Genomic DNA, 131,221 nt, shown 5'->3' with positions numbered 1-131,221 from the left:
ATCTAACTGGTCTCTGGGATTCGTGCAGCAGAAGGCGGTCCCTGAGATAATCTGGTCCGGTGCCATGAAGGGCTTTATAGGTCATAACCAACACTTTGAATTGTGACCGGAAACTGATCGGCAACCAATGCAGACTGCGGATTGTTGGTGTAACATGGGCATATTTGGGGAAGCCCATGATTGCTCTCGCAGCTGCATTCTGCACGATCTGAAGTTTCCGAACACTTTTCAAAGGTAGCCCCATGTAGAGAGCGTTACAGTAGTTGAGCCTCGAGGTGATGAGGGCATGAGTGACTGTGAGGGAAAGAAAGAAGGAAAGAGAAACCATTTATATCATACCTTTGATCTAATTAAACCGCGCGTCTCTCTTCTTGTCTCCGCTCAGCGCGATGGAGAAAGGGAAACTGAGGCTGGGGAAGGATTCCTCCAAACGGCGCCATCAGGTGAGCTTTTGGGAGCGCGAGAGGAAGACGCTCCCCCAAATAAGGATCTGTCACCCTTAGAGGTAGTCTTTGACTTACGACCGTCATTGAGGCGGCCTAGCACGGTCATAAGCCATGATGGTCGCAAAATGGGTCACGGGCAGTGATGGGCTCTTCCCCCCATTTTCCCGGTGCCAAACTTCTCTTTTTTTCTCTCTCTCTCTCCTCCTGATAGACCCCTGTCCTTTACGCTATGCTGGACCACAGCCGCCTCACCAAGTCGAGCGACAAGAAATCCCGGGGAGACTCCCGCAAGGATAAGAAATAGCGGTTAGCCAGCAGAGAAGGTATCGAGAAAAAGGCGGCCAAGAAACAAGTGGTCTTGACCATCGAGATGGAAAAGAAGAAGGACCACCACCATGAGGACGAAGGCCTCAAGCCCGCCGTCAAATCCCCCAGCAAGAACAGCCTCAAAAACGCGCTCATGAATATCCTTAAAAGCGATTCGGCCATGTAATTGGAACACAGGGCCTTTCCTGGCCCTCCTCTTTCCCCCCCCATCCCCTCGAGGTCTCTTTCTCCTCCACCCAGTCCTCTTGGCTTTGCTAAGACCACCAAATCAAGGGTGCAGTACCTCTGACCATCAGCTGGTGGCAGCAAGGAGTTGATGTGGGGTCCTCTGCCGCCACCTGCTGGTTGTGGGTAAGGCTTCAGCCCAGCCAAGATGTTTTAACACGTTTCTCCAGCTCATCAAATTAAAAATGTGTGGACTACAACCGCCAGGTTTTTTGGGCTGGCAAATTCTGGTCATTGTACTACACACATTGTAAAGTTGCTGAAGTTGAGAAATAAAAGCATTTACTAGTTATGGGGTCATCTGTCCGGCTACAATAATGAATCTTACCAGGGACCGATAGCAATTTGGTACCAACAAACTGACATAAATTCCATTCCCCCCCCCCCTGCAATTTTGGCAGAGGAATCCTGGTTTGCGTGGCACAACCGAGCTAGGGCAAATTCCTATGCTGAGAACACAAAATTTAAACCAGAAATTTTTTTTCCAAGATTCCTTCCTCCATATAGATAGTCCTCAGTTTGCAACCTAACCAAAGGCTGGAAAATTATGCACTAAGTGGCATAGTCTTTAAGTGAGACACCCGATGGGAGTGACCGGCAACCTTCCTTGCCGTCTTTCCCCCCTATTAGGAAGCTCACAAATCCTGGTTTGTGGATGTGGCGGTGACCTGAACCGAGCGCGCAAACCACGATTGTATTGTGACGGTCGTAACTTAAGGCACTTTTTTCCCAGCACTGTTAGAACTTTAAACGGTCACTAATCAAATCACGGTAATTTGAAGACTGACTGGCTTTGGGTGTCTTCTGCTAAGGAAGATTGGAAACAAAGCTTGATCTGCTACAAACCGCCATTTGGGGTTAGCTCTTTGTGCCCTTCTGGTGTGTCCCCAAACTCAGCGACTCGGTGATAAATAAATCACAAAATATTCAGGATTTTTACTCCCATCGGCCCCTGGACGGTCCATCGCCATGAGGATAAAACCAACTGGGTCCCTTTTTAAAACCCTCCCAAGTCTTATAAATTGATCCAAAAGATGCAAAATTCTCCCCAAAAACGGTGCCTTCTTCTGCTCTTACCGCTGTGATCCTCTTCCGCTCCATGATTCGAGCACGGATGTAATTTTTTTTTCCTTCAGTTTTTTTTTTTAATCCAAAGGCGGGTGTGTTTCGCAAAACTCACAAAGATGGTTTAATCATTTCTCTCGGGCGAAGATTCCACCTATCCAAGGAGGGACAAAACTATCTCTTCGGCCTCCGTTGCAGCCCCAACCACAAAAACAAAAGAAGGAAAAAGACAATATTTTAAAAAAATAAAATGCCCCACGTTCTTCTGTTTTCTCTCTGACCCTAAGAGTCGCGATCCTAAGGAGAGGGGTCATTTTAGGCCAAATTCGGAGCCTCGTACTTGAGCAAAGCATCTGAGAGATTTCTGGGCAAAAGTTTAAAAAGTAATCATTGTGTGTTTTTTTAATATAAAAAATAACCCATTAAGACAACCCCTAAAATCGCTCAGGGAGGGGGTTTTGTTCAATTCGAAAGAGGCTGCCCAATTTTGTCTGCTGGGAGATTTTTCAAAGTTGGCGCGAACCAGCTAAATCAATTTAAATCAAGACAGAGAGTGGAAAAAATTGCAGATTATTCCTCGAGTTTCTCCCCCTCCCCCAAAGTCTTGTCGAAACAGATGAATTTATATTTCTTTTCTGACTTGTTTGACATCGTCGGGGTGTTCCCCCGAGAGGGAAATTAAACCATCATCATCTTGATCAGTCTGGAAACGTCGCCGTACGATCTGCAAAGCGGTGGTTGGGAATGAAATTTTACAATTAACCCGCGGAGATATTATATTGAGATATATAAATATATATATATATATATTCCCCCCCTTCCTCGCTGTGCTTTCTGCCCAAGTGACCGAATTCTACATGACGTTACGTAGGTAGAAAAAGATCAAGCCTTTGATTTTTCTCTGTGATTTTTTTTTGCTCACGTTTCGGGTGTTGTTGTTTTTTAATTATTATTATTATTATTATTCTGTTCAGATTAACTTCTAGGACAACATGTTCCATCATCAGCAAAATAGCCAAAGGTTGGACTCCCTGGATCATTTTGTTAGCAAAATGACAACTTTGTTTTGTGTGTTTTCTTGTGCTCAACTCTCTCAACCTCCTACGACGGTGCTAAAAAGCAATGTACATAAGCAGACCATTCCCACAGACCCGCAACCACACCAATTCTGGGTATCACTTATAGTTCTAGAAAACTAAACTGGGTTTTTAAAAAAAAATTGGTTTTTTTCCCCCTTTCCATGTAGGTGTGTACAATTTACTTGGGGTTTTCTGGACTCTGAGTTTGTCTTTCAAACAGCCTCTTCCTCTACCAACAAAAACAAACGACTTCATTAAAATGAAAAAGAATTAATAAAAAGACTGACCTTTCTGCACCGAGCTGGCGTCCTTGTGGTCTGTGATCCCGATAGTAAAGTTGGAGTAAATAGGGTGTAAAGGGTTTTTATGGATTTTTATGGAGTCAGGGGTGGGTTCATACTAATGTGGTCCAGTGCAGGCCACATAAGAATAAATATGAATCCCCCCTTTTCCTTCTGTCCTCCAGACTATACAGATTGAGTTCATTAAGTCTTTCATAAAACGTATCAGGAAAGACTTAATGAACTCCATCTGTATAGTCTGGAGGACAGAAGGAAAAGGGGGGACATGATCGAAACATTTAAATATGTCAAAGGGTTAAATAAGGTCCAGGAGGGAAGTGTTTTTAATAGGAAAGTGAACACAAGAACAAGGGGACACAATCTGAAGTTAGTTGGGGGAAAGATCAAAAGCAACATGAAAAAATATTATTTTACTGAAAGCGTAGTAGATCCTTGGAACAAACTTCCAGCAGACGTGGTAGATAAATCCACAGTAACTGAATTTAAACATGCCTGGGATAAACATAGATCCATCCTAAGATAAAATACAGAAAATAGTATAAGGGCAGACTAGATGGACCATGAGGTCTTTTTCTGCCGTCAGACTTCTATGTTTCTATAATATAAATAATAACATAAATATAATAATATAATATTATTAATATAATATAAATAATAATAATAATGAATAAATTATATTCATATTTTCACTACTACCCACTGAACACTTATGGATGTTAAAGAAATAGCGGGTCCAAAGACGGGCTACAAAAATTTATTTATTTATTTATTTATTTATTGGATTTGTATGCCGCCCCTCTCCGTAGATGGTGGAAGGTCTTAAGCATAAAACGTATCAGGAAAGACTTCATGAACTCAATCTGTATAGTCTGGAGGACAGAAGGGAAAGGGGGAACACGATCGAAACATTTAAATATGTGAAAGGGTTAAATAAGATTCAGGAGGGAAGTGTTTTTAAATTAGGAAAGTGAACCCAAGAACAAGGGGGCACCATCGGAGGTCAGTCGGGGGGAAGATCAGAAGCAACGTGAGAAAATATTATTTTACGGAAAGAGTAGTAGATGCTTGGAACAAACTCCCAGCAGACGTGGTTGGTCAATCCATAGGGACTGAATTTAAACCTGCCTGGGATAAAACATAGATCCGTCCTAAGATAAAATACAGGAAATAGTAGAAGGGCAGACTAGATGGAACCATGAGGTCTTTTTCTGCCGTCAATCTTCTACGTTTCTAAAAGTGTGTGTTTGTGCGTGCGCATGTGTGCGCACACCCGCTGATTAAGCATGAAGTGTCAAACCTTGAAATTTTGCTTTTCCGGTGTTTCACCTTTGGTTTTTTGGGAAGAAGCCAATACATCTGCCGGGGGATTTCATCCCTATTTAAATCACTCATCATTACGGCTCCTTATCCCGTTAGTTCAAGCTCGTTAGCGCAATTACCAGCGTTCCCCGTTGACTTATTTTGCATATCCCAAAAGCATCCCTCTGCCCTTGGAAAGGCGATTCTTGGCAAGCTCTCTACTCGGTCCATCGGCATCGAGCAAAACTCCAAAAACGGAGAGCCGGGGGAACAACGGAAGCAGCCTGAATATTAAAGAGGAAGTCCTTGAATTACGACAGTTCATTTAAGTGTCCGTTTGAAGTTAGAACGGCACCGGGGGGAAAAAGAGACGTACAGTGGTACCTCTACTTACGAACTTAATTCGTTCCGTGATCAGGTTCTTAAGTAGAAAAGTTTGTAAGAAGCAGCAATTTTCCCCATGGGAATCAATATAAAAGCAAATAATGTGTGCGATTGGGGAAAACACAGGGAGGGGGGAGGCCCTGTTTCCTCCCAGGAGATTCCTAGAGAGGCCCCACGGAGGCTTCTCCTCACCTTTTCCAGCACTGTTTCCTCCAAGGAGATTCCAAGAGAGGCCCCACGAAGGCTTCTCCTCGCCTTTTCCAGCACTGTTTCCTCCCAGGAGATTCCTAGAGAAGCCCCACGGAGGCTTCTCCTCACCTTTTCCAGCACTGTTTCCTCCCAGGAGATTCCAAGAGAGGCCCCACGCAGGCTTCTCCCCACCTTTTCCGGCCCTGTTTCCTCCAAGGAGATTCCAAGAGAGGCCCCACGGAGGCTTCTCCCGACCTTTTCTGGCCCTGTTTCCTCCCAGGAGATTCCAAGAGAGGCCCCACGGAGGCTTCTCCCCGCCTTTTCTGGCCGTTTCCTCCCAGGAGATTCCAAGAGAGGCCCCACGGAGGCTTCTCCCCACCTTTTCCGGCCCTGTTTCCTCCCAGGAGATTCCTAGAGAGGCCCCATGGAGGCTTCTCCCTGCCTTTTCCGGCCCTGTTTCCTCCCAAGAGATTCCAAGAGAGGCCCCACGGAGGCTTCTCACCGCCTTTTCCGGCCCTGTTTCCTCCCAGGAGATTCCAAGAGAGGCCCAACGGAGGCTTCTCCCCACCTTTTCCGGCCCTGTTTCCTCCCAGGAGATTCCTAGAGAGGCCCCACGGAGGCTTCTCCCTGCCTTTTCCGGCCCTGTTTCCTCCCAGGAGATTCCAAGAGAGGCCCCACGGAGGCTTCTCCCTGCCTTTTCTGGTTACAGTTTTGGAGGCTTGGGTTTATAAGTGGAAAATGGTTCTTGAGAAGAGGCAAAAAAATCTTGAACACCCGATTCTTATCTAGAAACGTTCATAAGTAGAGGCGTTCTTAGGTAGAGGTACCACTGTAGGACCGTTTTTCACACTTACGACCGTGGCCGTTGTCACGTGATCAAAATTCAGATGCTTGACTTGTATTTAAAACGCTCGCCATGTCCCTGGGTCAAGTGACCCCCCCTTTTGCGATTTTCCGACAAGCAAAGTCATTCGATGACTGTCTTTCTTACTTGCCAACTACAACGATTCACGTAACGATGGAGGTTAACGAGAGAGATCATAAAATGGGGCAAGGCTTGCCTAACAATGGTCTCATTTCGCAACAGGAAGTTTGGGCTCCATTGTTGTAACTCGAGGACTACCTGTATACATTTTATCTGGCAGGTGTTGGACATAGTGAAAGGTATAGACTGCGAGTAAATATTTGGGAGAGTTAAGCCAAAGAAGGCCGGCTTAAGAGAGTTGTGCCCAATTTGACGCCATTCTCAGCTACGGTTGTAAAACCAATTTTGACAGTTGCTAAGTGAATTGTGCAGGCCTTAATTGAATTTTGCTACCAGCATTCACACTGTCTGTCTGTCTGTATCTATCTATCTATCTATATCCCTCTATCATCTATCTATCCATCTATATGTATCTATCTATCTACCATCTATCTATCTATCTATCTATCTATCTATCTATCTATCTATCTATCTATCTATCTATCTATCTATCTTATCTATCTATCTATCTATCTATCTATCTTATCTATCTATCTATCTATCTATCTATCTATCTATCTATCTATCTATCTATCTAATCTATCTTATCTATCTATCTATCTTATCTATCATCTATCTATCTTATCTATCATCTATCTATCTATCCATCTCTTCTATCTATCTATCTATCTATCTATCTATCTATCTATCTATCTATCTATCCACCCATTGAACAATCGATACTATTTTCACCTATCATCTATCTAATCTATTTCCCTCCCTCCCCCTCTCTCATATCTATCTGTCCATCCATCCGTCCGTCCATCCATCCACCCATCCATCTACAAAACCAGAACCCTGAAATCTGCAAATACAGGCAGTGTCATCAACTCAGACCAACAGAAGAGAAACGAAGAAGACCAAAGACCAAAGGTTTTTTTTTTCTTCTTCCCCTGATTAAGTTTATTAACATGCTAAACGTGTCAGTCTTCAAAGCAGGTCAGTTCAGTGCCCAGGATGACAGCTTGCAATTCATTCTTGACAATGTTTCTATTGCCCGCCACGGAATCTCGCATCCACCACCGGCCCAGAATTGGAAGGGCTGTGAGGCAGTTTAAGTGTGGGTGTGTGGGAAAATATGCGTGTGACTTGGACGGATAGATTTTGGCTCGGGTTTTTTGGTGTGTGTGTTTTTTTCTTGGCTTGTAAGAAGCTGGGCCCTGAGGAGGGAAGCATGGCTTTGTAGCTAGCAGCCCTTTTTTTGGGGTGTGTGGGGTGAACGGACAGAGAAATCGGGGTGCTGGGATTTGGTGGCTGCTTAGGGGCGGACATGAAGTTTGTTAACAAAACTCGGATGTTGTTTTGGCGAAGAATGGCTTGAAGGAACTTGAAGCTGACTTCGTAAAAAGCACATCGCGCTCGAGGAAGCTCCTAATTTTGCTCCGTTTTCCACTCCTATCGGGGCAAAAGACAAGGGCCAAAGTCTTCGTTTCGGCCGGAGGTCGGCTCTTGAGAAAAATGGGATCCCGCCAGGGAGGTGAAAAAATATTCCCCCCGTTTTTTTTATACTGTTTTTTTTTTTTTAGTTTTTTTAAATTACCGTTCGCCGCCCCAGAGTCGGCAAGGAGTTGGGTGGCTTAAAAGTCAAATAAAATTAAATAATTTTTCAACATGTGATGTAGGTTGGCATCAAGCTTCAGGATTCAATTTCCTTTTCAAAAAAAAAAAAACTAGGTTTATTTTAGGCTTTCGAGCTGATATTTTTCCTGTGTCGGGCTTATGGTTCTTTGAATGAATTTACAGGGTTTTTTTATTAGGTCTTGGTCAACGGAATTTCAACAACCCGCCATGGAGCCAATTCGTTTTCCTTCCTTCCCTCCTTGTTTTCCTTTTCCTTCCTTCCTTCTTTCCCTCTCTCCTTATTTTCACCTTCCTTCTTTCCCTCCCTCCTTATTTTCACCTTCCTTCCTTCTTTCCCTCCCTCCTTATTTTCACCTTCCTTCCTTCTTTCCCTCCCTCCTTATTTTCACCTTCCGTCCTTCTTTCCCTCCCTCCTTATTTTCACCTTCCTTCCTTCTTTCCCTCCCTCCTTATTTTCACCTTCCTTCCTTCTTTCCCTCCCTCCTTATTTTCACCTTCCTTCCTTCTTTCCCTCCCTCCTTATTTTCACCTTCCTTCCTTCTTTCCCTCCCTCCTTATTTTCACCTTCCTTCCTTCTTTCCCTCCCTCCTTATTTTCACCTTCCTTCCTTCTTTCCCTCCCTCCTTATTTTCACCTTCCTTCCTTCTTTCCCTCCCTCCTTATTTTCACCTTCCTTCCTTCTTTCCCTCCCTCCTTATTTTCACCTTCCTTCCTTCTTTCCCTCCCTCCTTATTTTCACCTTCCTTCCTTCTTTCCCTCCCTCCTTATGTTCACCTTCCTTCCTTCTTTCCCTCCCTCCTTATTTTCACCTTCCGTCCTTCTTTCCCTCCCTCCTTATTTTCACCTTCCTTCCTTCTTTCCCTCCCTCCTTATTTTCACCTTCCTTCCTTCTTTCCCTCCCTCCTTATTTTCACCTTCCTTCCTTCTTTCCCTCCCTCCTTATTTTCACCTTCCTTCCTTCTTTCCCTCCCTCCTTATTTTCACCTTCCTTCCTTCTTTCCCTCCCTCCTTATTTTCACCTTCCTTCCTTCTTTCCCTCCCTCCTTATTTTCACCTTCCTTCCTTCTTTCCTTCCTTCCTTCCTCCCTTCCTTCTACGGGAAGAATGCTAATCCAAAAATGCAAAAAATCACAATGATTTGGATGAAAAAGTGGTCACCAATATTTTTTTTTTAAAAGGAACCAAATGAAATGATTAATGCGGTGTTGAATTGTCCCGTGGCGAGTTGGGTTGACCACGGCGAGTTAGATCCCATGATCAGGGGTTGGCAACCTTAAACACTCAAGCCACAACGGTCCTAACTGGAAGCTCCCCCCCCCCCGTTCAATTCTGGAGCCGACCAGAAGTCTGGTTCCTCCACCATAGAGTCTCCTCCTAGTGTGGCATCCTTCTTCCTGGTTCTACCATAGAGTCTCTTCCTGCACAATGTCATTTTTTTCCCTCTACCTATCCTAACCAAAAACTCCCTGGTGACTCCAGAGCCACGAGTTGATAACCCCTAGATCGTCGGTCTTAGGCAGGGAAGGAAAAAATTTGGCGACCCGTTGGGACACAAAAAACAGACCCGTTTTAGAATCCTAACTTGCGAATTTTTCCGATTTTGCAATTTTGCAAGGGGCCTTTGGCAGGCAAAGGATTTGGTACCCAAAGGACCCAAACTTTATAGCAAGGTTTGAAGAGTTTTTGAGACTCAACCTCACAGGGATGGTTTAGATCAGGGGCAGGCAAAGTTGGCTCTTCTATTACTTGTGGACTTCAACACCCAGAATTCCCGTGCCAATCATGTTAGCCAACTCTTAGAAGAGCGAATTTTGCCTACCCCTGGTTTAGACCAATTTCCTTTCAATGTGGCCTCTTTGCTGTAAATGTTTAGAAGTTGGCATCAAAGCACCATCACCTAAAAGAAAAATTAAACTCCCAACCTTCTATTTTATAGAGTAACAACCTCTCCCTTGACGATAGATTGGAAGGAAAAAAAGGACAAAGAATTTGGTTCCAAAGATTCAAAATAACCAACGACTATTCTCAATCTTCCTAAACTAGGCTTCCCACTTGTATGTTGTCCTCGGCTTATAACCACAGCAAAAAACATTGAATTTCAGCCGTCATTGTGGTTGTAAGCTGAGGCGCCACAACACCGGACTCAATTTTACAACTGTTTTTTACGACAGCCGTCGAATCACACAATCGTTTCTTCCGAATGGCTCTTTTTTTTTTTTTTTTGAAAAAAAATAAGATTGTAAACTACAACCGTGGGATGTCGCAACCATCTCAAACACAAGCCAGTTGCCGAGGGCACCCAATTGCGACTCCCGGGGCCAACAGAGGCACGGCAGTCGTAACTCCGAGGATAGGTCATAAGTAGATATTTTTTTTCTTAAAAAAAAAAAAGAGCCCGTTGTAACCTCGACCACTTGTTGGCCGTAAGTCGTGGACCGAAACGACATCTCTCGCTCTGCCCGTATTCAGTGGCTTCCGGGGGAGCAAAAGTAGAACGGCCGTGTGCTTAGCGGCCCCTTCCACCTACCCCACCCCATTCCTTCCTCTGCTTTGGCCATTTTTCCCAGGACGTGCAAAAAATTAAAATGAATGGACAGGTCAGAGGGACCTTCCGTCGTCAGGGTGGGAAGAGAAGAGAGGAAATGGAATCGCGGTGGGGTTTCGGGGGAACAGGAGGAGGAGAAAGCGCGTCAAGGCGAGGTGGGAAGACTCTGGAAAGGCTCAGGAACTGGGGTCTTGCTTCCGTTTTTGGAAACGCCGGAATTTCCCCTGGATGGCGAGAGCGGCCTTCTCCGTCTCCGGGGCATTTAAATCAATATCAATTTCTTCTTCTTCCGGTTCTGTTTTCTTGGGGTTTTCGACTTTGTCTGCGGGAGAGAAAACAATTGTTGCAGGTTTTCCCCCCCAACATTTTGCAAATGAGACCCTCGTTAGACCAAATCAGACCCCCTCCACCACCACCACCACCACCACCACCGGAAGTCACCAGAGTGAGGAATAATCTATCTATCTATCTATCTATCTATCTATCTATCTATCTATCTATCTATCTATCTATCTATCTAATTTATCTAATCTATCTATCTATCTATCTTATCTATCTATCTATCTAATCTATCTAATCTATCTATCTATCTCTTCTATCTATCTATCTATCTATTTATCTATCTTATCTATCTATCTATCTATCTATCTATCTCTTCTATCTATCTATCTATCTATCTATCTATCTCTTCTATCTATCTATCTATCTATCTATCTATCTATCTATCTATCTATCCTAGCTATCTATCTATCTAATTTATCTAATCTATCTATCTATCTATCTATCTATCTATCTATCTATCTATCTATCTATCTATCTAATCTATCTATCTATCTAATCTATCTTATCTATCTATCTATCTCTATCTATCTATCTATCTATCTATCTATCTATCTCTTCTATCTATCTATCTCTTCTATCTATCTATCTATCTCTTCTATCTATCTATCTATCTATCTATCTATCTATCTATCTATCTATCTATCTATCTATCTATCTATCCCTCCATTGAACAATCGATACTATTTTCATCTATCATCTATCTAATTTATTTCCCTCCCTCCCCCTCTCTCATATCTATCTGTCCATCCGTCCGTCAGTCTGTCCATCCATCCATCCATCTGTCCGTCCGTCCATCCATCCAGCTAGATGAAAATAAGATGGATGGATGGGCAGACAGATAGATTGTAGATGAGGGAGGGAGTAAAATAGATAAATGAAAATAGGATGGATGGATGGATAGAAATAGATTAGATAGATAGATAGATAGATAGATAGATAGATAGATAGATAGATAGATAGATAGATAGATAGATACATAGATACATAGATACATACATACATACATACATACATACATACATACATACATACATACATACATATAGATGGATAGGCAGGATAATAAATACAGTAAATAAAAAATTTAAAATGCAGAGAATGGATTTTCACCTTCGGTATCTTGCAGACTTAGAAATCACGGTTTTTATATTTGCCTATAGATTTGCCCCAATGCTCTTGTTATGTTTTTTTTTTTTAAATCCTGGGTGTGTGATTTAGTTGTATTTTTTCAAATTCATTCATTTCTTTTTGTACAGTTTTTTATTCTTTTTCTCTACAGTTCCCAATCCTAAAGGGACTCAAATATATATTTGGCCTTGTTCTGGCCTCATCAGCTAGCCATATATATAAATCTAACCCCAAGGTTCAACTCCCAGAAAGTTAGTCTATTTTTTTTTTGGCAATATTTTACTGACCAAACTCCAGAGATTAATTACAGTTTAAAAAAACCCAACAATTGTGTACCCCACATCATTAAAATACACCAAGATTTTTTTTAAAAAAAACACATTTTTATCCTTGGATATTGGGTGGGGAAAAAATAGTAAAGGGAACCAAGATTTCTGGGCATTGCGTTAACTTTACCCTTAGATTATCTATGGTTGACCTATCCAGATTCCTAAGAGGTCAGTAAGGGGTGATTACAAGTGCAGTAGAGTGCCTTCTGTCCCTTGTCCTATTGCTCTCCTATATCCCCTATTCCTTTCTTCTATTCCTATATCTCTTCTTCTATTCTTTCATTGATATGTTCTATTACTGTATCTTCTTTTCTATTCTTTCTTAGATATATTTTACTATGAGTATCTCCTCTATAACCTTCATCATGTATTTTACTATGTGTGTGTGTGTGTATATATATATATATATATACACTCAAAATATTACACGGGGCAAAACCCGAACTCAGAACAATCTACATACATATACCTGTGAAAATCTACGAATATATATATATATATTCGTAGAACAATATATATATATATATATTCGTAGAACAATCTACATATATATATATATACACACACACACATAGTAAAATACATGATGACGGTTATAAAGGAGATACTCATAGTAAAATATATCTATGAAAGAATAGAAAAGTAGGTACAGTAATAGAACATATCAATGAAAGAAGAGATATGGGAATAGAAGAAAGGAATAGGGGATATAGGAGAGCAATAGGACAGGGGACGGAAGGCACTCTAGTGCACTTGTACTCGCCCCTTACTGACCTCTTAGGAATCTGGATAGGTCAATATATATATATCCACTAAAACTCTCATTGTGCATTGGACAAAATAAATAAATAAATAAACTTACAAGCGGACAAGGTAACCTAGCAACAAGGTAAGCAGACAACCGCCTATAATGGAACATAGACCGAAAGCAACACTGCTTCCCTGTTGCCTAGCAACCGCCATCCAATGGGGCGAAAGAGCATCCCTGCCTCTTTATCTCTTCCCTCCATCCTTTTCGCAAAGGATAAATGGGGAAGATACCAGATGAGGTGCTGAGTTCTCGCCTACAGGTGAACCCAAGATTAGTCCGTCTCTCTCCACCGAGCCTACCTCACAGGTTGTTGTTTTTTTGCAGAGGGGGAAACAGTACCATGAGTTCAAGCTTAGTCAGGAAAGCCAGAGAGTAACTTTGGACCAGTCACCAGGAGGCGGTGACTTCTAATCCCACTTTAGACATAATAATAATAATAATAATAATAATAATAATAATAATAATAATTTATTAGATTTGTATTCCGCCCCTCTCCGAAGACTCGGGGTGGCTCACAACAAGCGATAAAACAATATTGTACAGGCACAAATCTAATATTAAGAAAAAACTAAAAACCCTATCAATTTAAAAAACCGAACAGCACATACATACCAAACATAAATTATAATAAGCCTGGGGGAAAGGTGTCTCAAATCCCCCATGCCTGGCGGTATAGATGGGTCTTAAGTAGTTTACGGGAGACAAGGAGGGTGGGAGCAGTTCTAATTTCCGGGGGGAGTTGATTCCAGAAGGCCGGGGCCACCACAGAGAAGGCTCTTCCCCTGGGGCCCGCCAGACGACATTGTTTAGTCGACGGGACCCGGAGAAGGCCAACTCTGTGGGACCTTATCGGCCGCTGGGATTCGTGCGGTAGCAGGCGGTTCCGGAGGTATGAAAGATAATTGGCTGATTTTGGGTGAGCCCGGCCTGTCAGCCCAACCTACCTCCCAGAATTGTGGGAAAACAGAAGTGAGTGCCTTGAGTTATTTGTAAAAGCAATAAGGACAAACAGAAAGAAAACAATCCCACAAATAACGGCAATTAAAAAGGAACTCTGAACCACCTATCCAAGAAACAAAAGCAAGAGTTGGAGGGTCAGAGGTCGACCTCTAGGTTGCTCCCTTGTGGGGTGCCTCAGGGGTCAGTCCTCTCCCCCCTACTATTTAATATCTACATGAAACCGCTGGGTGAGATCATCCAAGGGCATGGGGTGAGGTATCATCAGTATCCGGATGATACCCAGCTTTACATCTCCACCCCATGTCCAGTCAGCGAAGCAGTGGAAGTGATGTGCCGGTGTCTGGAGGCTGTTGGGGTCTGGATGGGTGTCAACAGACTCAAACTCAACCCGGATAAGACGGAGTGGCTGTGGGTTTTGCCTCCCAAGGACAATTCCATCTGTCTGTCCATCACCCTGGGGGGGGGAATTACTGACCCCCCTCAGAGAGGGTCCGCAACTTGGACGTCCTCCTCGAACCACAGCTCACTTTAGAGAAACATCTTTCAGCTGTGGCGAGGGGGGCATTTGCCCAGGTTCGCCTGGTGCACCAGCTCCGGCCCTATCTGGACCGGGACTCCCTGCTCACAGTCACTCATGCCCTCATCACCTCGAGGCTCGACTACTGTAACGCTCTCTACATGGGGCTACCTTTGAAAAGTGTTCGGAAACTTCAGATCATGCAGAATGCAGCTGCGAGAGCAATCATGGGCTTTCCCAAATATGCCCATGTCACACCAACACTCCGCAGTCTGCATTGGTTGCCGATCAGTTTCTGGTCACAATTCAAAGTGTTGGTTATGACCTATAAAGCCCTTCATGGCACCATATCTCCTCTATAACCTTCATCATGTATTTTACTATGTGTATATATATACAGTATACCCACTAAAACCCTCATTGTGTATTAGACAAAATAAATAAATATATATATATATACGTATATACAGTACATTTGCAGTGGTACCTCCACTTAAGAACGCCTCTACTTAAGAACTTTTCTAGATAAGAACCGGGTGTTCAGGAGTTTTTTGCCTCTTCTTAAGAACTAAGTTTTATATGTTCTTAATATTAGATTTGTTTCTTGTAATATTGTTTTTATTATTGTTGTGAGCCGCCCCGAGTCTTCGGAGAGGGGCGGCATACAAATCTAATGAATTATTATTATTATTATTATTATTATTATTATTATTATTATTATTATTTTCCACTTACAAACCCAAGCCCGGAAAAATTTCCCAGGAAATTTGAGAGCGGCACGAAGGCCCAGCCAGTTTCCTGCCATTCCCCCTGGGTTTCTCTCTGTGGCGCACTGTATGGGAGGCAGCCTCACGCCGGGTGTATGGGAGGCGCGTGCTCCTCCTTGCCGCCTCAGAGTCCCTCTTTTTTTTTTTAAGCCTTAAAGTTTTGGATTTTTTTGATTCCCCTCACCTCACCTTCTTCCTTCGGCAGCGACTGTCCTCTTCCTCTTCTTCCTCCTCCTCCTCCCTCCCAAATTCCGAGCTTTTATTTCTTTCCAAATGGGTTCGCATGCATTATTTGCTTTTACATTGATTCCTATGGGAAAAATGGCTTCTACTTAAGAACGTTTCTACTTAAGAACCTGGTCGCGGAACGAATTAAGTTCTTAAGTAGAGGTACCACTGTATTAGCAAGTCAACAGGGACTGGGAACCAATTATTTCTCTTTCTGTTATTTCTTAGGGGGGGAAATTATTTCGGATAGTGAACATTTAAGACTGCAACCAGCTTTCCGGAACGGATGGTGTTCACTAACTGAGGTTCCACTATATACATATACAATGTTCCCTCGATTTTCGCGGGTTCGAACTTTGCGAAAAGTCTATACCACGGTTTTTCAAAAATATTTATTAAAAAAATACTTCGCGGGTTTTTCCCCTATACCACGGTTTTTCCCACCCAATGACGTCATATGTCATCGCCAAACTTTCGTCTGCCTTTAATAAATATTTTTTTAATGAACTTTAATAAATAAATATGGTGAGTAATAATCTAAATGGTTGCTAAGGGAATGGCAAATTGCAATTTGGGAGATGATGATGATGATGATGATGATGATTATTATTATTATTATTATTATTATTATTATTATTTATTGGATTTGTATGCCGCCCCTCTCTGGAGACTCGGGGCGGCTAACAGCAATAATAAGACAGTATACAATAATAATCCAATACTAAAAATGATTTAAAAACCCATTAATATAAAAACCAAACATACATACAGACATCCCATGCATAAAATTGTAAAGGCCTAGGGGGAAAGAGTATCTCATGCCCTCATCACCTCGAGGCTCGACTACTGTAACGCTCTCTACATGGGGCTACCTTTGAAAAGTGTTCGGAAACTTCAGATCGTGCAGAATGCAGCTGCGAGAGCAATCATGGGCTTTCCCAAATATGCCCATGTCACACCAACACCCTGCAGTCTGCATTGGTTGCCGATCAGTTTCCGGTCACAATTCAAAGTGTTGGTTATGACCTATAAAGCCCTTCATGGCACCGGACAAGATTACCTCAGGGACCGCCTTCTGCCGCACGAATCCCAGCGACCAGTCAGGTTCCACAGAGTCAGTCTTCTCCGGGTCCCGTCAACCAAACAATGTCGCTTGGTGGGACCCAGAGGAAGAGCCTTCTCTGTGGCGGCCCCGGCCCTCTGGAACCAACTCCCCCCCCCAGAGATTAGAATTGCCCCCACCCTCCTTGCCTTTCGAAAGTTGCTTAAAACCCACCTCTGCCGCCAGGCATAGGGGAGCTGAGATATTCTTTCCCCCTAGGCCTTTACAATTTTATGCATGGTATGTCTGTATGTATGATTGGTTTTTATATAATTGGGCTTTTAACTGTTTTTAGTATTGGATTTGTTATATACTGTTTTATTGTTGTTAGCCGCCCCGAGTCTGCGGAGAGGGGCGGCATACAAATCCAATAAATAAATAAATAAATAAAATAAATAAATCTTAATTCCCCCATGCCTGACGGCAGAGGTGGGTTTAAAGTGTTAAGGGAAGGCTTGTGATACTGTTCATAGCCAAAAATAGTGTATTTACTTCCGCATCTCTGCTTCGTGGAAATTCAACTTTCGCAGGCGGTCTCGGAACGCATCCCCTGCGAAAAGTGAGGGAACACTGTATACACACACACCTACCTACCAGTAGTAAGTTGCTACCGGTAGGGAAAAGGACAGCGCGCCAATAGCGATCGCTGCGCAGTACGCGCAGTTTTCAAGTCTCTTGCATACATGTCCTTAGCGTTTTTTGTGCTTCCATACATACATACATACTGTACATACATACATACTCACCTTTCTCTTCTGCCCTGGCAACCTCTCTGGAGATTGGTGACTCATTGGAGGTGAGCTGTGGAGAAGAAAAAGAGAATTCAATTGAGGGGGAGAGAGAGAAAGGAAGAGAGAAGGCGGTTTTGAGACACATGCTGGTTTGGGGAAGGTGACTTTCCTGGTTGCCAAGTCATCAGGATCCCGATTCCTCCCCTGGGGGATCGTTCCAGAGGGGCAAAGCTTCGGAACAGAGGGCTGGTCGCATGACCTGTTACTATTTATTTATTTTTTTAAAAATTGTTTTGTGGAATGAGTTGGGTTTTTGTTTTTTTTTGCAGGAGCGCAGTAGGCTTTTTTCCCCCATCCCTGCCGAAAGGAGGTTTTGGGTTTTCGGAAATATTTTCTTCTTCTGCGCCTCTTTCCCCAACACGAATTCTGCATCCGTTTGAAAGACGTTTTCTGCCTGTAGTTTTCCAAATGGGTTCCACAAGAATTTATAGGCCACCAAATTAATCTATTTATCTGTCTATTCCTCCCTGTCCTTCCTTTTCCCCTTCTTTTCCCCTTCTTTCCATCTCTCTCTCTCTTATCTATTTAATCATTCAATAATAATAATAATAATGATAACAACAACAACAATAATAGTAGTAGTAGTAATAATAATAGTAGTAGTAGTAGTAGTAATAATAATAATAATAATAATAATAATAATAATAATAATAATAATAATAATATTTGTATGCCGGCCCTCTCCGAGGACTCGGGGCGGCTCACAACAGCAATAACAATACAATAAATACAAATCTAATATTAAGAAAAACAAGTTAAAACCTAGAATTCTCTCTCTCTATCCATCATCTATCTATCAATGTATGTATGTATGTATGTATGTATGTATGTATGTATGTATGTATGTATGTATCTATCTATCTATCTATCTATCTATCTATCTATCATCTATCTATCTATCTATCTATCATCTATCTATCTATCTATCATCTATCTATCAATCTATCATCTATCTATCTATCTATCTATCATCTATCTATCTATCATCTATCTATCTATCTATCTATCTATCATCTATCTATCAATCTATCATCTATCTATCAATCTATCAATCTATCATCTATCTATCTATCTATCTATCTATCTATCTATCATCTATCTATCTATCTATCTATCATCTATCTATCAATCTATCATCTATCTATCTATCTATCTATCATCTATCTATCTATCAATGTATCTATCTATCTATCTATCTATCTATCTATCTATCATCTATCTATCATCTATGTATCTATGTATCTATCTATGTATCTATCTATGTATCTATCTCACTTTCTATCTTTCTTTCTATCATCTATCTCTATTGTCTCTCTGTGTGTGTCTTTCTATTGCTCTGTATCATCTACCTATCTATTTATCATCCATCTCTGTCTATCCTCTAATCCTATTATCTCTCTCTCTCTGTGCATCATCATTTTCCCTTTCAGATGCAGAAGATAAATCTAACCACAATATGCTACACACGAATAGCATCGTAGAATTATATATATGCATGCATGCATGCATGCATGCATGCAAACATACATACATACATATATATATAATATAGGAAACAATAATTATATGCCAGGTAGGTAGGGGTGTGTGTGTGTGTGAACATGTTACGGAGTGCAATCCATGTCCTGTATACTCCATGTGACTACAGCAAGCCGCTTAGCGCCAGATAACTGAAGCAGGTACCCGCAAGCTATACATTATTCATTCATTAGTGGATGAGCGGCTACATTAAGAAGGAGAAAAGGGAGGTGATAGAAAGAGAAGACGACAGATGGAAACAGATTTTTTCTCTCTCTCTCTGTGTATAGATTTATTTATTTTATTTATTCAATTTTTTAAAGACTCAAATTTCCAGTAGTAGGTTGTTGTTGTCTGGATTAAAAAAAATTCTTTCTATTTTCTACTGTATTCCTGGTTACATTTTCTCTCCTTTTTTGTTTTTATTTGGACATTTAGTAATTATATTACTGTAAATTTTATATTAACAAATAAGACTATTTAATTAGCTAATTAATATTGATTTGAAATTATATACGGTATATTGTCTTTTTAAAATAGATTGAAATTTTTAAAACAAGAATAAGGATGATCTTTTTAAAGTATTGATAAAGTATTGATAAAGTATAAAGATTTTTAGATCCTTTTATTATTATTTTTGATATATTTTATTTATTTATTTTGTCCAATACACAATGAGGGTTTTAGTGGGTATATATCTATATACACATAGTAAAATACATGATGAAGGTTATAGAGGAGATACTCATAGTAAAATATATCTAAGAAAGAATAGAAAAGAAGATAAAGTAATAGAACATATCAACGAAAGAATAGAAGAAGAGATAGAGGAATAGAAGAAAGGTATAGGAGATATAGGAGAGCAATAGGACAGGGGACGGAAGGCACTCTAGTGCATTTGTATTGCTGTATTATTGCCCTGTGGAATTTAGAAATTTGGGTATTTTTTATATCAAATATTAGTAGAAAATATATCTATATATAGACTCAAAGCGGCTTACAACATGTTAGCAATAGCCAGCATATTTGCCCCCACAATCCGGGTCCTCATTTTACCCACGCTCGGAAGGATGGAAGGCTGAGTCCACCTTGAGCCGGCGATGAGATTTGAACCGCTGACCTGTAGATCTACAGTGGCCTGCAGTACTGCGCCACCTCGGCTCATTAGATGATGCTAATGAACCTGGGCGTTGCGACCATTTCTCAAGCAGGCTGGTGTGACCCAGGGCAGGAAGTAGGCAGGTTGGATTGGGGGAAAGTCCCCTGAAAAGAGCTTCAGTATTGTATTGGCAGTTCTGTGTTAGCAAAAACTTCAGAAGAGAAGGATTTAGGGGTCGTGATTTCTGACCGTCTCAAAATGGGTGAACAGTGCAGTCAGGCGGTAGGGAAAGCAAGTAGGATGCTTGGCTGCATACCTAGAGGTATAACAAGCAGGAAGAGGGAGATTATGATCCCCTTATAAAGAGCGCTGGTGAGACCCCATTTGGAATAATACTGTGTTCAATTCTGGAGACCTCACCTACAAAAAGATATGGATAAAATTGAACGGGTCCAAAAACGGGCTACAAGAATGGTGGAAGGTCTTAAGCCTAAAACGTATCAGGAAAGACTTCATGGACTCCATCTGTATAGTCTGGAGGACAGAAGGAAAAGGGGGGGGGACATGATCGAAACATTTAAATATGTGAAAGGGTTAAATAAGGTCCAGGAGGGAAGTGTTTTTAATAGGAAAGTGAACACAAGAACAAGGGGACACAATCTGAGGTTAGTTGGGGGAAAGATCAAAAGCAACACGAGAAAATATTATTTTACTGAAAGAGTAGTAGATCATTGGAACAAACTTCCAGCAGACGTGGTAGATAAATCCACAGTAACTGAATTTAAACATGCTTGGGATAAACAAAGATCCATCCTAAGATAAAATACAGAAAATAGTATAAGGGAAAACTAGATGGATCATGAGGTCTTTTTCTGCTGTCAGACTTCTATGTTTCTATGTTTCAGGGAAGGGGAGAGATTTGAACAGGTGTTGTGGTTGTATCCTTCCCAAGGTTGCTCGCTTGTTCACAACCTGGCTGGGGAAAACCAGAAAGCAAAAAACCGCTCGGATTCCCTGAACAGCTCGGAGTGGCTGCGTACATCTGATCTTTATTAGACCCCAGCGGGCAATTAAGCAGGGAAAAAAAGAGCAATTTAATTTAACTCTCTTTGGTTCCTCCTGCATAGCAGGGGGCGGGGGGGCAGGAGGTAGGAGAAATTGCAAAAAAGAGAGAGAGAGAGAGTGAGAAGGGTATGTGTGTGTATGTGTGTGTGTGAACTTTTTGCACAATTTCCTAGTCTCAGAGCAGAGATTATTATTATTATTAATAATAATTTATTGGATTTGTATGCCACCCCTCTACATAGACTCGAGGCGACTAACAACAATGATAAAAACAGCATGTGACAATCCAATGATAAAACAACTAAAAACCCTTATTATAAAACCAAACTTATTATTATTATTATTATTATTATTATTATTATTATTATTATGTCAATGCAACACAGCAAACGAGATCACTATGCTGGATTTCGTATTTCATCACCAGTCGGGCGCTTCCCAAGCACGTAGGACTGCATGATGTAGCGGCGAATTATGTGTGCCGATCCCAGTAAAGCGGCCTTTTGCAATTGACAGATGGAGATTTTGTCAATTCCGATGGTTTTCAAATGTCCGACGAGATCCTTTGGCACTGCGCCCAGCGTGCTAAGGACCACTGGGACCACTTTCACGGGCTTATGCCAGAGTCGTTGCAGCTCGATTTTTAGATCTTCGTATTTCACTAATTTCTCTAGCTGCTTCTCCTCAATTCTGCTGTCTCCTGGGATTGCGATGTTGATGATCCATACTTTCTTTTTCTCCACAATAAGGATGTCTGGTGTGTTATGCTTCAGAATTCGGTCAGTCTGAAGTTGGAAGTCCCACAGTTGTTATTGTTGTTGTTATTATTATTATTATTTATTAGATTTGTATGCCACCCTTCTCTGAAGACTCGGAGTGGGTGCTTAAAACAATTAGTAACTCGCCGCCATCTTGGATTTTACTACTTGCTCATGCGCGGAAACTATATCTACAGCAGCACGAAGCTTACAACTTCAGCCTGATGATGGTGAATGTGATTTCACCAAAACGTCGCATAGACACTCAAAATATTACACGGGGCAAAACCCGAACTCAGAACAATCTACAAACTATTTTTTTTTATATACCCTGCTCAAAAAAAATAATGGGAACACTTCAACCACAGAATAGAACTCCAGGTAAATCAAACTTCTGTGAAATCCAACGGTCCGCTTAGGAAGCAACATTGATTGACAGTCAATTCCACATGTTCTCAGCACATTCAACTTTGTACAGAGCACAGTATTCAATGAGAAGATTTCATTCCTTCATGTGTTCTTTGAGTGTTCCCTTTATTTTTTTGAGCAATGTATATCATTTTTTTGTCACCCCAAACTTGCACAAACATCCATCCATACAACATGTTTACCAAGACATCCCTACTTATATATTTCTCCCCAAAATATCGCTTCCATCCATATATACTTGGTTTTACGACCATTGTTAAGGATTGTAAAGATGAAAAATGGTCCTAAGTCTTTTCTTCAGCGCTGTTATAACTTCCATCACTAAATGAATGGTTCTAAAAATATTATTTCACTGAAAGAGTAGTAGATCCTTGGAACAAACTTCCAGCAGACGTGGTTGGTAAATCCACAGTAACTGAATTTAAACATGCCTGGGATAAACATAGATCCATCCTAAGATAAAACACAGGAAATAGTATAAGGGCAGACTAGATGGACCATGAGGTCTTTTTCTGCCGTCAGTCTTCTATGTTTCTATGTTTCTAAGTCAAGGACTGCCTCTATAGATTTTGCGGTGTGGTTTTATTTCTTGTTTTTCTAGCAATCTGTCCAGAGTCACTTGAGGAGGAGAGGAGTCGCTATATTGTATAAATTGGCAAAATAAGTAAATAAACATAGAAACATAGAAGATTGACGGCAGAAAAACACCTCGTGGTTCAATCTAGTCTGCCCTTATACTATTTCCTGTATTTTATCTTAGGATGGATCTATGTTTATCCCAGGCATGTTTAAATTCAGTTACTGTGGATTTACCAACCACGTCTGCTGGAGGTTTGTTCCAAGCATCTACTACTCTTTCGGTAAAATGATATTTTCTCACATTGCTTCTGATCTTTCCCCCAACTCACCTCCGATTGTGCCCCCTGGTTCTTGGGTTCACTCCTGAACCTTATGTAACCCTTTCTCATATTTAAATGTTTTGATCATGTCCCCCCTTTCCCTTCTGTCCTCCAGACTCTACATATGCAACGTCCTACCGGTCAATGATTACTTCAGCTTCAACCGCAACAACACAAGAGCACGCAACAGATTGAAACTTAATACGAACCGCTCCAAACTTGACTGTAAAAAATATGATTTCAACAATCGAGTTATCGAAGCGTGGAACTCATTGCCGGACTCAATTGTGTCAACCCCTAACCCCCAACATTTCTCCCTTAGACTCTCCACAATTGACCTCTCCAGGTTCCTAAGAGGCCAGTAAGGGGCGTGCATAAGTGCACTGGTGTGCCTTTCGTCCCCTGTCCAGTTGTCTTTCCTTTCTCTCACATCATATATATTTTCTTTCTTTCATATATCCTCTCCTCTAAGTTCACTTTACCCTTATATATATTTACTAAATGTCTATTTTTCTTCCTATGTATTTGTGTATTGGACAAATGAATAAAGAAATAAAATAAATAAATATTGAGTCCATGAAGTCTTTCCTGATAAGTTTTATGCTGAAGACCTTCCACACTTTTTGTAGCCCGTCTTTGGACCCGTTCAATTTTATCCATCTCTTTTTGTAGGTGAGGTCTCCAGAATTCCAGAGGTCTCCAAATGTGGTCTCACCAGCGCTCTATACCAACTCAATAAAGCTTTTTCGTTTGCCTATGATGCTCTGCGGAAGCCCCCAGGGAGTTTCCCCCACCCCCCAGCCAAATGTTTCTCTCTCTCTCTCTCTGTGCTTTCCAACTGATTTCAAGGCCAGGTTCCCTGCTGGGATAACAATACCCATCACCCTCTTGCTGCCACTCAGGATCTGCCAGCGATAGGGCGGAGAGGTGGAGCGAAGGAACAGGATAATGTAGAATTTAACGCCAACCCGCCTTTGGAGCAAGGCAGAACAATGTACCGTGACCTTTTCCTGATTTTCTGCATCTGATATGAGTGCAGAGAAGAGCAACAAAGAGGATTAGAGGACTGAAATATTTATTGATTTATTTACCTGTGTTTCCTTGAAAATAACAATATTATTATTATTATTATTTTTTGAACACCGATATAAGTGCTTGGCCTTATTGCCATGCACTGAAAAGCTTGATTGTGCTTATTATCAGGGGAGGTCTTATTTTGGGGAGAAACAGGATAGGTAGCTAGGTAGGTAGGTAGGAAGATAGATACAAAGAGAAGAGATATAGATATATTTGAGATAAAGATAGATCGATAGATGATAGAGAGAGAGAGAAAGATAGAAAGACAAGAGATATGAGATAAAGATAGATCAATAGATGATAGAAAGATAGAGAGAGAGAGAGAGAGAAAGACAAGAGATATACGGTAGATATATATGAGATAAAGATAGATTGATAGATGATAGAGAGAAAGAGAGAGAGAAAGATAGAAAGACAAGAGATATAGATATATATGAAATAAAGATAGATCGATAGATGATAGATAGATAGATAGATAGAGAGAGAGAGAAAGATAGAAAGACAAGAGATATAGATATATATGAGATAAAGATAGATCGATAGATGATAGATATAGAGATAGATCTTTCTATCTCTCTGTCTATCTATCAGAAAGATAAGAGACTATATATGAGATATATGGGCCTAGAAAGCCTAGAACTACGGCGCCTAAAACACGATTTGAATATTGCCCACAAGATCATATGCTGCAACGTCCTACCGGTCAATGACTACTTCAGCTTCAACCGCAACAACACAAGAGCACGCAACAGATTCAAACTTAATATGAACCGTTCCAAACTTGACTGTAAAAAATATGATTTCAACAATCGAGTTATCGAAGCGTGGAACTCATTATCGGACTCAATTGTGTCAACCCCTAACCCCCAACATTTCTCCCTTAGACTCTCCACGATTGACCTCTCCAGGTTCCTAAGAGGCCAGTAAGGGGTGTACATAAGTGCACTGGTGTGCCTTTCGTCCCCTGTCCAATTGTCTTTCATTTCTCTCACTTATCATATATATTTTCTTTCTTTCATATATCCTCTCCTCTAAGTTCACTTTACCCTTATATATATTACTACATGTCTATTTTTCTTCCTATGTATTTGTATATTGGACAAATGAATAAAATAAAAAAAATAAAAAATAAATATAGATCGATTGATCGATAGATCGATAGTTAATAATAGATAGATAGACATACAGTATATATGAGATAGAGATTGATAGAAGATAGACAGACAGACAGATGGAAGGATGGATAGATAGATAGATAGATAGATAGATTGATAGATAGATAGATAGATAGATAGATAGAAGGATTGATAGATAGATGATAGATAGCTATAAACATAGATAGATAAAAAATAAACAGAGAAGATAGATAGACACACAGAGAGAAAACAGATATATATAGAGAAGAGGTAGATAGATGATAGATAGATGATAGACAGATACCGTGTGTCCTCAAAAATAAGACCCTGTCTTGTATTTTTTTTGAACCCTGAAATAAGCGCTTGGCCTTATTGCCATGCACTCAAAAGCCCAATTGGGCTTATTATCAGGGGAGGTCTTATTTTGGGGGAGAAACAGGGTATTTATTTATCTTATTTATTTATTCCGTCAAGCATGTATAGGACTACAGACATACATATAAACATGGTTATGAATATGTGAAATGGATACAAAAAAAAGGGAATATAAGGACAGGGATGGCAGGCACATTGGTGCGCTTATGCACGCCCCTTTCAGACCTCTTAGGAATGGGGTGAGGTCCACGGTAGACAATCTAAGGTTAAAGGTTTGGAGTCCTGAGAAAGGAACCATAGAATCAGGTACTGCATTCCAGCCATTGGCCAATCTGTTACTGAAGTCGTATTTTCTGCAAAGTTTGGAGTGATTTACCTTAAGTTTGTCTCTATTGTGGGCTCGTGTATTGTTGTGGTTTAAGCTGAAGTAGTAATTGACCGATAGGACATTGTGGAAGATAATTATATGCACTAGACTAATGTGATATGAAGAATGGTGGCTCGAATTGGGGATGTCTCGTTTAATGAAAAGAAGGACCAAGGGGACATAATAGCAGGGTCACAATATTTGGGGTGGTGGTGGTGGTTTTCAACCTATTCTCCCAAACACCTGAAGGCAAGACATCCATATTCCTTCCTTCCTTCTTTCTCTTCCTCCCTTCCTTCTTGACATCCATATTCCTTCCTTCCTTCCTTCATTTCTGACATCCAATCCTCCTTCCTTCCTTCTTTCTTTCCTTCCTGTCATCCATATTCCTCCTTCCTTCCTTCCTTCCTTCCTTCCTTCATTTCTGACATCCATATTCCTCCTTCCTTCCTTCTTCCTTTCCTTCCTTCCTGTCATCCATATTCCTCCTTCCTTCCTTCCTTCCTCCCTTCCTTCCTTCCTTCTTGACATCCATATTCCTTCCTTCCTTCTTTCTTTCTCTTCCTCCTTCATTTCTGACATCCATATTCCTCCTTCCTTCCTTCCTTCCTTCTTTCTTTCCTTCCTGACATCCATATTCCTCCTTCCTTCCTTCCTTCCTTCCTTCTTTCTTTCCTTCCTTCTTTCCTTCCTTCCTGACATCCATATTCCTCCTTCCTTCCTTCCTTCCTTCATTCCTGACATCCATATTCCTCCTTCCTTCCTTCTTTCTTTCCTTCCTTCCTGACATCCATATTCCTCCTTCCTTCCTTCTTTCTTTCCTTCCTTCCTGACATCCATATTCCTCCTTCCTTCCTTCTCGTGGGCTCGTGTATTGTTGTGGTTGAAGCTGAAGTAGTAATTGACCGGTAGGACATTGTGGCAGATAATTATATGCGCTAGACTTATGTGATATGATATGTGGCTGGAATTGGGGGGTGTCTTGTTTAATGAAAAGAAGGACCAGGGGGACATAATAGCAAGGTCACAATATTTGGGGTGGTGGTGGTGGTGGTTTTCAACCTATTCTCCCAAACACCTGAAGGCAAGACAAGCAATGGATGGAAACTAATCAAGGAGAGAAGCAACCTGGAACGAGGGAGAAACTTCCTAACAGTGAACAGTTAACCAGTGGAATGGCTTGCCACCAGAAGTTGTGGGTGCTATCCTTCCTTCCTTCCTTCCTTTCTTCTCTTCCTCCCTTCCTTCTTGACATCCATATTCCTTCCTTCCTTCCTTCTCTTCCTCCCTTCCTTCTTGACATCCATATTCCTTCCTTCCTTCCTTCCTTCCTTCATTTCTGACATTCATATTCCTCCTTCCTTCCTTCTTTCTTTCCTTCCTTCCTGACATCCATATTCCTTCCTTCATTTCTTCTTTCTTTCTCTTCCTCCCTTCCTTCTTGACATCCATATTCCTTCATTCATTCATTCATTTCTGACATCCATATTCCTTCCTTCTTTCTTTCCTTTCTTCTTTCTTCCCTTCCTTCCTTCCTGACATCCATAATCCTTCCTTTCTTCCTTCCTTCTTTCTTCCCTTCCTTCCTTCTTGACATCCATATTCCTTCCTTCCTTCCTTCTTTCTTCCTCTTCCTCCCTTCCTTCTTGACATCCATATTCCTTCCTTCATTCATTCCTTTCTGACATCCATATTCCTCCTTCCTTCCTTCCTTCCTTCCTTCTTTCTTTCCTTCCTTCCTCCCTCCCTCCCTCCCTCCCTCCCTTTCCCATCACCGGGGGTTTTCAAGAAGAGATTGGACAACCATTTTTCTGTCCTGGGATAAGGGCCACCTACTTGAGCAAGGGGTTGGTCTAGAGAACCCTCAAGGTCCCTTCTGACTCTTATTATTCAGTTATTCCACAGATGGATCTTCCAGTGTGCCCTAACCTCGGTTAAAACGGGGTGCTGTGACTCCCAACCTTTTCTGGACTGAATCAGAAGATGGATGGATGGGTCCAAATTGTTCATTTTCCAAAGCTGCGCCATTCAAGCAAGTGACTCTGAGTGGGCTTAAGACAGATCACAAATTGCCAGGCTGGGCACCACTATCTCTGTGTTTTGCAAATCCACATTTTAGCCCCCGGGCACGACACCCAGGCTCTGCCAAGCTAAGCCTCCATGATTTTTTAATTTACTTATTTATAGGGTTTGTAAAGCGGTAAAAATCTTGCGACCTTTGGGGATGGGTTGAAATTAAAAACATCCATAACACAGCACTATAAACTTGGATAGTTGTTACCCAGCTGCTCCCATTCTCTCTCTCTCCCTCTCCCCCCCCCTCTCTTGTTTTCAGGAAAAAATACTTTCAGTATTTGCTTCCCCCCCCCATTTCAATTGAGTTGTTCATTGGCCAGGTTGTCTCTCAGCAAATCACAGCGAAGTTTCTGCTGTTAGCACACTTTGTGGCAGGGAGTTCCATAAGCTAATTACATTTTGTGGAAATAAAATCTATCTCTTTTTCTTTCTTTCTTTCGTTCTTATTCTCTTTCTTTTTCTTTCTTTCTTATTCTCTTTCTCTTTTTCTTTCTTTCTTTCTTTCTTATTCTCTTTCTCTTTCTTTCTTTCTTTCTTTCTTTCTTATTCTCTTTCTCTTTTTCTTTCTTTCTTATTCTCTTTCTCTTTCTTTTTCTTTCTTTCTTTCTTATTCTCTTTCTCTTTTTCTTTCTTTCTTATTCTTTCTCTTTCTTTCTTTTTTTCTTTCTTTCTTATTCTCTTTCTCTTTCTTTCTTTCTTTCTTTCTTATTCTTTCTCTTTCTCTTTTTCTTTCTTTCTTATTCTCTTTCTCTTTTTCTTTCTTTTTTTCTTTCTTATTCTTTCTCTTTCTTTCTTTCTTTCTTTTCTTCTTTTCTTTCTTTCTTATTCTTTCTCTTTCTTTCTTTCTTTCTTTCTTATTCTTTCTCTTTCTTTTCTTTCTTTCTTTCTTATTCTCTTTCTCTTTTTCTTTCTTTCTTTCTTTCTTTCTTTCTTTCTTATTCTCTTTCTTTCTTATTCTCTTTCTTTCTTTTTCTTTCTTTCCTTCTTTCTTATTCTTATTCTTATTATTTCTCTTTCTCTTTCTTTCTTTCTTTCTTTCTTTCTTCTTTCTTTCATTCTTATTCTCTTTCTCTCTTTTTTCTTTCTTTCTTATTCTCTATCTCTTTTTCCTTTTCTTTCTTTTCCTTCCTTCCTTTCTCCTTTACTCTATGTACTTCCCCTTCCTTCCTTCCTTCCTTCCTTCCTTCCTTCCTTCCTTCCTTCCTTCCTTTCCTCCCATCCCTTCCTCCCTCTCTATCTTCCTGCCTCTATTTCTTTTTCCTTCTCTTTCTCACTTCTTTTGTTCACCCTCCACTTCTCAGTTATTATATACCTCTGCTTCTCCTTTGTACTGGAATACTGTGTTCAGTTCTGGAGACCTCACCTACAAAAAGATGGGCTACAAAGATGGTGGAAGGTCTGAAGCATAAAATTTATCAGGAAAGACTTCATAGTCTGGAGGACAGAAGGGAAAGGGGGGGGCATGATTGAAACATTTAAATATGTTAAAGGGTTAAATAAGGTTCAGCAGGGAAGTGTTTTTAATAGGAAAGTGAACACAAGAACAAGGGGGCACAATCGGGGAAAGATTAGAAGTAACATGAGAAAATATTTTATTGAAAGAGTAGTAGATGCTTGGAACAAACTTCCAGCAGACGTGGTTGGTAAATCCACAGTAACTGAATGTAAACATGCCTGGGATAAAAATAGATCCACCCTAAGATAAAATACAGGAAATAGTATAAGGGCAGACTAGATGGGACCAGGAGGTCTTTTTCTGCCGTCAATCTTCTATGTTTCTATGTACTCGTATTGTACAAACCAAACTCTTCTTTCCACTACAAAGCCCATGCAAAAACTCCCTTTATGTTTTTCCTGAATGAGCCTGTTTCCTGGACCAGCGCAATACCCAAAAACCCGAAAAAACCCAACCTAGCTTAAAAATATCCGCGGTTAAAGAATTGAGGGCAGCCACTAAAAGCTTTTAAACCATCCAGCGAAGCCTGAATAATTGCTGGCTTTTTTGTTCATGACACAAATCGCTGGCGGACGGATAAATAAAGTTAATTTTCTTGAAAAGCAGGAAAGGAATCCATCCCTCCTAACCCCCTCGTGGCTGGGACTACCGTTCCCATCATCCTGATCTTGCCCAGTTCTCAAATCTTTCCTTCCCTCCACTCCCACCACATTTCGAAAGGCAATTAGATATATATGATTTTTGTTTTGTTTTTTTTAAAAAAAACGCATATACAATGTATTTAACAAATTTAAGTTACAATATGAAAAGAAAAATATCAAAAAATATAATTGAAAAAGAGTTAACCACGTAGACTCGTGGTAAAAACAACATGCAACAATCCAATACTAAAGTAGCTAAAAACCCTTATTTTAAAACCAATCATACAAACAAACGTACCATACATAAATTGTAGAAGCCTAGGGGGAAAGAATATCTTAATTCCCCCATGCCTGACGACAGAGGTGGGTTTTAAGAAGCTTACTAAAGGCAAGGAGGGTGGGGGCTATTCTAATCTCTGGGGGGAGTTGGTTCCAGAGGGCCGGGGCCGCCACAGAGAAGGCTCTTCCCCTGGGTCCCGCCAAACGACATTGTCCTTCCCCTGTTTCCTGCTTAACTTGTCTTGTCCTTACTTATATCTTTCCATATCTTAAGCAGTTGTTCGTATCGTTTAACATGTTTACCCTCTCATATTTGGTGTTTTGTAGGTTTTTTTAATCATTAATATTACAGTTATTCATATTAAATAGTTAATTCTATAGTTAATTCACTACAATGAACAGTCTTCAATTCTAAACTTTTCTATCTATCACACATTATTGTCTCTTCAGGCTTTTACATCTCTATATGTTCTCAATTAATATCAACTCTATGCTATATATTTTATTTCTTTTTCTTTATCCAACCCATTATACCATTTGCCCCATATTTTAGAAGACAAATTATTCCCCCCCCCTTTTTTTTTCTTTTCCTAAAGCCTTTCTCCTTGAGGTCTCTCCTTCCCTCTGTTGCCGAGGCGACTGCAAATCCATCCCATAATGAACACACCATTGCAGACAGGGGAAAAAAAAGAGAGACATAGAAGAAACAGTAGCATATGTTCCGATCATCACCCGGGTAGAAACAGAGGGGAGAAAACGAGGCATTTTCGGGGTGGTGGAAAGAGAGAAAACCCAGATGGAATTTGCTTCCATAAATGGGAAAAATTATATATATATATATATATAGGAGGATGGCAAAAAGTCACGCAGGTGTCATGAAATAAGGACATCCTAGAGAGAAGGAAGGACGAAAGGCACACCTTCAACATGTAGGAATTTACAGCCCCGAAATCCCACCCTTCCCAGAAGATTTGAACCATGAACGAGAAATTTAAGGTGTTGAATATTGTGCATTTTACAGAACTGAAGCCAGGGAGGGAGGAAGAGGACGATGAAGTTGAATTTTGCTAAGAGCCTTTTGGAGAGCGGCTTAATTATAGATTTACTTCGCCCCGTGTCTCTCGGGCTGCTTTCAAATACTATGCAAACTTGAAAATTCATGCATCTCTTTGGAAGATTATCCTTATTAAATTCCCCTTATTAAATTCCCCCTTTTTAAAAGAGATTCCATAGTTCCTTCGTTCAGGGTAGAATGGAGGCAATTGGATAGAAACATAGAAGACTGACAGCAGAAAAAGACCTCGTGGTCCATCTAGTCTGCCCTTATACTATTTCCTGTATTTTATCTTAGCATGGATCTATGTTTATCCCAGGCAGGTTTAAATTCAGCTACTGTGGATTTACCAACCACGTCTGCTGGAAGTTTGTTCCAAGGATCTACTACTCTTTCAGTCAAATAATATTTTCTCACGTTGCTTTTGATCTTTCCCCCAACTAACTTCAGATTGTGCCCCCTTGTTCTTGTGTTCGCTTTCCTATTAAAAACACTTCTTATCTTTGACATATTTAAATGTTTCGATAATGGAGTAGCACGTTTACCAACTGGATGCCACGTGGAGTTTATTAGCATTGTTAAATATTTAAGCTGCCCTTTTATTTGCCAAGGCGCAGTTAAATATCATCGTTTTTAATTCGGGGGCCGCACGCTAAGTAAATCGATAGATGCAAAACAGGAGCTCATAAAAGTATCGCCAACGGACTTTGACCTTCAAACAAACCCAGGAGTGTCTCGGCACGCCGTTTCCAAGGGAGACAATTCGAGCACCCATAAATAAGTAATTAAAATCAATTTTAGGCATTGGAGAAGGAAGAACGTGGGGGTCAAAAGAAGAGAGGGGGGGAAAGGGAGAATGGTCAATGCGGCGAGCCCCATCTATGTCCTTAACTGAGGACAGAGTCTTTTGGATACAAATAAATAAATAAATAAGATTGTTGTTGGTTTTGTTAGTTGTGAAGTTGTGGCCGACCCATTGCAACCCCATGGGCAACATTGCTCCAAGCCTTCTGGTCCTCTACCATCCTCTGGAGTCCATTTAAGCTCACACCAACTACTTCAGTGACTCCATCCAGCCCCCTCGTTCTCTGTCGTCCCCTTCTTCTTTCGCCCTCCATCGTTCCCAACATCGGGCTCTTCTCCAGTGAGTCCTTCCTTCTCATTAGGTGGCCAAAGTACAGTGATACCTCGTCTTACGAACCCCTCGTCATACGAACTTTTCGAGACATGAACCTGGGGTTTAAGATTTTTTTGCCTCTTCTTCCGAACTATTTTCACCTTACGAACCCAAGCCACCGCCACTGGGAAACCCCACCTCCGGACTTCCGTTGCCAGCAAAGCGCCCGTTTTTGCATTGCTGGGATTCCCCTGAGGCTCCCCTCCATGGGAAACCCCACCTCTGGATTTCCATTGCCAGCAAAGCGCCTGTTTTTGCATTGCTGGGATTGCCCTGAGGCTCCCCTCCATAGGAAACCCCACCTCCAGACTTCCGTTGCCAGCAAAGCGCCCGTTTTTGCATTGCTGGGATTCCCCTGAGGCTCCCCTCCATGGGAACCCCCACCTCTGGACTTCCGTGTTTTTCCGATGCAGCAGGGGAATCCCAGCAGCGCAAAACCGGGTGCTTCGCTGGCAACGCAGGTCTGGAGGTGGGGTTTCCCAGCGAGGGGGAGCCTCAGCGAAATCACAGCATTGCAAAAACACGGAAGTCCGGAGGTGGGGTTTCCCATGGAAGGGAGCCTCAGGGGAATCCCAGCAGCGCAAAAACGGGCACTTCGGCTGGCAAAAGGGGTGAGTTTTGGGCTTGCACGCATTAATCGCTTTTCCATTGATTCCTATGGGAAACATTGTTTCGTCTTACGAACTTTTCCCCTTGGGAACCTCGTCCCGGAACCAATTAAGTTCGTAAGACGAGGTATCACTGTGTTTTGAGTTTCATCTTCAGGATCTGGCCTTCTAAAGAGCGGTCAGGGTTGATCTCCTCTAGGATTGACCGGTTGGATCACCTTGCAGTCCAGCACTAGAGTTCAAAGGACTCAATTCTTTGGCATTCGGCCTTCCTTATGCTCCAACTTTCACAGCCATAAATTGCAACTGGGAAACCATCGCCTTGACTATATGCACTTTTGTTAGCAGGGCAAAATCTCTGGGTTTTTTTAGGATGGTGTCTAGATTTCTATCCCAGGAGCAAGGATCTTTTAATTCCTTTTGATTAAATTTCTTTAACTTCACTCCCCATCTGCGGTGATCTTGGAGCCCAGGAAAATTAAAATCTGTCGCTACCTCCAAAATAAAGATGAGGGTTTATTTTTATTTTTTTTTTAAACAGCCCATTTTTTGGTCCGAATGTTCTGCGTGGTTTTCAATGATCAGCCAAAATCCTGCCCTTCATCTGGGTTGAATGAACCCCAAACGTTGAAAGGCTTCGGATAGGCCACCGGCATCCAGAGATGGGAGATTTTGACCAATTGGAAGCTGGTGCAGAGCATTTTGAGTAATGTGGGTCTACTTTGAAGTCTCCAAACACTTGGCAAGGGTAGCCCCATGTAGAGCGCATTGCAATAGTCAAGCCGCGAGGTGATAAGGACACTGCAGCCTTAAGTTAGCTTCATGCCAACTGGCTGCGTTTTGCAAATCAATACGGTACTTTTCTCGGTTCTGCAATCTTGACTCAATTCTATCCAGTCCCAAGTGTTTAAAAAAAAAAAAAAAAGATTAAATTGAGATGTTCTCCACGAATCCTTTCTCCAAACCTTTCCAGGATATTTACCAAGACAAATTCCTTGTGTGTCCTATCACACGGCAAATAAAATTCTATTCTATTCTAATCTATTATATTCTATTCTCTATTTTATTCCAAATTATTCTATTCTATATTTTCTATTCTATTCTTCATTCTATTCTTCATTCTATTCTCTATTCTATTCTATTCTGTTCTGTTCTATTCTATATTTTATTTTATTCTATTTATTCTATTCTCTATTTTCTATTCTATTCTTCATTCTATTCTCTATTCTATTCTGTTCTGTTCTATTCTATATATTCTATCCTATCCTATTCTCTATTTTCTATTCTATTCTTCATTCTATTCTATTCTATTCTGTTCTATTCTATATTTTATTCTATTCTATTTATTCTATTCTCTATTTTCTATTCTATTCTCTATTCTACTCTGTTCTATTCTGTTCTATTCTATTCTATATATTCTATCCTATCCTAGTCTCTATTTTCTATTCTATTCTTCATTCTATTCTCTATTCTATTCTATTCTATTCTGTTCTATTCTATATATTCTAGCCTATCCTATCCTATATTTTCTATTCTATTCTTTATTCTATTCTATTCTCTATTTTATTTTATTCTATTTATTCTATTCTATATTTTCTATTCTATTCATTCTATTCTATACTATTCTCCATTCTATTCTATTCTTTATTCTATTCTATATATTCTGTATTTTCTTTTCTATTCTATTCTATTCTATTCTTGTCAGACTGGTCCTTGGGTGCCAGTAGGACCATACCAGTAGGAAACCATTAACAGGGGTGGATTCTGGTTTACCTCACTGCTGGTTCGCTTCCCCACACGCCCAGTACATGCGCAGTACTTAAAACCCAGCTTCTGCCCATGTGCAGAAGTGAAAAACAAGATGGCGGCATCTATAGTGCCGCTGAGAGAGGTGGTTCAGCTGGCTACCGCGTGCTGGTTTGGTGAACGGGGCAGTGGGGGAATTCCCGCTACCAGTTCTATAGAGCCAGTCCGAGCCAGAAGGAACCCACCTCTGCTGTAGTCGATCCAACCTGCAACCCAGGTTAACAAACCAAGTTAGGATGTTCTCGCAAGAGGCGGAGCTTCCGAAAATTAAATCAACATGCAAGCAAACCTTTACAGATTGAACTTCCTTCACCCCGCTTGCCACGGCATGGATCGAATTCTCGCAGGATGCTTAGGCCACCCCGCCCCGCCAAACGTTTACCCTCGTGTTTGCCTGTCAAATAAGCCAACTATCATAGGTTGTCCTAACCAAGCTAGCAAAAAAAAAAAAGGTACGGATTTTCGTACTCGGCTTCCTCCAAACGTCAGATTTGCTCCCGTCTACTTTGGGGATGAAAGAAAGTGTCAGGGAGTTGGTTCAATCTATTTATTAAATTGATTTATCCCGCGGACGCTGGAGATCTCCTTGGCAGACTGCAATTAAAACCCGAACATCAGAAAGGAAACCCGAGGCATTAAAAATAATTAAAAAGAGCCATCAATGACGGACAGCATAGGGCCAGCTTAAAAAAACTGCTAGCTTTGCAACAGATTGTCTTCCTCCGTTTATTTATTTATCGACAGGGCTTAGACAGATCACTCCCGTCAAAACCCACTCGGGTAGCTTTATGTCCAGAACGGTTTAAAAAAATAAAGGGCAGAGTTGAGAATTACGAAAACACAGCAGCCAGAGAGAGAGATAAAACCTCTACATTTGTCAAATTGAGGATTAAAGGAAGGGAGGGGGGAGAAACCAGGCTCACAAACTTCTCCTCTGCAAAAGCCAGATTTGAAAAAAACCCCAAAAAAACAGCAAAGTAAACACTCTTCGGATTTGAGGAAAATGTTATTTAACAATTATTCGCTAGGCTGTCTGGTTGGATTTAATGTTTCGAGCTCTGTTTATGCTTCTTTGTTTTTCTTTCCTCCTAGTTTTATTTGACGAACGGGGGTCTATCGGAGTCGGGCGGATCAAGGGTGGTGGGTTCGAAGTTGCCTCATTGCCGGTTCGCTCCCACCTGTGCTGCTTGGGCGCGCGTCTGCGCAGAAATTTATTTATTTATTCATTCATTCATTCATTCATTCATTTATTGGATTTGTATGCCGCCTCTCTCCGTAGACTCGGGGCGGCTAACAACAATAATAAAAACAGCATGTAAATCCAATACTACAACAACTAAAAAACCCTTATTTTAAAACCAATCATACCTACAAGCAAACATACCATGCATAAGTTGTAAAGGCCTAGGGGGAAAGAGTATCTCAATTCCCCCATGCCTGATGGCAGAGGTGGGTTTTAAGGAGCTTACGAAAGGTGAGGAGGGTGGCGGCAACTCTAATCTCTGGGGGAGAGTTGGTTCCAGAGGGCCGGGGCCGCCACAGAGAAGGCTCTTCCCTTGGGCCCCGCCAAACGACATTGTTTAGTTGACGGGAGCTGGAGAAGGCCCACTCTGTGGGACCTAACTGGTCGCTGGGAAATGAAAAATATGGGGCGGGGGAGACAGGAACAGAACCAAAGTCGAAAAAATATGGCGACCGCATGGACAGTGCTGCACGCTCAGAAGGGAAAGTAAATAAATAAAATAAATTTTAAAAATGGCGCTGCCAGGCACATGCCCTAAAGCAAACAAAAGAGCCAAAAATTGGCAAAATCTCATGCAAGAGAAGTCCTCGTGCGAGATTTTGATCTCTTTCCATTACCAGAGCCTCCAATCCCAGCCATACAGTCTGCGACGCATTACTGGCGGCGCCCACAGAGTGGCGCCAACTGATGTCACCATGACATCACCAGCGGGTCGCTCCCGGTTCGGCCAATCCGTTCCAAACTGGGAGGAACCCACCGCTGCATCAGGATAAATAAATCAATGTAAATATTTATTTATTTATTTATTTATTTATTTTATTTATTATTTAGATTTGTATGCCGCCCCTCTCCGCAGACTCGGGGCGGCTCACAACAGAATAAAAACAATTTATAACAAATCCAAATATAATTTAAGATATTTAAAAAACCCCGGTTTGATTTTAAAAAACCCGTTTACTAAACAAACATACATACAAACATACCATGCATAAATTGTATAAGCCCGGAGGAGATGTCTCAGTTCCCCCATGCCTGACGACAAAGGTGGGTTTTAAGGAGCTTATGAAAGGCAGGGAGAGTAGGGGCAGTTCTAATCTCTGGGGGGAGTTGGTTCCAGAGAGTCAGGGCCGCCACAGAGAAGGCTCTTCCCCTGGGGCCCGCCAACCGACATTGTTTAGTTGACGGGACCCGGAGAAGGCCCACTCTGTGGGACCTAATCGGTCGCTGGGATTCGTGCGGCAGAAGGCGGTCTCGGAGATATTCTGGTCCAGTGCCATGAAGGGCTTTAAAGGTCATAACCAACACTTTGAATTGTGACCGGAAACTGATCGGCAACCAATGCAAACTGCGGAGTGTTGGTGAAACATGGGCATACCTAGGTAAGCCCATGACTGCTCTGCTTTGAACTCACAAAGGGAGATTTGAGGTTCCTTGGTTCAGCGGGGAGTCAATCGTTTTGAAGAGAGGGAAAAAGAAATCTGAGAGAAGAAATTGATTTGCAAACAGGCGGCTCTCGGACTACCAATCATTCATTTAGCGATCATTTGGAACGACAAGGGGACCGAAAAGGTGATTTACAACCGGTCCCCGCACTTCCGACGAGTATCTGCACGGTCACAGGATCAAAAATTAGGTACTTGACAACCGGCCTGTATCTAGAAAGATTGGACATGTGGGATTCCCAACTGGGACTACTCGGCTCCGACAAATACACAGGAAAAGCCGGATTCATTTAGTGGCCACGCGACTCAAGTAACAACCGTGGCAAAAATGGCCACCATCTGACATCTTCAAGAGCTCTCCATGGTCCTGAAGGGTCTTGAACAGCCTGAAATACTGTATAAAACCCATCTGGAACACCTTTTATTCTCCAATATATTCTGGTATATCAAGTAGATTTTATCATATACATCAATCAAGATAAGTTTGCATAGTAAATTTACTTTCTGGGATCCTTGGTGTTCTCTCAAGACCCCAGAATTTCCACCCTGAACTAGATATATTCTTGTCTCTGGATCAACTCAAATATCCTAACCAAGGTTAAATTCAACCAAGTTGAAGCCATGATATGTTGGTGCCACTACACCCTTTAACAGAACTTCTTTAGTCTGTTGTCACCAAGGAAATAGCTTTTGGCTATAAAGGCTGAATAAATGGGCTGAGTCCCATTGGGTTTGGGTGGCACAGAAGTCAAATTAATTGAATTAAAATTAAATTAAATAGCTATAGCATTTAGACTTATATACAGTGTTCCCTCGATTTTCGCGGGGGATGCGTTCCGAGACCGCACGCGAAAGTCGAATTTCCGCAAAGTAGAGATGCGGAAGTAAATACACTATTTTTGGCTATGAACAGTGTCACAAGCCTTCCCTTAACACTTTAAACCCCTAAATTGCAATTTCCCATTCCCTTAGAAACCATTTAGATTATTACTCACCATGTTTATTTATTAAAGTTTATTTTTTAAAAAATTATTAAAGGCAGACGAAATTTTGTCGATGACACATGACGTCATCGGGCAGGAAAAACTGTGGTATAGGAAAAAACCCCGCGAAGTATTTTTTAATTAATATTTTTGAAAAACCGTGGTATAGACTTTTTGCAAAGTCCGAACCCACGAAAATCGAGGGAACACTGTCCTTTATAGCCCTCCCTAAGCGGTTTACAGAATCAGCATGTCGCCCGCAACAATCTGGGTCCTCATTTGACCCACCTTGGAAGGACCGAAGACTGAGTCAACCTGGAGCCTGATGAGATTCGATCTGCCAAATTGCTGGTGTGAATGAGTGTGTGAGTGTGTTTATATCTGTGTGTGATCAGTAAGAAAAAAAGAAAGAAAGATACCTGATTGAAACAACCCTTGATCTTAGATACATGATATTGCTTCAGTAAGCTGACTTAGGACCCTAAAAATAGACATCCAAATTTATTAAGATATTTGCACGCCTCTGAGATTGTTTCCCAAAAGCGACAGGATGCTGTAACAATAAATGATGGATAAACCGTGCTTGCGGCTCTCCAAAATATCATTTCACCCGCATCCTTCTTTCTCAAGCACATACTGCTCAAGTTTTTTTTTAAAGGTTTATTTAAATTTATTAGCGCTTGTGGTTTTATTGGCAGTAGAATATGTACGATTTGCAAAAAACGAGAGAGAGGGAGAGAGCATTGACTTTCTGTCAAGTTTGAGAAATGAATTATTAATTCAATATCTGAGTATAAAAAAAAATAGAACAGGATATTTGCACTTGGAGCGATGCAGAGAGAAGCTAATTTTCTATTCTGCTTCAAATCGGTGAGGTGATCGGGATTTTTAATAAGTCTTAACCCCGCTGTTATGTGTCCAGTTAACAAATTAAGCAATGTTGTCAAAGCAACAACATTCTGCGTTTGGTCTTCATTATTTTATCGACCTTGTACTGAATCATTTAGTATGTTTTCCAAATACATCTATAATAATAATAATAATAATAATAATAATAATAGTAATAATAATAATAATAATAATAATAATAATAATAATAATAATAATAATTTATTAGATTTGTATGCCGCCCCTCTCCGAAGACTCGGGGCGGCTCACAACAATAATAAAAAACAATAGAACAATGGAACAAATCTAATATTAAAAGAGAAAAGACATATAAACCCACCATCGTTTAAAACCATACAACACATACATACCAAACATAAAATATAAAAGCCTGGGGGAGGTGTCTCAGTTCCCCCATGCCTGGCAATATAGGTGGGTCTTGAGTAATTTGCGAAAGACAAGGAGGGTGGGGGCCATTCTAATCTCTGGGGGCAGTTGATTCCAGAGGGCCGGGGCCGCCACAGAGAAGGCTCTTCCTCTGGGGCCCGCCAAACGACATTGTTTAGTCGACGGGACCCGGAGAAGGCCAACTCTGTGGGAGTAAGTAATCTCATTTATAGCAAAATAAGCATTAAAAAAAGAAGACGTAGAATGACAGTTTTAAGAAAATTATACAAATGAATATTGTTTTTTTATGGGGCATTTGGTTACGGTAAAATAGAAGGGAGGAAAGAAATTGAATGAAGAACTAAAAATTTATAAAAGGCGAACAAGCAAACTTGGCTTACAATTAAAAGGCCTGAGAAAGAGTAACTATTCTGGTAAATTAAGCTAATAGCGGTCAATTTGAGGGAAAAACAGTGAAATTAATTGGTGGATATTCAGAAGACAAAATTATATATATTTAGAAGCACAATAACTTGAAATAAATAGTGGGGATTTAGAGCTAACAGGACAGGAAGGCGGTCCAGGTATGAATTCTTTTTAAGAAAGCAAAACTTTGACTAAAGTTTTGACCAAGCCGACTTAATATTTTAATGGATGATTCAAGATATGTTGATGGACCTGGATGGGGTCATTAAAAAGGCAAAGGTAAGCGGTAAAATGAGCACATTCCCATAAATAGCCCCTTCGCTGTTACTCTTTGTAGACCTTGAGAAACTGAAGCTGCCAACAGATGAGAAAAAGAAAACACCCCTCAACTTTGGTAACCTGAACTTGCGTGGACTTCAACTCCCAGAATTCGCCTCTTTGCTCTTTGCCTCCTCCTCCTCCTCCTTGTCTATCTTCTCCTCCTCCTTCTCTTCCATCTTTCCCTTCTTTATCTTCTCCTCTCTTCCTTGTCTATCTTCTCTTCAACTCCTCCTCTTCTTCCATCTCCTCCTTGTCTATCTTCTCCTCCTTCTCCGTCTTCTCCTTGTTTCTCCTCCTCCTGCTCCTAATCTATTTTCTCTCTTCCTCCTCGGTCTTCTCCTTGTCTATCATCTCCTCCTCCTAGTCTTTCTCCTTCTTCTTCTCCATCTCCTCTTCCTTCTCCTTCTTGTTTCTCCTCCTTGTCTATCTTCTCTTCTACTCCTTCTCTTCCATCTTTCCCTTCTTTATCTTCTCCTCTCTTCCTTGTCTATCTTCTCTTCTACTACTCCTCTTCCTCCATCTCCTCCTTCTCCATCTTCTCCTTGTTTCTCCTCCTCCTCCTCCTCCTAATCTATTTTCTCTCTTCCTCCTCCATCTTCTCCTTGTCTATAATCTCCTCCTTCTAGTCTTTCTCCTTCTTCTTCTCCATTTCCTCTTCTTTCTCCTTCTTGTCCCTCTTCTCTTCTCCTCCTTCTCCTCCTCTATCTTCTCCTTGTCTATCTTTTCCTCCTCCTCATCTGTCTCCTCCTCCACCACCTTCTCCTTGTTTCCTCTCCTCCTTGTCTATCTTCTCTTCTCCTTCTTCCCCTTTTCATTTCCTCCTCCTCATCTCTCTCCTCCTCCTGCTTCACCTCCTCCACCTTCTCCTTGTTCCTCCTCTTCCTCGTCTATCTTCTCTTCTACTCCTTCTCTTTTCTCCTTTTCCTCCTCCTCCTCATTTCTCTCCTTCACCTCCTTCTCCTCCTCCAACTTCTCCTTGTTTCTCCTCTTCATCGTCTATCTTATCTTCTCTTCTCCTCCTTCTCCTTCTCCTCATCTCTCTCCTTCTCCTCCTTCACCTTCTCCTTGTTTCTCCTCTTCCTCGGCTATCTTCTCTTCTCCTCCTTCTCCTCCTCCTCATCTCTCTCCTCCTCCTCCTTCACCTTCTCCTTGTTTCTCCTCTTCCTCGTCTATCTTATCTTCTCTTCTCCTCCTTCTCCTCCTCCTTCTCCTCCTCCTCATCTCTCTCCTTCTCTTCCTTTATCTTCTCCTTGTTTCTCTTCTTCCTCGTCTATCTTCTCTTCTCTTCTCCTTCTCCTCCTTTTCCTCCTCCTCATCTCTTTCCTTCTCCTCCTTCACCTTCTCCTTGTTTCTCCTCTTCCTCATCTATCTTCTCTTCTCCTCCTCCTCCTCATCTCTTTCCTTCTCCTCCTTCACCTTCTCCTTGTTTCTCCTCTTCCTCATCTATCTTCTCTTCTCCTCCTCCTCCTCATCTCTTTCCTTCTCCTCCTTCACCTTCTCCTTGTTTCTCCTCTTCCTCGTCTATCTTCTCTTCTCTTCTCCTCCTTCTCCTCCTCATCTCTTTCCTTCTCCTCCTTCACCTTCTCCTTGTTTCTCCTCTTCCTCGTCTATCTTCTCTTCTCTTCTCCTCCTTCACCTCCTCCTCATCTCTTTCCTTCTCCTCCTTCACCTTCTCCTTTTCTCCTCTTCCTCATCTATCTTCTCTTCTCCTCCTCCTCCTCATCTCTTTCCTTCTCCTCCTTCACCTTCTCCTTGTTTCTCCTCTTCCTCGTCTATCTTCTCTTCTCTTCTCCTCCTTCTCCTCCTCATCTCTTTCCTTCTCCTCCTTCACCTTCTCCTTGTTTCTCCTCTTCCTCGTCTATCTTCTCTTCTCCTCCTCCTCCTCATCTCTTTCCTTCTCCTCCTTCACCTTCTCCTTGTTTCTCCTCTTCCTCATCTATCTTCTCTTCTCCTCCTCCTCCTCATCTCTTTCCTTCTCCTCCTTCACCTTCTCCTTGTTTCTCCTCTTCCTCGTCTATCTTCTCTTCTCTTCTCCTCCTTCACCTCCTCCTCATCTCTTTCCTTCTCCTCCTTCACCTTCTCCTTGTTTCTCCTCTTCCTCATCTATCTTCTCTTCTCCTCCTCCTCCTCATCTCTTTCCTTCTCCTCCTTCACCTTCTCCTTGTTTCTCCTCTTCCTCGTCTATCTTCTCTTCTCTTCTCCTCCTTCTCCTCCTCATCTCTTTCCTTCTCCTCCTTCACCTTCTCCTTGTTTCTCCTCTTCCTCGTCTATCTTCTCTTCTCTTCTCCTCCTTCCCCTTTTCATTTCCTCCTCCTCATCTCTCCTCCTCCTCCTCCTCGTTTCTCCTCCTCGTCTATCTTCTCTTCTCCTCCTTCTCCTTCTTCCCCTTTTCATTTCCTCCTCATCTGTCTCCTCCTCCTTCTATCTTCTATCTTCTCTTCTCCTCCTCCTTTTTCTCCTTCTCCTTATTTCTCTCCTCCTCCTTCACCACCATCTCCGTGTTCCTCCTCTTCCTCCTCCTCATCTATCTCCTCTCCTCCTCCTCCTCCATTCCTCCTCTTCCTCTACCTCTACCATCACCACCTCCTCCTCCTCCCCTCCCTCCTCCTCCTCCTCCATGAATCCCCAGGCTTCCCTGAAGCACTTTTAGTGCTCCTTGCCAATGGATTTTACCAGGAGGCTCCGGAGCTTTTACATAATACACGAGCATCTCCCTACGCCTGCCCGACTCTCAGTCATCGTCCCCCTCCCCTCCTCTTTTGCAAAAAGTGGGTCTCCCTGTTCCACACAATGCTTCTCGTCAGAGTTCCCGACATCTGCATTCGGATCCGAGCATCCTCAAGAGACACATAACACAGGCGCCGCACACTTCTCCTCGACACAAGCGGGATTTTTTAGCTCCCCAGAAATGAATTCTCCAGATTAAGGAACCCGGTTTCCAAATAATACAACTAATAGTAATTTTAGAAAAACCACCCATCCCTCTGTTTCGTATGGACACCACGGATTTAATTTCAGGCGCATCACTTTGCATCAGGGCAAAATTTCTGCACGCTTCTCTCTCTCTCTCTCCTCCACTAATGCGCCCCAATGCACACAAATTCACTCACGACTCAACGGATGAATATAACAAAAAGAAAACAGGCAGCCCCTTGAAGCCGTGACAGATAAGGAAATTTCCCCTCCTTTTAACCCCACCAATTCCAGCACATCCATCCAAGTATTTATTATCTATCTATCTATCTCATATATCTCTCTCTCCTCAATCTATCTATCTATCTATCTATCTATCTATCTATCTATCTATCTATCTATCTATCATCTCTATTTATGCTATCTATCCATCCATCCATCCATCCGTCCATCCATCCATCTATTTATCCCATCTCTCTCTCTCTCTCTCTCTCATCAATCAATCTATATCTATCTATGCTATCTATGCTATCTATCTATCTATCTATCTATCTATCTATCTATTTATCTATCTATCTATCCATCCATCCATCCCATCTCTCTCTCTCATTAATCTATTATCTCTATGCTATCTATCTATCTATCTATCTATCTATCTATCTATCTATCTATCTATCTATCTCATATCTCTCTCTCATCAATCTATCTATCATTTCTATCTATGCTATCTATCTATCTATCCATCTATCCATCCATCCGTCCATCCGTCCATCTATTTATCCCATCTTTCTCTCTCTCATCAATCAATCTATCATATCTATCTATGCTATCTATCTATCTATCTATCTATCTATCCCATCTCTCTCTCATCAATCAATCAATCAATCAATCAATCAATCAATCTATCTATCATCTCTATCTATGCTATCTATCTATCTATCATCTCTATCTATCTATCTATCTATCTATCTATCATCTCTATCTATGCTATCTATCTATCTATCTATCTATCTATCTATGCTATCTATGCTATCTATCTATCTATCTATCTATCTATCTATCTATCTATCTATCTATCTATCTATCTATCTAAAACCAAGCTATATCAAAGAAGTATTTTAGGAAAAGGGGATTAAGGGGGGAAAAAACCACGCACACATACAGAAAGACCCCCCCCCAAATATCTGTGAACAGAGGGGAACGGAAACGGCCCTTCTCTCTCTTGTCAAACAGGCGTGCAAATGACACACTCAGCTCTCACACAATACTCCAATTCCTCCCAGCTTTTCCCCCTACGCCCCCGGGCAATCAATCTCTCTTGAGCCATAGATGCCCAAGTTTATGCCACTCTTTCTCCGCTGTGATGTTGTTGTTATTATTATTATTATTGTTATTATTATTATTATTCCTTTTCCTCGGTTCTCTTTCCTTTCTCTTCCTCCCCACCCACCGCCCCCTGCCGCCCCGGTGCCTGGATGCCTACAGGTGCAATGCGCCCTGCCGGCTTGGCCGTAAATAATCCGTGGCTCGCAATTAAATTTATAGCGTGCAAATCAAACCGCCATCCCCCCCCCCTCCACCCGTCCGTCCCCGGCTTGCTATCCGTGCTTTTATCCTTTGCAAAAAAAATAAAATAAAATAAAAGGCTTCGATGTGCTGGGCTCACCTCGGGGGTCCTCTTTGCACAACTGGGAGGAAATCACCACCTTTTATTTTTATTTTTATTATTATTATTATTATTTGCAAAGGGGAAATCCGTTAGCCAAGCGGGAAGCATCCGGCTGGAGTCCCCTTTTACATCCTCCACATTTCATCCTTCACCAATTCTTGCATTTTTTTCCCCTCCCTCCCTCCTTCCTTCCTTCCTCCTCCTCCTCCTCCTCCTCCCCGTACCTTACTCATAGTGCCTGCAGTTGGATAATCTCAGGAGATACTCCAAGGAAGATCCTGTATCCCTTCCTCTCTCTCTCTCTCTCTGCTGAATTTTCATTCACGGGCACAGCATCTGCTCACATTCCCAGCACACTGAAACACTTAGCCGCACTCAAAGGTACCCGGTACTTTGATTGACAGGGCCGGGCAGCCAATGAGAAGAAGCCAGGGGTTTTCTACAGCTCCTTTTGCAAAGTGGAGCATAGCCAGCTTGGTGGTAGTAAATAAATGTGTCTCCTTGTTTTCCCCCAATCTTTCCTCTCTCTTTTTTTTTTTAAATGTGGAAAAAGAGAGGTGAGATTGCACATTTCAAGCAATTATCTCTGACACTCGGAAACCCAGAACGTACAGTACAAGTGCCTTCCGTCCCCTGTCCTATTGCTCTCCTATATCTCCTATACCTTTCCTCTATTCCTATATCTCTTCTTCTATTCTTTCATTGATATGTTCTATTCCTATATCTTCTTTTCTATTATTTCTTAGATATATTTTACTATGAGTATCTCCTCTATAACCTTCGTCATGTATTTTACTATGTGTATATTGATATATACCCACTAAAACCCTCATTGTGTATTGGACAAAATAAATAAATAAAATTAAAAAAATAAAACGTTACAGCTGAGCCGTAGCTGACGGGCTACTGTGCTAAAATGTGTTTAAAACAAACAGATCTCATGCACTTTGGATGTGTCCCGAAGTAAGGAAATATTGGAGAAAACTTCATAATTGGCTACAGGAAATAGCAGCAATTAATATTGAATTCACCCCGGTATTATTCTTATTATAAAGAAAACTTACTCAGGAAACACAAAATATCTGCAGCTACATATTGTGACAGCAGCAAGAATTATCTATGCACAAAAACGGAATGATCCAAAAAATACCAGAGGATAGAGAAATAATTAAGAAAGTATATGATTGTGCAGAAATGGATCGGCTAATTATGGCAATAAATGATTAAAAAAAAGACTCGGTCTATTATAATATAATAATAATAATAAATAATAATAATTTATTAGATTTGTATGCCGCCCCTCTCCAAAGACTCGGAGCAGCTCACAACAATAATAAAATACGGTAAGCAGTGGTACAAATCTAATATTAGTAAAACTGAAGTTAAAAATCCCTTAATATTTAAAAAAACAACAATCAATACTACACAATCATACCATTCTCAAGGGCTATAATGAGCAAAAGGGGAGGGAGAATCAGTCCCCCCATGCCTGGTCTTTAACATCTTGTGGAAGACGGGGAGGGTGGGGGCAATTCAAATCTCCAGGGGAATTGATTCCAGAGGGCCGGGGCCGCCACAGAGAAGGCTCTTCCCCTGGGTCCCGCCAGACAGCATTGTTTAGTCGACGGGACCCGGAAAAGGCCAATTCTGTGGGACCTATATCTGGGCATTGTGGTACAAATGGATAGGAAAAAGGGAAACTGACTTAATAAAAATCTGTATGATATTATAATATATGTATAGATATATAATCTTAAGAGAATACGGATAAGAAGGAAATAATTGGATGTCAACTTACTTGAAAAATAGCTGGATTTGTCCTGATGTTTGTTTAAAATGTTGTGTTTGTGGGGTTTTTTAATGTATAAAATTCAATAAAAATTATTTCTTTTGAAAAACGGATCTCATTCTGATTTCACAGGGAGAGCTAATTCTAGTTTGGTCAGTTTAAATTGTTGGGGTTTGGGGGCTTTCCTCTTAGCCCCCCAAGTGCAGCTAAGACACCAGGCCTTGGAAGTCGCCGCGGCAAAAAAATAGGAAAGTGGGGATTTAAGGGACGAGGTAGTAGCCAACATAATAATAATAATAATAATAATAATAATAACAACAACAACAGAGTTGGAAGGGACCTTGGAGGTCTTCTAGTCCAACCCCCTGCTTAGGCAGGAAACCCTGCACTGCTTCAAACAGATGGTTATCCAACATTCACAACTTCTGGTGGCAAGCTGTTCCACTGGTTGATTGTTCTAACTGTCAGGAAATTTCTCCTTAGCTCTAAGTTACTTCTCTCCTTGTTTAGTTTCTACCCATTGCTTCTTGTTCTAGCTGATTTATAGAAAAGGGGCATAAATATTGTGTGTTTGGCTACGACAGTGGGCAGTTTCCAGTGGGTGGACTTCAACTCCCAGAATCCCCTAGCCAGCCTCCTTTGAGATGGGTGGACTTCAACTCCCAGAATCCCCCAGCTCAGGGATGTGGTGGCAGTCATTGTTGTGTTTCGCCAACGACCTGTGGAGTAAGTACGGTAAGTAATTTTTCAGTAAGTGAGTAATGTTTTTTCAACACCATCATAACTTTGGTCCCTAAACGAATGGTTCTAAATCAAAGAGATATTGCTGGGGAATTCTGGGTGTTGAACTCCACACTTGAGGAGATGGTGAGTTCTAGTCCCGCCTTAGGCATGAAAGCCAGCTGGGTGACTGGCCAGTCCATTCTCTCTGCCCAACCCACCTCGCAAGGTTGTCGTTATGGGGAAAACAGGAGGAGGGAAGGTGTGTTGGATATATTTGCCACCTTGAGTTATTTGGAAAAATAAACAAACGTGAGTCCAGCCAGGGCAGAGGGTTAGACTAGAAGACCTCCAAGATTCTTTCTTTCTCTCTTCTTTCTTTCTTCTTTTTTCTTCCTTCCTTCCTGCCTTGTCTTCTTTGTCCCTCCCTCCCTCCTCCCTTCTTTTCTCTCTGTCCTTCCTTCCTTCCTTCCTTCCTTCCTTCCTTCTTGTCTCCCTTTTTCTTCCCTTCCTCCTACCTTCTTTTCTCTACCTCTCCTTCCTTCCTTCCCTTCCTCCTTCCCTCCCTTTTTCCTCTCTTCCCCCCCTCCCTTCTCTCTTTTCTCTCTGTCCTTCCTTCCTTCCTTCCTGTCTCCCTTTTCTTCCCTTCTTCCTCCCTTCTTTCCTTCCTTTCTTCTTGTCTCCTTTTTTCCTCCCTCCCTCCTTTCTTTGCTCCCTCTCCTTCCTTCCTTCCCTCCCTCCTTCCCTCCCTTTTTGCTCTCTTCCTCCCTCCCTCCCTTCCTTTCTTCCTGCCTTTTTTCCTCCGTCTCCTCCCATCTTTGCTCCCTCTCCTTCCTCCCTCCCTTTCCTTTCTTCTTCCGTTTCCTTCCTTCCTTCCCTCCTTGTCTCCTTTTTTCCTCCCTCCCTCCTCCTTTCTTTGCTCCCTCTCCTTCCTTCCTTCCCTCCTTCCTTGTCTCCCTTTTTCTTCTCTTCCTCCTCCCTTCTTTCCTCTCCCTCCCTTCCTCCCTTCCTGTCTTTTTTCCTCCCTCTCTCCTCCCTTCTATGATCCCTCTCTTTCCTTCCTTCCTTCCTTCCTGTCTCCTTTTTTCCTCCCTCCCTCCTTCTTTCTTTCCTCCCTCTCCTCCCTCCCTACCACCCTCCATCTGTTTGTTTGTTTTTAAATTAAATCAAACAAGGCTGTTTTACAAGGCGGCTCCTGTCCTCTTTTGTAGCCGGGGTGCGCCTAAAACTCCCCTTCTCCGAGTCCATTTAAACCTGATTAAAACCGCGTGCTTTCTCCTCTGTTTCCACCCTCCCCGCTCAATTTTTCCCATCATGTTTAATTTAAAACTCGAAGAGCAGAAGATAAAAAATTCATGTGGCACAGCCGGGAGGAGAGAGAAACAGGGAGCAGGTTGAGTGATGGGAAAACTCTCGACTCTCTTCGCTGTTTCCCCTAAAAAAAAAAACCCACGTAATTTGGGACCCAAACAGGACATCATTAATCAAAGTGGAAAGATCAACTTCGGTTTCGTCAAAAAATACACAATAGGACTTCGGGCCAAAGCAAAGCCAATAGCGCTGAGCCATTTATATTCTATTTCCCCCTGCCTCTCTCTCTCTCTCTCTCTCTCTCTTTGGAAACAAACCGCAATGTGGAAACTGCCTTTGGTTATCGGTTTATTAATTCTTAGCTTGTTTGAATCTTCTTTTTTTCCACCCCTCGGCTGAAATAACCCGGCTTATTCCGTTTGTCATTTTACAGGGAAGATTTTTGAAGGGGGGGGAGAGGCGGTTTTGAACTGAAGCTCAGCTGATTTGACAAGATGCTTCCAGCTTTTGTCAACAAGCCACGATTAAGACAAATCCTGGATCCAGCCTTGCGGGAGGGGGGGAAGAGATTGTAACTGCAGTTGTGCTAAATCCGGGCAAAGATTCTTTCTTTCTTTCTTTCTTTCTTTCTTTTTTTCTTTCTTTCTTTCTTTCTTTCTTTCTCTTTCCTTCCTTCATTTCTCTCTCTCTTTTTCTTTCCTTCTTTTTTTCTTTCCTTCCTTTCTCTCCCTCTTTCTTTCTTTCTCTTTCCTTCTTTTTCCTCTTCCCTTTCTCTTTCGTTTCTTTCTTTGCTTCCTTCATTTTTCTTTCTTTTTCTTTCTTTCCTTCCTTCCTTCCTTCCTTTCTCTTTCCTTCTTTTTCCTCTTCCCTTTCTCTCTTTTCTTTGCTTCCTTCATTTCTCTTTCTTTCTCTTTCTTTCCTTCCTTCCTTTTTCCTCCTCCACTTCTCTTTCCTTCTTTCCTTCTTTCTTTCTTTCCTTCCTTCCTTTCTTTCTCTTTCCTTCCCCAAGTATGCCCATGTTACACCAACACTCCGCAGTCTGCATTGGTTGCCGATCAGTTTCTGGTCACAATTCAAAGTGTTAGTCATGACCTATAAAGCCCTTCATGACATCGGACCAGAGTATCTCCAATACCGCCTTCAGCCGCACAAATCCCAGTGACTGTTTAGGTCCCACAGAGTTGGTCTTCTCCAGGTCCCATCGACTAAACAATGTCATTTGGCGGGACCCAGGGGAAGAGCCTTCTCTGTGGCGGCCCCGACCCTTTGGAACCAGCTCCCCCCGGAGATTAGGACTGCCCCCACCCTCCTTGCCTTTCGTAAACTTCTTAAACCCCACCTCTGCCGCCAGGCATGGGGGAACTGAGACACTTCACCAGAAGAGCCCTTCACTCCTCCACTCAAAACAGAATACCCTACGAGGCTAGACTTTCAATCCTGGGCCTAGAAAGCCTAGAACTAAGACGCCTTAAACAAGATCTAATATTGCCCACAAGATCATATGCTGCAACGTCCTGCCTGTCGGCGACTACTTCAGCTTCAACCACAACAACACAAGAGCACCCAACAGATTTAAACTTAATATTAACCGCTCCAAACTTGACTTCAGTAACCGAGTTGTCGAAGCGTGGAACTCATTACCGGACTCCATAGTGTCATCCCCAAACCCCCAACACTTTACCCTTATATTATCTACGGTTGACCTTTCCAGATTCCTAAGAGGTCAGTAAGGGGCGAGTACAAGTGCACTAGAGTGCCTTCCGTCCCCTGTCCTATTCTTCTCCTATATCTTTCTTCCATTCCTATATCTCTTCTTCTATTCTTTCATTGATATGTTCTATTTCTATATCTTCTTTTCTATTCTTTCTTAGATATATTTTACTATGAGTATCTCCTCTATAACCTTCATCATCATCTACGAAAACAAATATATATATATGAGGACCCGGATTGTGGGGGCAATAGCCTAGCTCTGTTAAAAAAGTGCTATTGCTAACATGTTGTAAGCCGCCATGAGTCTAAGGAGAAGGGCGGCATAAAAATCGAATGAATGAATAAATGAATGAATGAATGAATGAATATATATATAATATATATATATATTTTTAAAAAATTGACATATGTGTATGTATGTATGTATGTATGTATGTATGTATGTATATATATATATTTGTTTTCGTAGATTTTCACGGGTATATGTATGTAGATTGTTCTGAGTTCGGGTTTTGCCCCGTGTAATATTTTGAGTGTCTATGTGACGTGTCCATATTTACAACAGCACGAAGCTTAAAACTTCAGCCTGATGATGGTGAATGTGATTTCACCGAAACGTCGCATAGACACTCAAAATATTACAAGGGGCAAAACCCGAACTCAGAACAATCTACATACACACACACACACACACACACACACATATACATCCACTAAAACTCTCATTGTGTATTGGACAAAATAAATAAATAAATAAATTTCCCCTGGCCCTATACAGTTTATGCATGGTATGTCTTGTGTGTATGTTTCTTTTTAAATAAGGGGTTTTTAATGTCTTTTAATTATTAGATTTGTTATATATTGTACTATTATTGTTGTGAGCCATCCCGAGTCTTCGGAGAGGGGTGGCATACAAATCTAATTAATAATAATAATAATAATAATAATAATAATAATAATAATAATAATAATAATGTGGCCGGAAACGTTGTAAAATGGGACTTCACAAAGATTTTCACCAACCCACATAAATTTGGGGCTGGCTTGTGGTCGTAACTCGAGTCCTGGTTCTAGTCCAGATCCGTCAAACGACTCGATCCAGCTGTGGATTGTGAGTTTTGACATTCGCCCGTCAGGAGCCAAACGTGTTTAACTTCATTCCAGGAGGTTTGCAAGAACCATTATTGCCAGTCTAGGTCCGGCGAAGCCCCATGAGTCCCTGCTGGTGACCCTAGGAAGCCATGGGGGATCCCCGGGAGTTGCAAGACGGTCTCCCCAAATTTCGCTGCTTGTCTTTGGGCTAAAAGGGAGGCTGGCCCCAGAACCGAAGTGGGGCACTGGCCACCGGACGAAGCTACGAAAATGTTGCTTCAGGCATCCAGGTGAGAGGTAAGTCAGTGCAAATAAAAACACTAGATGTCAACTTTTCTCTGTTTTAGTGTGTGTGTGTAAGAGACAGAAACCGGGGAGAAAGAGAGAGGGAGAGAGAAGAGATAGATAGAAATGGAGAGAAGAGATAGAGAAAGAGAGAGCGAGAGCAAAGAGTGATATAAATAGAGAGAGAGTAGATAAAGAGAGAGAAGGGATAAGATAGATAGATAGATAGATAGATAGATAGATAGATAGATAGATAGATGATAGGTAGGTAGATAGATAGATAGATAGATAGATAGATAGATAGATATATGATAGGTAGGTAGTTAGGTAGTTAGGTAGGTAGATAGATAGGTAGGTAGATAGACAATAGGTAGATAGATAGATAGACAGACAGACAGACAGAGATGGGTGGGTAGGTAGGTAGATGATAGGTAGGTAGGTAGATAGGTAGGTAGATGATAGGTAGATAGATAGATAGATAGATATAGGTAGAAGAAATAGAGATAGAGAAAGAGAGAGAGACAGAGCAGAGAGTAATATGAATAGAAAGAGTATATATATATATTCTCTATAGAGAGAAAAGAAAGATAAAGAGAAGTGAATATATAAATAGAGAGATAGATAAATAGAGAGAAGAGAGATGAATATATATAGGAGAGAGAGAGATGAGAGAGAGAGAAGATAGATATAAATAGAAGAGATAAGTATATATAAATAGAAAGATTGATAAAGAATATATATATATAAAATCACCCACACACATATATGTATATATATATCACACACGCACGCACACACACATATACAGAGAGAAAAAGAGAATAGATAGATAGATAAGAGGAAGATGAACAGAAAGAAGAGAGAGAAGAGATAGATGTAAATAGAAGAGATAGTGAACAGATATATATAGAGAGAGTAGATAAATATATGGAGAGGATAGCTAGCTAGATAGGTAGATAGGTAGGTAGGTAGGTAGATAGATAGATTAGATTAGATTAGATTAGATTAGATAATAGATAGATAGATAGATAGATAGCATAGATAGATTAGATTAGATTACATTACATTAGATAGATAGATAGATAGATAGATAGATAGATAGATAGCATAGATAGATAGATAGATAGATAGATAGCATAGATAGATTAGATTAGATTAGATTGATTAATAGATAGATAGATAGATAGATAGATAGATTAGATTACATTAGATAGATAGATAGATAGATAGATAGATAGATAGATTAGATTACATTACATTAGATAGATAGATAGATAGATAGATAGATAGATAGATAGATAGATTAGATTAGATTAGATTACATTAGATAGATAGATAGATAGATAGATAGATAGATAGATAGATAGATAGATAGATAGATTAGATTACATTACATTAGATAGATAGATAGATAGATAGATAGATTAGATTAGATTACATTACATTAGATAGATAGATAGATAGATAGATAGATAGATAGATAGATAGATAGATAGATAGATTAGATTAGATTAGATTACATTAGATAGATAGATAGATAGATAGATAGATAGATAGATAGATTAGATTAGATTAGATTACATTAGATAGATAGATAGATAGATAGATAGATAGATAGATAGATAGATAGATAGATAGATTAGATTAGATTGATTAATAGATAGATAGATAGATAGATAGATAGATAGATAGATTAGATTACATTACATTACATTAGATAGATAGATAGATAGATAGATAGATAGATTAGATTAGATTAGATTACATTAGATAGATAGATAGATAGATAGATAGATAGATAGATAGATAGATAGATTAGATTAGATTACATTACATTAGATAGATAGATAGATAGATAGATAGATAGATTAGATTAGATTGATTAATAGATAGATAGATAGATAGATAGATAGATAGATAGATTAGATTAGATTAGATTACATTAGATAGATAGATAGATAGATAGATAGATAGATAGATAGATAGATTAGATTAGATTGATTAATAGATAGATAGATAGATAGATAGATAGATTAGATTAGATTGATTAATAGATAGATAGATAGATAGATAGATAGATAGATAGATAGATAGATAGATTAGATTAGATTGATTAATAGATAGATAGATAGATAGATAGATAGATAGATAGATAGATAGATAGATAGATATGAAGAAACAGAAAATCCTTTAATTTTCATGCCATTTGGTTGATTTGATTAAAAATAAGTGAACTACCGCCTGCAATCTGTGGAAGGAAGCTTGGCATCCGTGTCATTGGGTTCGGACGACCTCCATCCCTCCTTCTTGCCTCTCCTGCTGGGTTCCTCTCCCTTCCCTTCTCTCCCTGCCAACCTTCAGCCACCAGCCAGTTGGCCCCTTCTCTCCTGCTTGCTCACGGGTTCAAAGTACAACCATATCCTCCCTTATCAAAAGGAAATTAGCCTGGATCTTTTCCCCCATACACACCCACACCAACTTCAGAGATTCCGCAAACCCACGGGGAAAATCACCAGGAGGGTTGTCAGGTGTTGGGAAGACCAAGAACTTCACACCAAGGTGTGTCTTAAGTGGCACGGATCAAGCAGGTAAAGGGAAGCCATGATGGGATCACCCTGTCCCACAATAATCTACGGGTGGCTGGGTCAAACAAAACCAGATCCATGCTAGATTTCACCTCTGGGGCAAAACTTTGATCAGAATTTCTGGATTTAATTTGTAGACTATAGAATAACAGAGTTGGAAGGGACCTTGGAGGTCTTCTAGTCCACCCCTGCTTAAGCAGAAAACCTTATACCATTTCAGACAAATGGTTATCCATAGTTCCCTTAGCTTTCCTCAACTTCAACTTTGCAGACTCGGGCTATTTGCTGATATTCTGATATTCCACTTTTTTGTCTTTCCATTTCTCAGGGAGTTGGGTTATAATAATATAATATAATAATTATATTAGCTTTCTCATTTCATCTTTGCAGGTTCGGGCTATTTGCTGATATTCTGATATTCCACTTTTAACACTTGTCCATTTGTCTTTCCATTTCTCAGGGAGTTAGGCCATAATAATATTATATCATAATAATATTAGCTTTCTCATTTCATCTTTGCAGGTTTGGGCTATTTGCTGATATTCTGATATTCCACTTTTTTGTCTTTCCATTTCTCAGGGAGTTGGGTTATAATAATTATATTAGCTTTCTCATTTCATCTTTGCAGGCTCAGGCTATTTGCTGATATTCTGATATTCCACTTTTAACACTTGTCCATTTGTCTTTCCATTTCTCAGGGAGTTAGGCTATAATAATATTATATCATAATAATATTAGCTTTCTCATTTCATCTTTGCAGGTTTGGGCTATTTGCTGATGTTTTGATATTCCACTTTTTTGTCTTTCCATTTCTCAGAGAGTTGGGTTATAATAATATGATAACATAATAATATTAGCTTTCTCATTTCATCTTTGCAGGCTCAGGCTATTTGCTGATATTCTGATATTCCACTTTTAACACTTGTCCATTTGTCTTTCCATTCTCAGGGAGTTAGACTATAATAATATTATATCGTAATAATATTAGCTTTCTCATTTCATCTTTGCAGGCTCGGGCTATTTGCTGATATTCTGATATTCCACTTTTTTGTCTAACTGTTTTAATATTGGATTTTTATATGCTGTTTTTATTACTGTTGTAAGCCACCCCGAGTCTACGGAGAGGGGCGGCATACAAATCCAAAAAATAAATTAAATAAATAAATAACATAATAATATTAGCTTTCTCATTTCACCTTTGCAGGCTCGGGCTATTTGCTAATATTCTGATATTCCACTTTTAACACTTGTCCTTTTTGTCTTTCCATTTCTCACGGAGTTTCTTTATGCGCTGGTTTCTTCTGAGAGCTGTTCTTTTTCTTCCCCATTGGTATTGTGTTAGACTGGGCTTTTATAATCCGTCTTCTATTTCAAAATTTCCCAAGCTTCTTGGGAGTTGTTTTCCCTTTGAGGATTCTCATCCGTGCAATACTTCCCAAGCTCTTTCCAAGCTTACTGAAATGAGCTCCCTGAAAATCCGAGACTCTAGTTTGACTTCGTTTCAATTGCTTGCGTAATGTTCAATATTGCACAATCACTTCCCCGCCTTCCTGCAAGGTTCCTATAGCATCTTCTATCATTTCATCTCTTGGGAGGGTAAAGGATTGGCGATTCTTAGATTCGAACCGGAGTTGATTGATAATCTTCCTGCTTTCCAATCATTTTAATAATTTAGCTTTACTAGATAAATGGTCAAAGCAATGGAAACTGCAGTATAATGTTTCCAAATGTAAAATAATGCACTTGGGGAAAAGGAATCCTCAATCTGAGTATTGCATTGGCAGTTCTGAGTTAGCAAAAACTTCAGAAGAGAAGGATTTAGGGGTAGTGATTTCTGACAGTCTCAAAATGGGTGAGAAGTGTGGTCGGGCAGTAGGAAAAGTAAGTAGGATGCTTGGCTGCATAGCTAGAGGTATAACAAGCAGGAAGAGGGAGATTGTGATCCCCTTATATAGAGCACTGGTGAGACCACATTTGCAATAATACTGTGTTCAGTTCTGGAGACCTCACCTACAAAAAGATATTGACAAAATTGAACGGGTCCAAAGATGGGCTACAAGAATGGTGGAAGGTCTTAAGCATAAAACGTATCAGGAAAGACTGAATGAACTCAATCTGTAGAGTCTGGAGGACAGAAGGGAAAGGGGGGGACATGATCGAAACATTTAAATATGTCAAAGGGTTAAATAAGGTCCAGGAGGGAAGTGTTTTTAATAGGAAAGTGAACACAAGAACAAGGGGACACAATCTGAAGTTAGTTGGGGGAAAGATCAAAAGCAACATGAGAAAATATTATTTTACTGAAAGAGTAGTAGATCCTTGGAACAAACTTCCAGCAGACGTGGTTGGTAAATCCACAGGAACTGAATTTAAACATGCCTGGGATAAACATATATCCATCCTAAGATAGAATACAGAAAATAGTATAAGGGCAGACTAGATGGACCATGAGGTCTTTTTCTGCCGTCAGACTTCTATGTTTCTATGTATCTCTGGAAATATTCTAGAGTGTTTATGCCTGTTGCAGCAGGCCAACGCTCACCTGATTTAAACTAAACCGCTTGGCAATTAATACCATATTAATACTCTATTCACTTCGACCAACGTCTCGCTTAGCCACGGAAATTCTGGGCTTCCCCCGGGGTGTCGTAAATCAGGGACTGGTTGTATAACATATCCATTAACATAATGGGTTGTTGTCTCACACGCAACCACGTGAAATCAACGCTGGCAGTTCTTTCATCTGACCTTCATTCGATGTCGCTTCATTTCCAAGAATATTCCATGTCGCAACCCATTGGCATCGGATCTACGTGGGAGGGAACAACACGGACTTTTGTAATCAGCTGATGAAACATGGGATAAGGCAAGCTCCAAGAGTTGTTGTGGTTGATCGCACACACAGGCAAATGTGTGTGTGTGTGTGTTTTTTTAAAGGGGCATTTTTATCCACACACTCGAGTCCTTCGGAAGGACCGGAGGAGAGAAAGAGAGATTTAAATAATATGAAAAGGGCTGCTGCAACTTTGCCAGGATGTCAGTTCTCCTTTCGCAATTGACCGATGGGGCATTTCGGTCGATGCTGACTGGCGTTCAATTATTATTGGGATTCGTCACACAGTGCCAGCCAGAGGTTGAGACTGCGATAGGCAGATGTGGACGTTGGAAGGCGTTCAAAAGTTATTGTGGCAGGGTAGAATCTGTTCTAGGGAAAGCTGCTTTGGCAATTGACCGAAGGGGAATTTTGTCCATGTCGTCATTGTGATGAGATTGACAAAATTCCCCTTCAGTCATCATCATCTTTATCCTCCCTTTGTTTGGGTGAAGAAAGACATTCCTTTTCTCCTTTTATAGGAGAAGTGTGGTGGTCTAGAGTATTGTTATTGTTGTTGTTGTTTTGTTGTTATCTCTTTTATTCATTAAACATGAAGCTCCGTCGATTGAACATTTAAAAAAGTGTCACAAATACCACTAGAAACATAGAAACATAGAAGTCTGACGGCAAAAAAAGACCTCATGATCCATCTAGTCTGCCCTTATACTATTTCCTGTATTTTATCTTAGGATGGATCTATGTTTATCCCAGGCATGTTTAAATTCAGTGACTGTGGATTTACCAACCACGTCTGCTGGAAGTTTGTTCCAAGGATCTAATCCTCTTTCAGTAAAATAATATTTTCTCATGTTGCTTTTGATCTTTCCCCCAACTAACTTCAGATTGTGCCCCTTGTTCTTGTGTTCACTTTCCTATTAAAAACACTTCCCTCCTGAACCTTATTTTTAACCCTTTGACATATTTAAATGTTTCAATCATGTACCCCTTTTCCTTCTGTCCTCCAGACTCTACAGATGGAGTTCATGAAGTCTTTCCTGATACGTTTTATGCTTAAGACCTTCCAGTAATGCTAATGGTTGATACGGATTGCTGCCAGCATCCTATGGATCAACCAAGTATCTTCTTAAAATATATGATGTTCCGAGTAGCGCAATTTTTTTGCAGTTCTGCTGGTGTTATTGCAGGAAGGTGCAATTTTGTGATGCGTTTTGTGAAATTCTTGGACATGGTACCAAGGTATAACAAGCAGGAAGAGGGAGATTATGATCCCGCTATATAGAGCGCTGGTGAGACCCCATTTGGAATACTACGTTCAGTTCTGGAGACCTCACCTACAAAAAGATATTGACAAAATTGAACGGGTCCAAAGACGGGCTACAAGAATGGTGGAAGGTCTTAAGCATAAAACGTATCAGGAAAGACTTCATGGACTCCATCTGTAGAGTCTGGAGGACAGAAGGGAAAGGGGGGAGGGACATATGTTAAAGGGTTAAATAAGGTCCAGGAGGGAAGTGTTTTTAATAGGAAAGTGAACACAAGAACAAGGGGACACAATCTGAAGTTAGTTGGGGGAAAGATCAGAAGCAAGTGAGAAAATATTAGTTGACTGAAAGAGTAGTAGATCCTTGGAACAAACTTCCAGCAGACGTGGTAGATAAATCCACAGTAACTGAATTTAAACATGCCTGGGATAAACATAGATACATCCTAAGATAAAATACAGAAAATAGTATAAGGGCAGACTAGATGGACCATGAGATCTTTTTCTGCCGTCAATCTTCTATGTTTCTATGTTTCTATGTTTCTATGTTTCTATGTTTGTTTCTATGTTTCTATGTTTCTATGTTTCTATGTTTCTATGTTTCTATGTTTCTATGTTTCTATGTTTCTATGTTTCTATGTTTCTATGTTTCTATGTTTCTATGTTTCTATGTTTCTATGTTTCTATGTTTCTATGTTTCTATGTTTCTATGTTTCTATGTTTCTATGTTTCTATGTTTCTATGTTTCTATGTACCAAGCGCCCCGATGACAATGGCCTATCATGGCTACATGTTTCATCCATAGCTGTGTAGTTTTGATGGCCAGGTCGCGATATTTTGTAATTTTTTCCAGTTCTTTTTGTTTGACTCTGGCATCTCCTGGTACAGCGATATCAATACATTGCACTCTTCGACCCTTGACAGCCATAATATCTGGTGTGTTGTGTTCCAAAGAACAATCTGTCTGTATTTGAAATTCCTACAACATCTTCACCGTCTCATAGAAACATAGAAGACTGACGGCAGAAAAAGACCTCATGATCCATCTAGTCTGCTATTACTATTACTATTATCATCATCATCATCATCATCATCATTATTATTATTATTATTATCATCATCATCATCATTATTATTATGATTGTTGTCATTATCATTATCTCATATATCATATATATTCTCTATCTATCTATCTATCTATCTATCTATCTATCTATCTATCTATATATTATATATATATATATATATATATATATATATATATATATATATTATATATATATCATATATACTCTCCTTATCTCTTATATCATATATACTCTCTCCCTCCCATCTACTTCTCTTCTTTTTACTTTCTATCGTTATATATATTACTTAATGTCTATTCTCTTCCATATGTATTGTATATTGGACAAAGAATAAATAAATAAATAAATAAATAAATAAATAAATAAATAATAAATTATCATTTATATTCTATTCACAAAAAGAAAAACAGTAATACACAGCAAAGGAGAATGACATGCTGGACATGCGGGAAGTGTTGGACTTGTGATATTGTGATACGAAATCCAGCATGTGTCTAGGGTCTAGGGTGTTCTAGGGTGATGGATGATGTACACTGCTCAAAATAAATAAATAAAGGGAACACTTAAACAACACAATATAACTCCAAATCAATCAAAGTTCTCTGAAATCAAACTGTCCACTTATGAAGCAACACCGGTTGACAATAAATTTCACATGTTGAGAGCACATTCAACTTTGTACAGAACAAAGGATTCAATGAGAATATTTCATTCATTCATATCTAGGATGGGTCCTTTATTTTTTTGAGCAGGATATTTTCGTACGATGCGCACAGATCCAAGTACGGTGGCTTTTTTGCAATTGACAGATCAATGATTTTTGTCAATGTTTATTGTTTTCAAATGCTGGCTGAGGTCTTTTGGCACATCTGTACTGGTTTATGCCAGATTCGTCGTACTTCGATTTTAAGATCCTGATATCGGCTAAGTTGTTTCTCATCAATTCGGCTGGTCTGGCGCACATGAACGATCCACACTTTTTTCTTCTCCATAATTGTGAGGTCCGGTGTATTGTGTTCCCAAACCTTGTCAGTTTGAATTCGAAAATCCCAAAGTATTTTGGCATGTTTCTTTTCAACTACTTTTTCAGGTTTATGATCCCACTAGTTCTTTACCACTGGTAGGTGGTAGTTGTGGCACAGGTTGTTATTATTATTATTATTATTATTGTTGTTGTTGTTGTTCTTGTTGCTACAGCTGCAGCCCACTGATGCATGTAGACCAGTGACTCTCAACCTTTCTAATGCCACGACCCCTTAATACACTTCCTTATGTTGTGGTGACCCCCAACCATAAGTCTAGCGCCAACTCTCCCAGCAGAGCTTTAAGATGATTGGCGGGAAGGTCAGAGGGACACCCCCACTGTAAACGCCTGATTGGTCGGATTGTAAAAATAGGTTCCAAGTCGCCAGAATGGAAGCTTTAGTTCTTAACGCCATGGGAAATTTGTCTTAGGCGACCCCTGTGAAACGGTCGTTCGACCCCCAAAAGGGTCCCGACCCCCAGGTTGAGAACCACTGATGTAGATCCTCTGAGCAGTTCCCATGGGAAAAAATGTGCTTAGAAAAAATGCCACTAAAATATTTCTGGTTTTTTTCTGTCTGTCTCTCTCATTTATTTATTTATTTGTTTGTTTGTTGTTTATTTCCTGCCTCCCTCCCTTCCTTCTGTCTTCTTTCCTTCCTCTTTCTCTTTCTTTCTTTCTTTCTCATTCTCTCAGTTTCTATGCCTCTCTTTGTTTCTTTTCTCTCTTTTTCTTTCTCACTCCCTCTCTTTTTCCTTTTTCTGTCTGTTTCTTTTTCTGTCTTTCTTATCTCTTTCTTTTTTGTACCCTCTCTCTCACACTTTCTCTCTCCCCCGTCTCATTTCTGTCTTTCTTTCTATCTTTCTTTCTTTCTTTCTCTCTCTTTCTTTCTTCCTTCCTTCCTTCTTTCTTTCTTTCTCTCTCTCTTCCTTCCTTCCTTCTTTCTCTCTCTCTCTCTCTTCCTTCCTTCCTTCTTTCTTTCTTTATCTCTCTCTCTCTTCCTTCCTTCTTTCTTTCTTTCTCTCTCTCTCTCTCTTCCTTCCTTCTTTCTCTCTCTTCCTTCCTTCCTTCCTTCTTTCTTTCTCTCTCTCTCTCTCTTCCTTCCTTCCTTCTTTCTTTCTCTCTCTCTCTTCCTTCCTTCCTTCTTTCTTTCTCTCTCTCTCTCTTCCTTCTTTCCTTCTTTCTTTCTTTTCTTTCCTCTTTTCTCTCTCTCTCTCTCTTCCTTTCTCTTCCAACCTTTGCTTGCTGTTTTCCTTCCCTGCCAGGTTACATAACTCTTGCCCTTTTACACACCCACGAATGAGCAATCAAAAGGAGGAGTTGAACGTGACATTTGCCCAGGTGCTAACAGCCTTAAGCACAACAACTCTGCACACCCGGCTTGGCTAAAACAAGGTTGGAGAGTTGATCGCTCGGTACTTTTTCTTCTCGCTTCCTTTTTTATCTAAGCATTTTTTCTGCCGGCAAGCAGGCCCTCCCTTGGAGTTGGAAGGTGGCTTGTGAGGGACCTAACATGGACCTAACGTGGAAAGAGAGGCAGGAAGTAGGTTTGGCTAAGCAAGGATTAACCTAGAGTGCGCGCCCGATCTTGGTAAAGTTTTGCTGTTGGACCGGATCGATCCTTACGTGATGAGCCACCTAGGGGTGCTTGGATGAGATGGGTGATCGTGTAAATCAAATTAATGTGAAACATGGAATGGTATGGAATGAGAATAGAGTAGAATAGGAATAGAGGGAGGGAGAAGTGGAGGTGGAGGGGAGAAAAGAGAATTGATTAGGAAGAGAAGAGAAAAGAAAATAGAAGAGAAGAGAGAAGAGAAGAAGGGAAGGGGAGGAGAGGAGAGAAGAGAAGGGAAGGGAAGAAAGAGAAGAGAAAGGAAGGGAAGAAAGAGAAGAGAAAATAGAAGAGAAGAGAGAAGAGAAAATAAAAGAAGAGAAGAGAAAAAGAAGCGAGGAGAGAAGAGAAATTAGAAGAGAAGAAGAGAAGAGAAAATAGAAGAAGAAGAGAAGAGAAAATAGAAGAGAGGAGAGAAGAGAAATTAGAAGAGAAGAGAGAAGAGAAAATAGAAGAAGAAGAGAAGAGAAATTAGAAGAGAAGAAGAGAAGGGAAAATAGAAGAAGAGAAGAGAAAATAGAAGAGAGGAGAGAAGAGAAATTAGAAGAGAAGAAGAGAAGAGAAAATAGAAGAAGAAGAGAAGAGAAGAGAGAAGAGAAGAGAGAAGAGAAATTAGAAGAAGAGAAGAGAGAAGAGAAAATAGAAGAGAAGAAGAGAAGAGAAGAGAAGAGAAAAGAGAAGAGAAGAGAGAAAAGAAATTAGAAGAGAAGAAGAGAAAATATTAGAGAAGAAGGGAAGGGGAGGGGAGGAGAGAAGGGAAGGGAAGGGAAGGGAAGAAAGAGAAGAGAAGAGAAGACAAAATAGAATGGAGTGGAGTGGAGTGGAATACAACAGAACAGAACAGAACAGAACAATATGTATTATAGTATAATAACATGTACTCTAATTTAATATGCTAACTCTGTAAAATGCTTAGGGAGGGCTGTAAAGCCTTAAAAATCTAAGTGCTATTGCTATCATAAATACGATATAATAATATAATACTAATGCAATGTAATGTATTATAATTATAATAACTGAAAGGCAGGATGGTCCAATGATAAAGACCCTAGGTCAAGACTGGTGGGTGGGCGAGTGGGGGGAAGCTGGGTCCAAGCTTTAGCCCAGAGAAGCGGCGAGACAGTTGTTTTTTCTCTCGGTCAGCCTACCTCGCTGGGTTGTTGTGGTGGGAGGAAAGTACAGGAGCCTCGGCTGTCCTTTTAGTCAGCAAACCCGATCCAGAAAGAAGGCAGATGAGTCTGTGTGATTTCCCGCAGGGAACCAGCGTGTGGCGCCATGGAAAATTCCTTGGATGGCGAAGGCAGGAATCTCTCGGTCGAGCCCGACCTCGAAGTCGAGGAAAAGACTTGTGCTGTGTGTGGAGACCGAGCCAGTGGCTACCACTTCCATGTCATGAGCTGCGAAGGCTGCAAAGGGTTCTTCCGGTAGGCATGGAGGCCTTTCTTCCTCTCTCCCTCTCCCTCCCTCTCTCTCTCTCTCTGTGCCACCATGAGGACTAGAGCCTTGCCGGGTCTGCTTATTTCAGGCCAGGCGTTCTCTCAGCAGAGATCAGGGGCCCGACTGGAGGAGGGGAAACAATTCCTCAGGTGCTTTGCTGCCTTTTGAATAGAGGGATTTGTCTGTAACTGGAAAAGCGGGCAGAATGAAAAGGAAAGAAGAAGAACGGAAGAAAGAAGGAAAAATGAGGCAGTGAAGGAAGAAAGAAAAGAAGGAAGGAAGGAAGGGAGGGAGGAAGGAAGGAAGGAAGGGGGAGGGAAGGAAAGAAGGAAGAAAGAAGGAAGGAAGGAAAAAAAGGGGATGGGCAAGGGGGAGAAAAGGAAGGAAGGAGGGAGGGAAGGAGGGAGGGAAGGAAGGAAGACAGGTAGGTAGGTAGGTAGGAAGGAAGTAGGTTGGAGGGAGGGAGGGAAGGAAGACAGGTAGGAAGGAAGACAGTTAGGAAGGAAGGGGGGAAGGAAGAAAGGAAGGAAGGAAGGAAGGGGGGAAGGAAGAAGAAAAGAAGGAAGGGAAAAAAGGGGAGGGGCAAGGGGGAGAAAAGGAAGGAAGGAGGAAGGAAGGAAGAAAGACAGGTAGGTAGGTAGGAAGGAAGGAAGTAGGTTGGAGGGAGGGAAGGAAGACAGGTAGGAAGGAAGACAGTTAGGAATGAAGGAGGGAAGGAAGAAAGGAAGGAAGGAAGGAGATTGAAGAAAGGGAGGAAGGAAGGAACTGGTCAGTTTTGCCATTTCTGCAAACTCCATCCATTTAACAATCCCCTCTCCTATCTTCAGACTCCAAAAGCAAGCTCAGATTCTAGTCCTCCTGTTTCTGGCCAGATGTGGGCAAAAGCACAAGTTTCTAGCCCTCGTGGCTGCCACTCAAGCTTCTTCCCCTTGCCTTGCAGGAGGACGGTGCTGAAGGGCATCCAGTTCACTTGCCCCTTTACTCAGAGCTGCCCGGTGACCAAAGCCAAGCGGAGACAATGCCAGGCTTGTCGGTACAAGAAATGCCTTGCGGTGGGCATGAGGAAGGACAGTAAGTGCGAGGGGTTCAGGATCTGTCTGCCGGTCATCCATCCATCCATCCATCCACTTTGCTTTTTGCTTTCCTTCCCTTCCCTTCCCCCTCCCTTCTTTCCTTTCCCTCTTTCTTTCTTTCCTTCTCTCTCCCTCTTTCTTTCTTTCCTTCTCTCTCCCTCTTTCTTTCTTTCCTTCTCTCTCCCTCTTTCTTTCTTTCCTTCTCTCTCCCTCTTTCTTTCTTTCCTTCTCTCTCCCTCTTTCTTTCTTTCCTTCTCTCTCCCTCTTTCTTTTTTCCTTCTTTCCTTCCTTCTTTTCTTTTCTTTCTTTTCTTTCTTTCTCTCTCATAATAATAATAACAACAACAATAACAGAGTTGGAAGGGACCTTGGAGGTCTTCTAGTCCAACCCCCTGCTTAGGCAGGAAACCGTATACTATTTCAGACAGATGGTCATCCAACATCTGCTTGAAAACTTCCAGTGTTGGGGCATTCACAACTTCTGGTGGCAAGCTGTTCCACTGATCAACCGTTCTGACTGTCAGGAAATTTCTCCTTAGTTCTAAGTTGCTTCTCTCCTTGTTTATTTATTTGTTTTTTTATTTATTTGTTTTGTCAAGTACATACTGGAGGTATGTAAAGATATAATAATATTCATGTACACGATACCAGTCACAAGAAAAAATAAGAAGAAACATTAGATCTAATAATATTCATATACAGGATACTAGTAAAAAATAAAAGAAACCTTAGGACAGGGGACAGAAGGCACCATAGGTTGACTCCCTCTTCTTTGTGGCAACTCCTGAGATACTGGAAGGCTCCTATCATGTCTCATTAAACTAGCCTAGTCTTTCTTTCCTTCCTCTCTTCTCTTTCTCTCTGTCTTTCTTTCTTTCCTTTACCTATACCTTTTCCTTCCTTCCTTCCATTCTTTCTTTCTTCCTTCCTTCTTTCCTTGCTTCCTTCCATCCTTTCTTCCTTCTTTCCTTCCTTCCCTCCTCCCTTGCTTGCTTCCTTCCCTCCTTCTTTCCTTCCTTCCTTGCTTTTTTCCTTGTTTCCTTTCTTCCTTGTTTCCTTCCTTCCTTCCTTCTTTCTTTGTTCCCTTTCTTGCTTCCTTCCTTCCCTCCTTCTTTCCTTCCTTCCTTGCTTCTTTCCTTCCTTCTTTCCTTCCTTCCTTCCTTCATTCCTTCCTTGCTTCATTCCTTCCTTCTTTCCTTCCTTCCTTGTTCCCTTCCTTCCTTCCTTCTGTCCTCCCTCCTTTCCTTCCTTCCTTGTTCCCTTTCTTCCTTCATTCCTTCCCTCCTTCTTTCCTTGCTTCCTTCTTTCCTTGCTTCCTTCCTTCCTCCCTCCCTCCCTCCTTTCTCTTTCTAAATTCCCCATTCCTGTCTCCACTTGCTCCCCAATTCCCTTCCCTCCTTCCTCCCGTCAAACCAAGAAGAGTTTCGCCTCCCGAAGCCAGCAAGGCTCTCTGGAGCTTCCACCGTGATCCGATCGAGGTGAAATCAGGATCTGGGTTGGGAAAGAGATGGGTTTCTCTCCCACCCTCCCTTCGCACTACCCCAAACCCCCGCAGGGCACAGAGAGGGGCGGGAGGGAAGCACAGAACGGTGGCAGCTGCAGCCACTGCAGGCGAAAGAGGAGGAGGACGAGGAGGAGGAGGAAGAGTGATGCATTGCAGCTTTGCCTTCTGACCCGCAATCCCGGTCTTGGGCAGGTTGCAAGGCAGAAGAGCAGCTGGCAGGCGGAGCAGATGGGCTCACGTGCCAGGCCTGGGGGGGCGCCAGGGCATTTGGGGTGGAGGGGGGGAGAGGGATGCTTGAGGCTGGCAAGGCAAAGGGGGGTTTCCAAGCGCACTGGAGAGAGCAAAGTTGGAAAGCAACATGCTAACACAAAAAATAAAAAATAATAATAAAAGCCAACTTAACATCTGCTTTGGATTGAAGAGTCTGCCGGCACCACCGGCTGGCATCGAACTAACCAGGAAGGCAAAAAAAAATAGGTTCGGGGTCTTGCTGCCTCACTGGGGGGGGGGGGTGTTCACAGCCCAGGCAGTCCTTGAATCACGACTGAAATTGAGGATGAGGAAGGAAGGAAGGAAGGAAGGAAGGAAGGAGGAGGGAAATTGGGAGAGAGGGGGAGAAAGAAGGAAAGATGGATGGAGGGGAGGGAGGGAGAAAGAGTGAATGTGGAAGAAAGGAAGGAAGGAGGATATAAGAAAGAGAGGGAGTAAAAGTGGGAGGGAGGGGGAGGAAGGAGGCTGGGAAGGAGAGAAAAAAGAAAGAGAAACAAAGAAAGGAAGGAAGGAAGGAAGGAGGAAAATTGGGATGGAGGGGGAGAAAAGGAAAATAAAAGAAGGGAGGGAGGGAGGAAGATTTAAGAAAGAAAGAAAGAAAGAAAGAAAGGAGAGAGGGTGTAAAAGTGGGAGGGAGGGGGGAGAAAGGAGGATGGGAGGGAGAGAAAGAAAGAAAGAAAGGAGGGAGGAAAATTGGGTGGGAGGGAGGAGAAAAAAGGAAATATGGAGGGAGAGAGGGAGGGATGTAAGGAGGGAGGGAAGAAGGAAGGAAGGAAGGAAGGAAGGAAGGAAGGAAGGAAGGAAGGAAAGATAGATGGAAAGGATCGTCACTTTTTTCAGTAAATCTGAACCATTACAAAATGAATGGCCATAAGTCGAGGACGACCTGCAAACCAGCGTTTGAACCCCGGTCATCTTATTTTTTCCTTTCTACTAGTGATCATGTCAGAAGACGCTCTCTACGCCCGCCGGGCACTACGTAAGCAGAAGATACAGAAATGCTCCCCGATTCTCCCAACCGAACCCCTGGAGGATCCTGGCTTGTCTCCGGAGCAGGAACAGCTGATTGAGATCCTCACCACAGCTCACAAGACTCACTTCGATTCCACTTTCTCCCAGTTCATCGACTACCAAGTGAGCCATTAAGAAGGACCCGTCTCCAATTTCCTTCCCCATTCCTGCAAAAACAATCTCTCTTCCAACTCAGCCTTTCCAGGTCTCCATTCACACACTGCCAGTTGCCAACACACTCCGATGCTAAAGAGTTTAGGCATTCTACTCCCCCTCCCCACCTGAAAAGAACTCTGTTCCAACTGCCAGTTGCCTTAGATTAACACACTCCGATACTAAAGAGTTTAGGCATTCTACTTCCCCTCCCCACCTGAAAAGAACTCTGTTCCAACTGCCAGTTGCCTTAGATTAACACACTCCGATACTAAAGAGTTTAGGCATTCTACTCCCCCTCCCCACCTGAAAAGAACTCTGTTCCAACTGCCAGTTGACTTAGAATTAGAATTGTATGCCACCCGAGTCTACGGAGAGGGGCGGCATACACATTTAATAAATAATAATAATAATAATAATAATAATAATAATAATAATAATAAACACATTCTGGTTCTAAGGAGTTTAGGCATTCTACTCCCCCTCCCCACCTGAAAAGTGTTCCAACTGCCAGTTGCCTTATGCTCTGAAGCTAAGGAGTTACACATTCTACATAAATTTTCAACCTTTAAGCGTCAATGTTTTTTATTTTTATTTATTTATTTTTATTTATTCATTTGTCCAATACACAAATACATAGGAAGAAAAATAGACATGTGATAATATAAAAGAGGGTGAAAGTGAACTTAGAGGAGAGGATATATGAAAGGAAGAGAATATATAAGATAGGTGAAAGAAAGGAAAGACAATTGGACAGGGGACGAAAGGCACTCCAGTGCACTTATTTACGCCCCTTACTGGCCTCTTAGGAACCTGGAGAGGTCAATCGTGGAGAGTCTAAGGGAGATCAAGCCCGAACTTGTGACATCTCATTAATTTTCAAGATTTAACCATCCATTTATCAAGCCAGATCACATCGTTTTGTAGTAAAACACGGGCAACCGGCTACTAGTCAATTATTATTTTTTTAAAGTACCAAACTAAAATATAAAAATGAAGCAAGAAAAATATCAAAATAAAATATATTAAGAATCGAGGACTTACCTGTAAGGTGGGACAGGGTTGTCCCACCTCTGGGAGAAGGTCTCACTCGGTGAAGGCATCTGACCCAGCTTTTCTCTGCAGCCACCGGTCCGTCTCTGCCTCCACAATCCGGACAGCGGAGGTCCTCAGGAAGCTTCCTTCCCATCTCTGTATCTGCTGCCTTCCCACAAGGACAATTCGGAGGAGGTCCTCCCCGATGTCTTCTCTTTCCTGCCTTTGTTTGCCGACCTCAGCACCTACATGATCCAGCAGGTCATCCAGTTCGCCAAGGCCATCCCGGCTTTTAGGTGAGTGGCGTTGAGAGGGTGGGCCTTCAATCGTCCCCGAATCTAATCCAGGAAGAGAAGCAACCTTGGGATGAAGGGGGAATTAACTGGTGCAACAGCCTGCCACTGGAAATTGTGGGTCACTGGAGGTTTTCAAGAGGAGACTGGACAGGCATTTGTCTGAAATGATAGAAGAGGTGCCAGGGGTCTTCGATTAGAAGACGTCGAAAGCTGCTTCCCAACTCTGTTATTCTGTTATCCTTCCTTCCTTCCTTCCCTCCCTTCAATCCATCTCATCTTCCTTCCTTCCTTCCCTCCCTCCCTTCAATGCATCTATTTATGTACTCATCTTTCCTTCCTTCCTTCCTTCCTTCTTTCCTTCCCTCCCTCCCTTCAATCCATCTATTTATCTACTCATCTTCCTTCCTTCTCTTCAATTTATTTATCTACTTCCTTCCTTCCTTCTTTTCTTCCTTCCCTCCCTCCCTTCAGTCCATCTATTTATCTACTCATCTTCCTTCCTTCCTTCTCTTCAATTTATTTATCTACTTCCTTCCTTCCTTCCTCCCCTCCTTCAATCCATCTAGTTATCTACTCACCTCCTTTCCTTCCCTCCCTCTCTCCCGTCAATCCATCTATTTATCTACTCATCTTCCTTCCTTCCTTCTCTTCAATTTATTTATCTACTTCCTTCCTTCCTTCCTCCCCTCCCTCCCACCCTTCAATCCATCTAGTTATCTACTCACCTCCTTTCCTTCCCTCCCTCTCTCCCTTCAATCCATCTATTTATCTACTCATCTTCCTTCCTTCCTTCTCTTCAATTTATTTATCTACTTCCTTCCTTCCTTCCCTCCCTCCCACCCTTCAATCCATCTAGTTATCTACTCACCTCCCTTCCTTCCCTCCCTCTCTCCCTTCAATCCATTTATCTACTCATCTTCCTTCCTTCCTCCCCTTTCTCCCTCCCTCCCTCCCTTAAATCTATCTATTTATCTACTCATCTTCCTTCCTTCTTTCCTTCCTTCCTTCCCTCCCTTCAATCCATCTATTTATCTACTCACCTTCCTTCCTTCCTTCCCTCCCTTCAATCCATCTAGTTATCTAATCACCTTCCTTCCTTCCCTCCCTCCCTTCAATCCATCTATTTATCTACTTTTGCTTAATCATAAAAATTCTGGTCCCTGTTGCAGGTGTATGTTGAGAATTACCTGCCCAATCAACCCACTTTGCTGGATCCACTGGATCAGCAGTGGGTTCTAAACTCTGTTGCTACAGGTTCGCGTGTTCCTGCCAAGTGGGCAGAGCCTCTGGCCACCAGTTTGCAGAACTGGGAGCAGCCCACCGCTTCACTGGAACCTAAACTAACTAGGATCCCCATCAAGCTAAGCCATCAAAGGAAGCCATTCGCCAACAGCGGGCAATAAATCAAGCCAAGCTACCGGGAGATCCAGTCGGATCTGATTGAGAGCATCCGCACAACCTCTGCTATCTAATCTGGGTCCTTGTTCCTCCCGTAGGAATCTGCCCATGGATGACCAGATCTCCCTTCTAAAAGGGACCACGCTTGAGGTCTGTCAGATCCAGTTCAACACAGTGTTCAACGAGGAAACCAATGCTTGGAAATGTGGGTCACACTGCTACACCATCCAAGATGGTGCCCTGGGTAGGTTGGGGCGCTACTTGTGTGTTTGGGGAAGAGAATTCATTGTGTATCTTTTCTGAGTTCATAATTGCTGTGTATCGCACTGGACACTTCCACGAGCAAGGAGGAGCGGCCTTGATCTGCCTCTACGTCCACCTTACACATCAGTGTTCCGCCATCTTGGCCATTTTTAGACATACGGACTTCAACGCCCAGAATTCCCCAGCCAGCAGAATGTTAGGGAATTCTGGGAGTTGAAGTCCATCCATCTTAAAGTGAGCTGGCTGGGGGATTCTGGGAGTTGAGGTCCATTCATCCTAAAGCATAGTTATTGGGGAATTCTGGGAATTGGTTCGCTATCTTAAAGTAAGAGACTTCGGAGAGGGGCGGCATACAAATCTAATACATTATTATTATTATTATTATTATTATTATTATTATTATTGATGTTGTTGTTATTATTGTTATTATTATAATAATTATTATAGCAACAATAACAATAATAATAACACACCAACAATGTTAGTTATTAACAAAACGTTATTGTTGTTGTTGTTATTATTGGTTCACTATCTTAAAGCAAGCTAGCTAAGGAATTCTGGGAGTTGAAGTCCGTTTATCTTAAAATATAGTTCGTGGAGAATTCTGGGAATTGGTTCGCTATCTTAAAGCAAGCTAGCTAGGGAATTCTGGGAATTGAAGTCCATTCATCTTAAAATATAGTTAGTGGAGAATTCTGGGAGTTGGTTCACTATTTTAAAGCAAGTTAGCTACGGAATTCCGGGAGTTGAAGTCCATTCGTCTTAAAATATAGTTAGTGGAGAATTCTGGGAATTGGTTCACTATTTTAAAGCAAGCTAGCTAGGGAATTCTGGGAATTGAAGTCCATTTATCTTAAAATATAGTTAGTGGAGAATTCTGGGAATTGGTTCACTATCTTAAAGCAAGCTGGCTAGGGAATTCTGGGAGTTGATGTCCAGTCCTTTTAAAGCATGCAGGCTGGGGAATTCTGGAAGTTTAAACCGAGCTGTCTGGGGAATCTAACTTGAGAGACACCTCCTACGAGTATGGTTCGCGGAACTATTTTTAATTTTTTTTTTCCGAGAAAGAAAACGAAACCAAGACGGCAGCAGACGGGAAAGACGAACCGAACAGTCCAGAACGAATACATATTTCATTACATACCCGAAGTTATTTATTGCCATTTTTAAAACACCTGAAGAACCCAGCTTGCGATAAAACCGCTATCGACCGGCTTTCCCAATCCTCCGATCGAAGGCCGAGCCAACTCATCTACCATCCTAGATTATAAATATTGTGATAGTTCCATTGTCTGCACCTCTTCGGTTCTCCCGTACGCAACCCGTAACGTTTAATCTCTAAATTTGTGCGTCGGTAATGCAGAACAACGTTCGCTATTTAAAGCTCCGTGATCTTTGACACACTCTATTAAGCAATGTACAGATTGCAGAAGAAAACGGGCAAATGATTAATTTATACGCTGCAGTATAAAAAAGGCCTCATCACCCCGCCTGGCACCGTGACTGAAGAGAAGCCTTGGACGATTCGTGGTTTAAACCCAGCGAGCTGCGAGCTGCAAAACGAACAAGCTATGATTGGTGGTTACATTCGGATAAGCCCCTTTGCCCCAAATTGGAACGCTGCATCTGATAAGCGGGAAATTCATTCTCGATGAATTAAAATTGAGAAAACTGTTTTTGGTTAGTTCAGACCAGGCGTGTAATAACAACAACAACAACAATAACAGGAACAGTAACAAGAGTCTTCGGAGAGGGGCGGCATACAAATCTAATAAATTATTATTATTATTATTATTGCAACAATAACAATAATAACACACCAACAATGTTAGTTATTAACAAAACACCGTTATTGTTGTTATTGTTATTATTAGAAACAAAACATTTTCTATTATTATTATTATTATTATTATTATTATTATTATTATTATTATTATTATTATTATGTCAGTACAACACAGCAAACGAGATCACTATGCTGGATTTCGTATTTCATCACCAGTCGGGCGCTTCCCAAACACCTAGGACTGCGTGATGTAGCGGCGAATTATGTTTTCCGATCCCAGTAAAGCGGCCTTTTGCAATTGACAGATGGAGATTTTATCAATTCCGATGGTTTTCAAATGTCCGCTGAGATCTGCACGCAGCGTGCCAAGTACCACTGGGACCACTTTCATTGGCTTATGCCAGAGTCGTTGCAGCTCGATTTTTACATCTGCGTACTTCACTAATTTCTCTAGCTGCTTCTCCTCAATTCTGCTGTCTCCTGGGATTGCGATGTCGATGATCCATACTTTCTTTTTCTCCACAATCAGGATGTCTGGTGTGTTATGCTTCAGAATTCAGTCAGTCTGAAGTCGGAAGTCCCACAGTAGTTTTGCTTGCTCATTTTTGACCACTTTTTCGGGCTTATGATCCCATCTTTGCCACTGGTAAATGGTAGTTCCGGCACAAGTTCCAGTGGATAATAATTAATAATAATAATAATAATAATAATAATAATAATAATAATAATATTTATATGCTACACTTTTCGCTGGTTTGGCATAGCGGCACATGAGCGAAGTGAGCGGGCTATCCAATAGGGTTGTGGCCTTCACGGATAATCCTCAATTTACGTCGATTTGCTCAAAGTTACGACAGCGCTAAAAAAAACCTCTAAGTTCCGACAATTTTTCATACTTACAACTATGGCGACCTGATTAAAATGAAAGCACTTGGCATCCGTCCGGTATTTAGGAAAGTTGTAATAGGAAGAATGCCACCGTCCGACAACAAGATTCGCTTAATGACCACATGGGATTCACTTAGCAACTAAAAATGATGCATTCAGCGGCCATGCTCACGAAGTCAGGCTGAACCATGGTCCATGCGTAGCGACCGAAATTCCACTTCCGCTTGTGGTCGTAGGGCAAGATTTTTGACTTTGAGCCAGCATGCTTTAAATATGGGTGGAATTAAAGCAAAGGAGGAGATTGGATTAGATACAGGGGTAGGCAAAGTTGGCTCTTCTATGACTTGTGGACTTCAGCTCCCAGAATTCCTGAGCCAATTATGCCAGCACAGGAATTCTGGGAGTTGAAGTCCACATGTCATAGAAGAGGCCACTTTGCCTACCCCTGGTAAAAGACCTCCAAGGTCCGAACTCTGTTATTCTATTCTAACTGCCGTACTCACGTGTAATATATACTGCTCCAAAAAAATAAAGGGAACACTCAAATAACACATCCTAGATCTCAATGAATTAAATATCGCATATTTCATTTGCACAACTATTCCATTTGCACAACAGCATGTGAAATTGACTGTCAATCAGGGTTGCTTCCTAAATGGACAGTTTGATTTCACAGAAGTTTGATTTACCTGAAGTTATATTCTGTTTTTTAAGTGTTCCCTTTATTTATTTATTTTTTTGAGCAGTGTATTTTATTCTTGGTATCCCATTGCTGGAAAAACTGACCAAAAAAAGAAGAGTGGTTTAGAACAGTGATTTTCAACCTTTTTTGAGCTGCGGCACATTTTTTACATATACAAAATCATGGGGCACATTGAGCAGGGGGGGGGGACTAAAAAAAGTTTGGACAAAAAAATTATCTCTCTCTTCCTCCCTGTCACTCTATTTCTCTCCCTCTTTCTCTCTCTTCCTTCCTTCTTCTCTCTCTCCATCCCTTTCTTTCTCTCTTCCTTCCTTCCTCTCTTTTTTGCTCTTTCTATCTCTCCCTCCTTCCCTGCCTTTCTTTCTCTCTCTCTCTTTTTTCTCTCTCTCTCTCTTGTTTTCTTTCTCTCTCTCTCTCTCTCTTGCTTTCTTTCTCTCTCTCTTTCTCTCTCTTGCTGAGCTTCGCGGCACACCTGACCATGTCTCGCGGCACACTAGTGTGCCCCGGCACACTGGTTGAAAAACACTGGTTTAGAAGATTAAACAGTTAATCTTTAAATACAAAGAGAAATACAATAGTACTGCAGGCCTCTAAAGCTGATTGCTAGATCTGTAGGTCAGCGGTTCAAATCTCATTCCCGGCTCAAGGTTGACTCAGCCTTCCATCCTTCCAAGGAGGATAAAATGAGGACCCGGATTGTGGTGGCAATAGACTGGCTCTGTTTTAAAAAATGCTATTGCTAACATGTTGTAAGCCGCCCTGAGTCTAAGGAGAAGGATGGCATTAAAAAATTAAATAAATTAATAAATAGAAATACAATAAATTAAATTAATTATTTATTAATTATACTTCCAGGCCACCCCGAGTCGTTTGAAAAGAGAGGCATAGAAGTCAAATGAATGAATGAATGAATGAATAAATGTGAAATTTGATTTTAAAAAATAATAATAAAGCTCCCATACTGTGCAGTGAGGGGGTGGCCCTCTGAACTACAACTCCCAAGAGCCTTCACGACCAGCGAGGCTGCTGGGAATCGTAGTTTGGCAACCTCTGGAGGGCTATAGGAGGGGGTTCCCCCCCCCAAAAAAAATATCTGGCATCCCCCAGCCCATCAGTTTCACAAATTGAGCTCTCTCCTTGGGATCCCCTTGGCCGGGTGGGGAATTAAGATAGATAGATAGATAGATAGATAGATAGATAGATAGATAGATAGATAGATAGATAGATAGATAGATAATAGAGAGAGAGAGAGAAAGAAAGAGAGAGAAAGAAAGATAGATAGATATTTAAAAGCATTGGATTAATTAAGACCCGGCTAAACGCCGCTGAACATCTGGATGGTAGATTTGTTGTTTTCCCCTTTGAGTCCAGATAGATATAGAACAAACGGTAATTAATCTTGGGGAGAGATTAAAGAGCCACGGAGCCAAGCACGGAAAAGAGATTATGGAGATTATGCTCTGTCCATGTGTGGGTTTGCGTGTGTGTTTGTGTGTTTCACAAGTGTGTCAAATTGCAGCCGCCTTGGGTTGTGTGAAAGCACCCTCCTGTGGACAAACGGTGGTAGTTTATCCAACCAAAGAGAGGAAAACCAGGTTAAAGTAGCCCCTTGACTACTATGGTTTTTTTAAATGTATGGTCTGTTAGGTTGTGTGTTTGTTTTTTATAGTAAGGGTTTTAAATTGTTCTTTTAACATTAGATTTGTACATTGTGTATTGTTGTTGTGAGCTGCTCCGAGTCCTCGGAGAGGGGCGGCATACAAATCTAATAAATTATTATTATTATTATTGTTATTATTATTTTTTATTATTGTTTATTATTATTATTATTATTATATTATTATTATTTTATTTATTTATTTATTTATTTTGTCCAATACACAATGAGGGTTTTAGTGGGTATATACCGTGTTTCCCCGAAAGTAAGACAGTGTCTTACTTTCTTTTTACCCCCAAAAGCCCCACTACGTCTTACTTTTGGGGTATGTCTTCGGAGAGGGGCGGCATACAAATCTAAGTAATAAATAAATAAATAAATAAATAAATGTCTTACATTGGAAAAAAATGGAAAGGGTCGCGTTCCCGAAGGCATCTCCCCAGAGTCCAGAAGGGCAGCCGTGGGACAGGAGCCTCGTGAGCCCTTTTCCAAGTTCAACCTCAGGGCTCCAAGCGGCGTGCACGCGTGGAGCCACAGACGCGTGTCGGGGAAGCGTGTGTCTGGAGGGGAGGAGCCGCTCTGCGCAGTTGAGCAGCCCCACCTGCCTGCCGGAAAGGAGGCGGGCGAAGGAGGGCGCAGCTCCGGCCGCTCGCCTCGGAGCTGGTCGGCCTCGCTGGCCGCTTGCAGCCGAGCCTCAGCAGGACTCGGTTGCTGGGACCAGCGCCTTCGATGCAAGCCGCTGCCCGCTCGGCTCGCTTCGGACCAGCGCCGTCCTTCGCTTTGCCAAGCCGGGGAAGAGGCGGTGGCGCCGCGGCGAGGCGAAGGCGAGGGGCGCGCGGGGAGCTTGGAAGCGACGTCATCGGGCTCCCCCCCCGGCAATACCCCCGTGTTTCCCCGAAAGTAAGACATATGTCTTACTTTCGGGGTACGGCTTATATTAGCCGACCCCCCTGAAACCCCCGATACGTCTTACAATCGGGGGTGTCTTACTATCGGGGAAACAGGGTATCTATACACACATAGTAAAATACATGATGAAGGTTATAGAGGAGATACTCATAGTAAAATATATCTATGAAATATTAGAAAAGAAGGTATGGTAATAGAACATATCAATGAAAGAATAGAAGAAGAGATATAGGAATAGAAGAAAGGTATAGGAGATATAGGAGAGCAATAGGACAGGGGACGGAAGGCACTCTAGTGCAATTGTACTCGCCCCTTACTGAGCTCTTAGGAATCTGGATAGGTCAACTGTAGATAATCTAAGGGTAAAGTGTTGGGGGTTTGGGGATGACACTATGGAGTCCAGTAATGAGTTCCACGCTTCGACAACTCGATTGTTAAAGTCATATTTTTTACAGTCAAGTTTGGAGCAGTTAATATTAAGTTTAAATCTGTTGTGTGCTCTTGTGTTGTTGTGGTTGAAGCTGAAGTAGTCGCCCACAGGCAGGACGTTGCAGCATATGATCTTGTGGGCAATACTTAGATCTTGTTTAAGGCGTCTTAGTTCTAGGCTTTCTAGGCCCAGGATTGAAAGTCTATTTTCGTAGGGCGTTCTATTTCGAGTGGAGGAGTGAAGGGCTCTTCTGGTGAAGTATCTTTGGACATTTTCAAGGGTGTTAATGTCTGAGATGTGATATGGGCTGCAAACAGATGAGCTGTATTCGAGGATGGGTCTGGCAAAAGTTTTGTAAACTCTGGTAAGTAGTGTGATTGCCAGAGCAGAAGCTACGTAGGATTAGGTTTACAACTCTTGAACCCTTCTTGGCTATGTTGTTGCAGTAGGCTTTGGCACTTAAATCTTTTGTTACTAGTATACCGAGGTCTTTAACCGAGTGGGGATTATCTGTGATAATTTGATTATTATATGCCAGAATGTTATATTAATATTATAATAGAATGTTATATTAATAATATTATTATTATATTATTATAATATGCCCGTTTCCCCCCCCCCCTTTTCTCTCAAGCTGGATTTCAACAGATTTATTTAGAGCCACTGCTGAAATTCCATATTAGTTTGCGGAAACTGAGGCTGCACGAAGCAGAGTACGTTTTACTGCAAGCCCTGGTCTTGTTCTCCCCAGGTGAGACACCCCCACCCCACCTTGTTCGCGAGGGAAGAGGGCCCTATCCCACCTCCCCCAGCATTTAGGGCAGATGAAGATTGAAGGGGTCAGACTAGATGACCCCTAGGATCCCTTCCAGGGTCCTACACTAGGATACAAATCCATGGCATTCCAAGCTTTTCTGTAAATAAACCTTTTCGAAATAAATACATAAAAATAAATAAATAATACCCAAAAAAATAAAATGCATAGTTGGGATTCCTCCCTTGGCCATGGAGGGTTGGGCTAGATGACCTCTAGAGTTGTTTCTGGCTTTTGCGTTGTAGGATTCTTTATTCCCGTCCTGGCCAGGGAGGATGGATTCGATGACCTCTTGAGGCCCAGTCTTTCAGTTTTAGGATTTATACATGTTGGGATTCCTGCCCCGGCCAGGGAGGCTGGACTAGATGACCTCTAGGGTCCCTTCTGGCCTTTCTGTTCTAGGATTCTATCGCCCCCCCCTCCAAGGGTTTGGGCCAGAATATCTCCAGGACCGCCTTCTGCCGCACGAATCCCAGCAACCAGTTAGGTCCCACAGAGTTGGCCTTCTCCGGGTCCCGTCGACTAAACAATGTCGGCTGGCGGGACCCAGGGGAAGAGCCTTCCCTGTGGCGGCCCCGACCCTCTGGAACCAGCTCCCCCCGGAGATTAGGATTGCCCCCACCCTCTTTGCCTTTTGTAAACTTCTTAAAACCCACCTCTGCCGTCAGGCATGGGGGAATTGAGACACCTCCCCTGGCCTATATATTTTATGCATGGTATGTTTGTGTGTATGTTTTATTTTTAAATAAGGGTTTTTTAGTTTTTTAATTATTAGATTTGTTACTGTATATTGTTTTTACTGTTGCTGTGAGCCACCCCGAGTGTGCGGAGAGTGGCAGCATACAAATCTAATTAATAATAATAATAATAATAATAATAATAATAATAATAATAATAATAATAATAGATGACCTATGAGACCTCTTCTGGTCTTTTCAGTTCTAGGATCCCTATGGATTCCTGACCTGACTGGATTAGATCCGTCATGGCGAACCGACGGCACAAATTGCCCTACGTCAGCTCCAGCTGGTTTTTGGCCTTTTTTGGGGCCGCTACCAGAAAGCTCCCGGCATGGCGCATCAGCACAAGATTTGCCTTCTGCGCATGTGCTGTAAGTGAAATCTTGTGTGAGGACGGGCAGGCGAGATTTCTGTGAATTTCACCAATATTTTTGCTTCCACACATGCGCGGAAGTCGGAAAAAACCGCCAAAATCTCGCTCGCATGTGCATCCTCACACAAAATTTCACTTACGGCGCATGCGAAGCTGAATCTCGCGCCGGTGTGCGCCGGCTGCAACCCGCTACTGGTTTTTGCTCTCCACAGGCTTCGGGAAAGCTGCCTGAAGCCTGGCGACTGCTAAAAACAGCCCAACGGCTCAACTGGAGGTCTGGAGGCTTTCTTGACACCTGAGGAGAATAAAAAATAGTGTAATGGGCCTATGGGAAATCTAGAGGCTTCAGTGAGGCCTGTGCGCATGCGCGGGGGGTGGTTGGGGGCGGCAGGGGTGTTGTGTTGTGTGTATTTGAAGCACCCAACCACCCGGCCCCCATCTTTTTCCTCTGCAACCACAAACAGACCAAATGGAGGTGACCCAAAGGGAGGAGATTGATCGGACCCAGGAGAAGGTTGCCCTGACCTTGAAGAAATACATCGACCACTGGCACCCTTGGCCCGAAGGCAGGTAAGAATCTTGAAGTCCGGCTATCTCAGAGCAGGCCAGCTGGAGGATTCTGGGAGTTGAAGTCCATCCATCTTAAAACATAGCTGAGGGATTCCTGGAGGTGAAGTCCAGTCATCTTAAAACATAGCTGAAGGAATCTGGGAGTTGAAGTCCACCCATCTTAAAGGATGCTGGCTGGGGAATTCTGGGAGTTGAAGTCCATCCATCTTAAAACATAGCTGAGGGATTTTGGGAGTTAAAAACCATCCATCTTAAAACATAGCTGAGGGATTTTGGGAGTTAAAGACCATCCATCTTAAAACATAACTGAGGGATTCTGGGAGTTGAAGTCCATTCATCTTAAAACATAGCTGAGGGAGTCTGGGAGTTGAAGTCCAGCCATCTTAACCACGCAGGATGGTGAATTCTGAAAGCTGAAGTCCATCGTAAAGCAGACTGACTGAGGAATTCTGGGAGTTGAAGTCCACCCATCTTATAGCACACTGGCTCAAAGTCAGAATGCCTTTAAGGGAAATATTTTAAAAGGGAGGCCTTGACTTATAACCACAATTGAGAGAGGAATTTCTGGCAGTCGATGAGCGAGTCCTGCTGGATTTTGCAGCCTTGTTTTCACCTCACGAATCCCAGCGACCAGTGAGGTCCCACAGAGTCGGCCTTCTCCAGGTCCCGTCGACTAAACAATGTCGTCCAGTGGGACCCAGGGGAAGAGCCTTCTCTGTGGCCGCCCTGACCCTCTGGAACCAGCTCCCCCCAGAGATTAGAATTGCCCACACCCTCCTTGCCTTTCGTAAGCTCCTTAAAACCCACCTGTCGTCAGGCATGGGGGAAGTGAGATATTCCCTTCCCCCCAGGCCTATACAATTTATGCATCGTATGTTTGTGTGTATGTTTTGCTTTTTAATAAGGGTTTTTTAGTGACTTTTAATTATTAGATTTGTTATGCATTGTGTTTATTATTGCTGTGAGCCGCCCCGAGTCTAATTAATAATAATAATAATAATAATAATAATATCTCAGATATTAAGCAAACCAATGCCATTGTTAAGTAAATCACATGGTCATTAACAAGGGGATAAATTTCCTTTAACCACCGCCTGGCTTGGAAACGTTGGCCTCGATGGCGGTCATACATTTAGGACAGTGTTTCCCAACCTTGGCAACTTGAAGATATCTGGACTTCAACTCCCAGAATTCCCCAGCCAGCGAATGCTGGCTGGGGAATTCTGGGAGTTGAAGTCCAAATATCTTCAAGTTGCCAAGGTTGGGAAACACTGCGTTAGGGATTAGGGAGGAGGAAAAGAGACGGAATAATTTGGATTGGCGGCCTTTTAAATCTTTTTTTTTTTGTTCCTTCCTAAGGTTTCTCTACGCCAAACTCCTTCTGCTGTTGACCGAGCTTCGGACGCTGAAAGTGGAAAACACCCGTCAGATCCTTCACATCAACGACAGCCAAAATCTCTCTTCCTTGACCCCACTGCTGTCCGAACTTATCAGCTAAAAACCCCAATTAGAAGAAGAATCTCTGCTTTGCAAAATAGGATGAAGATAGTCCTCGGCTTACAAAGAGTCCATTTAGTGACTGTTCCGAGTTGCGACAGCACCGGGGGGAAAAAGGGGACTCGGGACTGTGTTTTACACTTTACAAGTCGCAACGTCCTCGCGATCAAAATTCAAAGGCCTGGCCGCAGGCTCGTTTTTATGACCGTCGCAGAATCCCGTTTTTCTGACCTTCCGATGAACAGGGGAAGCAGGATTCACTTTATGACTATGTCATTAACAGCAAGTGCAGGGATTCACTTAATCTCTGTGGCAAAAAAGGGAGTAAAACGAGGCAAATTTCACTTAAAGACTATCTCATTTAGCGACAGGAATTTTGCCAATTCTAGTCACAAGGTGAGGACTATGTATACAGCCCAAAAACAAAACACCCCCAAATCTATGCTCAGTTCTAGCCAGCAACTTCCTCAAGTTTCTTTTTTCCCCCTTGCAAAAATATATACACTGCTCAAAAAAAAAAATAAAGGGAACACTTAAAAAACAGAATATAACTTCAAGTGAATTAAACTTCTGTGAAATCGAACTGGCCACTTCGGAAGCAACACTGATTGACAGTCAATTTCACCTGCTGTTGTGCAAATGGAATAGCTGTGCCAATGAAATATTCTATGAGAATATTTCATTCATTCAGATCTAGGATATATTATATGTGTGTTCCCTTTGTTTTTTTGAGCAGTATATATATTTAATTGCCGTATATTTTAATTGCCATTTAATTTTCAAATTCAGCAAAAACATGTGACATATATATATATACACACTGCTCAAAAAAAAAGGGGGAACACTTAAACACAAGATAACTCCAAGTAAATCAAACTTCTGTGTAATCAAACTTTCCACTTAGGAAGCAACACTGATCAACAATCAATTTCACATGTTGTCAGCACATTCAACTTTGCACAGAACCAAGTATTCAATGAGAATATTTCATTCATTCAGATCTAGGATGTGTTATATAGAAACATAGAAGACTGACGGCAGAAAAAGACCTCATGGTCCATCTAGTCTGCCCTTATACTATTTCCTGTATTTTATCTTAGGATGGATACATGTTTATCCCAGGCATGTTTAAATTCAGTTACTGTGGATTTATCTACCACGTCTGCTGGAAGTTTGTTCCAAGGATCTACTACTCTTTCAGTAAAATAATATTTTCTCATGTTGCTTTTGATCTTTCCCCCAACTAACTTCAGATTGTGTCCCCTTGTTCTTGTGTTCACTTTCCTATTAAAAACACTTCCCTCCTGGACCTTATTTAACCCTTTAACATATTTAAATGTTTCGATCATGTTCCCCCTTTTCCTTCTGTCCTCCAGACTAAACAGATGGAGTTCATGAAGTCTTTCCTGATACGTTTTATGCTTAAGACCTACCACCATTCTTGTAGCCCGTCTTTGGACTTGTTCAATTTTGTCAATATCTTTTTGTAGGTGAGGTCTCCAGAACTGAACACAGTATTATTCCAAATGTGGTCTCACCAGCACTCTTTATAGCGGGATCACAATCTCCCTCTTCCTGCTTGTTATACCTCTAGCTATGCAGCCAAGCATCCTACTTGCTTTCCCTACCACCTGACTGTGCTGTTCACCCATTTTGAGACTGTCAGAAATCACTACCCCCTAAATCCTTCTCTTCTGAAGTTTTTGCTAACACAGAACTGCCAATACAATACTCAGATTGAGGATTCCTTTTCCCCATATGAGTGTTCCCTTTGTTTTTTTGAGCAGTATATATATTTCATTGCCATGTATTTTAATTGCCATTTAATTTTCAAATTCAGCAAAAACATGTGACATATATATATATATATATATATATATGTGAATGATGAGGCAGCAGCCATCTCGATCACCGGAACATAGAAACTTTAATAAAACCACTTAGCTTTCGTTAGCGTGCTGCTAACTTCGTCAGAGTTTTAAAATGCCGTGGGAGACAAACATCTTTATAAAGCATTACTCAGTCTGCTCATTGCCCGCGTCACGGGGCCACACCCTTCCCTCCCCCCTGCGGTAAGCCTAATTGTGGGCTTAATCATGCTGGCTGAAGGGAGATCTACCTCCCTTCAGCCAGCATGATTAAGCCCACAATTAGGCTTACCGCAGGGGGGAGGGAAGGGTGTGGCCCCGTGACGCGGGCAATGAGCAGACTGAGTAATGCTTTATAAAGATGTTTGTCTCCCACGGCATTTTAAAACTCTGACGAAGTTAGCAGCACGCTAACGAAAGCTAAGTGGTTTTATTAAAGTTTCTATGTTCCGGTGATCGAGATGGCTGCTGCCTCATGCTCAAAAAAATAAAGGGAACACTTAAACAACACAAGATAACTCCAAGTAAATCAAACTTCTGTGTAATCAAACTTTCCACTTAGGAAGCGACACTGATCAACAATCAATTTCACATGTTGTCAGCACATTCAACTTTGTACAGAACAAAGCATTCAATGAGAATATTTCATTCATTCAGATGTAGGATGTGTTCTTTGAGTGTTCCCTTTACTTTTTTGAGCAGTATATTTTTCCTAGCTTGTTTTCTGTCGGAAAAAAATCCCTCCGTGGCATCTCCTAGCTCTCTGTTTGAGAAACCTCTTTTATTTTCTTTTGGGTCTGGGGGAGTTCTTTTCTCCGGTGCCCGCTTGTCAAAACAATTGACTGCTTCTTCAGCACAAATACAGATAATTCCCAACTTACAACAGTTCGTTTAGTGACTGTTCAAAGTTACGACGGCACTGGGAAAAAATGACTTGCGATTTCACGTTTATGACCGTGACTGTTACGTGATCGAAATTCTGACATTTAGCAAATGACTTGTATTTACGACGGTCGCGAGATCCCGTTTTGTGACCTTCTGCCAAGCCAAGTCAAATGGATTCCCATCACAATCGTGCTCCTCCACTTAACGATGCTGGCCAGAAAGTCCATACAATAGGGCGAAACTTACTTAACTAATGTCTCGCTTAGCAACGTACATTTTTTGGGGGGGGGCTCTGTTTTGGTCATAAGTCAAGGACTCCCTGTAGAAGGCAATCTCGGACTGAATTCCAGCGGGCAGCTGCTTCTCTGTGGATCTCGGGGGTTTGGAAATGCTATTTTTGATAATTTTAACAACACAACGAGGAAACAGACTTCCCCCCCCCCCCGTTCTCTCAGTAGCATTTTAATGGTAGCAATTAATTAAATAAAAACATGGTTTATTTTTCCAGATTGCTTTTTCATCTTTATGCGGGTTCGCTCAAAAGCTTTCCTTGCAGGTTTATTGAACAATATTTTTTAATCTTTTTCTCTCTCTTCATCTGTTCTTTCGATCATCTATCTATTTATCCATCTATTATCTATCTATCTATCTATCTATCTATCTATCTATCTATCTATCTATCTATCTATCTACTCTACTCTACTCATCTATCTATCTACTCTATCTATCCATCCATCCATCCATCCATCATCTATTTTATTTTATCCTGTCATCTATTTCATGTTCTATTTTTATGCATTTTTCTTTTTATCTATTTTAGTTTTGGCTAACATCTTATCTCCCATATTCCTTTTCATCAATTTGATGTTTTATTTCCATCTATCTTTTCTTTTTGTCTTTCAGATTTTCTTTACCATCTTTTGTTCAAGTTAATTTTTATCATCTTTTTCTATTCACCTGTTTTATTTTTAGATTTCTTCTCATCTATTTCGTTTTCATTTTCCTTCTCTTTTTAACCTTCAACTTTCCTTTACCAGATTTCTTTTCATCCAGTTTATCTATTTTATTTGTATCACCTTTTTAAACATTTTTCATCAATTTTATCTATTTAGTTGTCTTAGTTTTTTAGATTTTTCTACCATTTTCCCTTTATCTTCTGCTTTATTTTCATCTGTCTTTTTTTAACCCATCATTCTTATAATTTTCTTTCTGTACATTTTACCTATTTATCTTTTTTATTTTTATTTATTCTTGTTTACTACTCAATTTTTCTTTTCATCACTTTTATCCATTTCATTGTTAGCTACCATCTTCACTTGCCTTATCCTCTTCCTTGTTCTGTTTTATCTGTTTTATTCCATGTATTTATCTATCAGTTTCCCTTTTTTAACCAATCACATGTTCTTTTCACCTCTTGGTTTGGTTTCCTACACTCAAAAGGGGGTAGGGAAAGGCGTCATTAACTGAATGGTCGTAACTAGAGAATTACAGTGATACCTCGTCTTACAAACGCCTCGTCATACAAACTTTTCGAGATACAAACCTGGGGTTTAAGATTTTTTTGCCTCTTCTTACAAACTATTTTCACCTTACAAACCCACCACCGCCACTGGGATGCCCCGCCTCCAGACTTCCATTGCCAGCGAAGCACCCGTTTTTGCGCTGCTGGGATTCCCCTGAGGCTCCCCTCCATGGGAAACACCCACCTCCAGACTTCCATGTTTTTGTGATGCTGCAGGGGAATCCCAGCATCGCAAAAATGAGCACTTTGCTGGCAACAGAAGTCTGGAGGTGGGGTTTCCCATGGAGGGGAGCCTCAAGGGAATCCCAGCAGCGCAAAAACGGGTGCTTCGGCTGGCAAAAGGGGTGAATTTTGAGCTTGCACGCATTAATCGCTTTTCCATTGATTCCTATGGGAAACATTGTTTCGTCTTACAAACTTTTCACCTTAAGAACCTCCTCCCGGAACCAATTAAGTTTGTAAGACAAGGTATCACTGTACTTCCAAACTTTGGGAAAAGTGGTGCAGTTTCCCCTATATTATATATATATATATATATATAAGGCATTAAAAGAACCAGACCTGAGGTGCGTTGAGGAGCTGGAAAGCTCAGCATCAACATCGTTTTAATCATATTTAGAGTCACCATTGCACCAAAGTCGTAAATTCGGCTTTTTGGTCCCTTCTCCTGAATCAGCCGTAGAGCACAAACTATCCGGGAAACTGCAGCTGAGTTGGGGGTCTTCTGAATTTTCAGGACCCCCATGTCACCCACACGGTGCCGATCCCTCACGCCACTGGGGAATCTGGTGACCGGAGCCCTCCGAAGACCCAACGAAGAAAGAAACGCTTGCCACCACCCGACCCAAAATCCTGTGCCCAGCGTTATCGTTGTCCTCGAAGTCCCGGGGCAGCCTTGCAGCTAGGATGTGCTTCCTTCTGGGCAGGAATTGTGCACGGACTCATGGAGGCGGTCGTGGCCTCACCACGTACCTGCGGGCGCCGATCCCCTCGCGTCCATCATCCAAGGCTGCGCTGCTCTAACCGAGCAACGGCTCCCAACCCTTCAAATCTCGACCGCCTCCTTTGTTAAGAAAGCCAGGCGGGCGCGAACCCTCAACCCACAATGATGCTGAACCCGCAATGGAACCGGTGCTTCCAATGGTTGAGGAAGGCGCCCAGGGCTAAGGTCACGGGCAAAGGGGGGATCTTCTTCTCCAGGACTGCCCCCACGCACCAGTTGCTGTCCAGAAAACCTGGAGGAAAGAAGAGTGAGGCGTCAGTGGCAGCTTGGCCTAGCGGTTAAGGGCACCGGGTTGGGAAATCAGAAGACTGGGAGTTCTAGCTCTTGCCGTTAGCAGGAAAGACGATCGGGTGACTTAGCGTCAGCCAACAGGAAACGGAAAAATTCTAGTCCCACCTCAGCCATGAAAATTGACTGGGTGATTCTGGGTCAAACACCAGGTGATGGGGAGGTCTAGTTCCACCTCAGTCATGAAAACTGACTGGGTGACTTTGGGTCAAACGCCAGGTGACGGGGAGTTCTAGTCCCACCTCAGTCATGAAAACTGACTGGGTGACTTTGGGTCAAACGCCAGGTGACGGGGAGTTCTAGTCCCACTTCAGTCATGAAAACTGACTGGGTGACTTTGGGTCAAACACCAGGTGACGGGGAGTTCTAGTCCCACCTCAGTCATGAAACCTGACTGGGTGACTTTGGGTCAAACACCAGGTGACGGGGAGTTCTAGTCCCACCTCAGTCATGAAAACTGACTGGGTGACTTAGGGTCAAACACCAGATAACGGGATGAAACACCAGGTGATGGGGAGTTCTAGCCTCAACTCAGTCATGAAAACTGACTGGTGATTTTGGGTCAAACACCAGATAACGCGATCAAACACCAGGTGACGGGGAGTTCTAGTCCCACCTCAGTCATGAAAACTGACTGGGTGACTTAGGGTCAAACACCAGATAACGGGATCAAACACCAGGTGATGGGGAGTTCTAGCCTCAACTCAGTCATGAAAACTGACTGGTGATTTTGGGTCAAACACCAGATAACGCGATCAAACACCAGGTGACGGGGAGTTCTAGTCCCACCTCAGATGAAAACTGACTGGTGACTTAGGGTTAGCCACCAGGTGACAGGGAGTTCTAGTCCCACCTCAGATGAAAACTGACCGGGTGACTTTTGGTCAAACACCCGGTGATGGAGAGTTCTAACCCAGCCTTAGACGAGAAAACTTTTGGCAAGCAGAATGGAAGTCACACTTGTCTCTTAAAATGGCAGAAGGAGAGGTATCACAAGGAGGAAGAGGGAGATTGTGGTCCCGCTGTATAGAGCGCTGGGGAGACCCCATTTGGAATAATACTGTGTCCAGTTCTGGAGACCTCACCTACAAAAAGAGATGGATCAAATTGATCCAAAGACAGGCTACAAAAATGGTGGAAGGTCTTAAGCATAAAACGTATCAGGAAAGACTTAAATGAACTCAATCTGTCTAGTCTGGAGGAGAGAAGGGAAAAGGGGGGACACCATCGAAACATTTAAATCTGTTAAAGGGTTAAATAAGGTTCAGGAGGGAAGTGTTTTTTAATAGGAAAGCGAACCCAAGAATAAGGGGGCACAATCTGAGGTTATTTGGGGGGAAGATCAGAAGCAACGTGAAAAAAAATATGATTTGACTGAAAGAGTAGTAGATGCTTGGAACAAACTTCCAGCAGACGCGATTGGTCAATCCACAGTCACTGAATTTAAACATGCCTGGGATAAACATAGAGCCATCCTAAGATAAAAATACAGGAAATAGTATAAGGGCAGACGAGATGGCACAGGAGGTCTTTTTCTGCCGTCAATCTTCTAGGTTTCTAAGAATAATCAGCAGTGTACCACCTGCTGACGGTTTAATTTCACTCACCTTTGAAAATCATATTGGCTTCGGGCAGGGTGAGCTGATACCCGTAAGCGAAGCTTGTCTCCTGCAGCCGAGTGTTGGCTTCGAATTCCACGCCAACCTGAATCTGCCATGGAGAGAGGTGGGGGGGGGGGGGACGGAAGTCAAACTCGAAGGCCATCGCGGTCCAGGAAAAGTGGAGCAGATGGACGAGGAGAAGGAGAAGAACAAAAGACAAAGAAAGATGTGGAGGAGGAGGAGGAGAAGAGGTGGAAGACCTGAAGGACGGAAAAATAAAGGAGGAAAAATGAAGGAAGGATCAACAGAACGTGGAGAAGAAACAGAGGAGGAAGAGAAGAAAGGAAGAGAGATAGAGAAGCAGGAGAGGGAGAATAGGAGGAGGTAAGAGATGAAGATTAGGAGGAAAAAGTGAAGGAAATAATGAAGATTAGGAGAAGGAAAGGAGGAAGAAGAGAAGAAAAAGGAAGAGAGGAAGAGAGGCAGGAAAAGGAGAATAGGAGGATGTACAAGAAGAAGGTTAGAAGAAGGTTGGGCGTCCTCCTCGACCCACAGCTCACATTAGAGAACCATCTTTCAGCTGTGGCGAGGGGGGCGTTTGCCCAGGTTCACCTGGTGCACCAGTTGCGGCCCTATCTGGACCGGGACTCACTGCTCACAGTCACTCATGCCCTCATCACCTCGAGGCTCGACTACTGTAATGCTCTCTACATGGGGCTACCTTTGAAAAGTGTTCGGAAACTTCAGATCGTGCAGAATGCAGCTGCGAGAGCAATCATGGGCTTCCCCAGATATGCCCATGTCACACCAACACTCCGCAGTCTGCATTGGTTGCCGATCAGTTTCCGGTCACAATTCAAAGTGTTGGTTATGACCTATAAAGCCCTTCATGGCATCGGACCAGAATACCTCCGGGACCGCCTTCTGCCGCACGAATCCCAGCGACCGGTTAGGTCCCACAGAGTTGGCCTTCTCCGGGCCCCGTCGACTAAACAATGTCGTTTGGCGGGACCCAGGAGAAGAGCCTTCTTTGTGGCGGCCCCGACCCTCTGGAACCAGCTCCCCCTGGAGATTAGAACTGCCCACACCCTCCTTGCCTTTCGTAAAGTTCTTAAGACCCATCTCTGCCGTCAGGCATGGGGGAACTGAGACATCTCCCCCGGACCTGTACAGTTTATGCCTGGTATGTTTGTGTGTATGTTTACTTTTAATAATGGGGTTTTTAGCGTTTTTTAAATTATTAGATTTGTTCTTACATTGTTCTTGTTATTGTTGTGAGCCGCCCCGCGTCTACGGAGAGGGGCGGCATACAAATCTAATAAATAAATAAATAAAAATAAAAAAGAGAAGAAGGAAAGAGAGAGAGGTGAAGATTAGGAGGAGAAAGAGGAAATTAAATTAAAAAAAGATGAACATTAGGAAGAAAAAGATGAGAATATGAGAGGAGATTAACTTTGGGAAGAAGAGCAGAAGAGAAGAATAAAGAGATGAAGGAAGAGGAGAAAGAGGAGGAGGAGGAAGAAGAGATGAAGAAAAAAGTAAACAAGAAGAAGGAGAAAATGGAGGAATGAAAGAATGAAGGTTGAACTCACCTGGTCATTAGCTCGGTGGTAGTAGCTGGCATGGGCTCCACCGTACCCCAAATTAAGGGTGGCTATCCATTTCAGCGCTAAAATAAGGCAAAAAATATTATTAAATATCTTGCATCCCTAACAGCTGGGCAGAAGGCAAATAAGCGAAGCATTAGAAGCGCGAAACCGTCATTAAAATCATCCTGGCCGTAGCAGATTATTTTTCCTTGATTCCATCCTGACTCCATCCCGATCCCAGATTCCGTACGGGATTTCCAGTCACCAAGAAAATATATTTCCTCCAACCAAACAAGAGAATTTGGCTGCACCTGCTAATTCTGTCCTCTTCCCCAGCAGTTCCCAATTATTGAATCTATCAACAATGAGGCCACTGATCCATCCAAAGTCCAGTTCACCTCTTCAGCTTAAATATTTGACTTTGGATTATACTCAGAGTTGGAAAGGTCAGAAGTTATTTCTTTCTTTCCTTCTTTTTCTTGTCTTTCTCTCCCTCCTTCCTTCCTCCATTCCTTTTCCTTCCTTCTTTCCTTGTTTCTCTTGTATTCCTTTTCTCCTTCTTTTCTTTCTCCCTAACTTCTTTTCCTTCATTCCTTATATTTCTAATGTTCCCTTTCTTTCTTTCTTTCTTTCCTTTGTTCTTTCTTTTCTTGTCTTTCTCTCCTTCCTTCCTCCATTCCTTTTCCTTCCTTCTTTCCTTCTGTTTCTCTTATATTCCTTTTCTCCTTCTTTTCTTTCTCCCTAACTTTTCCTTCATTCCTTATATTTCTAATGTTCCCTTTCTTCGTTTCTTTCTTTCTTTCCTTCCTTCCTTTTTTCTTTCTTTTCTTGTCTTTCTCTCCTTCCTTCCTCCATCCCTTTTCCTTTCTTCTTTCCTTGTTTCTCTTATATTCCTTTTCTCCTTCTTTTCTTTCTCCCTAACTTTTCCTTCATTCCTTATATTTCTAATGTTCCCTTTCTTCATTTCTTTCTTTCTTTCTTTCCTTCCTTCCTTTTTTCTTTCTTTTCTTGTCTTTCTCTCCTTCCTTCCTTCCTCCATCCCTTTTCCTTTCTTCTTTCCTTCTGTTTCTCTTATATTCCTTTTCTCCTTCTTTTCTTTCTCCCTAACTTTTCCTTCATTCCTTATATTTCTAATGTTCCCTTTCTTCGTTTCTTTCTTTCTTTCTTTCCTTCCTTCCTTTTTTCTTTCTTTTCTTGTCTTTCTCTCCTTCCTTCCTTCCTCCATCCCTTTTCCTTTCTTCTTTCCTTGTTTCTCTTATATTCCTTTTCTCCTTCTTTTCTTTCTCCCTAACTTTTCCTTCATTCCTTATATTTCTAATGTTCCCTTTCTTCGTTTCTTTCTTTCTTTCCTTCCTTCCTTTTTTCTTTCTTTTCTTGTCTTTCTCTCCTTCCTTCCTCCATACCTCTTCCTTTCTTCTGTTTCTCTTATATTCCTTTTCTCCTTCTTTTCCTTCCTTCCTTTCTTTTCTTTCTTTTTCTTTCTCTCTTTTTTCTTCCTCCTTCCTGTCGTCTTTCTCTGCTTTCTCCCTCCCTCTCTCCCTCTTCTCTTTTCTTCCTGTTTTTTTCCTGGCTTCTCCATTCATTCCCCCTCTGAAAAACAATATAGTTCTTTTTAGAACTGTCTTTGGGAAAGGCTGCGAGAAAGCAAGGCCTGAAATTTACACTGCGGTTTAGGCTTGTTGGCTTTTCTTGTTACCTGCTGTTTTTGATCGGGGGGGGGGGGGGATTTTTAGAGCCCATAAAGTCCCGCCCGCCACCCTTATTTCTAGAAAACCCAGGCATTAATGGCTCTGATGGCATCTGGAGCCCCCTGAATTGGGGACCATCCGATCCTCCCTCCGAGGCACGACGGAAGGACCTACTCACCGGTGTACTTGCCAGCCAGGGTGACAATGGTTCCTTCTTCTCCGGCACGCCGGTGATACACCAATTCACCCCCTAGGACCAGTCGTGATGTCATGCTCTGGAGGAAGTGTGCAACGAGAATAACTGCGTGGAATAAAAACGATGCGAAGGGTTGGTTACCCCTGGCAGGAACGGCACCTTTTAGGCCACCTCTTAAAAAGTGACCCCTCCGCTAACCATACCCAGGTTGTACCTCTACTTATGAACTTAATTCGTAAGGACCAGGTTCTTAAGTAGAAAAGTTTGTAAGAAGAAGCAATTTTTCCCATAGGAATAAATGTAAAAGCAAATAATGTGTGCCACAGGGAGGGTGGAGGCCCTGTTTCCCTCCCAGGAGATTCCTAGAAAGGCCCCACGGAGGCTTCTCCCCGCCTTTTCTGGCCCTGTTTCCTCTCAGGAGATTCCTAGAGAGGCCCCACGGAGGCTTCTCCCCGCCTTTTCTGGCCCTGTTTCCTCTCAGGAGATTCCTAGAGAGGCCCCACGGAGGCTTCTCCCCGCCTTTTCTGGCCCTGTTTCCTCTCAGGCGATTCCTAGAGAGGCCCCACGGAGGCTTCTCCCGGCCTTTTCTGGCCCTGTTTCCTCCCAGGAGATTCCTAGAGAGGCCCCACGGAGGCTTCTCCCCGCCTTTTCTGGCCCTGTTTCCTCTCAGGAGATTCCTAGAGAGGCCCCACGGAGGCTTCTCCCCGCCTTTTCTGGCCCTGTTTCCTCCCAGGAGATTCCTAGAGAGGCCCCACGGAGGCTTCTCCCGGCCTTTTCTGGCCCTGTTTCCTCCCAGGAGATTCCTAGAGAGGCCCCACGGAGGCTTCTCCCCGCCTTTTCTGGCCCTGTTTCCTCTCAGGAGATTCCTAGAGAGGCCCCACGGAGGCTTCTCCCCGCCTTTTCTGGCCCTGTTTCCTCCCAGGAGATTCCTAGAGAGGCCCCACGGAGGCTTCTCCCCGCCTTTTCTGGCCCCGTTTCCTCCCAGGAGATTCCTAGAGAGGCCCCACGGAGGCTTCTCCCCGCCTTTTCTGGCCCTGTTTCCTCCCAGGAGATTCCTAGAGAGGCCCCACGGAGGCTTCTCCCCACCTTTTCCGGTTACGGTTTCGGAGGCTCAGGTTTGTAAGTGGAAAATGGTTCTTGAGAAGAGGCAAAAAAAAATCTTGAATACCCGATTTTTATCTAGAAAAGTTCATAAGTAGAGGCGTTCTTAGGTAGAGGTACCACTGTAGACAACTCTCCATAGTTGAGCACAGAGATCTTCAAACTTGGTAACTTTAAGACTTGTGGACTTCAACCCCCAGAATTCTGGGAGTTGAAGTCCACAAGTCTTAATGTTGCCAAGTTTGGGGGGCTCTTAGCAGAGCGTTTCTCAAAGTCAGAACTTTAAGATGAGTGGGAAGGAAAGAAGGAAGGAAGGAAGGAAGGAAGGAAGGAAGGAAGGAAGGAAGGAAGGAAGGAAACTCCCTCCAGAGATTAGAACTGCCCCCACCCTCCTTGCCTTTCGTAAACTCCTTAAAACCCACCTCTGTCGTCAAGCGTGGGGAAACTGAAACATCTCCCCCTGCCTATGTAGTTTTTTTTCTATGATATGACTGTATGTATGTTTTTTATATATTGAGGTTTCTTCTTTTGTAGACTTTTGAAATGTATTATTGTTATTTTAGATTCTAACTATTAGATTTGTCATTGTATATTGTTTTTATCATTGCTGTGAGCCGCCCCGAGTCTACGGAGAGGGGCGGCATACAAATCTAATTTAAAATAATAATAATAATAATAATAATAATAATAATAATAATAATGGAAGGAAGGAGGGAAGGAAGGAGGGAAGGAAGGAAGGAAGAAAGGAAGGAAGAAAGGAAGAAAGAAAGAAAGGAGGGAGGGAGGGAGAGGAAGAGAACGAAAGGGAAGAAGGGAGAGTGGGAAAGACGGGGGGAAGGAGGAAGGAAGATGGATAGGTATATGGATGAGTGGATGGAAGGGAGGGAGGAAGGACTGAGACAAAGACCAAAAAAGAGAAGGTGGGATAGAAAGAGAGAGAGAGAGAGAGAATGGAAGGAGAAAAGGGAAGGAAGGGGAAAGGAAAGATAAAAAGAGGAAAAAGGGGGGAAGAGAAGGGAAAGGAAAGGAAATAAATGGATGAAAAAGAGATTATCTCTGTAATACACTCACTCACCTGATTCGCTGATCAGATCGGGGTTTCCCAGCGTGAGGGTGGCAGTGTAATCATCCCCTCGATATTCAGTATCAAACTGCCAAGTGGTGAATTTGGCCTTTTGAGTCTGGATGAACAGGGCAAATATGTCAGGAATTGCCTTTTTAACAAAGGAACTCTAGTTCACATTTCAGAATGCAGCCTGAGCCGTTCTCAGTACGGGGAGAGAGAGAACCAGGAATACCATAGATAGGAAGGAAGGAAGGAAGGAAGGAAGGAAGGAAGGAAGGAAGGAAGGAAGGAAGGAAGGAAGGAAGGAAGGAAGGAAGAATAATTGAATGAAAGAAGGAAGGAAGGAAAAAAGAAAGAAAAAGAAAGAAAGAAAGAAAGGAGGAAAGGAGGAAGCAAGGAAGGAGGAAATAATGAATGAATGAAAGAAAGAAGGAAGGAAGGAAGGAAGGAAGGAAGGAAGAATAATTGAATGAAAGAAGGAAGGAAGGAAAAAAGAAAAAGAAAAGAAAGAAAGAAAGAAAGGAGGAAAGGAGGAAGCAAGGGAGGAGGAAATAATGAATGAAAGAAAGAAGGAAGGAAGGAAGGAAGGAAGGAAGGCACGCTTGAAGAAATCTAGCATCTCAAGGGAGACACACCCTAACTTTCTTTCACCCTAGTTAAATATAAATAAGTCAATAAAAACTACAGTGGTACCTCTACTTAAGAACACAATTCATTCCATGACCAGGTTCTTAAGTAGAAAAGTTTGTAAGTAGAAGCCATTTTTCCCATAGGAATCAATGTACAGTAAAAGGAAATAATGCATGCAAACCCATTAGGAAAGAAATAAAAGCATCGGAATTTGGGTGGGAGGAAGAGGAGGAGGAAGAAGAAGAGGAGGAGGAGGACAGTCGCTGCCCAGAGCGAAGGGAGCGTTTCTTTTCTCTGGGCGCTGGCAGAGGTTTATTCCCTCTCCAAGCCCCCTGAGAAAGGAAAATGCTTCGTTCGCTCTGGGCTGCCAAAGCCTCCTTAAGCGCCACCGAAAGGCTCCTCTGGCAGCCCAGAAAAGTCAGAGATGGCCGGAATTAAAGGGGGAATGGCAGGAAACTGGCCGGGCCTTCGTGCTGCTCTCAAATTTCCTGGGAAATTTTTCCAGGCTCGGGTTCTTAAGTAGAAAATGGTTCTTAAGAAGAGGCAAAAAAATCTTGAACACCCGGTTCTTATCTAGAAACCTCTTAAGTAGATATGTTCTTAGGTAGAGGTACCACTGTATTAAAAAGAAAAAAAAATGACAAGGGATTTGTATGTCCTTTCAATCTGTGTTCCTATTTGATTGCAAATTGCAGGCTGCAAATTGCATCTCTGAGTATTCAAATACTCCATTGCCTTTACGACAGCCCTACAGGGTAGGCCACGAAAGCTACAGGGAGGCAAGGAAAGGCTGATTGGAGAATTAATGCTAAACATTAATTGGATAATCACGAAAGAATTAGCAACACTAGTTAAACATGGGAAATTACGAGAATTTAAAGAAATCAAAACAGCAGCTTTGGAAAGCGCTCAAGTAGTAGTGGTACTAGGGTGGAAGGACAGCAATAAATGGACAATCCAGAATTGGTACTGGTACATGGTGGACCACATCCACTTCGAAATTATGGAAATAAGATTAAATAACTTTGATGAAAATCAATTGGAGGAGCTGATGGCACGATGGAATAAGGTGAAAGATTATATCTTAAGTAGAATTTACGACGACAATGTGAAAAATAAATTCCAATCCCTTTTTTGTAGGTAAAGAAATGTAAACTGGAGCCAAGGAAGAAATTGAAATTTATTGTAAATAATTTAACCCCCTAAATGGTGGTGGGGTTTATTGGTGTTGGGCACTTTTTCTTTAAGTATTTTTTTGTTTGTTTGTTTGTTGTAATAAAATAATAATAATAATAATAAAAAAACATTCTGGTTTTGAATTCCGACCGACACGCTGTTACCTGGAAAACCGCTTTGGTTCGTATCCGCTCCGCTATAAGATAGAGAATTTGGGCACTGAGGCTGCCGACGTTGTTAATATTGCCAATAAGGGTGGGAAAAATCTAGGAAAAAGAACCCAAAGTAAATAAATAAATAATTTTTTTTTTTTTTTAAAAATGGACAGAAATCTCTCTTTTCAAAGCTTATCATTTTTGGCTGAAATGTCACTGCCTTTCCAAGAAACATTTCAATCATTTATCCTTCTACCATGGGGCTGTTCTTTGTTGACTTCTGGTAAAAAGAAAATAACATTTTTGCCCATTCTACGAAAATAGGTTGTTTGTCTGCTTTTAAGCTTTTTTTAAAAAAATGTAATCTTAATCAAATTTAATTATTTTAAAACGTTAGGATTTTTTTTTTTCAATTGATACATTATTTTAATTGGTTTTTTAAAAAAAATAAATGACTCAAGATGATGGACATAACTGATACTCCTTTCTCTTCCTATTTTCTCCCATGACAACCCTGCGAGGTTGGGTTAGGATGAGAGGTGGGACTGGCCCAAAGCCATTTAGTGGGCTTTTAGGCTAAGGCGGGACTAGAATTCACCGCCTCCTGGGGATTGGCCCAAAGTCCCCCAGCTGACTTTCATGCCTAAAACAGAACTATAAATCCCAGTCTCCCGGCGATTGGCCCAAATTCCCCTAGCTGACTTTCATGCCTAAAACAGAACTATAAATCCCAGTCTCCCGTTGATTGGCCCAAAGTCCCCCAGCTGACTTTCATGCCTAAGACAGAACTATAAATCCCAGTCTCCCATTGATTGGCCCAAAATCCCCCAGCTGACTTTCATGCCTAAGACAGGACTATAAATCCCAGTCTCCTGGTGATTGGCCCAAAGTCACCTAGCTGGTTTTCACGCCTAAGACAGGACTATAAATCCCAGTCTCCTGGTGATTGGCCCAAAGTCACCCAGCTGACTTTCATGCCTAAGACAGAACTACAAATCCCAGTCTCCCGTTGATTGGCCCAAAGTCCCCCAGCTGACTTTCATGCCTAAGACAGAACTATAAATCCCAGTCTCCCATTGATTGGCCCAAAATCCCCCAGCTGACTTTCATGCCTAAGACAGAACTATAAATCCCAGTCTCCCGTTGATTGGCCCAAAATCCCCCAGCTGACTTTCATGCATAAGACAGAACTATAAATCCCAGTCTCCCGATGATTGGCCCAAAATCCCCCAGCTGACTTTTATGCCTAAGACAGGACTATAAATCCCAGTCTCCCGGTGATTGGCCCAAAGTCACCTAGCTGGCTTTCATGCCTAAGACAGGATTATAAATCCCAGTCTCCTGGTGATTGGCCCAAAGTCACCTAGCTGGCTTTCAGGCCTAAAACAGGACTATAACTCCCAGTCTCCTGGTGATTGGGCGAAAGTCCCCCAGCTGGCTTTCAGGCCTAAAACAGGACTATAACTCCCAGCCTCCTGGTGATTGGGTGAAAGTCCCCCAGCTGACTTTCATGCCTAAGACAGAACTATAAATCCCAGTCTCCCGTTGATTGGCCCAAAGTCCCCCAGCTGACTTTCATGCCTAAGACAGAACTATAAATCCCAGTCCCCTATTGATTGGCCCAAAATCCCCCAGCTGACTTTCATGCCTAAGACAGAACTATAAATCCCAGTCTCCCATTGATTGGCCCAAAGTCACCTAGCTGGTTTTCACGCCTAAGACAGGACTATAAATCCCAGTCTCCTGGTGATTGGCCCAAAGTCACCCAGCTGGCTTTCATGCCTAAGACAGGACTATAACTCCGGGTCTCCTGGTGATTGGCCCAAAGTCACCTAGCTAGCTTTAATACCTAAGACAGGACTATAAATCCCAGTCTCCCGGCGATTGGCCCAAATTCCCCTAGCTGGCTTTCATGCCTAAAACAGAACTATAAATCCCAGTCTCCTGGTGATTGGGCGAAAGTTTCCCAGCTGACTTTCATGCCTAAGACAGAACTATAACTCCCGGTCTCCCGGCAATTGGCCCAAAGTCCCCTAGCTGGCTTTCATGCCTAAGACAGGACTATAACTCCCAGCCTCCTGGTGATTGGGCGAAAGTTTCCCAGCTGACTTTCATGCCTAAGACAGAACTATAACTCCCGGTCTCCCGGCAATTGGCCCAAATTCCCCTAGCTGGCTTTCATGCCTAAAACAGAACTATAAATCCCAGTCTCCTGGTGATTGGGCGAAAGTTTCCCAGCTGACTTTCATGCCTAAGACAGAACTATAACTCCCGGTCTCCCGGCAATTGGCCCAAAGTCCCCTAGCTGGCTTTCATGCCTAAGACAGGACTATAACTCCCAGCCTCCTGGTGATTGGGCGAAAGTCCCCTAGCTGGCTTTCATGCCTAAGACAGGACTATAACTCCCAGTCTCCCGGTGATTGGCCCAAAATCCCCCAGCTGACTTTCATGCCTGAGACAGGACTATAACTCCCAGTCTCCCCGTGATTGGCCCAAAGTCCCCTAGCTGGCTTTCATGCCTAAAACAGGACTATAACTCCCAGCCTCCTGGTGATTGGGCGAAAGTCCCCCAGCTGACTTTCATGCCTAAGACAGAACTATAAATCCCAGTCTCCCGGTGATTGGCCCAAAGTCCCCCAGCTGACTTTCATGCCTAAGGCAGGACTAGAATTCACCATCTCCTGGTGATTGGCCCTCCCAGCTGTAATTAACTAACCTGATTTTACTTCCAGGGACTCAAAACCCACCCACTTGTAACCGGAGAATTAGGATCCAAAAGACAAATTGAAATCCCACTTGGACCCGAAATAATGCGCTTCCGCTCACCTCCGTAGGACTAAGTTGCTGATCACCTGTATACGTCGTGTTCAGGTGGTAACCCGAGTGCCCAACGGTGCTCATGTGAATGGTGTGAGTTAACTGCAGGGGGGGAAAGGAAAAAAAAATCAGCAGCAAGGTTCAAATCAGAAGACAAGGCATGCAGGTAGTCCTCATTGAGCCCAAATCTCGTATCACTACGCAAAACCTTGGCTAAGTGAGTTTTAAGCTGCGTTTTATGACCTTTCTGGTGATTAAAGGAATTAAGTTATTAAGTTAGTGCTGTTAAGGAGGGTGCAGAATGACCTGTGAGTTTTCAAAGATACCTACACAGAGGAAGCGAGTAGTTCTAGCAGATATCTAGCTGATAGCTCAGAGATACGAGTAATGGTTGAGTAATACAAGCCAGATACATTAAATGTGTTGTGGCTAGTTCTGGCCTAGCTGCTGCCCCAAGGACTGTGGATGTGGGGGAGACATCCACATGCTGCAGGCCTGTTTTGCGCCCCCCCCCCCCGTGGAATCTGCTGATGAAGGCTCCTCTGACCAAGAAGACATGAGTGACAGGGAGGAGAAGAGTGGGGCAGACAGCTCAGAAGGAGATCAATTATCTAGCTCCTCCTTGGATTCAGAACAAGAGTTAATGATACAGCCACGCGTGCGGAGAGCGATGCATAGGCAGCAACAACTGAGAGATTATTATCAAAGGAAATGAGGCCACCTGTGGTTGGGTGAGGCTGTCGTCATAAAGTGAGGCTGCTATAAATAGCAGCCTGTGGGTTTGGCCATTGTGGAGGATTATCTGATCCTGGTGTTTCGTGACTGCTTTACTGACTTTGACCTTTTGTGTGCTGATTTTTCCCTGCTTTGAAACTAAACCAGAGCAAAGTGTGTTTCACTTTGTGAAAGAAGAAGGACTGTGAATTGCCTCACAGCTGCAAGCTAAGTATCACAGAACTGATAAGGGACTTGTACAAATTACCAGTTTGTTTGGAGACGAGTGCTCTTTGCTATACCAAAAGAGGGCTTAGGTTAAGTGAATTTTCATTATAAAGAACATTGTTTTGAATTTTCAAACGTGTGTGTGTGTCTGAAATTTGTACCTGTCAATTTTTGGGAGGAGTCTACCAGAGAGCCCGACAGAACAAAATGTATAAAATATTATTTACTTTGGCAAATAGAACAGTCCTACTCATACATTTAACTCAATCAATACTATAAGTCTTACTTGTTCAGCTTACGAATACATAAAGCAATAGTCAACACACGGTTTCTACTACAGCAGCCACAGAGTACATAATAGAAATAGCAGAGAGAGAGAGAGAGACTACTTATTTATTTATTTATTTTATTAATCAGATTTATATGCCGATTAATTAATTAGCTATGCTTCTGGCGCCCTCTAATGGCCACCCGTAGCACTAACTCTTAAAGCAATAGTGTTTCAATTCATTTAAGCATACATTGTTGGTTTCTTTTATGTATTGCCAAACCCAACCAGTTATGCACCGTACACAGTACTAACAAGTGCCACGGTCATTAAGCGGATCAGTTTTCCCCGTCAACTTGTGGTTCCGAAGGTCACCAAAGGGAACAGCGTAACCCCTGTGACCGTCACAAATACGAGCGAGTCGCCAAAGCGTCTGAATTTGGTCATAAGTGTGAAACAGGGTCCCAGGTCCCATTAACAACCCATTTCGTTGTAACTTCGGTCAAAACTAACCATACAAGGCAACTTAAATCTAATGTTTGTTTGCTGGCTGGATGAGGTTGGGAGATAACACCCCCTCCTTCCATGGCCTCCACACAACAACAACCCCCCTGCAAGGTAGGCTAACATGTTACGGAGACACCGCCCCCCCCCCCACTACAGATTCCTAGAAGTAAGGAGACCCACCTGGAAATGGCTGCTGAGAGATTTATTAATTATCAGCTTGACGCCTTCGATCTGTTGAGGGAAAACATCTAAAATGGAAAACAGGGTTAAAAAAAGAGAGAGAGTTTGAAGAAGTCCTGTTTTAAACTGATTTTATTGGATTTATTTAACCGCTACCACCCTATCTGGCTATTGAGTGACCCGGGGCACCTTAGAAGGGAATTACATATTATTATTATTATTATTATTATTATTATTATTATTATTATTATTATTATTAATTTATTTATTTAATTAATTAATTTGTATGCCGCCCCTCTCCGTAGACTCGGGGCGGCTCACAACAATAGTGGCAAAACAATGTAATACAAATCTAATAATTTAAACTAAAAACCCATAATTTAAAAACATGCACACAACACACCACACATAAACAATATAGGCCTGGGAAGTTATTTCAGTTCCCCCATGCCTGACGGCAGAGGTGGGTTTTAAGGAGTTTACGAAAGGCAAGGAGGGTGGGGGCAGTTCTAATCTCTGGAGGGAGCTGGTTCCAGAGAGTCAGGGCCGCCACAGAGAAGGCTCTTCCCCTGGGGCCCGCCAGACGACATTGTTTAGTCGACAGGACCCGGAGAAGGCCAACTCTGTGGGACCTAATCAACTCTGTGGGACAATACAAAAAATAACCATATTAACAGTGGAATTGACGTAGATTGGACAACCTGGCTATGGACAGAAGCAGCCGTTACACAACCAGGTACACACACATACACAAAATGAAACACTGTTTTGCAAACCTCAAGAATGAAGGCCAGCGAATCATTTAGAAAATGCTACTACGGGGAAAATGTAAGGTTTGTAAATGTAAGAGCCGGGGTGGCGCAGCAGGTAGAGTGCTGTACTGCAGGCCACTGAAGCTGATTGTAGATCTGCAGGTCAGCGGTTCAATTCTCATCACCGGCTCAATGTTGACTCAGCCTTCCATCCTTCCGAGGTGGGTAAAATGAGGACCCGGATTGTGGGGGCAATACACTGGCTCTGTTAAAAAGTGCTATTGCTAACATGTTGTAAGCTGCCCTGAGTCTAAGGAGAAGGGCGGCATAAAAATCAAATGAATGAATGAATGAATGAATAAATAAATAAATAAATAAATAAATAAATAAGGTTTAACAAGTTTTCTCACGCTCGGCAAGGAAGTTTCCAAACGAAGGGGTAACCATTTACAACTGTAATCAAGCCCCCAAATTCTGTTGTTGAGTGGGACAAATTCTTTTGTTAAGTGAATTTTGCTCCATTTTATGACCTCTCTCGCCTCGGTGGTTAAGTGAATGACTGCAGCTGATAAGGGAGTAACCCCACTGTTAAGTTAGTCTGCAAGGTAACCATCAAACTCAGATAGTAACATGGACCTCCCTGTCTTCCTCCTCTTCCTCTCCACAAACCCCACTTTCTTTTAGTACTAATGACGTTACCTAGTTGGGTTGTGAAATGTCTGCGAGAAAACCACAAAATTCGGAGAATAACATGGAGCTCACTGTGTCCCATTCCTCTTCACGAGCCCCACTCCCTTCTAAAACTGATGATGTTACCTAGTTGGGTCAAAAGACGTCTCCAAGGAAGAAACCAAGATCAGAGAGCACCAAGGATCCCAGCGTTCAACCCTGAGCTACAAGTTGTCTCTTCTATCCAATCCACTTGCATATAAACAAGACAGCAAACCCAATTCTGTTCTAGCGATGATGATGTTACCTAGCTGGGCTACGAAACGTCTGGGAGAAAACCACCAAGCTCAGAGGGCACCAAGGATCCCATAGTCCTCCTCCTCCTCTTCCTCAACACAATCCCCATTCCCTAAGACAGTGTTTCCCAACCTTGGCAAATTGAAGATACTTGGACTTCAACTCCCAGAATTCCCCAGCCAGCGAATTCTGGCTGAGGAATTCTGGGAGTTGAAGTCCAGATATCTTCAAGTTGCCAAAGTTGGGAAACAGTGCCCTAAGAATACAAGGGTTAGGGAAATGAGAAGGAAAATATTACATAAGTGGTATCACACACCCGGTCAACTTGCATATTTCCAGCAGAATGTTAAAAATACTTGTTGGCCTGGGTGTCAAGATAAAGGAGTGTTTATGCATATGCTTTGGGAATGCCCGGTAGTGCAGAATTTTTGGAAAAAAGTGCAAGAGGATATTAATAGGATGTTAAATATATGATGGACAATTACAAAGGAAATGGTGGTATTAGTTAAAAGCAATGTGATGGGAGAATTTAGAGAAATAAAACAAGCAGCGATAAAAAGCGCTCAGGCGGTAATAGTCTTGGGCTGGAAGGATGCGACAAAATGGACAATACAAAATTGGTACCGGTACATGGTGGATCATATTCAATTTGAGATTATGGACAAGAGGATGAACTCGGTTAATGAAACTGATTTGCGACAACTGAAGGGACGATGGGACATGGTAAGATTTATGGTTAGTAGAATTCAAGACCAAGCTATAAGGAATAAATTGGCATCACTTTATAATATGTAAATAGATATATTGCTCTTGAGTTAAAATGGTATATACAGTGATCCCTCATTTTTCGCTGGGGATGCGTTCCAAGACCGCCCGTGAAAAAATGAATTTCCGTGAAGTAGGGGAAAGATATTTTTTTAATGTATTTAACAAGTATTTGGACTTTTAAAACCCACCCTTTGCATTAAACAGTCATTCTATAATGTTTCTCAGCTGGAACTACATGTGATATCCTACCAGTTTCTTTAATAGAGTACAGTAGAAGAATTTTATGAATTTTAATGGATTTAAATTTTTTAATGGATTTAAGCCCCCTTTGAAAACCCGTGAAATAGCAAATCCATGAAAGATGAACCGTGAAGTAGTGAGGGATTACTGTATATAAGAAATGTCTCCATTCTGGTGTAGGGGTGTGAATCTTGTCTGGTAGTGGGCACTAATCACTGAGCACTTGTATGTTGTGTTTATATTCTATTTTTAAAATCAATTTTAAAAAATATTTAAAAAACATAATCCCCATTCCCTTCCAACACTGATAACATTCCCTAGCTCAGTGTTTTTCAACCAGTGTGCCGTGGCACACTAGTGTGCCGCGAGACATGGTCAGGTGTGCCGCAAAGAAGGAAGCTCAGGTTCCGGTCTCGCAACTTTTTGCTGAGAGAGAGAGTGAGAGAAAGAAAGTGAGAGAGAGAGAAAGAGAAAGAAAGCAAGAGAGAGAGAAAGAGAGAGAAAAAGAGAGTGAGGAGAGAAAGCAAGAGAGAGAAAGAAAAGAGAGAAAGCAAGAGAAAGAGAAAGAAAGCAAGAGAGAAAGAAAGCAAGAGAGAGAGAGAAAAGGAGAGGAAGGGAGAGAGAGAGAGAAATGAGCAAAAAGGGGAGGAAAAAAGGAGAAATGAGAAAATGATTGAGATAGAGAATGAGAGGAAAGAGAGAGAAACAAAAGAGAGAGAGAAGTGACTCTTGATTTTAAGCATATGATAAAAAGCACCCAAAGAATAAGAGAGAAAACCCACCCAGCCCTCACCTGTTTTTGGAAATGGTTCAAGAGTGTGTATACACACACACACACACACACACACAAAAGGGTGGGGAAGAGACAGGGATGGAAAAAGAGAGGAGAGTGTCTTAGGGTGTCATTTTGGTTGGTGGTGTGCCCCAGGATTTTGTAAATGTAAAAAATGTGCCGCGGCTCAAGAAAGGTTGAAAATCACTGCCCTAGCTGGCCCATGAAACGTCTGCGAGAAACTCACCTACCTCAAGAGAGCACCAAGGACCTGCCAACCCACCAAACCTATCTACACAGAAGCAAAACGTTCAAAAAAAAAAATACAAAACGTGCTTTTACCTTTGCATTTGCGGTGCAGTTCATCAAAGCTGCCCGGGTTGGAGAGTCCTTGGGCCCGGCGAGCCCATTTTCGTGGAGCAGAGAAGGGGGAGAATATATTCCCCATGTCCTCTCCCCCTCCCCACCCCTAGCCTCACCTTAAGCCAGGTTACCTACCCAGCCAGGGCTTTGTCCCAGTTATTAACACCCAAACTCCCTTGTTTGAAAAGAAGCGTTGTGTTGTTTTCACACACCAAGGAACCACACCTTATAGTGTGGCTCCCGGGGATTCCAGGGGGCAAGAAAGCAAAATAAGGAAAGCAAAATAAGCAAAAAATGTGAGGATGCAAAATTATAAAAATAATTTAAAAATGGGGATGCAAAATAAAATAAATAAATATGGGGATGCTTCCTTATGGTTGGAGAAAGGAGGGGGGGCAGGAAAGGCGAGGGCTTGTTTTGGGGGGCGCAGGTTGGGAAATCCAAGAGACCCCCCCTTTTCAAAAGAAAAAGGCTAGGGGGGAAATTGGACTGGAAAAGGGGGGGTCAGAAGGGCCTCAGGCGTTCAGAGCCCCCCCCATTCTTCCTCCCCCTGTATGATCTTGATGGGGGCGGCCATCTTGCCCCCGCCCCGCTCCCCCTCCTCTTCTCTCTTCTCCCCCCTCGCCCCACCCCGCCCTCTTTTCCAGGATGCGATTGGTCGAGCCTCGCCCTTTCTCGGAGGCGTGTAAGCCGAACTGAGCGCGGATTGGATTTTAAAAAAGCCAATGTCGTTAGGCGGCCGGCGCTTTGATTTCTCTCCCTTTCTCTCTCTCTCGGCTTTCCCCCTTTCAACGCCGCTCCGTGATTGGCTAGAAAATGTTGCGCGAACGTGCGGCTGCCTTTTTTTTTTTTTGCGGCGTTCTGAAGGCGATGCGCGTTGCCTGGGCGGAAATGACGTATTGACAGAGTTGGAGGGGACCTTCGAGGGCATCTAGTCCAACCTAGATGGCGTGCATAGGCGCACCATTGTGCCTACCGTCCCCTACTTATACTTATGTTTATACAAACTACCCACAAGATATGGCCCACAAGATCATATGCTGCAACGTCCTACCTGTCAATGACTACTTCAGCTTCAACCGCAACAACACAAGAGCACGCAACAGATTCAAACTTAATATTAACCGCTCCAAACTTGATTGTAAAAAATATGACTTCAGCAACCGAGTTGTCGAAGCGTGGAACTCATTACCGGACTCAGTAGTGTCAACCCCTGACCCCCAACATTTTTCCCTTAGACTATCCACGATTGACCTCTCCAGGTTCCTTAGAGGTAAGTAAGGGGCGTGCATAAGTGCACCAGTGTGCCTTCCGTCCCCTGTCCAATTGTCTCTCCTTATCTCATTTATCTTTTCTTCCTTTCAAATTTGTTCACCTATACTTTTATATCTTTTCTTCTATTCGTTTCTTTAGTTATATTACTACATATCTATTCTCTTCAATGTGTATTATGTATTGGACTAAATAAATAAATAAAATACCCTATCCTATGCATGTTTGATTGACAGATAAATAAATACATAAATAAATCTCACACACACCCCTCAGGCAAGAAACCCTGACAAATGGCAGCCCAATGGCCTCATTCCAGTCCTAACAGGTGTGCAAGGGGTGTGCATAAGCCACCAACCTGCCTACTGTCCCTGCAAAAAAAGGGCAACAAGAATGATCAAGGAAATGGAGCCCCTTCCTTATGAAACCAGGTGGGAGGCGGGATGGATATGATCAGTGATGCATATAAAGGCAAATACTGTATATCCTCAATTGTAGTTTTTTTACACTCTGGATGATGTTAGTAGAGGCTAACAAAAGCTAAGTGGATAATATATTTTAAATTCCAGAAATTGCTACGTCTGTTTCTTCTTTTACACACACAAAATCTATATCTATACATACCATGTTTCCCCAAAAATAAGACCCTGCCTTATATTTTTCTGAATCCTGAAATAAGTGCTTGGCCTTATTATCGAGGAAGTTTTATATATAAACCGCTCAAAAAAATTAAAGGCAACACTTAAAAAATGCAATATGGTTCCAAGTAAATCAAACATCTGTGAAATCAAACTGTCCCCTTAGGAAGCAACACTGATTGGCAATCAATTTCACCTGCTGTTGTGCTCATTCAACTTTGTACAGAACTTTGTATTCAATGAGAACATTTAATTCCTTCAGAGCTAGGATGTCTTATTTGAGTGTTGCCTTTCTTTTTTTGAGCAGTATATAAAAATGTAAAATTTTAAAAGGACGGTTTAAATTCGACACAAAAGTGTAATTAAAATGTCAGGGGCTATGTACGTATTTCCAACCTGTGTCTATTTGATTTTTTTAAAAAAATGCCATTCCCCCACCCCCAGGATGCAAATTGCAGCTCTGATTATTCAAATGCACCATCATTTTTACGACGTTCCTACGGGGTAGGCCAAGGTGCCTACAGGGCGGCAAGGAAACAGACCATTTCTTTATGTCCGATTGGAGCACATCAATATTCTGGTTTTGAATTCTGACGGACCTGCCGTTACGTAGAAAACCACTTTGGTTCATACCCGCTCCGCTAGAAGATAGAGAATTTGGGCACTGAGGGTCCCAATGTTGCTAATATCGCTAATAAAGGTGTGAAAAATCTAGGAGAAAGAACCAAAAGTAAATAAATAAAAAAGGACTGGGTGATTTTTTTAAAAAAAATGGGCAGAAACTCTCTTTCAAAGCTTATCATTTTGGCCGAAATTTCACTGCCCTTCCGAGAAATTTTTCAATTATTAACTCTTTTTCCATGGGATGTTCTTTGTTGACTTCTGGTACAAAGAAAATAACATTTTTTTTCTCATTCTACAAAAATGGCCTGATGTTGGTGTGCTTTTAAGCTTTTTTTTTTTTAAAGTCAAAGACGTAATTTTAATGGAATTTAATTATTTTAAAACTTTAAATATTTAGGTTTAAATTTTTAAAATGTTTTCTTTTTAATAAATGACTCAGGGTGATGGGCCTAACTGATACTCCATTCTCTTCCTATTCTCCCCTACGACAAACCTGCGAGGTTGGGTTGGGATGAGAGGGAGGGATTGGCTTCCAAGATCCCTCTGAGAGTCACTGCTCTTAAACCTGGTTTCACTCAGGTTATATGTGTACCGGGATGGGTTCCTCTTACCCGCACACTGGTGCATTGCGCATACATCGTGATGATTCACACGCGTGGACAATTGCTATATTCGTGAGTGTGCATTCGCACCGTGCAATTTTGCTTTTGCAAAATACCTCTACCTAAGAACGCCTCTACTTAAGAACTTTTCTAGATAAGTGTCGGGTGTTCAAGATTTTTTCGCCTCTTCTTATGAACCATTTTCTACTTAAGAACCCGAGCCCAGAAAAATTTCCCAGGAAATTTGAAAGCGGCATGAAGGCCCAGCCAGTTTCCTGCCATTTTCCCGTTAATCCTGGCCATCTCAGGTTTTTTTGGGCTGCCAGAGGAGCCTTTCGGTGGTGGTTAAGGAGGCTTTGGCAGCCCAGAGCGAACGAAGCATTTTCCTTTCTCTGGGCGCTTGGAGAGATAATAAACCTCTGCCAGCGCCCAGAGAAAAGAAACACTCCCTTCGCTCTGGGCAGCGACTGTCCTCCTCCTCTTCTTCCTCCTCCTCCTCCCACCCAAATTCCAAGCTTTTATTTCTTTCCTAATGGGTTTGCACACATTATTTGCTTTTACATTGATTCCTATGGGAAAAATGGCTTCTACTTACAAACTTTTCTACTTAAGAACCTGGTCAGGAAACGAATTAAGTTCTTAAGTAGAGGTACCACTGTAACGTCAAAATCTCACGAGGGAACAAGGGGATGCGCACACACAATTTCAGTACTTATTTATTTATTTATTTATTAGATTTGTATGTCTATCTCCGTAGACCCGGGGCGGCTAACAACAGTAGTAAAAAGCATATAACAAATCTAATGTTTAAAATAATTAAAAACCCTTATTTAAAACCAAACATACACACAAACATACCATGCATAAATTGTATAGGCCTAGGGAGGGAAAGGGTAGTTCAGTTCCCCCAAGCCTGACGACAGAGGTGGGTTTTAAGGAGCTTACGAAAGGCAAGGAGGGTGGGGGCAATTCTGATCTCCAGGGGAAGCTGGTTCCTGAGGGTCGGGGCCGCCACAAAGAAGGCTCTTCCCCTGGGTCCCACCAGCCGACATTGTTTAGTTGACAGGACCCAGAGAAGACCCACTCTGTGGGACCTAACCGGTCGCTGGGATTCGTGCGGCAGAAGGCGGACCCGGATGTATTCTGGTCCGATGTCATGAAGGGCTTTATAGGTCATAACCAACACTTTGAATTGTGACCGGAAACTGATCGGCAACCAATGCAGACTGCGGAGTGTTGGTGTAACATGGGCATACTTGGGGAAGCCCATGATTGCTCTCGCAGCTGCATTCTGCACGATCTGAAGTTTCCAAACACTTTTCAAAGGTGGCCCCATGTAGAGAGCATTACAGTAGTCAAGCCTTGAGGTGATGAGGGCATGAGTGACTGTGAGCAGTGAGTCCCGGTCCAGATAGGGCCGCAACTGGTGCACCAGTACAATTTTACTTCTGCGCATGAGATTTTGCTTCTGCGCATGTGCAGGAAGAAAATAAAGCCAACAATTTTTTTTTAAAAAGAGATGGTGCCACATGATGGACTGATGAACATAGCACCAGAGTCATCATGTGCAAATTGCGCAGTCCGCGGGACGCTACCGGAATGGAGCTCCAGGATATACCATTAGGAACTCACCACTGTGCAGAAATGAATAGATTGACAATGACGATTAAAGACAACGAGGATTCTGAATACTATAAAATATGGGTGAAATTTGATGAATGGTTAGACAAGAAATTTAATTAGAAAAAGAGATTGAGTAAAGATTAAAAAAGAAAAAAGGGGGGAATTAGAAGTAATACTATGAACCCAGGTGATTCAATTCAATTCAATTCAATTCAATTTATTAGATTTGTATTCCGCCCGTCTCCGAAGACTAGCGGAGAATAGCGGGGAGGTAGCACTAATAAAGGATATACATGTAAGATAAATTATAACGTAAGATTGAAAATAAGAATACAATAATAATCTGAGGTTAGTTGGGGGAAAGATCAGAAGCAACGTGAGAAAATATCATTTCACTGGAAGAGTATTAGATGCTTGGAACAATCTTCCAGCAGATGTGGTTGGTAAATCCACAGGAACTGAATTTAAACATGCCTGGGATAAACATAGATCCACCCTAAGATAAAATACAGGAAATGGCATAAGGGCAGACTAGATGGACCAGGAGGTCTTTTTCTGCCATCAGTCTTCTATGTTTCTATGTAAAACGCACAAAAAGAGATGAGAAATCTTGTACAATTAATGATTATTTCCAGGTCTTGAAATTCAGTGAAAACTTGGAAAAATCAGGTTGAACAGCCGCTGTGTTCATCACTTGCAACCACAAGCCAACAAACCTCCCCACTACTTCCGGCATATTGCTCAGTTTTCCAGAACTTTGGAATTTGAGAACAAACATTGGGTCTCATCTTTCCGTTCATCTCTTCCGTCTCTTGCCCGGTCGCTCTTCAATTAACTTTTGTTGAGTTGTCAGATTGTGAGGATAAAAGGATGGGACATTGGGGTAATTTACAAAGGACTTCAGTGGATAGTAGGGAAAAAATGCTGGTTTATTCAGGATATCTGGGTCAATCAATCACCTGCTTTTTAACTCAAGAGTTAATCTGTCACCTGCCTTCAGCTCTTTGTCACAATTTTAGAAACACAGAAGATTGACAGCAGAAAAAGATCTCGTGGTCCATCTAGTCTGCCCTTATACTATTTCCTATATTTTATCTTAGGATGGATCTATGTTTACCCCAGGCATTTTTAAATTCAGATACTGCGGATTTACCAACCACATCTGCTGGAAGTTTGTTCCAAGCATCTACTACTCTTTCAGTCAAATCATATTTTCTCACGTTACTTCTGATCTTTCCCCCAACTAACCTCAGATTGTGCCCCCTTGTTCTTGTGTTCACTTTCCTATTACAAACACTTCTCTCCTGAACCTTATTTAATCCGTTAACATATTTAAATGTTTCGATCATGTCCCCTCTTTTCCTTCTGTCCTCCAGACTATACAGATTGAGTTCATGAAGTCTTTCCTGATAATGCTTAAGACCTTTTTGTAGCCCATCTTTGGATCCGTTCAATTTGATCAATATCTACTACGAAATACCCTACGAAAGCAGACTATCAATCCTAAGTCTAGAAAGCTTAGAACTACGTCGCCTAAAACACGATCTAAGTATTGCCCACAAGATCATATGCTGCAACGTTCTACCTGTCAATGACTACTTCAACTTCAACACAACAACACAAGAGCACGCAACAGATTCAAACTTAATATTAACCGCTCCAAACTTGACTGTAAAAAATATGGCTTTAGCAACCGAGTTGTCGAAGTGTGGAACTCATGACCTGACTCCATAGTGTCAACCCCTAACCCCCAACATTTTCCCCTTAGACTATACACGATTGACCTCTCCAGGTTCCTTAGAGGTCAGTAAGGGGCGTGCATAAGTGCACCAGTGTACCTTCCGTCCCTTGTCCAATTGTCTCTCCTTATCTCGTTTATCTTTTCTTCCTTTCAAATATGTTCACCTATACTTTTATATCTTTTCTTCTATTCTTTTCTTTACTTATATTATTACATATCTCTCCCTTCAATGTGTATTATGTATTGGACAAAATAAATACATAAAAATAATAAATAAAATCTTTTTGTAGGGGAGGTCTCCAGAACTGGACACAGTATTCCAAATGGGGTCTCACCATTTTGAGAGACCTAAACAATGCAAGGAAATGTAGGATTAAAACCCATTTTTAAAAATTAGCCCAATTGTTAAGTAGAAGGACCATTAGTAAATAAGCGGTCATAATTGGAGGATTACTAGTAAAGGTGGTCCTCGACTTGAGTGGCCGTTCAAAGTTACAACGTCCCCTGGATAAAAGTCGTGGACCACTGAGACTAGACTTTCAATCCTGGTCCTAGAAAGTTTAGAACTAAGACGCCTTAAACAAAGTCTAAGTATTGCCCACAAGATCATATGCTGCAACGTCCTGCCTGTCGCCGACTACTTCAACCACAACAACACAAGAGCACACAACAGTTTTAAACTTAATATTAACTGCTCCAAACTTGACTGTAAAAAATACGACTTCAGTAACCAAGTTGTCGAAGCGTGGAACTCATTACCGGACTCCATAGTGTCATCCCCAAACCCCCAACACTTTACCCTTAGATTATCTACGGTTGACCTCTCCAGATTCCTAAGAGGTCAGTAAGGGGCGAGAGTACAAGTGCACTAGAGTGCCTTCCGTCCCCTGTCCTATCGCTCTCCTATATCTCCTATACCTTTCTTCTATTCCTATATCTCTTCTTCTATTCTTTCATTGATATGTTCTATTCCTATACCTTCTTTTCTATTATTCCTTAGATATATTTTACTATGAGTATCTCCTCTATAACCTTCATCATGTATTTTACTATGTGTATATAGATATATACCCACTAAAACCCTCATTGTGTATTGGACTAAGTAAGTAAGTAAGTAAGTAAGTAAGTAAGTAAGTAAGTAAGTAAGTAAGTAAGTAAGTAAGTAAATAAATAAAATTAAAAAGTAAGCAAGAAACATTTTTTCTACACTTAATGATGAACGTTGCAGCATCTCTCTGGCCATACGATACACATTCAGATGCCGGACAACAGATACTTGACAACGTGATCCTGTTCTCTTTAACAAACGTGGCCAGGAAAGTTGTAAAAGTGGGACAAAACTCCCAAACCTCTTGCTTAGCGACATAAATTTTGGGCTCAGTCGTGGTCGTAAGCTGAGGACGACCTTTGCCCAGTGTTAATTTTATTAAAAGTCGCAGAAAGTACAACCGATTTGGGGGGGGGGCAGCTGGACTAGGAGGTGGCCATCAAATGTTTCTCTGCCCATCCTGGGTTGTTGTTTTTTTAAACATTTCCCTCTGTTCTGTTTGTTTTTGTCTTTCTCAGTTGCTCACCTTGACGCGTTGGAGGTTAATGTCCAGCAGATAAGAGAAAATCCAGACGTTGTCCTTTCCTGGCCAAAACATGCTGTTTGAGGACGGCTTTCCCTTCTCCCTCCTATGCCAAGCAAAGATTCAAATTAGTCCTTGACTTACCATCATTCGTGGAGTGACCATTTGAAAAAGGCATTGAACGAAGAGACTTAACGCCCATGGTTCGCGCTTACGACGGCTGTGATTGAAATTCAGATGCTTGGTGATGGATTCATATTTGGGGGGGGCGGCGGCATAAATTATTTATTTATTTATTTATATTTATTTATATTTATTTATATTTATTTATATTTATTTATATTTATTTATATTTATTTATATTTATTTATATTTATTCATATTTATTCATATTTATTTATTCATATTTATTTATTCATATTTATTTATTCATATTTATTTATTTGTTTGTTTGTTTATTTATTTATTAGATTTGTATGCCGCCCCTCTCCGTAGACTCGGGGCGGCTAACAACAATAATAAAACAGCATATGACAAATCTAATATTTAAAATAACTAAAACCCCTTATCATGTCTCCCCTGGTCCTTCCTTTTTTCTTTCTTTCTTTCTTTCTTTCTTTCTTTCTTTCTTTCTTTCTTTCCTTCCTTTGGAGTCTTTGGAGAGGGGCGGCATACAAATCTAATAAATTATTATTATTATTATTATTATTATTATTATTATTTCTTTCTCTCTCCTTCCTTCCTTCCTTCCTTCCTTCCTTCCTTCCTTCCTTCCTTCCTTCCTTTCTTTCTTCCTTCCTCCCTCTTTTGCTTTGGAGAGTAGCTTGACTCCTTCTTTGGGGCAACCCCTGAGATATTGGAAGGCTGCTATCCTGTCTCCCCTGCTCCTTCTTTTCATCAAGCTAGCCATGCCCAGTTCCTGCAACCGTTCTTTGTATGTTTTAGCCTCCAGTCCCCTAATCCTCTTTGACACTCTTCTCTGCACTCTTTCTAGAGTCTCAATATCCTTTTGGCATCGGGGCAACCAAAACTAGAGGCGATATTCCAAGTGTGGCCTTACCAAGGCATTATAAAGTGGTATTAACACTTCATGCGATCTTGAGTCTATCCCTCTGCTAATGCAACTTGAATTTATGATGGTTTTAACATCCCGAGGGTTGGACTAGAAGACCTCCAAGGTCCCTTCCAACTTTGTTATTCTCAGGATTAACCTGCATTTTTCCCCACTGTGTTTTCCCCCCAAATTCTTTCATAGTACCTTAATGGTGCATTTGGTTTTCTAAATAGGATGGTCCAGATATCGCTTAGGAGATACATATTCAACAAAGAAGAATTGATATTTCAATCTGTGCTTTGCCCTCTTGTAAACCTTCGTTTTCTGGTTTGAACTGAATGTTATCGTTAAAGTGTTTGTGCATATGGGGGAAAACACACACACACACACAGAGAGAGAGAGAGAGAGGGAGAAAGAGAGACAAATCTGCTTACACAAGAATTACACAAGCAGCAATTGTCCCGTTCTCGAGATTTGATGGGGTGGACGGGTTAGACAGGGAGGGGTAGTGGACGCAAGGGCCAATAGTTTTTAGGAAAGACTAGCGAGAGGGGCTGTACTTTTAGGAGGGTATAAAAATTCGTAGACTCTGATTAAATCATTTCTTCTCCAGATATTATCTTTTGAATACCTCGCACAGGTAAGCGTCAAAGGCTGTTTTTTTAAAAAAATGAAAATTAATTTGGTCTCTTAAAATATAAATTTATGTATCTATAAACTGTCTATCCATATTTCTTCCTTTCCTTCTTTCTATTTATTACCTTTCATTTATCTATTATCTATATCTGCTTTTAATCTCTCTTTTATTTATTACCTATCATACATCTATTTATTTACTTATTTTTATTTATTCGATTTTTTTTGCTGCCCTTCTCCTTAGACTCAGGGCGGCTTACAACATGTTAGCAATACAGTAACACTTTTTAACAGAGCCAGCATATTGCCCCATCTATCTATCTATCTATCTATCTATCTATCTATCTATCTATCTATCTATCTATCTATCTATCTATAATCTATCTATCTATTTATCTATTCTATTTATCATCTATCTATTTATCATCCATTTATCATCTATCTATCTATCTATCTATCTATCTATCATCTATCTATCTATCATCTATCTATCTATCATCTATCTATCTATCTATCTACCTACCTACCTACCTACCTACCTACCTATCTATCTATCTATCTTACCTACCTTCTAATTATCTCTACATCTAAGTATCTACGGTATATACCATCTGTTTATCATTCTATCATTCTATCTATCCTATCCTACCTACCTACCTACCTACCTACCTATCTATCTATCTATCTATCTATTCATTCTATCTACCTTCTAATTCTCTTTATCTAAATATCTATGTATCATCTGTCTGTCTGTCTCTCTGTCTCCATCCATCCATCCATCCATCCATTTATTCAATATTTAAATGTATGTATTAAACTTTGCCAAAAAATGGGGCAGGTAAGCAGCCAGCTGTTGCAACCAATTGCTTAACTTGGAAAAAAGCATTTTTAATTTCCAATACATCCCTCTTCTGGCTCTGCCGAAACATAGATAAATCAAACCAGGAATGTCACCCATTGTCTGTTCACTTCCCCCGAATTACACTTCAGTTTCTGTGGTTGTGCTATGCCAATTGACTCGAAGTACAGTATTAAAGAAAGCCGGCTCTTTTCAACCCCTGAAAAAAGTTCAGAACTTCAAATGCTTATTAAATAAATGTTAAAGAGTTTTCCGGTATTTTGAGAACCAAAGTTTCTAGTTCCTTTGATGGCATTAAAAAAAAAAATATTCCAGAATTCAACTGATTGAGTCATAAATTTGCAAAAGAAGGAAGGCTGGACGAGCTAAGCAAGGAATGACATTAAACCTGGTGTTTTCCTCCCTTCTCTGACTGTTTCTCTTTCTTTTCTGCAAATTCCCCAATTCCCTTTTCTCTCCAGAAATAGGGTGAAGGCAAAACTTGTGCCAAAATGAAGGTTTTCGCCCTGACCGTTCTGCTGATTAGCATCTGCTATGTACAAGGTACATTAAAACGTCTGGTTTTGATTTCTGACAGTCTCAAAATGGGTGAGCAGTAGGGAAAGCAAGCAGGATGCTTGGCTGCATAGCTAGGGGTATAACAAGCAGGAAGAGGGAGATTGTGATCCCCTTATATAGAGCGCTGGTGAGACCCCATTTGGAATAATACTGTGTTCAGTTCTGGAGACCTCACCTGCAAAAAGATATTGACAAAATTGAACGGGTCCAAAGACGGGCTACAAGAATGGTGGAAGGTCTTAAGCATAAAACGTATCAGGAAAGACTTCATGGACTCCATCTGTAGAGTCTGGAGGACAGAAGGGAAAGGGGGGACATGATCGAAACATTTAAATATGTTAAAGGGTTAAATAAGGTCCAGGAGGGAAGTGTTTTTAATAGGAAATAAACACAAAAACAAGGGGGCACAATCTGAGGTTAGTTGGGGAGCAACGTGAGAAAATATTATTTTACTGAAAGAGTAGTAGATCCTTGGAACAAACTTCCAGCAGACGTGGTTGGTAAATCCGCAGTAACTGAATTTAAACATGCCTGGGATAAACATATATCCATTGTAAGATAAAATACAGGAAATAGTATAAGGGCAGACTAGATGGATCATGAGGTCTTTTTCTGCCGTCAGTCTTCTATGTTTCTATGTTTCTATGATCAGCACAATAGGGGAAAAAAAAGATGTGGAGACTCTGGAAAGAGTCCAGTGAAGAGCAACCAAGATTATTAGGGGGCTGGAGGATAAAACATTTGTTTTATTTATTTATTGGATTTGTATGCCGCCCCTCTCCGGAGACTCGGGGCGGCTAACAGAACCAGAATATCTCCGAGACCGCCTTCCGCTGCACGAATCCCAGCGACCGATTCGGTCCCACAGAGTCGGCCTTCTCCGGGTCCCATCAACTAAACAATGTCGGTTGGCGGGCCCCAGGGGAAGAGCCTTCTCTGTGGCGGCCCCGACTCTCTGGAACCAGCTCCCCCCAGAGATTAGAACTGCCCCCACCCTCCTTGCCTTTCGTAAACTTCTCGAAACCCACCTTTGTTGTCAGGCACGGGGGAATTGAAACATCTCCCCCGGGCCTATATAATTTACGTATGGTATGTTTGTAGGTATGTCTGCTTAAAAATGGGTTTTTTTAACTATTTTAAATTTTAAATGGTATATTATTAGATTTGTTATGAATTGTTTTATTGTGTTGTGAGCCGCCCCGAGTCCACGGAAAGGGGCGGCATACAAATCTAATAAGTAAGTAAGTAAGTAAGTAAGTAAGTAAGTAAGTAAGTAAGTAAGTAAGTAAATAAATAAATAAATAAGACAGCATATAATAATCCAATAATAAAAACAATTAAAAACCCATTATTATAAATACCAAACATACATACAGACATACCATGCATAAAATTGTAAAGGCCTAGGTGGAAAGAGGATCTCAATTCCCCCATGCCTGGCGGCAGAGGTGGGTTTTAAGTAGCTTGCGAAAGGCAAGGAGGGTGGGGGCAATTCTAATCTCTGGGGGGAGTTGGTTCCAGAGGGCCGGGGCCGCCACAGAGAAGGCTCTTCCCCTGGGTCCCGCCAAGCGGCATTGTTTAGTTGAGGGGACCCGGAGAAGACCCACTCGGTGGGACCTAACTGGTCGCTGGGACTCGTGCAGCAGAAGGCGGTCCCTGAGATAATCTGGTCCGGTGCCATACAAAGAACATACAAAGAATGGTTGCAGGAACTGGGTATGCCTATTTTAATGAAAAGAAGGACTATTCATTTTTATTCATTCATTCATTCAGTTACTTAGTTAATTAGTCCAATACACAACTGTGGGAATGCGGGAACTAGTGTCTTGGAATGTGCGCGCGAAAAGCATAGACCTTGAGCATGACACGTATGATGACCCAGTTTCTTTAGCAACATTCTCCTTCCCTGCACTCTTATCTTGCTTTTCTTGCTGCTAGCCTAAGAAAAATGCAACATTATATATCATGAGGTGGGCTGATGGGGCCCTTCTCTCGCTCTTGCTTCATTTTTCTCATGAATCAGCACTTTGAAATGTAGCACAAGTTGTGTGATTTTTATTGGTTATATTTTGTACGCTTAATATGTTAGAAGTTTGAATTGGTGTAACAAACCCATGTGAAATGTAGCATCACAGAAGCCTGCCTTTCTTTCTTTGCTTTCAATAAAAGGGTCATCCTGGATTTAATCCAGGTTGCTTCACCAGAGAGAAAAAGTTGTTTTTAAGTTTCTTGTCCGAGGTTTTTTCTCTTACATTGGATTTGTGAGTAACCCGCAGTCAGTTGCCAGCTGCGAGCTTCCATACACAACAATACACAACGAAGGTTATAGAGGTTATACTCGAGTAAAATATATTAGAGAAAGAATAGAAGTGAAAATTTAGGAATAGAATACAGTGTTCCCTCGATTTTTGTGGGTTCGAACTTCGCGGAAAGTCTATACCACGTTTTTTCAAAAATATTAATTAAAAAATACTTTGCGGGTTTTTTCCCTATACCACGGTTTTTCCCACCCGATGATGTCATATGTCATCGCCAAACTTTCGTCTGCCTTTAATAAATATATTTTTTAATAAACTTTAATAAATAAATATGGTGAGTAATAATCTGAATGGTTGCTAAGGGAATGGAAAATTGTAATATAGGGGTTTAAAGTGTTAAGGGAAGGCATGAGATACTGTTCATAGCCAGAAATAGTGTATTTACTTCCGCATCTCTACTTCGCGGAAATTCGACTTTCGCGGGCAGTCTCGGAACGCATCCCCCGCGAAAAGCGAGGGAACACTGTATATCAATTAGAGAATAGAAGGATATTATGAGAGTAGTATAAGAAGATTAGAATAGAAGAATAGTAGATATGATATATGAGATATAGGAGAGACAATAGGACAGGGGACGGGAGGCACTTACGCACCAGGGGAGACAGGAAAAGAGTGTTCCAATATCTCGAGGGTTGCCCCAAAGAAGAGGGAATTACGGTAAGTTATTCTCCAAGGCATCCGAAGGCTTCCGAGGAGCAACACGTGGAAACTAACCAAGGAGGGAAGAAACTTAGAACGAAGGAGAAATTATCCTGACACCGGGAACTATTAACCAGTGGAACTACCTGCCTCCAGACATTCTGGGTGCTCCATCAGTGGAGGTTTTTAAAGAGAGACCGGACATTTTCCTTCGTCTGGAAATGGCCTTGGTGGCAAGCCAAAGTCTGTAATTCCAACTCTGATTTATTTCTGAGATGTTAATTGGAGCCCTGATACTAGGTGTTGCCCTATGTCTGTTCTAGCATACATGCGCGTGCTAGCCAAATCATTATCGCAAGAGTCTTAAGACTCATTTATATCGCCAGGCATGGGGCAATTAGATCAAGCCCTCCCCCCCCTGGCTACCAAATGTGATTTGTGGTTGCCACTGAGTTGCTTGACTGTTTCTAATATAGTGGGATCTTAGCCTATAGTTTTAATTAATTAGATTTGTGTACACATTGTTTTATATTGTACCCTGTGAGTCCGCCCCGAGTCTTCGAAGAAGGGCGGCATACAAATATATTTATTTATTTATTGGATTTATATGCCGCCCCTCCCCGAAGACTCGGGGCGGCTAACAGCAATCATAAAACAGTGTACAATAATAATCCAATACTAAAAACGAATTAAAAACCCCTTAGTATAAAAAAGTCATACCATACAAACATACCATGCATAAAATTGTAAAGGCCTAGGGGGAAAAGGAATCTTAATTCCCCCGTGCCTGGCGGCAGAGGTGGGTTTTAAGGAGCTTACGAAAAACAAGGAGGGTGGGGGCAATTCTAATCTCTGGGGGGAGTTGGTTCCAGAGGGCCGGGGCCGCCACAAAGAAGGCTCTTCCCCTGGGTCCCGCCAAGCGGCATTGTTTAGTTGACGGGACCCGGAGAAGGCCCACTCTGTGGGACCTAACTGGTCGCTGGGATTCGTGTCGCAGAATTTATTTATAATAATAACAACAATAATAACAATAACAACAACAATAATAATAATAACAACAAACATCATCATCAACAACAACAACAACAATAATAATAATAATAATGGGGCTACCTTTGAAGAGTGTTTGGAAAATTCAGATCGTGCAGAATTATTATTATTATTTATTATTATTTATTAGATTTGTATGCCGCCCCTCTCCGTAGACCCGAGGCGGCTCACAGCATTCAATAAGACATTTCATAACAAATGAATGCAGCTGCGAGAGCCATCGTGAGGCTTCCTAGATTTGCCCACATCTCGTCAACACTCTGCGGCCTGCACTGGCTGCCGATCAGTTTCCGGCCACAATTCAAAGTGTTGGTAATGACCTATAAATCCCTACATGGCATCGGACCAGAATACCTTCGGAAACCGTCTTCAGCCGCACGAATCCCAGCGACCGATAAGGTCCCACAGAGTTGGCCTTCTCCAGGTCCCGTCGACTAAACAATGTCATTTGGCGGGCCCCAGGGGAAGAGCCTTCTCTGTGGTGGCCCTGGCCCTCTGGAATCAACTCCTCCCGGAGATCAAAAAAGGTTCACCATCCCTGTCCTGGGGTCTTGGGCTGGACTACATGACCTCCGAGGTGCCTTCCGATCCTGTTACTCAACGTTCTATGGAAAAGTGGAGGATGCATCTTGGATACGCAGCCAACTTGGTGCTATTGACGTTTGAGTAAACATTACTTTTGGAACAGAGAATATCGGCTGCTAAGAGGTTTTGAAGGGCAATTTCCCCCAATTTGGGAAAGAGCCCAATTTTATACGGAATAACAGCACGTATGTACTGACTGATAAATGTTTGCAACCCTGGTTAATTATTTTCCACCAAAGAAAAATAACCAATCAGCGCTCTTTCAGCACCAGAAAGCGAGATGGAAGAAGTAGTAGAAAATATATATAAGATAAAGAACAGAAGAATTAGAGAGATGAGAAGGAAAATTTTACATAAATGGTACTTCACGCCAGTAAAATTAGCACACTTCCAGAGGAAAGGGAAAGGAAATTGCTGGCATGGTTGCCAAATAAAAGGAGTTTTTATGCATATGCTCTGGGAATGCGTTGAAGTTCAAAAATTTTGGAAGGAAGTACAGAATGAAATAAACAATATGCTAAACATTAATTGGATAATCACGAAAGAATCAGCAACACTAGTTAAACATGGGAAATTACGAGAATTTAAAGAAATCAAAACAGCAGCTTTGGAAAGCGCTCAAGCAGTAGTGGTACTAGGGTGGAAGGACAGCAATAAATGGACAATCCAGAATTGGTACTGGTACATGGTGGACCACATCCACTTCGAAATTATGGAAATAAGATTAAATAACTTTGATGAAAATCAATTGGAGAAGCTGATGGCACGATGGAATAAGGTGAAAAATTATATCTTAAGTAGAATTCATGACGACAATGTGAAAAATAAATTCCAATCACTTTTTGTATGTAAAGAAATGTAAACCAGAGTTAAGGGAGAAATTGAAACTTATTGCAAATAATTTAACCCCCTAAATGGTGGTGGGGTTTATTGGTGTTGGGCACTTTTTCTTTAAGTATTTTTTTTTGTTGGTGTTGTAATAAAATTTAATAAAAATATATTTTTTTAAAAAAAGCACCAGAGGAAAAAAAGGTTAGCCATCAACTGCCCTAGGTTATTTTTTCAGTTCCCAGGGTAGCTTCGAATGGTCACTAAACAAATCGTTGAAATTCGAGGGTTAACTGTATGTGTCTCTTTCACTCCATCAAGGCGATGGTCCTTGCCTTTTGTTTCTCATCCCTGTTTTCTGACTTTTATTACACAGGTGGTTTAGTGAAGCGACAAGCGGAGCAGGAACCTGAGGCCCCAAATCCCTTTGGCGCTCAGTTCACTGAATTTTTCCAGAGGCTGCAACGGGAAACTGACGAATTCGCTTCGTCTATCAAGGAGAGATTTGGGCAAACAACGGTGGAGGGTATAAGGACCCAATTTGAGTAAGAGCTGTTCCCTGCCCCTCAAGCCCGGACGCACCAATTCACCATAGGATAGGGTAGGGTAGGTTAGGGTATGCTAGGATAGGAGAATGAAATGATAGGTTAAGTTAGGTTAGGTTAGGTTAGGGTAAAGTAGGTTAGGGTAGGGTAGGGCAGAGTAAAGTAGGGTAGGGTAGGTTAGGTTAGGGTAGGGTAGATTAGATTAGGGTAGGGTAGGGTAGGTTAGGGTAGGGTAGATTAGATTAGATTAGGGTAGGGTAGGATAGGGTAGGGTAGATTAGATTAGATTAGGGTAGGATAGGATAGGTTAGGGTAGGTTAGGGTAGGGTAGGGTAGGGTAGATTAGGTTAGGATAGGGTAGGGTAGGGTAGGGTAGGGTAGATTAGGTTAGGGTAGGGTAGATTAGATTAGATTAGGGTAGGGTAGAATTTGGTTAGAATATAATTTGTTTGTTTGTTTGTTTGTTTGTTTGTTTATTTATTATTTATTTATTTATTTATTTATTTATTTATTTATTTATTTATTTATTTATTTATTTATTTATTTATTAGATTTGAAAACTCGGGGCGGCTCACAGAATACAATACAAATAGAATAGAATAGGTAATAGGAAATAATAGGAAATAAAAAAAGAATGGAATGGAATTCCGTTCAGAATAGACTAGACTAGACTGGAATAGAATTCAATTCAGAACAGAACAGAACATTGGAATGAAGAACAGAACAAAATATTGGAATGTGGAATGGAATGGAATATAGAACAGAATATTGGAATGAAGAATAGAATAGAACAGAAGAGAACAGAATGGAACAAAATATTGGAATGTGGAATGGAATAGAATAGAATAGAATAGAATATAGAACAGAATATTGGAATGAACAGTAGAATAGGAATAAACTGGAAAGGATCTTGGAGTCTTCAACCACAACTGTCATAAATATAAACCAGTTGTCCAGCATCCAAACATAAATCACATGACTCTGGTTATTCGTGTGCGGGAAGAAAACAACGGTCATAACTCACTTTTTTCAGTGCTGTGGCGACTTCCAATGGTCACTAAAGGGGTCTGCGGGTAAGCTGAGGGCTAGCTGGGTTCCGATCACGCCTGGCGCTTTGGTTGTGTTGAAAATGGAACCTCCATGTTCTGCGTCCGTCTACCTTAGGGTGGAGCTGCCCTGGGTTAAAAGCTATTTTGAGGCGCTTTTGTGTGGTAGAAAGTGGACGAGCTTCACTTCTCCTTATTTTTCTTTCTCCCCCCCCCCCCCCCCCCGCAGGACGGCGTTCCAGCAATTCCAGGAGAGCTTTAATCCCCTCACCGAACAAGTGAAGCAACAAGTGGGCCGATTGTTCCCCATCCCCGAAGTGAATGAGTTCCAACAAAGCGACTAAGAAAAGACGTTGAAAGTAGATTCTTCTCAAAATGGGAGTTCGCTGTTTCCTTCCGCCCGGGGTTGTATATTTAGCAAAATCCTGGCGCTTTCTCCTGAGTTAAGACTGGTTGCAATAAAGATAAATTGGTTCTTCTTTCCGTATCCGTCTGTGTCTAATCGGGCCGAATATTTGGGTATTAAATGGAGATGGGCTTTGGGTTCCGATGGTATTCTAGTTTTGCATTCTGGATACTTACTTCCAGTCTAATTTGAGGTGCCTGGTTTCTAGAAGGGGCGTACATAAGTGCACTGATGTGCCTATCGTCCCCTGTCCAATTATCTTTCCTTATCTCATATATCTTATATATTCTCTCCCTCTCATCTACTTCTCTTCTTTTTTACTTACTATCCCTATATATACTACTTGATGTCTATTTTCTTCCATATGTATTGTATATTGGACAAAGAATAAATAAATAAATAAATAAATCTCAGCCTGGTTTCAGAAAGCCAATTAAATCATTAAATTGAACCATCAGCCTCGGGAACCCCCCTCTGGTTCTGTGGAACTCAAATCTCATTTTAGAACCATGAGGACTAGAATCTTTGAACTGTAGGAGAGGCTCCAGGTAACAGACCAACATCATTTGCGTACAGAAAGAGGGAGATTGTGATCCCCTTATATAGAGCGCTGGTGAGACCACATATGGAATACTGTGTTCAGTTCTGGAGACCTCACCTACAAAAAGATATTGACAAAATTGAACGGGTCCAAAGACGGGCTACAAGAATGGTGGAAGGTCTTAAGCATAAAACGTATCAGGAAAGACTTCATGGACTCAATCTGTAGAGTCTGGAGGACAGAAGGAAAGGGGGGACATGATCGAAACATTTAAATATGTTAAAGGGTTAAATAAGGTTCAGGAGGGAAGTGTTTTTAACAGGAAAGTGAACACAAGAACAAGGGGACACAATCTGAAGTTAGTTGGGGGAAAGATCAAAAGCAACATGAGAAAATATTATTTTACTGAAAGAGTAGTAGATCCTTGGAACAAACTTCCAGCAGACGTGGTTGGTAAATCCACAGTAACTGAATTTAAACATGCCTGGGATAAACATATATCCATCCTAAGATAAAATACAGGAAATAGTATAAGGGCAGACTAGATGGACCATGAGGTCTTTTTCTGCCGTCAGTCTTCTATATTTCTATGTTTCTATGAAAGTTCAGTTGCTGAACTGAACACCCCAAGAGGCTTGAAAATTGATTTTCAAGATGAAGTAAAATGCTGGATGATAATAATACCATCAGATAGATAAGCAGACAGACAGAACGGATGAATGGATGAACGATGAAGGACGGATGAATGAATAAATAAATGTAATAGAATAATAAAATTTCTGCCTAACCCACCTCGTGGGATTGTTTTTGGGGGAGGAAGGAACATGAGATATATTCACTACCTTGAGTTATGTATAAATAATAATAATATATTTATTTTATTTTTATTTATTCATTTGCCCAATACACAAATACATAGGAAGAAAAAAAAAAGACATGTGGTAATATATGTAAGGGTAAAAGTGAACTTAGAGGAGAGGATATATGAAAGGAGGAGAATATATATGATAGATGAAAGAAAGGAAAGACAATTGGACAGGGGACGAAAGGCACACCAGTGCACTTATGTACACCCCTTATATATACCTACAGACTGCTACAGTAGTCATGCAATCACCTGATACACAAGAATAATGTAGTACATTATGCATAAAACCATAAATATAAGTAGAATATCAGCATATACATACATACCAGCTGTATACCCGTGCTCTGCTACAAAACTATGTGATCAGGCTTGATAAATCGGCACAGCTTGAAAATGAATTACAATCGCCCTTTCCTTCTCTCCTTCACCGTTGCCCCACAGAATCCTCTCCTCTCCTATATCCTTCTCTCCCGCAGCCTTGCCCCACAGAATCCTCTCCTATTTTATCCCCTTCTCTCTCTCTCAGGCTTTCTAGCTCCTTCTCTCCCTCAGGCTAGCCCTACAGAAGCCTCTCCTATGCTATCCCATTTTCTCCAGAGTTCTTTTCAGGTGGGGAGGGGAAGTAGAATGTCTAACTAACTAGCATTAGAGCGTGTTAATAATAATATAAGAAACACTAATGATCTGATGGTCATTTTGAAAAATCCTTTCTTAGCCAGCATCTATCCATCCATCCATCCATCCATCCATCCATCCCTCCCTCCCTCCCACTGGTCATCTTATCAAAATTCAGATGCTTGGCAAGTGGTTCCTATCTATGACGGTTGTTGTGTCCTAGGGTCATGTGATCCCCTTATGTGATCTTCTGAGAAGCCAAGTGAACAGGGAAGCCAGATTAAATTAACAACCATATTACTAATTTAATCGCTGAATTGATTCACTTAACAATTGTTGCAAGAAAGGAAGTAACACGGGGCAAAAATCACTTAATAACTGTTTCATTTAGCAACAGAAATTTTGGGCTCAACTGTTGTAGGGTGAGGACTAACTGTACACACACACATATATATCACATATATCCATATGTAAATAATATATACTGTACATATTATATGTATATACAGTTAATATCCTGAATCCTTTGGGATTGGGCAGTACAGAAGTTGAATAAATAACATAAATATATACAATATGTATAAATATAGATTTAAATATAACTTGGCAACTTTAAGACTTGTGGACTTCAACCCTTAAAGTTTCCAAGTTTGGGGACCCCATATACACACACAGAGTATTTAATATATATATATACAGAACACATACACATATTTACATTACAGACACATATATAAAAATATGTGGACAGTAAAAAAAACCAAGCAACTAAGGCTTAGCATTATGCCTCATTCGCATCCCCTACCATCACAACCGGTCTTTGACCCGCAACACATTTGTTTCACACATACTGCACACTATACACTCACAATACTGTAATCTATTAACCCCCCTAAATAAATAAAAGAAATAAATCTATTCTATTAGCATCAAACTTCCGCCAGTAGTCATCATGGCGGCCCCTGCTCTTTCCCTGCCCTCCGCTTTCCTTACGCATTTCCGTTTAAAACCCTTCGGCATTGGTGGCTGTGGCTGTTGGATCTTACGTTCGGGTGAAGCCACTTCCGGTCCAGCCTTCACTCTTTCTCCCTGAGTAAAGATGGCGGACGAGGCGACCCGACGGGTAGTAGCTGCGTTGCCGCTGCTGAAAACCAACGCCGGTCCGCGGGATAAGGAGCTGTGGATCCAACGGCTGAAGGAGGAGTACCAGGCGCTCATTAAGGTTTGTACTTGGTCTACTTAACGGCAGGGAGAATTATATTCCGGAGGCTTGCGTGGCTTTTTACAGCTGTTCCGACGGTGGCTCCAGAGGGTCAAACTTAGCCAAAGGCGCAAGAATGCTCCCTATTGCCTTCTGGTAATGCGAATTAATACGGACCATCAAGGGGGACAGATGCTTTAAACTTAAATAATTGGATTTGCAAAGTTTGTGGCAGGACCGTGCCTGCCTGAAGCATCCCTTGTTGTTTTGCAAAAATGCCTTTTCCCCCTTTTTCTGTAGTATGTGGAGAACAACAAGAATGCAGATAACGATTGGTTCAGATTGGAATCTAACAAGGAAGGTACCAGGTGAGAGAGACAAAGAAAAAAAACATTTTTCTTGAGGGAATGCAAGATGCATCTGTTCAAGCTTCCAGATTCGATACTTGGCATCGCTCAGGATGGAGCAAGTAGACCGGTTTGCTTTATTCGAAAAGTTGGAACACATTTTTTGCTTTGCTTTCTTCAAAAAAAAATTGGATGGTAATCCTTGACTTACAGCCACCATTGAGCCCCAAAATTCTGTTGCTAAGCAAAATGGCGAGTGTGTTTTACGACCTTCTTTAACACAGTGGTTCACTGCAGCTGTTAAGGCAGCAAGGTGGGTGTTGACTTTGCTTGTCAAAAGGTCGCAGAAGCAGATCGCGTGACTTCGGGACACTGCCGTCGTCGTAAATATGAATCGGTTGCCGAGCATCTGAATTTTGATCATACGACTGTGGGGAACACTGCAACTATCTTTGAGTGTGGTTGTAAAAAGGTCATATGCCACTTTTTTCAGTGCTATTGTAACTTTGAATGGTTGTTGTAAGTCGAGGAGTACTTGTATATATAAAAAAGTGGCTTGTGTAGATATTTATTCATGTATTTATTTGATTTGTATGCGGCTTACAACAACAATACATAGTACAAATCTAATAGTTAAAAAAACAGTTTAAAAACCCTTATAATAAAAAACAGTCATGCATCCCAAACAAACCATACATAAAATGAAACGGCCCGGGGGAATCAATTTCCCCATGCCTGACGGCAGAGGTGGGTTTTTAAGAGTTTGTGAAAGGCAAGGAGGGGCGGGGCAGTTCCAATCTTTGGAGGGAGTTGGTTCCAGAGGGTCAGGGCCACCACAGAGAAGGCTCTTCCCCTGGGCCCCGCCAGATGACATTGTTTCATCAACGGGACCCGGAGAAGGCCAACTCTGTGGGACCTAATCGGTCGCATAGATGATAGATAGATAGATAGACAGACAGACAGACAGACACACAGACACACAGACAGACACACAGACAGACACACATACATACATAGATTTAATTTAATTTATTCGACTTCTATGCCATCCAATCCGTTAGGATTCAGGATGGCTTACAACAATGAAAAAATAATACAACAGTACATTAATTCAAAGAAGTTGAACATCAACAATAGATTAAAACCCCATTATAACCCTAACGAACCCATTATAAAACCCCAAAAAATCAATCTAACAAACATACACACCAGCAAACATTATTTAGATAGATAGATAGATAGATAGATAGATAGATAGATAGATAGATAGATAGATAGATAGATGTGGCTTATTTTTTTCTCCCTTTCTGTTTTCCTATCTCTAGGTGGTTTGGGAAGTGCTGGTACATCCACAATCTCTTGAAATATGAATTTGCCGTTGAGTTTGATGTGAGTTTCACCCTGTGTATTAGTTGACATTTTCTTACTGCTTTTTCCTCCTCTTATTTTTCTTGAATTCATTTGTCTTCCTGGTCTCTCCTTCTCCATCCTAAAAAAATTGTGCCAATCCTAGTCTGCTTCCTTTACAGATTCCAGTTACCTATCCAGCTACTGCACCAGAAATAGCTATTCCAGAACTGGATGGCAAGACAGCCAAAATGTACAGGTGTGTTTTGCGCTTTAAAACCCATCCTCAATGGAAGGATTTGATCTGATACCGACCGGATCTCTTGTATTCTGGCAATTTCTTAAAACCTGGCACTCTCCCATTTTTTTTCCCCTTATAGGGGAGGCAAGATATGCCTGACGGACCATTTCAAGCCCTTGTGGGCTAGGAACGTGCCCAAATTTGGACTAGCACACATCATGGCCTTGGGGGTGAGTTTCTGACATTTTGCTGGAAGGAGTACAGATATTAGAGTTGGAAGGGACCTTGTAGGTCATCTAGTCCAGTGTTTCCCAACCTTGGCAACGTGAAGATATTTGGACTTCAACTCCCAGAATTCAACAGCCAGTGAATGCTGGCTGGGGAATTATGGGAGTTGAAGTCCAAATATCTTCACGTTGCCAAGGTTGGGAAACACTGCTCTATCCTATCCTATCCTATTCTCTATTCTGTTCTGTTCTATTCTCTGTTCTATTCTCTATTCCATACCCTATCCTATTATATTCTCCATTCTGTTCTATTCTATTCTTTTTCATTCTATTCCATTTCATTTCATATCTTATTTTATTCCCTATTCTCCCACCCTATCCTATTCTGTTCTCTGTTCCATTCCATTCCATTTCCTACTAGAAACATAGAAGACTGACGGCAGAAAAAGACCTCATGATCCATCTAGTCTGCCCTATTTCCTGTATTTTTATCTTAGGATGGATCTATGTTTATCCCAGGCATGTTTAAATTCAGTTACTGTGGATTTACCAACCACGTCTGCTGGAAGTTTGTTCCAAGGATCTACTACTCTTTCAGTAAAATAATATTTTCTCATGTTGCTTTTGATCTTTCCCCCAACTAACCTCAGATTGTGGCCCCTTGTTCTTGTGTTCACTTTCCTATTAAAAACACTTCCCTCCTGGACCTTATTTAACCCTTTGACATATTTAAATGTTTCGATCATGTCTATATCCTATCCTATCCTATTCTCTGTTCTATTCTATTCTTTCTTGAATTTTGGTCACGTGTCCATGGGAATGCTGCAGCCGTTTTAAGTGTGAAAAATGGTTGTGGGGTTGCTTTTATCCAGGGATGTTTTAACTTTGAATGGTCACTAAATGAAGCTGTTGTAACTCAAGGACTGGCTGTACAAACTCACTTTGTGAAATTTTTTGATCCTTTCTTTATGTCTTGCAGCTGGGACCATGGCTGGCTGTAGAAATCCCTGATCTGATAGCCAAGGGGCTGATTGAACACAAAGACAAATGAATCTCACTGATTTCTCTAAGACCCTCTGGAGTTCGGATCTGTGATATTGGACTGTCATATATTTCTGTGTCTTAATTTCATCTAGCAAAATTGTGCGTTATATGTGTCTGTAACGAAGCAAACAAAAATTAACCCTACTGATCTGTTACCGTTACTTGGGAGTTCGCTGCGATGGATATGACCCTGTTTGTTTATTTAAAGAAAAAATAAATATTCCATTCAATAAGCCAGCATGCCAAATTTTTCAGAGCATTGGAGACCAACCCCAACTTGCATGTCATTTTTTTTAAAGTTTAAAAGGTCATTGAAAACATAGAATGCAAACAACTTAAGACCAGATGGATTGACTTCTGCAAAAAAACGACTCAAGGTTTTTTTTTTCAATTTATGCCATTAAAAATAAATAAATAGCTGGATTGTATGAAACGCCAGTGTGATCTCATTTTTGATTTGTAAATAAATTCTTTTGCCTGTGCTTGGAGGAAGTCTCTTCACAACCCTGGGATTTTCCCCCCCTCTTCTTATTTCTCAACTTAGCTTTAATTTTGTCCGCAGCATCCGTTGATGGATTTAAAGCTTTGGATAGGTTTTTTTAAAAATGAATTTTATCTCAAATGAGGTAATCTTTGAGTTGGTTGATTATTCAACGTTACAACAGCCCTGAAAAAAGTCCATTTAAGGACCTTTGCAGCATTCCTAGCTTCAACATTTCAATGCTGGGCAACTGGTATGTACAGTATTTGCATATCATGTGGGGGGGCAAATCCATGAATTCAGAAAATGAATTGGCAGGTCATCAGTATGCTTAGGGAGGGGGGCGACTTTTTCATCCCACCTTATTTACGCTTCCTGTAAAGTACATTGGAAATTTGCATTATTGGGGGTGCAAATCCATTTAGAATTACTTCGGGTCTCCATGAGTTCCGAGAACACAATAGATATTGCCAATAGTTTCAGCTACCAACCAAGGGGTGTGATGAAAGATTTGGGTATGAATGACCATTATAACTGGAGAACTTAATTATACATGAAAAGTGTTATCTTCTGATTTGCATCCTCATGGGTTTCCTTGTTTTTCTCTCAAGGAAACAAAATACAACCTCTTTTATTAATGGGATTTTTAAAATTGAGAAAAGGATTTTTTTTTATTTTATTTCTCAATTCAAAAAATTCCTATTAATAAAAA

At 41.7% G+C, this 131,221-nt stretch overlaps 6 protein-coding genes across 16 annotated transcripts in view; 4 read left to right on the top strand and 2 right to left on the bottom strand.

Moving 5' to 3' along the window:
- The window catches only part of MPZ (myelin protein zero), a 19,959-nt gene extending 16,519 nt beyond the window's left edge, over positions 1-3,440 (top strand). The window contains exons 5-6 of the mRNA XM_070766722.1: positions 386-443; positions 658-3,440. Of these exons, the coding sequence (XP_070622823.1) occupies positions 386-443; positions 658-750 (151 nt within the window). The 3' untranslated portion in view covers positions 751-3,440. The remainder of the gene's footprint in view (positions 1-385; positions 444-657) is intronic.
- Positions 3,441-10,305: 6,865 nt separating this feature from the next.
- PCP4L1 (Purkinje cell protein 4 like 1) lies at positions 10,306-69,838 on the bottom strand. 4 transcript variants are annotated; one of them, XM_070766150.1, is made up of 3 exons: positions 57,777-57,830; positions 17,397-17,451; positions 10,306-10,788 (listed from the first exon to the last, which is right to left on the bottom strand). In XM_070766150.1, exons 1-3 carry the CDS (start codon positions 57,795-57,797, stop codon positions 10,643-10,645), a joined length of 222 nt encoding a protein of 73 aa, XP_070622251.1. In that variant the 5' UTR covers positions 57,798-57,830; the 3' UTR covers positions 10,306-10,642. The 4 variants fall into 4 exon arrangements, 2 of the variants coding, with proteins under 2 accessions (XP_070622251.1, XP_070622252.1); XM_070766151.1 differs by lacking the exon at positions 57,777-57,830 and adding an exon at positions 45,758-45,834; XR_011560491.1 differs by lacking the exon at positions 57,777-57,830 and adding an exon at positions 69,344-69,838 and having other exon boundaries at positions 10,761-10,788.
- NR1I3 (nuclear receptor subfamily 1 group I member 3) lies at positions 54,908-82,184 on the top strand. 7 transcript variants are annotated; one of them, XM_070766144.1, is made up of 9 exons: positions 54,908-55,002; positions 64,109-64,276; positions 65,230-65,360; positions 68,073-68,269; positions 69,425-69,630; positions 71,127-71,272; positions 78,300-78,416; positions 80,057-80,162; positions 81,522-82,184. In XM_070766144.1, exons 2-9 carry the CDS (start codon positions 64,128-64,130, stop codon positions 81,658-81,660), a joined length of 1,191 nt encoding a protein of 396 aa, XP_070622245.1. In that variant the 5' UTR covers positions 54,908-55,002; positions 64,109-64,127; the 3' UTR covers positions 81,661-82,184. The 7 variants fall into 7 exon arrangements, with proteins under 7 accessions (XP_070622245.1, XP_070622244.1, XP_070622249.1 ...); XM_070766143.1 differs by having other exon boundaries at positions 54,910-55,031; XM_070766142.1 differs by lacking the exon at positions 54,908-55,002 and adding an exon at positions 62,357-62,780.
- Positions 82,185-86,501: 4,317 nt separating this feature from the next.
- On the bottom strand, positions 86,502-105,703 carry TOMM40L (translocase of outer mitochondrial membrane 40 like). 2 transcript variants are annotated; one of them, XM_070766491.1, is made up of 9 exons: positions 104,982-105,703; positions 101,142-101,192; positions 99,254-99,346; positions 96,437-96,538; positions 94,476-94,581; positions 92,282-92,404; positions 90,419-90,495; positions 88,833-88,935; positions 86,502-87,169 (listed from the first exon to the last, which is right to left on the bottom strand). In XM_070766491.1, the coding sequence occupies exons 1-9, from the start codon at positions 105,003-105,005 to the stop codon at positions 87,030-87,032; spliced, it is 819 nt and encodes a 272-aa protein (XP_070622592.1). In that variant the 5' UTR covers positions 105,006-105,703; the 3' UTR covers positions 86,502-87,029. The 2 variants fall into 2 exon arrangements, with proteins under 2 accessions (XP_070622592.1, XP_070622590.1); XM_070766489.1 differs by having other exon boundaries at positions 101,142-101,209; positions 104,982-105,690.
- Positions 105,704-114,016: 8,313 nt separating this feature from the next.
- On the top strand, positions 114,017-123,670 carry LOC139175393 (apolipoprotein A-II-like). The gene is made up of 4 exons (XM_070766488.1): positions 114,017-114,767; positions 116,084-116,165; positions 121,977-122,145; positions 123,421-123,670. Exons 2-4 carry the CDS (start codon positions 116,114-116,116, stop codon positions 123,533-123,535), a joined length of 336 nt encoding a protein of 111 aa, XP_070622589.1. The 5' UTR covers positions 114,017-114,767; positions 116,084-116,113; the 3' UTR covers positions 123,536-123,670.
- A 3,014-nt stretch (positions 123,671-126,684) lies between these two features.
- Positions 126,685-130,461, top strand: UFC1 (ubiquitin-fold modifier conjugating enzyme 1). The gene is made up of 6 exons (XM_070766487.1): positions 126,685-126,843; positions 127,123-127,190; positions 128,495-128,558; positions 128,699-128,775; positions 128,897-128,987; positions 129,964-130,461. Exons 1-6 carry the CDS (start codon positions 126,721-126,723, stop codon positions 130,033-130,035), a joined length of 495 nt encoding a protein of 164 aa, XP_070622588.1. The 5' UTR covers positions 126,685-126,720; the 3' UTR covers positions 130,036-130,461.
- The last annotated feature ends 760 nt before the right edge of the window (positions 130,462-131,221 follow it).

Source organism: Erythrolamprus reginae, chromosome 13 (genome assembly GCF_031021105.1).
Source record: "Erythrolamprus reginae isolate rEryReg1 chromosome 13, rEryReg1.hap1, whole genome shotgun sequence".
Taxonomy (NCBI): Eukaryota; Metazoa; Chordata; class Lepidosauria; order Squamata; family Dipsadidae; genus Erythrolamprus; species Erythrolamprus reginae.
The sequence above is the reverse complement of the archived record's forward strand: the minus strand, read 5'-3'. Positions and strand labels throughout refer to the sequence as shown.

Bases quoted from the DNA above. Each gene is read 5' to 3' on its own strand.
- PCP4L1 (XM_070766150.1), bottom strand. From the start codon at position 57,797: ATGAAGCGACATCGAATGAAG. The intron at 17,452-57,776 runs GTCAGATGAAAG...TCTTCTCCACAG, and splicing joins TGAAGCGACATCGAATGAAG to CTCACCTCCAATGAGTCACC. The intron at 10,789-17,396 runs GTGAGTATGTAT...TCTCTCCCGCAG, and splicing joins TGCCAGGGCAGAAGAGAAAG to ACAAAGTCGAAAACCCCAAG.
- NR1I3 (XM_070766144.1), top strand. From the start codon at position 64,128: ATGGAAAATTCCTTGGATGGCGAAGGCAGGAATCTCTCGGTCGAGCCC. The intron at 64,277-65,229 runs GTAGGCATGGAG...CTTGCCTTGCAG, and splicing joins GGCTGCAAAGGGTTCTTCCG to GAGGACGGTGCTGAAGGGCA. The intron at 71,273-78,299 runs GTAGGTTGGGGC...TTTTCTCTCAAG, and splicing joins CATCCAAGATGGTGCCCTGG to CTGGATTTCAACAGATTTAT.
- TOMM40L (XM_070766489.1), bottom strand. From the start codon at position 105,087: ATGGGGAATATATTCTCCCCCTTCTCTGCTCCACGAAAATGGGCTCGC. The intron at 96,539-99,253 runs GTGAGCGGAAGC...TCTTTTTCCTAG, and splicing joins AGCAACTTAGTCCTACGGAG to ATTTTTCCCACCCTTATTGG. The intron at 90,496-92,281 runs GTGAGTAGGTCC...GCCTTATTTTAG, and splicing joins CCTGGCTGGCAAGTACACCG to CGCTGAAATGGATAGCCACC.
- LOC139175393 (XM_070766488.1), top strand. From the start codon at position 116,114: ATGAAGGTTTTCGCCCTGACCGTTCTGCTGATTAGCATCTGCTATGTA. The intron at 116,166-121,976 runs GTACATTAAAAC...TTTATTACACAG, and splicing joins TAGCATCTGCTATGTACAAG to GTGGTTTAGTGAAGCGACAA. The intron at 122,146-123,420 runs GTAAGAGCTGTT...CCCCCCCCGCAG, and splicing joins GGTATAAGGACCCAATTTGA to GACGGCGTTCCAGCAATTCC.
- UFC1 (XM_070766487.1), top strand. From the start codon at position 126,721: ATGGCGGACGAGGCGACCCGACGGGTAGTAGCTGCGTTGCCGCTGCTG. The intron at 127,191-128,494 runs GTGAGAGAGACA...TCCTATCTCTAG, and splicing joins TCTAACAAGGAAGGTACCAG to GTGGTTTGGGAAGTGCTGGT. The intron at 128,988-129,963 runs GTGAGTTTCTGA...TATGTCTTGCAG, and splicing joins CACACATCATGGCCTTGGGG to CTGGGACCATGGCTGGCTGT.